This window comes from Acipenser ruthenus, chromosome 4 (assembly GCF_902713425.1).
Source record: "Acipenser ruthenus chromosome 4, fAciRut3.2 maternal haplotype, whole genome shotgun sequence".
NCBI classification, from domain to species: domain Eukaryota; kingdom Metazoa; phylum Chordata; class Actinopteri; order Acipenseriformes; family Acipenseridae; genus Acipenser; species Acipenser ruthenus.
The window spans coordinates 28,842,746-28,986,924 of NC_081192.1; the positions used below are offsets into that span (position 1 = coordinate 28,842,746).

Consider the following 144,179-nt stretch of genomic DNA (forward strand, 5'->3'; position numbering starts at 1 on the left):
GGAGTGTCAGGTTGGGTGGAAATGGTAAACAGCAGCACTTGTTAGGTCATGCATTAGTAATGCAGCTGCCACTCTAAATGTCAGTGTATGATATGAACAAACATCAAATGGACAGAACGTTTATCCTTATCAAATATGTTCCAAGTGTTGTGTTTTAACTGGTTATGGTTGTTGTTGAAAAGTAGGGTATCACCATGGCTCCGGACAATAAAGTACTGAAAATGTTTAAATTCAACTCTTAATGAATCAAATTTTTGCAAACCTATAATTTGGTTTTGTATACCAGCTAGGTATACAATACCAACCCAGTAAACATATTCCAAATATCACGTTTCCATGAACCACAGAACTCGGGTACATTCTCGAGTTTTAAATTACTGCACTTGGCTCCCAAATCGGGCAGGAGCCCCAATTCTCTAATCTAACTTCACTCTTCAGGTTGGACTGAATTCTAAAATTGACATCACTAAATGTCAATCAAAAATGTTGTTGGGTGCGGGAACATAATTATACATCACGGTTCGTGGACACCAAAAACAAGTGAGAGCCATTTCTACTGTAACTTTAGCATACTACATCTGTATCTACTGTATTGCAATATGAGGCAATTTAGAGAAGAGGAGAACATAGCAAGATTCAGGGTCATAATATTTGTTAAAATGTCAGCTTTATTAGGTCCTTTGCTGGATTAAACCTCTGTAAAATTTCAAGGGGAAATTATTTTGCATTACCTTTTCAATGAACACTTTGAAAATCCTGTGTCCTCAAGGATTTATTTCACCGCTTAACTGTGGTGTGTGTGTATAGAGTATACAAAGATTTACAGCTTTCACTTTAGTTGCAGTTCAGTAATATTTTGTTATTTGTTAAGGGCAATAGGGCATCTATTAGAGAGTCATCGCTAATTCAGTTTAATATTTTACAGTGGTTGAATCCTGATCTCCACATTGTATTAATTCCTAAAGTTAAACGCTTTGTCCAGTGGCTCGGATAAGCCTCACACGCAGGTTTTCCATTTGATCTCAATACCATCAAATGCTGTGGAAGTTTAATTTTAAAGAGGCTACAGCAGGCTGTAAGTATATAGTATAGATTTAAAATACGGTAAATGACTTGGAGTAGTGGTTAGGGCTCTGGACTCTTGACCAGAGGGTCGTGGGTTCAATCCCCGGTGGGAGATACTGCTGCTGTACCCTTGAGCAAGGTACTTTACCTAGATTGCTTCAGTAAAAACCCAACTGTATAAATGGGTCATTGTATGTAAAAATAATGTGATATCTTGTAACAATTGTAAGTCGCCCTGGATAAGGGCGTCTGCTAAGAAATAAATAATAATAATAATGTGCTGTCACTTATCTGCTGTTCAGTCCAAACTAATTGGGGCCAATACTAATTTGCATAATCGATTTGTGTGGATAATTGAACCGGTATTAATAACAATTACTGTACCTTTAATAATGTATAGAATAAAGTTAACATACACAAGTACTTAGTACACAAATACCTACTGATGATATAGCCTAGCTAGTAACATGTTCTATCACATTAAGCATACGCAATTACAAAGCTTTACAAAGCAATTCAGTAAAACTTTTAACACCTACAGTTAAGGTAATGAAATACTGTAATTAAGCGTTCCATATACCAAACTTTGAAGATCATGAAAGAATATAATTCAGTACAACTTACAGAACTTTAGGAATCATTGGACTTCAAAAATTCAGTAAAATGTTTCTATACTTTGATACTTGCTCTTAAGGCATTGTAATAATGTGCAATAATTCTGTAGCTTTCATTTGCCTCAGTCTGTTTATGCTTTTTTTGGCAGCTAAATATCATAGCCGTTTTAGTAGCAGAAGCTGTGTGCATAATACACCATGTGTCATTCATCACATGATTACAGGTGCGTTCGGTTGATTAGACAGTACGTTTGATCAGAGCTCGGATAATTGACTCTACTGTATAAGCTTCATTTTTTTTTGTTTTGTTTTTTTGTGGGAATTGGTCCTTAAGTGTTTATTACTTATTGTAAGTTTGAATGAACAACAAACCAAATTCAATCAATATTGTGTTCCAAAAACACCAAAATCCAAAAGTCTAACTCGCCTGCTAAACAAATACCATCAGCTGTTGCTTTCAGCCATGAAATAGGAAAGCTGAAACATGCAGCTTGCGGGCTCAATTCTCCATGCCAAAATACTTTTTAAAATGCTATTTTAATACAAATAAACACTAAACAAAATATAAGTAAATACTCTGTTGTGTGTAAGAAAAATAAAAGTTGGAACATAATATTTATAACATCATATTTTAAGATATTGAAAAATGAATATGGTGGCGGGGCGTTTTGGAGAGCATGGGCACTTATTAACCTTTTGCCAGCAAAACTGGGCGCTAATATGAATAAGGGGGGACAATCGAGACTTGTCGCAAGTTTGAGCATATATGGTATGTAAATGAGAAATAACTGGGGTCCCAGCCCTTTTTGTATTTCTGTAAAAGCTGGTCTGATTTGTGAAAATTGTAACTGTTCCCTCCGAAAGGTAAAACATTTGTGCGCTATATCTCTCTTCCCATTTTTATTTGATGCTGCATAAGAGAAGCTGCAAACTGCTAACTCACACAATTCACAGCTTCTAAGAACGCACATTTGCCTTAGCATTAGATTTAATCTATCCCTGGGTGAGGAAACTAAATTAGTTTCAAAAAAGTTTTTTTTTAACAGATACAAAGCTCAACTTTTTGTCATTGAGCAGTTTTTAAACATTATAAATATTTCAAATATTTTGAAAAATAAAAAAAAACAGCAATTCTTATATTTTCACTCACCACTCAGGATAACGTCAAATTATTACTGAACTAGAGGGTTGTGCTACCAGTTTGTATGTAAAATTGGAGGATAGCCTAATGGGTTGGCCATCTGTTGTGTCTTCTGGTATACGTGTCGCTGTTTGTGTTTATTAACCAGCCACTTTAAGGACACTGTTTTGAAAGTTTAGACTGTGAACCAAACTGAAATGCTTGATTGAAGTTCATTATGTTGATTATTTGTGGCGACAACATCTCATGAATCCAATACTGGTGAGTGTATCATTTGATTGGTTTACTGACTAAATTGAAATGAACCGTTTTAGTTTTTGTGACAGAGACAGAATGATTCTTGGTGATAAATCTCCCTCCCGACCTGTGAGGATGCAATGTAAAGGGAACAGAGTGCCCTGGACTGGATGGCCTGACATTCCCAGGGTTAGGTGAAGTCGGCCATCTAGAAAGGGGGCACAGCTGCGGTACATTAAGTCATCGCCCCAGAGGGAAAGCGATGTGGCAACCACGGATTGGAGGAGAAACGGCTGCACTCCCTAACCAAGGGGGCGTGACTGAAGGTACAAATAGGGGACGTGACTAGGTGTTTATGGTTAAGAGAACGCTAAAGGACAAGCGAAATATAGCTGTGAGTGTCCTGCCAGATCTCCATTTATTGTTTACTGTTGTCATCAGACTACTGGATTACAAATTTAAACCACCATTACACCAGTCCTTAGTTGTCTGTCGTTATCTTGAACACTGCATCACCTCTACACCTGCGCACAGCAACACAGCTTGCCACAGTCTTTCACACAGCCTTTAGTCTTTCACACAGGATTTACATTCATGTTGAGGAAATTGAAAACAGTTCTTGCCTCTATGTGATTGTAGTTAACAAAATTGTTCTAAAATTCTTACCTGTTTTGCACTTCCATTCGTTATATAGGTATTGAAAGAAACACCTGTTATAGCAAGCTTGTATTTTCATTTTAAAACATGATATCAGGTAAGACACTAGTTTCAAGAAAGGTATGTTTTCATGTCTTAGGAAATGTGCCCTTCTTAGGTCTTTTAACCTCAGCAGGGTCTTCTGGTTGAAAACATGTTAGTGGCTGAAAGCATGGCAGCCAACAGAGCAAGCAGCAGTTTGGTTAATGACAGGAAATAAGCAAATGAAGGTGAAAAGGAAAATAAGCTGTTGAAGATGAAATTACCAAAAAAAGTGCAACAGTCTCTGAAAGCATGGCCTGCGAATGGAGATTTATTTAACAGTGTAGAATCAGATATTATGTTTTAAAATATAAATACACATGTTAACTATAATTGTGCAAGTGAGACTTATACGAATGCAAGTGCAAAACAGGTAAGATTTTTTTTTTTTCTTTTTATAAATTTAGTCATTGCCAATTATTTTTTATTATTTTCTCCCAATTTGGAATCACCAATTATTTTATTATGCTCAGCTCACCGCTGCCACCCCTGCACTGACTCAGGAGGGCGAAGACAAACACACACTGTCCTCCGAAGCGTGTGCTGTCAGTCGACCGCTTTTTTTCACACTGCGGACTCACCATGCAGCTACCCAAGAGCTACAGCGTCGGAGGACAACGCAGCTCTCGGGCAACTTACAGGCAAGCCCGCGGCGCCCAGCCAGACTACAGGGGTCGCTGGTGCGCAGTAAGCAGAGGACCCCCTGTCTGACCTAACCTTCCCTCCCCCCGGGCGACGCTCGTCCAATTGAGCGCCGCCTCCTGGGAGCTCCTGTCCTCGGTCAGCAAAGGAATAGCCTGGACTCGAACTCGCGACGTTCAGACTATAGGGCGCATCTGGCACTCTACGCAAGTGCTTTTACTGGATGCGCCACTCGGGAGCCCCAAAACAGGTAAGATTTATTACAATATTTTGTTAGCTACAATCACTTAAAGGCTACAGAAGATGCAGATAACTCCCTAAACTGTCTTGTTTTATAATTCAGCACCTCACTTGGTTTCCTGCACTACTCCTAAGCCTTTCCATATTTTCTGAGAGTATGTCGTAAACAATGGGCAGATGGTCAAATAGGCCCAATGTTTATACAAGCAATCGCTGTAACTGAGAAGGTAATAATATTGTTGCAAAATAAGTAGTTTTAACAGCAGTCAAAGGGTTTCAAACTTGATCCTATGTAATCATAGGCTTAATAAAGTTAAATCAACATAAACGATGATGAGTATGTTGTTAGTAGGAAGACTGGTAATATGAAATACAAATAGCCAGGAGAAGCTTTATAAGTTATTAATATATTCATATAACTATGTTAAATAATTTCATTTATATTGACAGAGGTGTGCAGCTGCCTAGTATTAAGCAGATTTCAGTTTCACACAAGCAGAGCCATTTTGTGAGCTTTCTATTTACAGTTATAGATAACAGAATGGTAAGTATTGTGTTGTGTAGGAAGTGAGTTTGTTATGAAGATTCTGTAAACTGTGGGTGAAGAACCTACATGCCTGTATCTATAAAGTAGCTAGCAGTTTAACAGCTTCAAGAAAAAGCTTATTTTATATACAAACTGCACCACAAAGTCTAAAAGTAAAATCTAGTGGCTGCAGGGTGAGTGATGCAGTTTATATTTGCTGTTCTCTCATAGTAAGCATTCTTCCTGCTACTATCTTATAAGACGCATCTAAATTGCAAATGTGTCTATCGCTAACTTATAAAATGAACATACAATGGTTCAGTGAGAATATCTTTCCTAACAGTAGATTTGTATTTTGCTGAATGTGTATTTGCAGCTGATGAGTTTTAAAGCAATTCAGCAGTTCATTCGAGTGAAAAAAAAAGTTTGATCAGTTGCAGGCAGAAATAAAATTGACCTAGAATTTCCGTGTCAAAGACTTCTCTTACTTAAAACACTTTAACCAACTGTATTTTCATTATGTTGTATTACTAATGTGTAGGGATCTACGTAAACCGTGATTTCACGGAAATCAGGAAATTGAGGGGTCAGCACGAAATTCACCTCTTTTAGGGGCCAATGCATACGGGACAAGTATGGAGAGGAAATGAACTACTACACAACGCAAGCGACGGAAACTACATATCTTCCTTCTGTAGATAGGCTTTTTTTATTCCTTCACCGTCCTGTGTGCATTGCACTTATCCAAAAAAAAAGTCTTAGACAAATAACATCTACAAAAAAATACTCCAAAGCAGTTAACATTCTTGTTTACTGTTCAAATAACAACAATGTTTTAATCAGCCTATCAGTGCATCTGTACTGGCTTTTCTGTGACTGTACTGTACAATAGGGGGTGGGACAAAGTCAGTGCTGCATTTTTTTTATTTAGGTTGCTAAAATCTAGTTTTCAGCATTGGAGCGCTGCTTATTTCTTAAATGTATTTAGAATTTTAGACCTGAATAGGCACGTTTTCTTTTTTTTTGACTCGGTACTGATAAAATAAATTATTGGATGGGACAAATAACATGACAGCGAATGTGCTGCATATATTGCCTAAAGTAAAGCTATGCCTTACACTTCCAACCAATTCAGTAGATGCAGAACGTGCAGTCTCAATGTATGGGCAAGTCCACACTAGACAGAGAATGTCAGCAGCAACTGCTGCCCCAAACACAGTCCAAGGTAGCATTGCTGCCAATCACCAAGCCAGGCTGTACCAAGAGCATGGCACCGAGCAGGTGTGGTCTTTATACCCAAAGAAAAAGATTCTACGAGTATACGTCTGTTTCAAGTATCGGTGGCCCTGAAGTTCAAAACACAAACACAAAAAGAAAAGCACAAACACAAAAAGAAAAACACAACAACATTAAGGAAAACACAACGACATTAAGGAAAACGCTGCAACATTAAGGAAAATACAACACATTAAGGAAAATGCTGCAATATTAAGGAAAACACTGCAACATTAAGAAAAACACTGCAACATTAACTTCAAACCGGAATGGGTAGGTACATAGGAAAAGGGGTTCCACAACCTCAATCACTGTGCCACAGAACTGTTATTAATACAGTATTTAATTTCCCAGCGCTTTGTCCTTGATCTCATGTAGGGTATTTATATGTATGTATGTGTGTATATATATATATATATATATATATATATATATATATTATATATATATATATATATATATATATATATATATATATATATATATATATATATATACAGTATAGTAGTGGATAAGAGGTTCTACATTAACGGTGAGGCAATACCAACAGTGTCTGAGAAGCCTGTGAAAAGTCTTGGGAGATGGTGTGATGAGGACATAAAGGACACAGTTTGTATGGGAGAAGTAAGACAACAAGCAGTGCAAGGGTTGAAGAGCATAGACAGCAACGCTTTACCGGGCAAACTTAAACTCTGGTGCTTTCAGTTTGGTCTACTGCCAATGCTTCTGTGGCCACTCACTGTGTATGAGGTTTCCTTGACAACAGTAGAGAAGCTGGAAGCATTAATCAGTTCAGGAAATGGTTAGGAGTTCCATGCTGCCTCAGCAGAGTGGGACTGTATGGTAAAGGGATACTGCAGTTGCCAGTCTGTGCTCTAACTGAGGTGTGTAAGCGCGCCAAGGTTCGATTGGAAATTACATTGGTAGAGTCACACAACGAATGTGTGAGGGAGGCAGCACCTGTGTTGAAACTGGAAGAAAGTGGGTGGCAAAGGAAGCTGTGGAAGATACAAAGGCTTCCCTTTGTATCAGTGATATCATGGAGCAAGTACAGCATAGAAGAGGAGACCTTGATCTCAGTTCAGCTCCTCCTACATGGCACAAAGCAGCCCCAGCTCAATAGAGGAAGCTGGTAGTCAATGAGGTGCAAAAGCAGGAGGAGAGGATGAGGTGTGTAAAGGCAGTTTCCCAGGCCAAGTAGGGAGAATGGACAAGATGCGAGAGTGTGGAACAATACAAGATCGTCTGGCGAGATCTATGGACAATGGAACCGAGCAAGATCAGTTTCCTCATCAGGTCAACATCCCAGCACCACAAAACCTTAATCTATGGGTAGGAGAGGATCCGTGGTGTCCTTTGTGTTCATCGGCAGCTACATTAAGACACATTTTGACAGGATGTAAGGTGGGTCTTAGCCAACGATGGTTTACTTGGCGTCATGACCAGGTGCTGCAATGTTTGGCCTTAGCATTGGAAGACAAGCACAGCATGACCAACAGGTTGCTACCAATGCCAGTAATATATGACACACGAAGAATAACATTCCTCTGTCCAGGGGAACAACTTCCAAGAAAAGGTATTAAAACCAAAACTTGTCTAGGACAACTGGAATCTGCTAGAGACTGGAAAATGCTGGCAGATGTTGATGATTGCCACCACTAACCTTCAACCTGATATTGTCTTGCGGTCTGGATCAGCACGCCTTGTTCACATGGTAGAGTTAACAGTGCCGTGGGAGGATGCTGTGGAACTCATCTGAAGCAGCAGAGAAGAGCAGCAACTGGCTCTGGTTGAGACAAAAAGATTCTGGTTCGGGACCTCAACCACAGTAGAAATAAAAAACGTTGAAGCTAAGTAAACTGGGCTTAGCTGAGTTGGGGACGGAAGGGGGTGATGCGGGGATGCCAGAATCACTGTTGAGCCCTGTTAAAGTGTCCTGGTCTAGTCGACGAAACACCAAAGGTACCCACTTGAAGACCACAGATGAGTACCCTACTCAGCTCAGTCCAGACGGTTATCATGCTGATGCGCTAGGGAGGCCGCACTGTGGTTGATTCGTGGAGCCAGCATTGCAGCCATTGTTTGTGCTGATGTGACAGGGAGGCAAAATAGGCTGATCCCTGAAGCCAGCATTACAATTCAGCCATCAACACCAGGCAGAAGGATATCTACATCATCAGATGGAAGGAAACACAGATGGATCACATTAGTTTACAGTAAAATAAGCTATTTCTAGGGCTTCTGATTTTCGGTTTTAACTGATAAACCCCAATAAAACACCCCCGATACAAAAAAAAAAAAAAAAAGAAATCGGTGGATAGCCAATAAACACCAGAAAACACTGGAAAAACTGTGGCAATGGTTAATCAATTAATGTTGACTTTACCCTTTTCACATTAAAAAATAAAACCTACTACAAAAATAATAATAAGTGTTGCTGGGCAATGTCCCGCCTTCCTGACTTGTAGCTATCATTGATTCGTTCTGAATACTTTAAATCCACCCAACTACTGAGTGACAGCACATTCCTACATTTCTATTGACCCCACTTGCGAGATTTAAAACAAGATTACAATCGGGAATGGAGGCTTGTTCGCATGATTTAAAGCTGTATTACAGTTAAGATACAGAGGATTTAAAACAGAATTGTGGTGAAATGTACAAAAACGCCTACACAAAACCTCAGAAAAATGTGCCCCTGACCAAAGGGATTTTGTTGTGGAAGACAGCAAAGGAAAGAAGGTACAACTTAAATGTGCAAGTACTGTCGAGTTACTATACATATTTTGATTTAAAAAAAAAAGCATTTTGGAAAGTAACTGAAAACACTAATTTCATACAGTATATCAAAAGCGAAAGCCCCCCAAAAAAACGATTAACATAAAACTCGAAAATAGCTCAAAATAAGCACTGAAAAATACAATTAATAAAAACCAGAAAACATAAGCCCTTGCTATGTCTTAGTTGTTGCTTATCTTGGTGACAGCTGAGTTCACTATCAGTATGAAGTTTTAACACCTACTGATACGTACTGACTAGCTCTCCTGCTGTGAAGTTCTTCCCCTGTGCCCTGGCATAGCAACTCAGTTTCGGCCGATAGCCTGCAGCCTGCAGCTGATCGGTGTATCCTGTTTGGGCGGTGCAGCTGTCGTGGCTGGCAGGCTGTTTGCCGATCGGATTGGCCGGGTGTACTGTCGGGCTCCCCCAGCTGGCAGTGGCTGTAGCAGCGGCACTGTGCAGGACGATGCGGCACTGTCAGCTAATTCTGGGGAGAGTGGAGCCCCACTCCCCAGGCTGTACTGTTGGGCTCCCCGGGCTGGCAGTGGCTGTTTGCTGACAGGCAGGGTGGTGGTTGCTGGGCCTGGCGCTGCAGGTGTCCCGTGTGGACGTGGCCTGGAGCAAGGCGACGAATTCCAGGAGCCAGGTGGGGGTGGGCTAGCTATCCTTGGCCTCCCCTTCTTCCATCCCAAACCGACGGTCCATCAGTAGGCGAGGTGGGGTGGTCCGGGTCGGTGCCAGCATCTCCTCCAGTCGGTGTGCCTCTTGCTCGACCTCAGCCTGCACCTCGGCAACCCGGTCTCTCACTGCAGCCGCCTTGCTCTCACTCTGCACCCCTCTCATCGCTGCCAGCTCCTGAAGATCGCTCCATCCTGGTCTCTCAACCCGCCCTGGTTGTGATATCTCCATCCCCGCTCGGATCCTCGCCTTCATTTCCAGCAGCATCCGGTCCATAATCCCACTTCTGAAACACCAATGTAGCACGGTTACAGCAGACCCAGGGTAGTTACAATATTTTTTTTTTCAATTAATTTTAAAGTGTGTCTGAGTTCTGAGGACTTGCCTTAATTTGCATGCATTGCACTAAAGAGGAAAAATATTGTTTTTTTCAACACTCTTAGATGACTATTATTTTGAACATTTCTGCCTTCAAACATCAATAAACTAATGTACATGAGACAGCTATGAACTGGAACCAACATTGCTTGTAAAACTGATTATTATTATTTTTTTTAAAAATAAGGCCAGATGTCATTTTTTGCACACAAGTGTCTACCTTATGAAATACTATTAAAATAAATATTGAATATATTTCTCTTATCATTTCATGCTGGTCTATGTAGTTTGTTATTCTTACTATTGAGCGGCTTATCAAGAAACTGTAGCTGTTACATTTATTTAGTCAATTCTGTTTCTCTGAATTTGTGCTTAACAGGTATCAGTGAACCTTTCAATAGTATTGTAATACATAATGAATAATCAGATAAAGAGTAGGTAATGTTTACTTTAAACACACAAATGAGAGAATAAGTCATAGAATATGCAACTGTGATCTATTATCTTTTAGTTGTAGTCATTAAATGTAGTTGCAACATGAATACCAGTAGCTTATTGTTGCTTACCTTTATGTAACATGTTGTTTAATTGCCAATTGTTAGGTCATTGGTTTATAATGATAATTTCATGTGTATTCATGTTTTGCTTGTCCTGTTCATTGCTAAAAATGACATTGAGTTTACTGCAGGTGGTTTACACATGTACCAAAAAACAAAACAAAAACATGGCAGCCTTAATGATAATGATAAGAGTTACCTGTATAGAATATTACATGACTTTTGACAACCACATTTATAGTTGTGTTCATTTGAGATTTTGCTGCAAAATCCTTCTTGTGAAATAAACCTAATCATAGTGTCTGTTTATTCTTCCTTATTATGTACAGGATGATTAGAAAGTAAATTTACCACATCAATGCATGGTGTGTTGATGTCGTAAACCTACTTTCTAATCACCCTGTATATTAAATATGTGTTAAGAACACTTCATTCAAAATAGCAATATGTTGCCTTGATACCAGGTTCAATATACAACAGTTAATTTCCTTGATTATCTTAGGAGGAATTAACTCTTAGCCTTGGGACATTATTCGTCCTCATAATGCACATTCTGATATGTTTATTACTTTGGAGACAAACATACATACTGTAAATGTCATAGTAAACATTATTACAAAAGAATCACTTAGAGACTCACAGACAAACATTTTGGTTTTAGTAAGAGGTCAGACTGGTTGAATTGGGCAATATCCATTTTTTAAAACAATATTTTTTTGCTATATCTTGCATGAGAATGATGCACATACTGCGATATGTTCTAACTGGATAAAGCTGTACTTTGATCAATTGAAAACAGAATTGTAAAATGCACTGCAAAAATGTGAGTTATCTTTGTTTTTGCTGCCATCTGCTGTTAAAGTTTGACTGTGACACAACTAATAGTTGACACTTGCTTTTCTTCAAGCACTAACAGTATAATACTGTGTGAATGTAAAAACATATTCCATATAGTAATATTCCATATGTATAATTTCTTCTATCAAGTACAATTCAGCAGGTTGTGTAGGTAATGATTTTGTACTGTATTTGGAGCCAATTAAGAAGTGACCAGTTTTATCAGACGTGTTCTTCATACACTTGTCATAAGCATTAAGTTGTCTTCCTAAGATTTTGAAAGTGATTAGTGTTTCTGCTACCCTAATTAAAGTTTACAACAGTAATTTTGCAATTTGACATGGTTTTCCTTTGTATTTATAATGATGTACAATGCATGTCTAATTTACAGTATTGTGATTTCACTGAGCTTTTAGAAGAGATGTATAATGTCCAGGATTGCCTCTTCTGGTGAGCTAATTTGGGCCAATTACAGACTTTCTATATCTGTTTTTTGGTTAGATTTTATTGGATGAATTATTGATGCCTTTTGAGCCACAAAAAATTAACTAATGCTGTCTCATAATAAAACAAGATTCTCAGTTGACAACATAGTTATACCCGATTCACATTACCTACATAGTGCACACTCGTTACCTCTTTGGCAATCACATGATTCCAATATGTGTTGATCATGCATTGTTAATGTGACTAAGGTATTATTATGGGGTTTTTAGTATTATATTAGAAAAAAGGTATAAAACAAGGTTACCGTAATTAACACACTTAAGATTCAGGGTATATTAGGTTACCATATTTTGTGTGTATTGGTTTTGACATACCATTTAAGACTATTCGTAATTGAAGCAAATAAAGAACTTAACAAGCCTGTAGTCCATATATATATATATATATATATATATATATATATATATATATATATATAATATCACAGATATTAGCATTAGGTAAAAGCAATAGTGATACACATATAAAACATTAAAGTGAATATCCCCATCCTTACAGTATATGTACTATTATTGTTGAAACCAAGTGTTGGTATATCTCAGATATGTATCTTGAGAATACCATAACATCCTTCATTAAATCCAGGTTCTACCACTTCCCACACCACTATCTGATGGCAGGGCTAGTATTCTGCCTAGATTTTACTTTTTTTTTTTTTTTTAAGATGTAAAATATCCACGCCGTTCCTGTAGACTCTTGAAAACCCAACATGCGGTAGCACACTCACCAATTAAAAACTAAATTGTACAGTGTAAATAAAATTCAGCTCACAAGCCTGAACCTGAATTGTTATTCATGTTCATTTACAATTTGTGTTTTTTTTCCAATTACTTCCGAACTGTTGAAATATCCAAGTGTAGTTTAGGTAAACTCTGACCTCAGGTTAGTGCTAGGGGTAAAAGTCAAAACACTCTCGTTGTTCCCTGTCTAAACACTTATCTACACTAGCAAAATCTAGTGTTTGTGGGATCAGAGTAGTCTAACTGTTGCTTCCTTCAAACAGATGGATAATACTATGCAGTGCATCTGGCATGACTGAGCTAGGACAAGAAGCAACTTTATTATTTTCAAATTAAAAAATAAGAATAATGACTCTTGATTGACTACACTTCTAAACAAATCATTAAGGAGACAACAATTAATTAAACAGGTGTTTTGAAATATAAAATGTATAGTTGCATTGTAAGTCTAATCCAGTCAGACCTTCAATGTTTTGGGGGAAAAAATCGAATATATCCATTTATTTTACTGTGAGCCATTCATGTTACTATACATATGCACCATTCTTAAAATCCTGGCACTTACCAGAACTAAAAATCAGTGTAACTTCTCAAAGTATTGATTGAATCAGTCTTACTGTTTTCTATCCTATAGATTTCCAACAGTTTTATCATCTGCAACTGACACCATAATGTTGTTGTCTTTCTTTGAATAATAATATAACTACGTGCAACAATGAACTGCAAAACTGCATTCGTTCTTTATGATTTAATCAACAAGCCATTTGCTTTATTATTTTCAATTGCATTAAAGTAGGTTTTTATTCTTTTATATGACGGTGGCATTCACATTTTGTAAATAATAAATGTTTAAAACAGGAACAGTTGGCTGGGGTTAGTTCACCTCATTGCACTTCACTGACTAATACTGGTCAAGCCCAATCCTGGTGGGTATCTCGTTTTCACAAAAAAAAAAAAAAAGAATACATATATATGTATATGTTTTTATTTTATTTTATCAAAGTGACTACATAGTATAGTGTTCATATATATATATATATATATATATATATATATATATATATATATATATATATATATATATATATATATATATATATAAAGTGATCATATAGAAACATTGGCACAAAAATCTTAAGTTTAATTGTTTTACATGAGTATTTTTAAAATAAAAATATCATATAACATCACTAAAACACTATTGTATAATACTGTTAACATTAAGCACAAAATGGGTGTTTTTCTGTAAACTTCCAGCATCATTTTGTTACATGGATCAGTATGCTGTAGCTCTAGAGTAGCCATATAAATAAAGCACATGCTATATCATCTTCTTCTTATTTTGATGTCATTTCCACTGTGCTGTCTTCAGGTGATCTGACGTCGTATTCTCCAGCCTGACCATTAACCAGCACCTTCAATCGATCCGTCAGGTCATCAGGTTTGGGATACAGGATGAAGTCATAAACAAGTGCAGCAGCGACACCGCCAACCATGGGTCCCACCCAGAAAACCTAAGATAGTTGATAAAATATTAAAAATCAACACTATGCAAAACTATCTAGACATTAACTCAAATTAATTCCATATTCTCTGTATATGTAATATTTACAGTAGATACAGTGCTGGAATAAATGTACTTGGGTTATATCCACACATGCTGCGGCATATCGAGTCGAAGTAGAGTGCTGAATTTTGGTACACACAACAAGCCCCTGAAAACACGACACAATAAAAAAATGGCACATAGTCTCCGCTGTGATTTTGAACAGAGCAAACGCTGCAGGCTGGCATGATTTGGATAGGCCATTCCATGGAAAGTGGGAGACAGAAAGGGTTAGCAAATCAGGAGAGACTGGCTGGACCTGAAATGTGGAATACTTTTTACTGCACATGTATTTTCTGTGATTTTCTGATAATATTAAAATATGCATTGATTACTTCTAAACAAAATAAAATAATTGGCTAGATAAACTATGGATATACTACAAACCAAGAAGCATTATCGCAGACCTGTAGAGCAGGCTCTTCACTGTGTACAACACACTTATGTGTAAATAAGATGCCCCCCCCAACCCATACACCCTACTAGCTTGGACTGTTTGAGCTAATGGAAAGAGATTGCCTATTGCTTTGGATTCCCGTTTATAAATAGATATATATTTCTGCCTTCTGTTATTTAATGTGCATTTGAATGATATGAATGGATTGTTATTTTATTATTATTTTAAAAACTGTTTTTTAATCGCTAGAATAATAAAATAATCTATAATTGATGGCAACCTGTGGACCCCCTTTTTGCTTGCCTATCAGCCTCAGGTATATCCCGAAATAAAAACGAACCTGTTTTCTTTTTTTTTTTTTTTTTAATTGGGCTATAGATATAAAACAAATTAGACAGAGTTATCTCTCCTCTATAAACTAAGAAGTTGGCATAGTTGGCTACTTTAATATAAGTTGTGTAGCAGTGCCTGATACCACAGCTGGCACTTACCCACTGATCTGTGAAATCCCACATTACAGCAGCTGGGCCAAAGGACCGGGCAGGGTTCATTCCGCAGCCTGTGTAGCTAATCTGGAGAGAAAAATACACACTTGATTAGATTATTTGACAGACTCTAAGAATAGAAATGTTTTTACATTCGTAAATTTAAGATGCCCCCTAAATTGTTGGTGGGTTATTGTTATGTTTGTTTTAGTATCTTTTTTTTATCATTAGTTTTTTTTTTAATATAAATTATCTTGAGTTCTCCATAACGGCTTGTATAGACTGCTTTGTTAACAAAGTATTTAATCTGTGCATAACGGTCCTCAGTGTTTCATCGTTTGTTATAACAACAACCGATAATTATAAATCAGTTTAGAATTATTAGATATGTTTTCTTTACAGGAAATTCAGGCAAGGTAAGACAGTTTGTTTGATCAACTACCAGGATATAGGTACCACAATTTATTTCCGAGTGCAGTTACTTGGAAGTTGCTTATCCAGTTGATTTGACTAGGAGGGAAGTTAGGAGTTTGCGAATTACCCCCTAAAAATGTACTCCTTTGCAGGGTAGTAGGTTATGGACTTGCTCCCTTATTCGTCTTGGGTATTTATAGGAGCTAGTTTTACACTGGCAGTGTAACCGAGAGTGATAGAGAGTGCTCTGCTGTGCCAGGCTGTTTTTTGTTTTTGTTTTTTGTCTCTGTGATGAACATGGCCTCTCACAGTGGATAGGGTCCAATTCCACAAGAAAACTTTCTCTATAGAATCCAGTTGTGATTATTTGCATTTCGTGTGATTAGATGGATGCATTTAGATAAAATATGTATATGCCATATAAATTACAACTTACAGCCCCAAGATGTCCAAGAGCAACTGACAGTCCAATGGCCAAGGGTGCCGAACCAGTGACATCACTCCTTTTCTTGTCTGTGGTTGCTATGACACACAGGACCAGCTGGAAGGTGACAATAAGCTCAATACCCACAGCCTGGCCATGACTTGTGCTGTTTAACTACACCAGAAATGGAAAGATTAAAAAGAGATTCAGTCCACAAATTAAAACTTTCCACTGGTAAACTGTGACAGTCTTGTTTGAAACATTAGATCTTTATACAAATAATATTAAATACAGTCTATACATATTGGGAATAATAGGGAAATTCTATATATTAACTCACATTCAATTTAAACAAAAGAGAAAGTTTATATCCATCAGTAAATTGTTTATCATGTACTATATGTAGGTCTTCAGGTCTGTTTTTTAATGAAGAGATGTGTCATGATGTATTTGTAGGTTAGTGTTAGTCAGTGTACATGCGTGTCTTACTTGGTGGTTGTTTTTGTGTTTTGATGTGTTGCAAAACATGATGCTAGAGGTGTTGGGGGCATGTCATAACAACTTTCTTGTCACTGGTCAAAAACTTTATGGTTATGAGTCCTCCTATAGCATTACATATTATATCCTGTAGGTATACTTTTTCTTTGAATCATCATCAGTTGATTTTTTTTTTTGGTTACAAGCCCTTTTCTTTAACCACTGGACCACACACCCACAAACTCTAAATGTGCAACGATTTATAAGATGCAATTTAATCACAATTTTACAATGTTGTCAGTACAAATAAAGTCCCAATTTTTGTTTTCTCTCTACAGTTCTTTCTACACCGTTCTTTCTGCTGGTTCTCTGCCTAATTTTCATAAACTGTGGATACTGAAGTAAATGTCACCTTTCTGTTTAGTTTTTGCACTTAATATGTAATTAATTGTATTTGTTTATTTACATACTGAAGGTATCTTTTGTATCAGCAGTGGCTCATGTTATTCTCCATATTAAACAATGAAAGTTGAAATAACCAGAGAGATACAAAACTGTAGGTGTTTTAATAAGCTGTGCAAGTGATAAAATATGATTAACAAGAGGTCTAACATAAATAAAGTGTAAGAAAAGGAATTGTATGCATACTTTTCATATAATATGTATGATAAAATAAAGTACAAATCAAAAAAGTCAACCGCATAAATAAAACTAGTGAAATAAAAAAAGACATAAGGATGTAAGCCTCAAATACATAAATAAAATGTAATAAAATAAAAAAATAAAAATGACAAAACTATGACATATTGAACAAAAAAATAAACTAACATATACTATACTAGAAGTAAGGAAAAACATGAACCACAAAACACAGCTGGAATAAATCCCAAGTGCTCAATGTACAATGTATTTGAGTAATTAATCAATTAGCCTTTTCTGTAAAGAAACGAAAGTTTCACACTTACCTTGTTCAAACCAAGGCTATCGTTTTTTTGTTGGAGTCCATAAACAACTCCACTAGCCACTGTTGCACCCAGGACCTGAACAATTATGTACACTACAGCCCTGAACACACTGATCTGGCAGCTTGTAAGCAGCCCTAGAGTCACTGCTGGGTTCAGGTGAGCCCCACTAATGTGACCCAAACTTTGTGCCAAAGTAGCAATAGCTAGCCCAAAGGCTAGCGACACCTTCACTTCTTGGTCAGCACCAGTGGAATTGGAACCAAGAGCTGCTGTTATGCTAATGAAGACAAACAATGTCATGCCTATCAGCTCAGCCATCACACCCCTCCAGAATGCATGGTTACGGAATTCTTTGGCCATGACTAGGGCTCCTTGGTAGTCTTGGGTGAATTCTGCAAGCACAGCAAAGATCTTGAATTTATAGAGATCCCAGTTGGTAGTGGGAGGAAGGGGGAGGTGCAGAGTTTAAAGACAAGTGCTGACCATCAGGATTAATTCCTGGCACTTTTTTTCTGGACATGTTTTCCTTCCCTTTTAAATTTTAAACTGGATACAATAAACCTATCCCCATGATGCTTTAAAATGGTACACAAAGAAGGTTACATATTTTATTAAGTATTTTTGTGTTTTTGTTTAATCAGTAGAACTAAAAGATGTTTTGAGTAAAACTCACACACAAATTGAAAAATGCACTAATTTCTTTTTTTTTTTACCTCTGTATGCTAGAAAATACACCTGGAATAAAGTTTGTAAAGAGAAATGAATCCCTTAATTGGTTACATATTGCAGTTTTATATTTTATAGTGGTACCAAAACTCTAATGTGACTAGTGCAACAGAATATAGAGGAACTTTCAAATCCAGCCATTGTGACAACAGTGATAGTTACTACTATAAACAGCTCTTCAGAAATTATGTAGATTGAAGTGTGTATTACTACCCCTTCCCTCTGGCTCCTGACTTTTCTCTTCACAGTGCATGGATAGGATATCACTTTATTTACAGGTGTATACTACAGTGAGAACAGCTCACGTGACACTACCAACAATGGTAACACACTGAGGGCATGCACTCAGAGGTAAAACACTTATTAACAACCATATATAGAAATTGTTTGTATTTCAAATGCTGTGCATGTCTTGTGCTTGAGGGATGAAACTCTTATGTATAAAGGATGACACAACCCAGTGTCTGGAGCTCAAGTGTACATCCTACTGAGACTGGAGCTCGCTACTCTGTTTGTATTCTATTACTCCAATAAACTAGACCTTATTTTTATTACCTTTACACGTAAGTGGTGTGTGTTTTCTTACAGTTTGGCAAGCCGGTGTGGAGAGATTTTGCACGGACTGGAAAGCGAGCGTGGTGAAAATCAGTATTTTTGGAATTTTTCTAATTTCTGTTAGACAAAGGGACAGCAAAGGGGAGGTACCCCGCATTAAGCTTGACTGCATATGCTCCACCTAACGTGGAGGTGGAGAAGGGACAGTTCAGGGAATCTCCCTTTGCAAACCCATTGTTTTCAGGGTATAAATAGTTATTGTGTAAAACTGATCATTTTATATAGGAGCTGTAGTAATATGAATATAGGATTGTAAGTCCCCACTACATCGGTGCACAGAAGATAATAGTATATGGCAGTTGTCAGACAAGCACACAAATAAGTCTTGGGTTGGATCTCTCAAATTAGTATAGAAGACCGTTTTGAGGCCAGTTAATGCAGTAAAAAGGCAGAAGGCTATGATTTAGACACCTTAATGGTTTCGAAAAATTAAAGCAAGCAGTGCTCCTTTTGTGTTACAAACAACTGCAACAGAGGAGGCAATTTCAGCTGTTTACAACAGGTATAATCTCTACATCGTCCTGTTGCTTATGCTTCACACTTGTTGTTGTTGACCCCGGTGGAGAAGGTGTATGATCAGTGCATGTGCCATTTATTATCTGTCCACTGGGCTATGATGCATGATGAGTACATTTGTGGGTTCTACCAGGTAGTGCTACACACTCCGCATACACCATTGCAGATGTTATTGTCAGGGAAGATTAAGGGGTTGTCCAACGCATGGTTGGCACGATGGACTTTGGATTTGGGACACCGCAATCTTAAGACTATTTACAAACCAGACACAATGTTACCTCAGGTTTTACAGTATGAGGGCACCCCTCACCATTGTCAAGACCAGGTAATCAGAGCGCCTGATGCGATTTTTTGAAGTGGCATCAGTGGCAGAGGCCCTGGGTGTTTATGTAGATGGATCTCAATACTGGCAGGAGGGTCAGTATTATACAGGTTTTGCTATCCATTCTCCGGACGGAGATTATTTGTATCCCTCCAGCATCGGGTGCGTTTGACCAAGTATATTTGTATGTATATTTGTGTACAGTTTGTATCACACTTAATTTGTCATAAATTGTCTTCACATCATTAATAAATATACAACGTTTTCTATTTTTTTGTCATCCCCTCTGGGAGGCATTGTAGTATTTGTGGCTAGGCAGGCAAGTGCTTATGGATCATTTTGTTTTCATGTTTGGAAGCGGTGGAGCTGCAAGAGTGTTCATTTCCTTCCTCCTTTTTTCTTTTTAAAATCATCTTATTATGCTTCTTTTTGTAAAAAACATTATATATACATTTTTTCACGAAACAATGAAAAAAAAATTACCTGGATTTTTCTTTTTTTTTTTTTTGTAGTTGGCTATGTTTGATTAGATTTTAAGTTTTGGTTTAGAAGTATGCAATACTGTGTAGTCATCTCAATACTGTGTAGTCATCTCAATATTGTGTAGTCATCTCAATACTGTGTAGTCATCTCAATATTGTGTAGTCATCTCAATACTGTGTAGTCATCTCAATATTGTGTAGTCATCTCAATATTGTGTAGTCATCTCAATATTGTGTAGTCATCTCAATTGTTTCTCTACTGTACATCATTCCTTGTGCTTGTCAGGGGCCTTCACAATAAAGGATGCTAGAAACTTCTGGTATCCTTTGGCGTTTTGTTAATGTATTTAAAAACATAACACAGGATGAGCAGGCTGTTCAAACAAGGAAGAGACTGCAGATGATTTATTTGTAACCATCGTGTGGTTCAGGGGCAGGAGCAAGGGCGCCACCCTGTGACCAGTTTTGCTTCTTTTATTTCTATACTAGACATTGCCAGCTTGAAAGAGGACAGCTTTTACACTTGTCATTGCATTTCCATCTATCTTCTGACAGGGTTTGGATTAGAAGTCCTGACAGTCATCCACTGAAAAAAAATGAAAGCTAGTGGCTTTGTTCTATAATGCATAAAATGATTGTCATGTTCACTCTGTTCCAATTGACCACAACATTCCTCAGTGCTTAATCCAAGGTCGTGAAGAGAAGACAAACTGACAGAAAGAGTGACTGACAAATACCTGTATAACTGAATACTTTTCAGCCAACTATTCAAACAAATCAATTGAATGTGTTTTTAAGGTAGCCTAATGTTTATCCTTCTAACATTCTGTTGCACAGGGTTGATTTTCCCATTGTGTGGTTCAAAAAGCTTTCTGAATGTTACCTCAAAGTACAGGTAAATGCCACAGTTATCCAAGGTTGCAGCTCTATGTCATACAACCTCCAGCTCTATCTGTAAGCATAAATCACTCAATAGCTGTATATGTAGTAATACTAAAAGAAACTTGAAGGCATTTAGACTTCTAGTTGAAATGTTTGTAAAACGATTTTCTAAGTTTCTTTTAGTATTTCTACAGCAGCAAGCTCTATAGGTAACATTGTAGTTTGCACATGCTGCACCAGTCGCAAAAAACATCCAACCAGAAGCAAGCATACCAGTAGCAGCCTTTGATTGTTATTATAAAGCTTCATACTACTCAAATTCGTTGACAAACCTTTGCTTTCAGACTTAAGAGGAAGGAAGACACCACCAGTTACTGTGGTAAGCACTTCGATTTGAATCACTGCCTTCAAAATGTTCATTTCAAAAGCCTCATAGTATATGTAATTGAAGTATATAAATATAAAAATTATTCTTTTGTAAACATTGTATGTAAAGGACAGTTCTCGTTGTCTGGATTATTATTATTATTATTATTATTATTATTATTATTATTATTATTATTATTATTATTATTATTATTATTATTATTTTTTTATTATTATTTTTTTTTTTATGAAATCATGTTTATTTATATTGGCATGAAAACAGGTTGTTATTCAGTGGTTTCCTGTAGGTGCAACAATTAATTCTCAGTTTAGCAATTTAGCTTCAGAATCGTTGTCTTTACCAAAATAAATGCTATTTGCGGTAAAGTGTAGATATATTTTAAAATAGAAATGCTATCAGAATTAAAATTATTTCATTTAAGTGCATCTGCCATCTGTTAATATGATAAATATACACATTATATTTCAATACTGAATGTGTGTAGAATATTAATCTGTTTGTTATGGCATTTTGTTGGTTTGATATGTGAGAGCCATGGGAGTTTTGTCTTTATATATCTGGGAAGTCATTGTTGTTTATGAAATAGAAATACATTAACATGATCACATATTTTATAAAATGTCTTGTGTCTAATCCAGAATTCTAATTTACTTATCATGTTTAGAATGCAAGTGGAATTTCCTAATAGCTCAGTCACAGTCTGCAGAACCTTATCAAACACATGGATTCAATTATTTCAAATTGATTTACGTTCCTAATATATCATTATGAGGTACAATTGCATATAAAAGTTCCTAGCTAGCAGGCATGTCTATATTTATATGTAGATTTATACAGTATTAAAAAGTGTTGTTTAGTTTTGAATGTTTTTTACTGAATGTTTCTTTGGCACAAAAAGACGTTCTCATAGTCACCAATCTAGAGTATAAAACTTAGGCTACTAGGTGAACTGAATACCTCAGGGATGATGGTAAAATAACCAACAGCCTTTAACTTGGAATGTGTTAAATTATGAGCTGTAAGTGTTTAACTTGTAGGGTAATTACCTACAGGAGAGACAATACAAAGGAGAAGTTTAAATCTGTCTGCTTCCCTAAAAATATACCCTCTGTAACAAACCCTTTGTTTTTATAACAATAGAGCAATATATGTTTTTTCGAAAGATGAAGTGCTTACACTCTGCTAAGTTACATTTTCAAGGGTCTTTGCCATGGTGAGAAATACCAATCAGGCACAATGGCTAGAACTCACAAATCCGTTGTTGCAATTGTATTTTTAAGGAAGGATGCTTTAAATGTACCCTTAAGACTGCCTTTCCTTCTCCTAATTTAGGTGTTTGTTTATTTATGTACTTAAGTGGTCCCCTAGTATATAGCAATGGGTTAAAAAAAAAAAGTTGCAATCAGCACTTAAGAGGAAACTGTGCAGTGCGAACAGTTTATCTCCTGTTAACAGGAACTTTATTATTATTGTAAACATTCACTTTAAATTCATAGATTTATTTACCTATCAATGTTTTGCCGCCTTTCGGTTGCGTTTTTTTTTTACATACTAAACATTCTATCAATTTACAGTGTGATAGTGACCTGCAATGGAGCTATCTGGTTGATGAATAAACGTTCTGAGGTTTGTAATCAGTATTCTCAGTTGTTTGCCAATTAAGAAAATACAACTGCATTCACTCTATTAGAACCATTAAATGATTTAGTCTTTACAAGGGAGATATTTATATATTTGTTTGGTTGATTGTAGCCTATTTACCCAGTTAAGTCACTGTCACTTACAAATGAAACAAAAAAGAAAGAAAATCTGGGAAATAAATTTGAAACTGTTGAAATTATACTGTGCACCCACCATCAAAGATCACTCATCAGTAAAAACATGTTAACCTTGCATTATGAGTCCCTGTGTAATTATTATGATTATTTTGTCACTCTTAAGAGCATGTATTTTAAATGTTAAAAATGCCACTTGCACTCTGATTCAGGGCTTCGAGAGCCGTCATGGGCCCCGAGGGAAGGATTGGTATGTCCCGCTGGCATACACGCACCCCCCCCATGGTACTACATTCATTTGACTTTGTAGTATACTGTAGTCTAAACCAAGTTTCTAAACCAAGCAATGATACTTGCAATCTTAGCAGTGTCTGAGGAAGATCATTTCAACCGATACATTATTTTGATAATGGGTTTGAAGGAAACTGTCAATGGCGCCTAGAAGTTTCAATATCTCAATTTTATTTACAGTATTCAAACTTTTTTTTTAGATAAGTGAATAAATATTTTTTTTTGTACAAACTGCACGTGTAATAGTCATTAATCGGAAGCTTACTTAACATCAAATAACGTATACGTTTTTAGCATAAACTACATTTTAATGGTGTTGCTATACACTATTTTATTTATCCTGTGCCAAAAATAAACCACTCATCTCTGCTCTTAACTAATAGCCTGTATCAGTAAATATATTTGTATTTTAAGCAATATAACCAATCATTCTCTAATTGTGTTTACCACCAGCTGAAGAAATTACTTTATTTATTTTACACAATACCATTTTTCTAACAAACTGCTGCACCACGTTGTTTTGAGCAAATTATATATCTTAATAATAGAATAATTCATACTGTGGTATATATTGTGCAACTTTAGGGTTCTTTTAAAGTTTTTAAAAGTCTTTAAAAAAAATACATAAAATTGCTATGCCTTTTTTTCAGCTTTTTGGTGTAGTAAAATATGAAATGCGAAAGTTCAAATCATTGTGTCAAAGGAAGTGTTTGACAGCGCCTGGATACAAAATCATTACACAACAGAAGCACATCGGCTCGGTGTGGTCTACTGGAGTTTTTCTTTTTAATGTGGTGGTGGGAACGCAAAGGGTCTTGTGCAGGGCTAGTCATTTTAAAATATTTTATATATATTAAAAAAAAAAAAAAGAAGTTCCCCCTTCATAAGGGCCCCCCTTCGGGGCGTTGGGCCCCGGGAAAATTTCTCCATCCTCCCCGCCCTCTCGGTGGGCCTGCTCTGATTCTGTCAGAAAGTGCGCTATGACACAGACTCATCACATAATAAATCTACTCTGCTGTCAGCTTAACTCAGGCTGTCATTGCAATCAGTGCCTAGCAGCTAGCACCTAGAAACTATTCCCCAATTTAGCTGATAACTCAATATGGTATATGAGTTTCAGGGAAAATAAGTGCTATTTCCATACTGCATTTACATTTTCACGTGATATTTGTTACCAAGTGTAAACTGCAAAAGAGCAAGAAACCAGGAATAGAACCTGTATGCCTTTCTATGTCTAGGTTTTATTCAAATTAACAAAAGAAAATGTTTAAAGCTTGTATTAAATTTTTAGTACAACTGCTCAGCCACTCTGTGAAGTTTAACATTGCTGCCAGTTGGCTGTCAGTGCTGGAGCCTTCCTGTTGTGACGTGAAACCAGAGATGTAGCTGAGGGGCTGGGAATGTGACAGAAGCTATTCATGCTGTCTCATTAAACAGTGTTCTCAAAGGCAAAATGTGATGATTATATTATCTGTTCAATCTGACCCTTTGAAATAACTAGAAGCCGTCTGTAATGGAATGAGAAGCTGCATGGTAAAATCATCTCCTAAAATAATAGTTTGCATTTATATATAAAATACCTGTACCATATTAGTTTAACTAAAATTCAAAACTCAAAATAGGCTTGTCCTGGTGGTATAACAACCAATAATACATGGTAAATAAGTAGGAATATGGAAATACAATTCTTGTACCATTTACTGAAGCAGGTTTTATGGATAAAGTCAGATTATGAAACATGTTGCTGTTTTATTTAGAGGCTGTGACCCTTATAAACCATATTACACAAAGTTAATTGTATGACACTCCAGTGAGCTGCACAGTACTCCTTGACTCTTTTCAAGCCCATTGAAAACAAAAAGGCAATACTGGCATGTAAGACGGAGGGCACACTTTCAATGTTTATTGCAGAGCACTGCTCTATTCTGACATGTGATCATTGGACTGAAGTGTGCAAGAAAGCATTTGGTGACGCGAAAGCAATCTCCGAGTTGAGACTAAGCCGTATGAAGTGTACTGAAATTATAAGGGAAGTACTGGTGGCTCACTTCAAGCACGCTGTGGCAAGTGACTTAGGTAACCAAAAATACAGCCTTCTCCAGACAACTCCACGAACATTAGTGTGTCAAAGCACTTGGGAGTGGTGATATGTTATTTTAGCGAGAAGCAGCGCAGAGTGGTTTCAACGTTTCTGGAACTATAATCTGTTCATGCAAGGAGCATAGCAGTGGACCTCGTTGTGGAACCATGATCTATTTTGTTGTGTATAAATAGGCTATGGTAAAAAAAAAAAAGAAAATGCACTAAAATCATTTAGTTTCAATTAAAAATTATATTTGATTATTTTGCATTGTACAGAAGGTATACAATGCAGCAGCATGACTGATTTTGTGTTACCGGTAGCCTATAGGCTAAAGTGAAAAGAAAGTGCGCTAGGTATTCATTTGATTTGACTACTATACTGTATAGGCCTACTGTACAGATTTATATTTTTACATAAAGTACTGTGAACAGCGAACACATTAATATTATTTCAGTGCAATGATTTAGACATTTAAAATAAATGGAGCTCTGTAAATGTATGTGTTTGTGTGCATGTGGCGGGGGTGCGATTGTTATTATTATTATATTTTTAAAACTGGACACTCCGTTATTTCGAACAGCTTCTCTGTCTCCTGACATGTAAGTTTAACTTATCTTAATATGCATGTGGCTATGTCCACACTACATAACCGATCTCGAGAACCATAGTCGAAACATTCAAATTAATCTAACTCAAAGCGTCCAGACTGAAGTACAGAGAAGGCAGCAACGGTCTCGCCATAGGCAGGCTTTTATATAGGCTCCATGAACATGCCATGAATATAATTTTTATGCTACAAAGTATGCATGATCCACCATTTTACAACTTAAGCCTCAAATAATTGTATACAGTGAAGCTGTATTGATAGTCATTCACAACTCCTTCAGGCACCTGAGTATTTGCAATGTCTATGCGCCAAACATATAAAAGAGCATTTTGGGATATTGGAGGATGGTGTTCAGTATTACAGTGTCCACACTTCTGACAAACCGCACTGCCTGATGCAATCTAGTTTAGAACTGGACTCGAGACTACCTCCTGAGGTGGTCTCAAGTCCGGTTCTCGGGTACAGTATTAAATGCTCTGTTGTGCAGATGCTAACTGCAACGTATACGACTTAAATGCATAGTATGAACAGGGCCTTTGAATGTAACTGACTACTGGACTAACTAGTCCACCTCCTAGTTTCAAATCTGCAGTACTTACTATCAGAGTCATTTTACTCCACATTAGCATGTGTAAAACTGAGGCACATTAAAATGCAACTTATTTTTTTGATTGCGCATGTGTCATGTACATAACGATGTAGTGATCTGCATTTGAGGCGATTTTTTTAATTGGTTCCGAACCGGGTATCTGTCATTGGAACCGTGTATTACAATTCTCGTTCCAAAACTATTGAGAAAAACATGTCCGTATGTCAATGTGTGAGCGGAAGGGGGGGGTGGAGTGTGAAAACTGGAGGATACATAAAAGATGTTATGCAAAGGAAAAGTATTTGACAGAGACTGTACATATAACATATGATACATACACGATGCAGCTTTTGTGATGCTCCAACAATATTTGTGCAATCTATGAAATCACCCTGTTTAATTAAAGTTAACAAAATAATCAATCATTTCCAATTTGCACGGTAATAGTTTTATTACAATAGTGAAAGCCAATGTGTGCTTTTATATGAACCTTGTTAATTGCAAATTTCACAAAGACTACAATTAAAAAAATCTTAAACCACATGGTAAGTGCAAACAAGTCAGTGCACATCTTGTCGTGTTGGTCTTGGGATTGTCTTGTGAATGAGAATAGTTTGAATTACCCATCTAAGATTTCATCCCTTCATATAAAAATGAAAATGAATTATTCTCCAGGGAAATAAATGCAATTACTTTATTTTAAAAACTTAAAACAATGTAGTTTTTATCAAATGTATTTTTGACAGAAATTAATGTTTTTAATAATCAGTTTTATTAAAAACATAATAGTACTCAATAAAGCAGCACTTCATCAAAACAGAACGGCTCATTGGCCAAAACAAAAACAGATAAAAAATAACTATAACAGCAAACAAGTGTCGTGCTGGTTTTGAGCCAGCACATATAGCAATTGTTTTGTTTAAATTATTTTTCTTTACCTCCTCACTCCTGTTCTCTACTCCCCGACCACTCTTCCCTGACAAAGGATTTCTCCAGACTCCATATTCTGTGGCTGGAGCCCAATTAATCAATAAATAACAAGTACATAATTAAGGCTCCAGCCACATGCTCACATGTATTTTGGCACAGAGGAATTTAACCCCCTCCATGCCGATCCAAAACACACAATAACAAAACCATAAACACAAACACACACACACACACACACACACACACACACATATATATATATATATATATATATATATGGTACGCCCTAGTTTTATGCTATTGATTTATGTAACTTTAAAGTAATCCTTCAATAAAAAATGATGCATTCTGTCATTTAGGATTATAAAGCAGCAGAGTGAGGATGGGTGAGGAATGTTTTAGTTATAAAGCAGGCTAATTTTTGAAATTCAAGTATGGACTGTTTATCTTTAAAACATTTAAGTGAAAGACAAAAAGAATGCAGGTTTAAAATGCACTGGTTATTTCACATTATAAAATGAAGAGAGTCACAAGGTAACAGACTGGAATCCTACCAAACTTTTGAAGGTAACATTTTTTGGAGCTGTAAAACTGAATACAAATATATTATTAAATTGCTTTTGGTGAGTTGTATCCCTCTGTTGTAATACTGCTGCCGATAAATATCTAAACTGTGATCTACACAGCAGATGAATTAAGTGTTTTTGTTTTCATCATTTTCCTATTCCTCCTCACAGGACTTTTTTATAATCATGTCCTAAATGTGTATTGTATTTTTTTTAAGCCAGTTGTTTACTTAAGTTACAGGTTTATAGTTCAGTGGCATTTTTTCTTTTTTACAAAAATAATGTATTTTGTTTTGTTTGTTAATGCATTAATGTAACCTAAACTTTGATACCAACTTTGGGAACTATGACATGAGTTTGTAGCCCACAGTTGTTATGCTGACCACATCAATACCACCACAATTTGGTATAGCATTGATCGTTTCTGCAGATAAGGTTAATGCGTAGGGAACAATAATTAATGACCTTGGTTTCCTGGCCTGTGTTCATTAGATCCCTTTAAGCACGTCTTTGTCTACATTTCTGCATCCTGCCAATCGCTCACATCAGAGGGATGTACATCTGAAGAAATTCCCTGGTAAAATGTTTATATATAAATAACTGCAAAACAGACTGTAGTGTCTGGGAATATGTTGTGTATTGTAGCTTGAAAATATAATTGTATTTTTAATTTTTTTTTTAATGCACAGAGACAAATAAAAACAGAAAGTCGCAATTTTACAAAAACAGTTGAAAAATCGACAGAACCGTTTTGAAATGTCAAGAAATGTCGTGAGATATTTTACTTTGTGATCTCAACATAACAGTTTACAATATTGAGATCCTCAGATCATTTCTTTTGTGATCTCGACATTACAATTCATTATCATTTTTTCCTTGACCTTAATGAGTCAATGTACAAAAAATCCTGTTTGCTATTTCAAATAAAATATGCATGTCATTGACATCCATCCCTGACCACAGCTGTAAATACAAATTAAGAGTGACTATACCACTGCATGTAAAAAGTCTGACATATAGTGGAAAAGATGCCGCCATAAACCCCTTGATGCATATACTCAATAACTTGTGGTAAAAAACTCAAAACCAAGTTTCATCCTAATTGAATAAGCACTTAGATAGATATATGTAAAACTGAAGTGTGAAATACTGTACGGAGAGACAGGCAAACAGTGTGCTTCTAAACTCCATGGTTTTAACAGTAAAGCTCTAAAAAAGCTATCTAGCCAGATTCATCATAATATCTCTATATACGTGTAAATGGATAACATACAGACAGGCAAAAAATATATATTATACTCAGTAACTTATGCTAATAAATGTATTTAGCAAGTTTAATTAAAATTGAAAAAGTGGTTCATAAAAAAATGTGTGACATACTGTAGGTCACCTGACAGGGATAATAACTGCAAAACAGATTTTAGTGTCAGGTAATATCTGGTTTGATGTTGCATGTTTGAAGGATACCTTATTTCATTTGGATAAGCTTGAAGGGTGTAAATGTGTCCATCACCCTGCACAATAGATAGGGGTAGATTCCATTCTGTAATGCCACGTCTGAACCATTTAGTGACAGACCATATTTTCAATTTGTGAGCATAGTTGTTTGTTAAATTATATTTTTCTAAATTAGCTATCAGCAGCTGTTCTCAGATGTTAAAAATAAATTAAATAAGCCCAGTATATATTGAAATTATATATATATATATATATATATATATATATATATATATATATATATATATATATATATATAATTTCCCATGTTCAACATATAATAAAAGTTGTTCTTTTGGAAGTTGAGGCAACTTCAATTCTCCAATGTAACAATATAGAATACATTAACCAATCACTCTAGTAGTGCATATGAAATAAGTAGGTACCTGACAGAAGGTGCATCTTTTAATTTGTATATATATATATATATATATATATAGATATATATATCGTTTTAATGCAGATATGCACAAATTTAATTAGAGCTCATAAGAACCTTGATGTCCATTTCTTTAACACCTAAGAATTAAAATATGTGTTTCACCACATGTTAAATCAAGACAAACATTTCTTTTTTTTGTAACCTTTAGGTGTTATTCAGGGAACAGGTGCAGGGGCTGCTGACTTAATCAAGTCAATTTATCAATTAACCTCCCTATTTAAGCTCTGTGTCGAACAATCATTCTCTGTCTTGCTTTTTGCGTTTGCATATTGTCACGCAGCACTGCAGACCCCACTTGTCGTTTTCATTTCTGCTGTCTGTGCTTCCCTATGCGTCGCCAGGCTTTCACTTACATTGTTACATTTTTCTGTGCTTTGGTTGTGAGAAAATGTGATAGGAGTGGTTCACCCTAATCTGTTTTAATTTCTGTGCATTTTGTTTAGAATATGCGTTCATTTGGTTACATTCATTTTTCTGTGCTTTGGTTGTGAGAAATTGTTATAGGAGCGGTCCTCTGGTTTGTTTTAATTTATATGCGGTTGTTTGGTGGGCTCTGCCATACCTCCCTCAGCTTCACCGTGTCCGTGTAGACTCCGCCCTGCTCTGTTCTGTCAGCTATGCTCCGTGTTTACATTATCGTCATGACTGCTATCCTACTTGCTCTGTGTTTTGTTGTGTTTACTTGTTTGTACAATCCCGAGCCTACCGGCTCGGCCCCACTGACCCTTTCAGGCTCCAGAATTAGTAGCAGCACATTAATTCATACTAAAAGATTTAATTACCGCCGCGCCCCTTACGCTTACGGCTATGTTTGTTCTGTCTACATTAATTATGGAGTGGAAATGCTTCTTACCCACACCTCTGAGTGGGCTCCAATAATGGCGCCTGTAGTGATAGTTGCATTGAATCATGGGATCGCACGATCGAACAGTTCAGACGTCTGGCTTGTCCTGTCCTTGATTTCGCCCCGCTCGCCCGGCACTACAGCTGCCAATATTTCACACTCATGTCATCTCGTTCTATCTTATAATGCTCCCTATGCAGTCTGTTGCACCTTGACCAGGCAACTCATTCAGCAAAATTATTTATGTCCTTCAGCAGTAGCCATAAACTCCCAACTGAAGCCATAAGCTGACTGTCACAAATCAAGCTCACTGTTGCAAGTCGAGCATTTGCCAGTTTCTGCTGCTTCGACCCAACATAATATTGTTAGTATACATGAACTGGGGGTCATATCTCCCTCGGGACCACCAGAGGTTTCCTCCCAATTATTATTTTTTTCTTTTCCGCTTAGCGGGTGCGATTCGTCAATAATAATAATAATAATAATAATAATAATAATAATAATAATAATAATAATAATAATAATAATAATAATTAATAATAAATCATCCAGTATTGATTGTCACTTATTAACCTATGTTTCTTTACTAACCCTTATTTTATTTATTTTGTTTGCATTGATGGCACAGATGCAGGGAGCTGGGGGTCCTCTTTTGGGGGCAAGCGACGTCACAGCCCAACCTTAGGCTCAGCTGAGCTGGCCTCGCCCTCCGAGAGGAAGATTGTCCGAGAGCCATAGGGGACCCCCAGCCAAATCTTAACAATCTCTCTCTCATTCCAGGTTCGCCCTGGGCCAGCATACATGCTCCTCAGTCTTGGAGGCTGATCGGTTCAGTCTCCGCAAGGGTGGTATCTTTGAGCCAGGGGGCAACCCTACACTTTTCTCATTCTCTGTATTCTATCACTTGTTCCCCTTGGGGCCAGCATACATGCTGTCCAGCCTTGGAGCCCTATGAAAGGGCAGCTCTCACTGAGCCAAGGGGAAAACTTGTTTGCTTTACTAACAAACAGGCTTTTATCTATGGCAGTGTTCCTCTCTGGCCCCTTTGCATGTTCGTTTCCTTCCCTTTTTCAGGCCGATCTCCCGAAGCATAGGCGTTCCTTGTTAGTTGGGGCGACTTCTTCTATCCTTCTCTTCATTTTCCCCTTGGGGGAAGTAACGCTTGCTTCCTAGACTTGGAGGCTAATCAGTTCGGTCTCACCTTCGCAAGCAAAGGGGAAAGCATGTCATCTTCCTAGCCACACGCTATTTCAAGTCCCAGGGCTTATTCCTCGCAGCCCTTGCTCCTGTTCCATGAATTCTAATTTAGTATAGGATTAATACTATTAGCAGCTTATATAGATAGGGCAGCAGTGTGGAGTAGTGGTTAGGGCTCTGGACTCTTGACCGGAGGGTCGTGGTTTCAGTCCCAGGTGGGGGACACTGCTGCTGTACCCTTGAGCAAGGTACTTTACCTAGATTGCTCCAGTAAAAACCCAACTGTATAAATGGGTAATCGTATGTAAAAAATAATGTGTAAAAAAATATATATAATTGTGTGTAAAAATAATGTGATATCTTGTAACAATTGTAAGTCACCCTGGATAAGGGCATCTGCTAAGAAATAAATAATTGTAATAGATACTGGTACATGATGTAATCTAGTAGTACTAGTCAGTTTTTTTTTTGTTGTTGTTAATTATTTGCTAAATTGTTTCATTTGGATACAAAAAATTACCACCTAATGCTTTTTAATACTAGATTTCAATTTAAAACTAAATCAAATGGGCAAGGATAGATCATTCCCAACAGCTCACTAGCCTGAATCCAATGCAAGTAAGTACTTGTAGTAAAAGCTTCATTTATTTATTTTTGTAGTCCGCTCCATGCTGTGAACAAACTGCTTGTGAAGTCAATAAAGGCAGTTTCCAACACTCCCGCTGGCATAGAACAAAAATTCAATCAGGGGTGTAACACATTGTATTGTGACATTCAGGGACGTGGTGTCCATACAAAATGTTTACTATTACTACACTAAAAGTGAACAGCCTCCAGAACCTAAGAAGCAACAAGTATTCATGCAAAAGACTGAACCAAAATTGAAGTATTTAAAGTATTAAGTTAAAACATGACATTCTACTTGGTTGTCCTAGTCATTATAGGTCTGTATAATGCAGTATACAGCATATACATTACAGAAGTTTGTGAAAAATACAAATGATTAATGGTTTGTGCAGCAATTTTCAGTAAATAAAAAAGGCATTCAGCACTGATCCCCTGGCTCTTTTGAGAGAATGATTTCCAAAAAATGTAACAAAGAAAGAAAAACTTGGTTATACAAAAGCTGATTTGAAATGCATTGCAGACGGTGGTGAGAAAAAAAAAAACAGAACATAACTGAGAGAATCTCACCATGGAAACACAAACAACAAACATACTGAATACCAATCAAATTACCACACTCTAAAGTTTGTTTAATCTAAAATCAGCTAGTAACTATTCTAAACTATATTTAGAATATTATCTGCATAATAAACACATTTCTTTATGCAAGTTTTAACATCTACTCTCATGTAATGGAAATCGTGTTTATCCTTTAATGAAACTTTTTTTTTTTTTAATGTATGTCACAACATGAGAACATACACATTGAGAGTGATATATGTTTTACTCATAGGCACTAGGAGTTAAAAAGTAAACTCTTTGAAAATAAGCCTCAGTAGGTTTTGCTTAAATACTATTTTGTTTTTGGAATGTGGAAACATGGCTAAATGAAAGTCAGGTAACCAGACCTCTCATTAGTTTCTTGAATATGTTCTATGTATACTGCTTTGTGTTTAACAACACATCACCAAATTATTTAATGGTTATTAAAATGACAATTAATATTATGATTTATTTTCAGTTTATCTCATTAACCCTGATACAGTTTTAAGTGTTTACGTAAGTGCATTTAATAATAGCTTGTGTTTGTCTGCTGTAGTTTGTTTGGTTTAACATTTACTGTGTTTTTGAAAACTACACATTCTAGAAACACATTTCGTCATGTGCCATCCCTGTTATATAAATATATGAATGCCGCCTTCCTTATCTTCACTTTGGACCGGCACTTAAACAATAGCTGACAATAGGAACACTTCCCTTAATCAACAACTCATTACTCACAGTGTAAAATAAACACTGGAGTAATAAAAGCAACGCTAAAAAGCTTCTGACATGAATCGTCTGCTCCAAGAACAGGGTTTTTATGACCTTGGTCTCCATTCACAATGTTCATGAGTTATTTAAAGAATGTTTCTTTTTTTGTCTGTTTTGATGGATTAAAGATACATTATTGTAGTCAATGGCTAGTGGCTAACATATTGGACAACAGTGCTCTAGTTTATGGTTAGACATGAAGGATCATTCCTTCACAATTATTTTTTAAGACAGAAATTGCCTTGTTATTATTCATGAATTAAAAATGTTTTAAATTCATATCCCAGTGCAGTAATATTTTTACGAATAACAAACTTTATTTAAAGAGCAATTCAGCTACGTATAAATCAAGAAATATGTGGCATATCAGCAATTATCTCATAGATCACCGATTACTGCAACAGTTAGGTGTAAGGGGTATGGAGGATATTAATGCTATAAACCAAATCTTTTTGGGGGGCGTAGGATTTTTTTTATGTGTTTTTAAATTAAAATGTTGTTATATGTATTAGCCTGCTTCTAGTTTATGTTGCCTTTCAAAGTGAGAGTATAGATTTTAGTCTCTTTAGCTTTTAACATTACTTTAGGACAAGCAGGAACATGTGGCTACCTAGAAGGGTTGAGGTGTCATTTTGACCCCTATTTGTTTTCCTATGTTGTGGTTGGCAGTGGAGTTACTAAAATACCATTATCATTTCTGTCAGCATATTTTCTACTGCTGACGTCTCTTATGAAAATGAACTATTTTGAGACAAAAGTACTGTAAGCAGGAATAAGTTTCTCCTGAAGATATGGGTTTGAATCCAAAGGGAAAAAAAAGTGATATCTGACCAAAAACATTTTTTATGTAACATCCAAGTTAAATCTATATAAAGATGTAATAGCCTATCTACAAAAAGTGACACATTTATTGTGGGTTAGTCAATTTAGTTAATTTAACATGTCATTTTTATTGTTTGTTGCTGTGGTGGGGTGACCCCGCCCCTGTGCGTATTTTGTGTTATGTTGTGTGTGGTGTGTTAATGTTGGTGTATATGTATTGGTGCACAGGATATAATGGGGCTATGTAGCACATGTGATTTAAAGTGTATATTTGTATTTAGGCACGGGGAAATGCACAATCATTCCACGTGCAGATTAAAGTGGGTATTAGTATGGAAGCACGGGTAGCAGAATTAGTTCACGTGCAGATGAAACGAGATTCCAATTGAATGATTGATTAGCAATCGAGTCTTGGTACAGCTGCATAAAAAAAGTCAGTTTCACTCACTCGGGGTTGTGTGTTTGGGAGTGGAGAACAGGATAGAGAAGGAGAAAAGAATTACAAACTAAAGGATCAAAACAAATGCTACTCGTGTGGGTGGACTCGCACAATACTTGTTTTGGGGTTCATCCACCGTTTATCTGTCTATTTGTTTTGGCCACCGCGCCGTTTTGTTTTGTGTGCAGAGATTGGTTTTCTGTTTAAACCTTTTATTTTACAATAAACCGGCGCAACAGCGCATGTCACCAGGTGACAAATCACTGTTTGATTCTTTTTTTTTCTGCTCACTTGTGTTATCTTTCGTTTTTCTCCACTTTATTTCTAAGTTTTCTTTCACAAATAGTGATTGGTTTGTATTTTTGTGCGTTTTTTTCTTTTTTGATTTATTTGCTAATTGATTTTGTCACTTCAAAAACCAATGCTACTTCCCTGTTTAAACCCCCGCTGCTGAAAGCAGACTACAGTGCCACGTGTGGTGGTTGCAGTGTTCTTTGTCTTTTAGAAACGGCAGTGCAGAAGATCAGCATTTTTTTTCTTTGTTTTTTTTTTTCAACCTTGAAGGATTGGCTGCATACCAGCAGCAATTGGACATTTGTTTGTTTTGTTTGTTTCAGTTTTTTTTTGTTTTGTTTTGTTTTATCATTTTCTTTTATCATTTCCAGCCTTTGGATTTTTTTTCTTTCTTCTCTCTGCTCTTTATAATTCCCTCTGCATGCAAGTTTTATTATTGATTTTTTTAAAGTCTAATTCCCTGTTTTTAGATTTTATAAAAATACTGTTTTTATAAAATACATACCTATGTTGTCTCTCCTGTTCAAAGCCCATGGTGTGTACCTACAGTGGTTTGCAGAAGTATTCATCCCCCTGCAAAGTTTTCACATTTTGTTGGCACCTGAGCGTACTCCATGACGCTTTCAAATTAGACTTTACATGTAGAATCTACACAAACTACTCCACATTGATAAAGTTATAAAATGCATATAGAATATAAATAAGTAAGATTTACAGACAAAAATAGATTAATCTCAGTTGGATAAGTATGCAACCCCTTTGCTACTGTAGCCCTAAATCAGCTCAGTTGTAAATTATTTGTTTGAAAGGTCACACAATTAGTGAAATGGTTTCAGCCTGTGTGTACTCAAAGTGGTTTAACTTGTAGATAATTTCCCTCAGGTATATAAAGACTTTCAAGCCGCAACTCACATAGTGATCCAACAAAGAAACCATGATGACCAAGGAGCTTTCGAAACAAGTCAGGGATAAAATGGTAGAGAGGCACAGAGCAGGAGAAGGGTACAAGAAAATTTCAAAGGTGCTGATTGTCCCTCTCAGCACAATGAAGTCCATCATTAAGAAGTAGAAGATGCATCATACCACCCAGACCCTACCCAGATCAGGTCACCCTCCCAAACTGAGCAGTCGGGCAAGCAGGAAACTGGTTCGAGATGTCACTCTGAAGCCAACAATGACCTTGAGAGATGTGCAGAGTTCTGTGTCTGAGATGGTAGTCAGTGTTCACACATCAACAATAAGCTGGTCCCTACACAAAGCTGGCCTGTATGGCAAGAAAGAAGCCATTACTCAAAAAGCCTCACCATAAAGCATGTATGGAGTTTGCGAAAAAGCACGTAGATGATACTGCAGACATGTGGAAAAAGGTTTTGTGGTCAGACGAGACAGAAATTGAACTTTTTGGTCTAAATTCCAAGCGGTACGTCTGGCGCAAGCCCAACACTGCACATCACCCAGTCAACACCATCCCAACTGTCAAGCATGGTGGTGGCAGCATCATGTTATGGGGATGCTTCTCTTCAGCAGGGACTGGGAAGCTTGTCAGGACAGAGGGGAGAATGGATGGTGCAAAGTACAGGCGAATCCTTGAGGAAAAGCCTGTTTGAGTCAGCCAGCCCTAGGCGTTGCAGGCTCATCAGCCCCAGGCAGCGCGGGACAGGCAACCCCAGGCGGTCCCTCGGAAGGCGACGGCAAGGGTGGACCCTCGGGAGGTGAAGACGGCCAAGATGGGGGGCAGCGGGAGCTCCACTTCTCCGCCTGCTGATGGAGTTAGGACCAGTCGTGGTGCTGGCGTTGGCCACTCTGGCAGTGGCTGCGCCGGTGCTGGCCCTATTCGCGGCCGCTGCAGACGGGCTGTTTTCCGCTGTACTCCCCTCAGCAGCCTATGCAGTGGGATATGGTAGGAAATATATCACGGGAGAATGGTCTTGAGGAAAGAAGAGGTCCTGGTTAAAAGAATTAAAGGTCAGATATGTAGGCTATTTGTCTTTGAATTAAAGGCAACAGGATAGCTTCCTTGCACTTCGAGAAGACACCGGGAGTTAGTGAGAGGCCATATGGCAGGACACTAAACTCATACACTGTTCCCTGAAAAGCGAACCACAGGTACTTTCTGTGCGCTGGTTTTTTGGTGATGTGGAAATAACCAAAGAAAACTGTGGTGAACCAGTCACCTACCTGATTGACTGCAACAGCTGTTGCATCGTCAACATTTTGAACCTCCTTTGACTCAGATACAGGTTCACCATCATGCCTGGGCACTGGGATGTACCTGGAGTAAAACCCTTCCTCCAACTGGAGGGGGTCTATCATGCAAGTTCCATGGCAATTAATGGAAAAAAGGACCACAGCATTATTTTAAAATCTTCTGTTCTGAAGTCACCAAAAACCAAGGCACTTTTATCGATACAATACCTTTATTAATGGGGTATATCCAAACACGGAACCAGCATGTTCTAACAAAACAAACAAAAAGACTACCAACGTGTAGCGGCAATCCTGGCCTTCATCAGGATGTAGTCTCAATTAGCAACACAGCAATACATAAGCAATCACATTCAATCAATTAACACTCAATTATTAACATGAATTACATTTATTACACAAGTTAATTAATTAACCACAGCTTAATCAAAGAATTAGTGGAATATCAGTCAAAGGAATAAATATCAAAACAGAGTATACCAAAAACTCAAATAGAACCAATAAGAAAATAACATTCAGTTCATAGGTAGGGTCTGTAATCTAGCTCTTCATTTAATCCTGGAAATTCAGTAGCTTTCAGTTGAAATATCCAAAATGTTTCCCTTATTGATTTATTAACCATTTCAATCCCTAACACTTTAAGGTTATCAGAGTTACTTCCATGAGCAACTTTATAGTGTTTGGCCATGGGATATTCTAAATTACCAGTTCTAATCATGTATGTATGTTCCGCTACCCGTTCTTTTAGTTTCTTTTAGTTTCTTTTAGTTCTCCCTACGTAAAAACAACCACATGGGCATCCAAACACAGTTAATAAAGCTATTGATCTCATATGATCTATGTTTCTTAACATCACTAAATTGTTTATCTTGCACAACATTTTTACAGTGATTACAAATCCCACATTTGAATGTCCCTTTTAATTGTATAGGAAGCCAGGAACTCTGTTTCTTATCCCCGAGGTAACTATGAACAAGTTTGTCACTGATAGTTGGAGCACACCTAAAACTTATCATAGGGGGATCAGTGAATACCTCTCTGAAAGTGAGCTCACTCTTTATTAATTCCCTGTTTGTTTGTATAATTCTCTGTAATTTTGGTGCTTCTGTACTAAATCGAGTGACAAAATAAGATATTTGCTTATTTATTCCTTGTTGTTGCTTTTTATACAGCAAATCTGTTCTGCTCAATTGTTTTGCTTTATTACAAGCCTTATCAATTATTCCATGTCTATATCCCCACTGATGAAATCTATTTTGCATAACTTTTGATTGTATATCAAATTCAGTTTCTTGATTGCAAATGGGTCTTAATCGTTGGAATTGACCAATAGGAATATTATTTATTAACCAATTTGGATGAAAATTCTCAGCTCTTAGAGTATTAATTTCAGTATTCTTTCTATACACAGAAGTGTGCAAGAATCCACTATCTTTTGAAATTGCTAGATCCAAAAAATGAACATGATCTTTACTATATGTAATACATAATTTGAGATTATTATTAGTACTATTAATATATTCATGAAATAACAGGAGCTCACTCTCTGTACCTGACCAGATAACGTCCCCACCACTTGATTTGGGCCAAAAAAGCATTACTGGAGGATTTGTATATATATATATATATATATATATATATATATATATATATATATATATATATATATATATATATTCATTCTCCCAAAAGCCCAAAAATAAATTGACATAATTAGGAGCAAAGCAAGCACCCACAGTTGTACCATTAGTTTGTCTATACAATTTTTCTTGAAACAAAAACACTTTTTTTTTTTTTTTAAAGTCCATTCAAATTAACAATTAAGTCATTAGGAGGCAAACTGTCTTCAGGTCTTTCTTGTAAATAATATTTTAAAGCTGTCAAACCTTAATTGTGATCAATGTTAGTATAAAGCTATTAAACATCCAAAGTAACCAAATAAATGTGGTTTCAATGTATTGTTATCCCAGTTTGTAAACTAAAAATACTTCTTAGTCATACAGAAAAATCTGGCTCAAAACATACAGTATACGTTACCATACAGTGATTTTTTAAAGTATTTTGGGCAATTGTCAATTGTTTATTATTATAAAAATGAACACTCTGAAGTTAGAGTCCTAACTATATACTAGTACAGTGTATGGATTTAGTTTTGCTGTTTAGAATTTTAATTAAAAAGTCTATTATTTAACAATGTGAGTAACCCTTCACCGATCAGGTAGGTGTAGCTATTTATACTAAAGTTAAACAATGTAATACTTAAGTAATTCTTAATGTTTTTAGTCAGTGTTTTTTATGCTACAAATGAGACGGACAACATTTTTGAGCCAACATTCTCACACCTAAATTATGGTCTTTTGTTGATTTATAAGAGACTATATAGTAACAGAATTGATTCAGCTGCAGCCAAATTTCTAAAAACAAAACAAAAACATTTCTAACAGGCTTGGCAGAAGTTCAAAAAGCACCATGACAACACCACTTAATCCTACTCAGTCTCTATTCATCTCTAGCACCTCCAGAACGAAACTGGTCAACCAACCATTCTCTTTTGATTTAATACTTCAGTATTGATGGTGCTCAGTGTGAACCTCTACCTCTCTAAAAGTCAAGAGATAAAATAATAACAATAATAATAATAATAATAATAATAATAATAATAACAATAATAATAATAATAATAATAATAATAATAATAATAATAATAATAATAATAGTCTATTAAATACATGTAAGTAGACTATAGTGTGTATTTTAAACACTTTCCAAGTCAACCAAACCTATTTGAGATGCCAACTCTTCCAATATGGGTAGAATCTTACTAAATCAGGAGGTAATTCCTCCATTACATGTTTTTGTGCTTTGGTTCCACCAACACAGGTTCTTAACAATGTGTATGAAGAAAGTTAAATCATCATATAGATAACTATCCTTTGTTAATGATATAATATGCATACGCTGTAATGTAAGATATACCCGCCTTACTCTGGTGGAGAACTTTGAGAAGTATTACTACGACTACAAAAAAAATACTAAATAAAAGGGCATTCAATTTTGACTGCTTGACCTGAGAGGCATGTGAAGATTCATAGTTAAATGAACAAGATAATCTGACACTCAGGCACTGGTTTGTAAAAAAAGCCATTTATTTTTTGTAATTAATAATTAGCCGTGTTCAGTTTAAATTCTGCATAGAACCCAATGACCAAATATCAGAAACATACATCCACCATCAAGACTGTAAATTAAAACTTGGTCCCCTGTTGTAGTAGAAACTAGTACCAAAAATAATACAAAGTGATGACCAAGTTTGCCCCAATTTTGTCTAGTTTAACATGCTTAAATTATTACAGTTTAAAACAGTTTTTCATATAATATTTTATTTTAAAATAAACAAAATGCTTTAGACCATGCTGTCTTCTTTCCTGTTTTATTTTATATTTCCAAACTTGGATTAAGTCACAAATGTTGATTCTGTCACTACAAAAATTCAATAAAATAAATAAATAAATAAATAAATAACAAGAAAAATATTTTTTTCAACTTAGTTCTGCATATCTTTTAGTATAATCTAGATAATAATGTGTTACATTAGTTCGTCCTGTAAAGGTATTCTCTAGTTTTTCTCCATCCTTTATTCTAACTTGGGAGTCACTCCAACCAATGAATCCTTGTGGCAAAGTGGCTGCTGAGTAGAACAGGTGCAGAGGTGATGCAGTGCAGGAATAATCACAAAAGGAAACTGTAATCCGGTTTGGAAAAGGGGTCTTTAGTTTGTAAAAATCCCGGTCTGGCGACCAAAGAATAATCCTCTGGCAATACACACCAATGTGTAAAGCTCGGCAGGAAAATGATAATAATGATTTGCAAAACAAAACAAATAATAACACGTTATCCGCCCCACAATACTAAACACAGTCACCAGTCCGGGTGCATGCAGTAGTGCTTGAGGTGAGTGATAACAAACAAACAGTGACTGTGGTGTTGTTGTTCCGGGTAGTGCTGGCCCAAGGCGACAGCTCCGGAGACGTGTTAGCCGTCTAGCGAATTTACAAAACAAAAGACAATTACTAACAGTGCTACAAACAAACAAAACACTCATGAATTATTTTCAATACAGTTCAAAGGGAATCTTTCTTCCAGTTCCGTATCTGGCTCTGAAACCAAGCAAAGGAAAAGATTTACGATCCTCCGTCCCCTTTATGCTATCACGCATGACCCCTTGGTAAACGATTGCAGCTGTCTCTACTGTCTGCAGCTGCTACCTCGTTTCCCTTCCGGGTCAATACGTTCCTGCAATAGAGTCTCGCCTTCTTCCAGACTGACCGACCGACCAACTTCTCGGGGAAAGAACCGTCCAAAGCCCGTCCAAAGCCTTTCCCTTTCGCTGCTTAGCGCCCTCACAAGTAGGGAGGGAGATTTACAACCAAAACTCATTATATTTCCGTCACAATCCCCCAAATGCAATGTGATAATAAAAAACAGTAATATTAAGAATAATAAATCACCACAGGTATTACAAAAAAACAAACAAACAAAAAAAAAGAAAATCAGGTACTAAATGTTCCCTCAACTTTGGATTTGTACCATAATATAGTCTGCCAGGCAACCCAATATTCATCTACATAAATAAATAAAAGAGTCCAACAGGATGCTTATAAGTTTTTTTTTTTTTTAATAAATCACTCTCTCTCAAACATCAAATAGTGTTTTTTGGGGCAGTGTTCTTGGGGGATCACTTAAAAACATCCATTATTGTATTAAAAAATAACTTTAGTATTGTACTGCTTTTGAAAAATAAAACATCAACTTTGATAAAGGCAGCATGCTTTGGCATTTGTGGTGTTACCATAAAAGTATTTAACAGTTACAGTTTTTGTCATTTTGGTACATATAAAATTATGCATTTAAGGTGCTTGACTCAGTAGACGCTTCACTGATATTTTTGTTCATGTTTGCAGTGAACTCTAAACTTCCTCTTTAGCAGATAATGCTAGGGTGTCGGCATGGGTATGCTTTTTAGATAATGTCCCACGTAAATGCTCCTATGATTCAGGATGTTCGTTATCATGAATTTCCTGCATTTTCAAACAGCTGCTATAGTTTTTATATTAACTTCCATTCAATTATTATTATTATTTTTGTTACTAAACTTTCTACTTATTTTGTTTGCCAATATTTGTTTTTGTACTTTTTAAGCAGTGCAAATTGATTTAGTCTCCCATCATAGTGCAAATCAAAATTTGCTTGATAAATCTTCTTCAAAATACAATTCCTTTGAAGAAGTATTTGGCATGCAGATACACAGCGGTATATTTACTTTATGTGTTGTTCAGGCACTAAGTTGTGTTTGTGTCTTTTTTTTATTTTACAAACTTTATTCACATTTTTAATTACTAATTGTACTTATATTCTCCAATTTGTTAGCCAATCAGTGTAAAAAAAGGGTTTAACCCTTTAAGGACCGTGATTGTGTATATATGATCTTACTGAAGTGTCTTTCTGGGCCCGTGAGGGTAAACACGATGCAAAACACATTTCATTTTATTGACTTACTGGGCCACCATACTTTCACATGCAGGTTGGAAACACATACCATTGGATTTATTATTATTATGTATTTCTTAGCAGATGCCCTTATCCAGGGCGACTTACAATTGTTACAAGATATCACATTATACATTATACAGATATCACATTATATTTTTACATACAATTACCCATTTATACAATTGGGTTTTTACTGGAGCAATCTAGGTAAAGTACCTTGCTCAAGGGTACAACAGCAGTGTCCCCCACTTGGGATTGAACCCACGACCCTCTGGTCAAGAGTCCAGAGCCCTAACCACTACTCCACACTGCTGCCCACAATAGTGGATAGTGCAGGGATTGAATTTCACTCCCTGATAATGTCTGTTTTTATGTGACGTAACACAGACGGGCATTTCAATTTTAAATGGCGAAGTTTACAGCAGAACACAGAAAGAAAACATGACAGGAACTTGTTTAGATATAAGAAAGAAATGGAAAAACACTGTAAATCTGATGTATTTGACTTATAATTATATTAGAACATTTATTCTGGCAGCGCATGAAGCTGGATCTTTGGTGGCTAATGGGAGGGTTGATTCCAATACTGGAGGTTGCTGTAGAGCTCAAGGCAGAGGATGAGGGGTGTGTTGGCACTGAACAGGTAAACACTGGTAATGTTGGGGTGAGGAGTGAGAGAGGTGACAATACCCAGGTCAGTGGACAGAGGGAGATGGTGACTATGGTCTCGGCAGAGGTTAGAGGGAGGACTGACAGACAATGCAGATTTTAAATTGCCTAAAAGAAAGAGACCAGCAAAAACTAAACACGTCAATAGTTGTGAGAAACACAGTCTGATCTCAGACAACAGCGCTCTGAGGGAGTGGAAAGCGATGTGTCAGTAATGGGAGACTCTGGCTCTAGGAAATGCAAATCGACTCAGTGTGAGGCAAGTGCAGGAGAGAGCGGCGACAGAGACATTGATGCGGCAGGCGCGAGTGACACAGACTCCTCTTACAGCTATCAGATCTCTGCCAGGTAGCAGGTTAGAGGAGGGTACAACACTCAGAGCATACAGGACTTCTTAGAATCTATAAAAGGTAAAACAGGGATTAGTGTGGTTGAACATTTTCCTGACTTGGTCTTGTTTTCAAGTTCCACTCAGTAGGTGATGCAGGACCCTACAGCACTGGGGCTTGAGAAGAAAGTAAAAGACTATTTAAACAATCTGATTAGTAAAGGTCGAGCTTCCTTTTCCCGATTACCTGTTTTTCATCTGTGTGTCCTTTTTTAACATACAAAGTATCAAACTCGTAAAAGCACTACCGCGTGGCATGCAGGGCGTGTCATACAACCAGAGATTGCAAGTTCGAATCCTGGTTGTGCGATGTAGCCAGTATTCGCTGGGGATTCCATGGGGGCTCCGCATTGGGCTTAGCACTCCTAGGGTTGGCGAGGTGGGATCCGGCTTAGACGGTTTCTCTTCACCGCTCTGCAGCAACCCCTACAAGCCAGGCGCCGAGTGAGCTTGGGGGCAGAGATTTGCTGACCTCGCTTTTACCAGTAGCGAAAGCGTAACGCCAGAAAGCTGGAAAAACGTAGTGCTGCTGCACTGCTGCGTGACGCACAAATCTTGAGTGCCTCACAAAGCTGCTTGTTACCAAGGCAACTGTCATTTTATGAAGGTGTTGCTATGGTAACCACAGCTTGGTGAGGCGGCACCTACTGGATTTGGAGTAGTTAGAATTTGTGCGATTTTATTTTTTTTAATAATGGCTTTAGTTGAATCTGATATTATATGCGACCTGAGGAAAATACGTTTTACAGTAAGATCCTAAAAAGAGAGATGTTCAATTGTTAAGGATGGCAGAAAAACACTAGCACTGGAGATTTTGAAGAAAGATGGTAAACGACTGTGGCAAGGAGTCAAAAAATGGCAGGCAGCGCTGTGAACAAAACTATTGTTGGCCAGGTTTCCTTCTTTCAACTAAATAAGGCAGTTTAATCTCTTTTAATGGAGTAAAACTCTCAATTTCTTGCCACAAAAAGACAAGCTGCCTGGTTTGTTTTGAATTAATGATTTTGTGAGATTGTATTTGTGTCTTTATAGTGAATGTTCCACGCTGATTTAATAATAATTAAGTTAATGATTTGCGAATTGATTATAAAAACTTGTATCCGCAATTCTGCAAGTTGTGTGTTGTTTACAGTGCTAATGTTGCTTTTTTTAATTGATGGGGGTATATTTTACACAGCGACTGCAGTCTATTATTTGAATGCATTCAAATGCTCTCAGCGCAGGCATCTATGAAATCAGCTGAACAAAGTACTTTTACTTTAGTGCGTCAGCAATTGAATGGGGTGTGGTAATAACTATTTAGCAATTTGTGCCTCACCTGTCAAAAAAGTTACGAGCCGCCACTGGTGGAATATCAAGTGAAACCCTCCAACATGCAGATGTACAGCGATACATACTTGGCAATGGGATTTATTTGGACTGGTAGCGAAGAGGAGCCGCGACCGCTGCGTGTTGTGTGTTACAAGGTGTTGTCGAACGAAACTTTGAAGGTTGCTAATCTTCGGTGCCACTTAGAAACTCAAAAAACTCAAAAAACGAGTGGATTAGAAACCCATTCATGATATTGACATCAAAGGAGGAAGACAGCCTAATAGAGCTTTCATGTGACAGTTAGTCTTCATGCAACGAAACCTGACTGGCATCGCGGACTTTAGGGTCCAAATTGTGTTTCTAAGGGAACTATACCGGAGTGAACCATTTATAATTATTAAAATGTGGGTATTAATAACACCAAGAACATATTTTAATAGTTTTGTAGGAATAGGACCAAGAGAGCAGACTTGTTTAATGAATGGAAAGGGAGAGGTCATTTTAAGCCATTGAACTAATTTCAGAGCAGGGGTTGCTGTTTTATTTGCGCCAGATTTCAAACCTGATTCTGTTGCTGTTACTGAAGTAGTACAAGGAAGATTATTGCAGGTAAATGCAACCCCTAAACACAACTTTTATATTTATTAACGTTTCCGCTCCAAATTATAACTGAACGTTACAGCTTGTTACAGTGCAAGCCCGAAGAGGTAGTTTTATTAGCAGGGGATTTGTACTATTGACGATCAGTCTAGGAACGAGAACAACCAATGGGAAACACTCCATGTGGACTCAGGCACCGCCCAAAATGAACAAACTAACCAATCACAGGGTTGAAGAAAGAACAACAAAAGCAGCTGCGCGACTTTCAAACGACGAGCTTCTCACACTAAGCAAGCTCCCCACAGGAGAAACGGCGCGCTTCCCACACTAGAAGTATACTCCACACAAGGAACAGCATTCCGGGCAAGAGAAAGAATGTTCCCAACATGAGACCTAAGGCTCTACACAGAGAAACAAGTCTCTGAACTTTGACAATCAGAAGAAGTGCTTCGGAGGGGAAGTGGTGAGGTCTGAAATTAAATTAAAGCTAAACTACTCTGAAGAAAGATTCTGAAGTCATGGGAGCATAATTGCTCAAATTCACGGAAGGCAAGGAAGAACTAATGTTCTGGAAAATGGCTAAAATCAGCTTTGAAGAGAGCCATAGCTCTTTGCCCTACGAGAGCCTGGAACAGTAAACGGGACACTGCCTTGATCTGAAAGTGGATCTTGGTTTCCACGTCGCTCCATGAAACGGACGTGGTATTTTTAATGGGGGACTGGGAGGACAGTAGGCCACCACACCTACCAGCAGGCCTGCAGTGGAATTGGTGAGTGATTAAATATCTGGATGCATTTTTGAGAGAAGGAGTGGCTAAAGAAAACTGGAATGGGGTTATTGAACAGGTACAAGGAAGGCTGCAGAGCTGGCACTGGCTTTTCACAAAGGTATTCTTTAGGGACAGGGTCCTGGTGATTAATAATCTGGTCACTTAAATGTTATGGCACAAGTTCAGATAAACCATATTCCTTTGATATTTGCACTGTCCACGGCTACAGCCTCTTTCATAGTTTGTAAAGGACCTGTTTACTGGGCTGCATGTAACTTTTTCTCCAACTGTTTTATATTTGCTGATGACGTGTTGGTTAGAGGCAGATTCTCCTGCAGAAAAGCAATCAAGTTTATAATTCAGCACAAAGAATCCTCCATGGATGAGATTTATTGATTGCAATTGTAAATGGTTTGATATACTGTGATGGGCACTCAGGGCCCAATTACTGTGATGGGCGCTCAGGGCTCGTGTGTATAATAAATTTGGCCAGAGGCCTCGTCCGTAGGTGCGCAAAGGCTACCTGCGTAAGGCCGGCTGGAAAAACATGAACAATTACATGCATCCCAGTGTCACAGCTAGGAAGTGGCTTAGAGGCGGATTCTCCTGCAGAAAAACAACCAAGTTTACAATTCTGTCGCATGTTTTAATGTAGATGTTTTTACTACGGTAAAACTTTTTTCTTTTTAGAAATTAAATCGAGAGTAGTGTCCATTATTGCTTATAAAGATCCTGAGAATAAACGTTTATTATGTCATTGCAATCACTCAAGTGAAACAATGTCTTGGAATTTGCCCAAACATCAATATTTTTCAACAAAACTTCAAGCAAGTATTGTAAGGTTCCTCGGGTCATACAATAACGTATTTTATACATGTATCTCTATGCAGAACATATACAGCCCAAAAAAAAACCTGGTCCTGGGGGAGCGTCCCACTGAAAAATGCTTGGTCCTTAAAGGGTTAAGGTGCTGGTGCCGTCTCGAGTCAGACTTGAGTTCGCTTATTACAGACATGTGCACCAACTGGAAATGTTTCAGAAGGTTTGTGGGGTAGAAGGAGTGCTGTGCTCAATTGAGGAGGGACAGTTATGTATGAACTATGTGAGGAGGTGATGTGTAAAAAAACAAAAAAAATCACTTAATTACATGAAAGAGGCCAACTGAAACCAATTATAGATGATCTGCTTCTAAGTATTGGCACTTCAAATTCACTGGAATGGGTTTTTTGAACTGTTAGAATTAAGCAAGTATTTTATTTATTTATTTATTACATTTATATAGCGCTTTTCATACAAAAGTATCACAAAGCACATTAAAAAAAAAAAAAAAAAAAAAAGCATTTACATTTACACAACACAACACATACAGTATATAAAGGTATAAAGGTACCCAGGCATGTCACACACACATACACACACACACAACTGCTACATATTAAATAGAGTATTTAAAAAAAACAATATATAATTTTAAAAAAAAGTAGTCGGTCTATATATCTATCTGTTTCTTATTAAGCTCCTAATTAACAAAACAAAAAACTTTAATGTATACATCGATTAGAACCCATATTTCACACACTTTTATTGAGTATTGATAGTTTATTTTAATGTTATTGACTACTTGTGGAAAACAATACTGTATTTAAAAATACCTAAAAGCTAGGCTGCTCCTCATCTACACAGTTTAGTTATGTGTGAGTTTATCTGCCCAAGTAAACTAAATTATCTCCACTATTTTCTTCTGACAGAAATAAAAGTACAAAATATCACCAATGGGTAGTATGGATTTATATGGTATTGTATCCGTCCCGTTGATAATTCTGTGACCATGACAGGATCATTCTGTTTAGTCGAAAGGTTTGGTACCGGTATTAAACATTCATTTTAATAGTAAAACTTTTGTCATGCAATGTGAAAAATACCAGGTTTATGTATTTGCATCAGCTGTATACACAGCTGCAGACACTTTTTCAGACAAACAAGTTTTTCAATATACATTTTCTGATACCGTTTGAAAGAAATACATTGAATAAATTACTTTCAACTATGATGACACGATAACCTTGTAGTACTTGTAACTAACTGGACTACAACAACAGCATTATTATTATTATTATTATTATTATTATTATTATTATTATTATTATTATTATTAAGCATTTTGTCGATTTGTATCATTTGCCTTTGTAGGTCTGCAGTGTTTCCCCCACCATGAATGGTACATCCCGATTGTGACCATTTCATTATACAAATGGCAAGCATTTTAAAGTTATACCAATGTTTAGTTTTCCATTACTTTAGCAGGAGTAACACAGAAATAGGTGTAATTTCGAATCACTGACTCAAAATGTATGTTTTTTCTTTTTTTGAGAAAACAAAAAAAAACAAGCTGACTTTCATTACACACAGACCATTCCTGCTAATATTTCTGGAAAAATCTTGAGCCAAAGGGACAAGTTAAATAAAAAGATGCTGATGACATCTGCCATTGGACACTGATTAATGATGGCTATGCAAGGTACATGTTTAAGAGAGCATGGAAGAACCAAACCACAAGTTAACACCTTCAATATAGCCAATATAGTAAATTGAAACCTCTTTACAGTGTCACCAAAAAGGTACTAAAAACAAACCCCACTAAACAACAGGCATTCAGACGCCCATGGAAACCTGCTGAATCCATTTCATTTGGGCGTTTTCTTTGCTAAAGAATGTTAAATAAAATAAATACTGAAAAAGTAGACAAATACAACTATTATGAAAAAAAATGTTTTGTAAGACCTTTGGTTTTTAACATCTACCGTATTCAGTTATTAAAATAATTCCCAATGTTAAGGCCCTCAGTTAAGAAAAAAAGAGTTGTTTGGGGTGCACAAGCAAATCAAAGCAATGGTTCTGCACCATTCCAGTCAACCACGGCACCGTTCCATCTAAAAGAAAAAAGAAAAAAATGAGTTTATATCAAAGAAATGCAAATCAAAACAGCAAAACATCTTCTTTTGATTCATGTACTACAATTTGAACAATTATGTGTCAGGAACATACATCCACTGCCATTGTGCCTTATATACATATGAGAAACACATACCTGGATGTACATATCTCCACTAAATCCCAAGTCACCAGATTTTGTTCACTAAACTAAACCCTGACTGTGTGTTGCTAGTGCGACTGCCTCTTCCCAGCTTCTGCGAACGTTCTATTGGTTGGTCTTTTGTTAAGTATAACTGTACCTTCATTTCGTGCCGAAAGAAGATTTAACTGGCAAAACATGGTTACATGGCAAAGAAAGAATACATTTACTTGTGTTTCCACCCTTACTGGGGAAGACCAAAGAAAGTTTTATTTTTATGTAGAAATGCATACGAGTAGAGAGGTACGTTCCAGTGACATGCTGCGTTTATGTAGTCCAATTACTGTAGCATATTACTGCAAGTATGTATACAGTTTACTAAAATTCAAAGATTTTGTAAAGTTGTTATTTTCGTTACACCATGTAGCTGTAAGACTTTATAAAATAGTGAGAGAAGAAGGGAAAAAAACACATATCAGACTTGTATTTAATTTTGTTATGTGGATAATTATATTGATACTGAATAATATACTTTGAGATTTCATGGGTTTGGGGCTGAAGATGTATATAAAATAAACAATACGGGTTCATATGCTGCTTGTAATTTCCAATCTGTTCATTGCAACGAACAGATTTGCAACATAATAAAACTTTTATAAAGAACAAGTCAGGTTGTGCATTTGTTTAACACATTAATCATTCATGAGATTTGTTTGCACAACAGTGTGTGCTCCATATTTAAGGAGTGTCTAATTATTTGTCCAGCTCCTATATTAACCTGTTGACTAAATGTACTTACTTGGTCCTAATACAGTGTTCAATGGGAGGAATTAGGTCATTTTCTGCATCAGCAACGTAGTTTTGGTAAGTATCTTAAAAAATAAATAAAATAAAAAAATATTAAACCAATATACAGTGGCCTATAACCCAAACCTTCTGTTTGCAATTAAGTTGTTTCCTGTTTTATTTATATTATTGTTTTTACAGAAAATGGGGAAAAACTTTCCACTCATTTTGAAATACAGTATGATATATGATATAGGTTTATTTATAAATGTAAGACAAGTAATTGCAATGTTGTGAGTTTTTAGAGGTTCAGGACTCTGTATTATTGTAAATCACTGGCAATAGTGAACTCTCTCTATTTCGTTGGATATTGAATTCTGATGTTTTTGAGATATATATATATATATATATATATATATATATATATATATATATATATATATATATATATATATATATATATATATATATATATAATCACTATATATACTGTATACAGTATGTGTTGACAAGTACAGTTCATTTAGACATTTTAAATAGGGCAGGAAGAATGTTCACATCTTATAAAAGATCTAAACACTGACAATATAGTGTCCTATGCAGATACTGTAAACAGTACTTACAAAACAAATAATTAATGAAATTCATTCTGGAAATGTTATTATAATTTATGTAACAGTACCTATTGAGAAGCCCAATTTACAAAGGTGTCCTAACTGTAACAAGTTAACAGATGCTATATACACACCGACAGTCAGTCGAATTTCTTCCTGCTGATTAGCTAGTTCATCATAGTAATACAGGTCGAATCGTCTCTCCATCCTCCAGTCATTCATTAATTCCTTTTGCACACAGAAGAGCACACTGAAGTGGCTTTCACTGCAGATCACCCAGATTGGGTACTTGGGAGACTTCAGATATGAACCAACCTAAGGACAGTCAGATAAATAAAGAAACCCCAATACACACAATATCATTATATATCATTAACAAAGTTTAAAAAAGTCAGAATTGAGTAATGCCATGAATCTTCACCAACCAAGGCAAGCAACAACGTATTCATTTACGGAAAGTCTTCTTTGATCATTATTGTAATAATAATAATAATAATAATAATAATAATAATAATAATAATAATAATAATATGTTACATTTTAATATAGTGCCTTTCATAGTGTACCACCATCACTAAGCGCTTTACAGAGGTAGACTGTGAACTGTGCAATTTATGCAGTCACTTACAATAGGACATTGATTTAACATCTCATCCACAGGATGGAGCACAAGGAGGTTAAGTGACTTGGTCAGGGTCACACAGAGTCAGTGAGTGAGTCGGGATTTGAACCAGGGACCTCCTGGTTACAAGCCTTTTTCTTTAACATATATGATCAGGACACATACTGGTAGGAATCTCCCACTACTGTTGGGATTTTGTCCCTTCAATTTTTCCTTGAAAAAGTTGTGCTTGCAAGTGAAATTTAAAACAGAAGTTGCTGTAGAAAAAAAATAAAAACCTTGCTCATTTTATTAATTAATTGTTTTTTCGTCAACTCTGGAGGAGTTAAATAATTATGCAAGTCCACCAACAAGTGCAAAATTAAAAATTATATATATTTTCTGCAAATCTCAATGTTGGAGACAAATTTGTTACATGTGTTTGATTTCATTTTGTGTCCATTGTTTCATTTCTCCATTTAGTAGCCTATTTATATATTTGTGGGGGTGGGCATGCAACTTTGGGGGTGCCAATGCTATCGATGTGTGTTGAGCTTTGATTCTGCATTCCATGTGTAGGTTACATTTAAGTGTAGACTCATCTGCAGGGGTCGTCAACATGTCCGTGGTAAAAATTTTGAGGTCCGTGGTAATTGCAATGCGAACAGGCCAGATTTGGCTTCTGCTTCTCTCTGTAAACTGACAATGACACCAATATTCTACAGTAACTATGGTTACTGTAGAATCTTGATGACACTGAACCATAGAAGCCTTGTTATCCAGTCAGACAAAGCGTTAGCTATGTTCACGTTGTGCACGCTTTTTTTTTTCTTACCAGTGAAAATACATGGCAATGAATTCGAAAAAAAGATTGTTCAACCCAGCTTGGGAAAGAGAATATTTCATTTTCGACCCACAGATTGTTTTATGGAGTGCGCAAGATGTGGCCAAGTAATGAAACAGCTCAAGTCAACGGTAGCTCCTGACCATGCTAAGAAATGGTGCAAAAATATGTCTAAGACTTCAAACATGTCGAGTGTAGAGAAGTTAAGTTTGGCTGCCTGTGTTGAGAGGTTTGAGCTACTGCGGGATTCTCTAGTGCAATACTTTGAGAGGGAGGCATTTGGGAATGGGTTGCCAAATTACAGAACAAGTAGCCAGAATATTCACGACAAGCTACAATCTCCTAAATTCATTCTGTATCTCAGTTTCTTGAATTGGGTTTTGCCATTTCTCGCATCATGAATTTGGCACTGCAGAAAGAGAACTCTCTGAAGAAGTACTGCAAGGTCATTTTGAAGCCATCTAAAACAGCCTTCAAATGAGGATTCTACGCTGGAATCTTTCGTATCTCCAAGCGACCTGTCCACCCCCAGTGCCAAAGTCACAGAGATGCTGAGGGAGTGTGAGGAGCAGCACTACTTGCCAGAGATGGAGATTGCTCAGGTAAAAGCAACGTTCATTGAATATGCAAAAAAACTTGAACAAGCATTCAAGGCCAGGTTTCCTGAAAAAGAGTTGGTGAAATGTATGCTTTACTTGGGCCCCTGCAACCAAAAGCCGCCAGTCTCTTGCTGCAAGATTTACAAAGCACATTGACTCCAGCGAAGTTGAAATGCAATATACATTGTACTGTGAGGATGAGGCTGTCAAGACACTTTTCAACTCAGACCGCTGTGGCAATGATGTTACCAAATTGTGGTGTCTTTTGTTGAAGTCAAGTGAGGATGAATACAGTGAAATGGCAAGGCTGTCACTTCTTTTACTGACTGAGCCCTGACACATGTTGCTGCGAACGAGGCTTCAGCTGCATGAACTCAATCAAAACATCCACAAGGAATCGCCTTGAGAACTGTCGGGTTGATGCCTGTCTACGTATTGCAACTGCAACAACGAGCACAAAGGACTTCGATGTAGCTGCGGCGGCGAAGTACATTCAAAAACACTAAAGTGAGTTGAATTTATTATTATTATTATTATTATTATTATTATTATTATTAGCTAGCTAGTGAATATAATTCTGCTGCTCTCCATTGATATTTGTGTGCTTAGCTCTTTACATTGAACTGTGTTCTGATGGCATTAAGTTAGCTATACACTTTATCTACAGATTAATTGCCCCCTCCCAGGATCCCTGTCTGAATTTTATTTTTAAAAGTGTTGGTGTTTGGCAGGGATAGGGTTAATGTCTGTCCCTGCCAGATAAATGTGTGTGTGGCCGTGTCTGCACAGCCACAGGTGTAATTATTGATTCTAATTGATTTAATTTAATTAGTGTCACCTGCCTGGAATTAACAGGCAGGTATTTAAACAGGACAAACAGTTTGTTCTAGGCAGTCTCCAGTCTGTGTGACGAGACCTGTGTGGTTTTCAAAAAAAAAAAGTTAGTGTATAAAACCTTTTCGTTTGTGTGTGTTTAAGATTATTTTGTTTAATCGGTAAACGGCTTAGCCGTCCGATGTGTTAGTTAGGGATTGAAAAAAAAAGTGTAGTTAGTACTCCATGTGTGAGTTTGGGTTTTGTTTTATTTTGTTTTCATTTCTTTTATTTCTATAAATAATAAAAAATCACACGTAAATAAAATTAAAATTCTAATTCTTGTGTCTGGGTCAGCTTAATAGGGGCTATAAACCTTAAAACAAGTAAGATCTTTCAATATATATATATATATATATATATATATAAAATCATCAATATCCCATGGAGCAGTTGGAACAGCATTTACTTTATTTATCTGCAATTGTTTACCAAATCTTATTTTTATCACTGTTGATTTTCCTTTCAAAACAATTTGTCTTCACTTTCAGTTGTCAGTTATAATAATCTCTTCATTAAAATTCCTTTTGAACACTTTGAGCCATTGTCTCATGTTGTAAGCAAATACCCCTGCATCACTTGAGTTTAGTCCGAGTTGTGATTAATTTCCTGTTTAGATTAATATAAATGTATTAATTTCCACCGCCTTGCCATATTAGCAATATCCATACAATTCTTTTGAATTTCACACTTACAAATGTATGCAAGATATTCAGAATGCAAGTAAAGTTGCAAAAAAAGTTACATATGTTTGCAAAATCTTTTGCAGTATATAATCTGCTTAAATCTCTTTGTCGAATTGGTTATAGCCAACTTATCTACAACTTCAGAATCTACTTTTATTTTTTTGTTTTTTTCCATTATATGTAAAAACATGTTTTCATCACTTTACACTATTCAATACTGATTTTATCTGCAGCTCGATTTTTGTCGAAGTGGAAGAGTGCTTTGAAGGTTACTGCGCTAACGGCCTTAAATCAAATGTCTGCCTTGCATATTAGTTTCAGTTCAACAAAATGTTAAAATCAAAATACATACAAGGACAGTGCCAACACCTAAAAGAATGATACACACTGAAAGGAGGACATTGTAAATTTGAACTCCTTGGATTAAAAGGAATGCCCTTTCCAGTAAATGTCAAATAGGTTTTCTCTTCTTTTAAAATGACCATAACCTTTATGGTTCATAAAAGAAAAGCATTTCCTTCAGAGCATTATTCATGCACAGAACAGAGTACCAAATCAATTTTCAGCTGATTATAACCTGGTGTATAAAACGTACAAACTGCAGTTATATAAAAAAAAAACAAAAAAAAAACACCACTATTTATTCAAGTTAAAAATAATAATAATAATAATAAAAAAAATCACAAAACGCTGACACACATATTTTAATTATCTGTACTGTATTTAGTGATAGTCCCCCTCATCCTCTTCTTAATATTACATATACATATTCTACATTTAATCAGACAATATACAAATGTATACATACCTTGCATAGATTATAATGTTCAAACAGTGAAAGTAATCCAATATCACTTCTTCCTGTAATTCCATTTAAGACAGTGCTATTTCCATTCCCGGAATCTAATTCTATTACATCATTAAATACATTTGACACTGCTCTTCCAGTAAGCAGAAGGTTTACAAGTTCCTGTTAATGAAAAATAAAAAGTTAAATGTGAAAGGAAGCAGAGTAAACCTGTTTTGATTTCTAGTAATGTGTTTTTTTTTTTCTTTTGTAATCTGGTTAACAGTCAGCTAAATACGACAATTTCCTCACAGGCAGTTTTTTTTTTGTCTTTTTTTTTTCAACATACAAGGTCAATCAGGATACACGTATCAGTTTAATGAAACTAAATCTAAATATACAGATTTTATTTTGTATATATTTACAGGGTTTTTTGTTCTTGTACTACAAATACAGACAGTTTTAGTTAATTATTTTTAAGGACTGTTAACTGTTTAGAAACATTCACTTTTAGGTTAAATTGTGCTTTCAAAAAACAAGGGGTTTAATCTTTAACAGCTATAACAAGAATAATAAAAAAACTGCTTAATGTATTGTGGAAAGTGTCCATTGTCATCCATGTTTCAACATAATTAAACCACTAATGTATAATATTATACCTTTTGATAGCATTGAATAGCACAGTGAATTCAACATTGCCATTACAGTATTTGGTTGATGCTTTGCACCAGTGATTGTATTAAGTGTTACACTGTTTTAGAATGTTGCATTATTTATTAAGTTTAGTTTCTTCACAGTGAATATGACCTTACCAACCTGTGTGCAGTATCCATGAGCCCCAATTAGTGAATTTGTAGGAACATCAAAATCTCTTATGACCCTGCAAAGAAGGTCCCATGCAAAACTTTTAGAAGTTGGTATACAATATCTTGCCATAAATAAATCAAGCTAATGAAAACATAAAAGATAATATTAAAGCCAAGAAAACTCTTGTGATTAAAGAAGAGTTTTAAAGCATTTTATTACAGGTGTAATAGATATTTGCATGAACGGTAGTACAGCTTTTTGACTCGCTTTGTCATTTGGCTTTGCCTTTTGAGACACTCTGTAAAACAAAATTCACAGGTACTAAAACACGTGAACTACTTTTTTGGTGATCACTACATTTTTCAGTTGTCTTTTTTTTCAATTTGTAAAGCTTTTCTTCTGTACCTACTTCCACTGAGTACTGTATTGTTCAGTCACCAGTGAGAGAGAGGTCCATTAGCATTAATTCCAACAAAAGTCTCACTATTGAATTAGCTCACTACATATAAACCACCCTATTTTGAAACACTCATTATAACACTTTGGGATTAAAACTGATGACAGTATATGGCTTGCAAACATACAAAACAATTAATAAACGAAGCTCTAATAAAAATAACAGCATGTCTCTATGGTTACGCAAACTGTTTTACTGCTGTTGGGAAAACTGATGCGGGCCTAACCTAATAATACTGCCTTAAATTTTAAGTCAACGTTCAACCACACAAATACAACATGCTAACTGTCTCAATCAACTGCAGGAGTATTCAAAGTTACAGTACCTATAAAAATGTTAAATACTATTGTTCAGAATCAATTTGGAGTGCAAAGCCATTCAGTCAGCTGCAAACCTCTATCATCCGACATGTCTTCAATTAGTATTACCTTTGCACAGTATTATTCGACAGCAGAACACATTGGGTTTTTGAGCAACCTCGTTACACCTAGCATTATCTTCAGTAATGTCCACTGAGACAGGGAATAACATCAGCTTCTCAATGATTGTATGGGGCGGCGTTGCTTTTGCAATAGAGAGGCTTTTTTTTTTTTTTTACTTTACCACCAAAACAAATACTAACCAAATAACACGCAGTAAAAAGTACGAAGATTTTTTTGATGATAATTCTGATAGGCTTCCTAATACTATGACTCATCATATTTGTGGTTGAGTTCATTGCATAAGGGGCGAGAGGGACTGCAAAATACATTTTTTATAAAAAGTTGTTACCGTGTTGTGTTATTTTATTAAAAATGAAAGAAAATAATAATAATAATAATGTCCTTACATTGATGTACAAATATTTGTGTCGTGTTAACTATACCCTCCCTGTTCAGAGACCCAACTTGGGACCTTTTGCAACCCACAGTTTCGAAACTGCTTATTTACATCACTTCTTTAGGAGACCGGTATTACTTTTTCTTCATGCAACAATTGTGATTCTAGTGCATTTTATAAAATATGATCTTGATTAAAATACAGTTTAAAAAAGATACTAGTAATAATGCAGCAATGAGTAGTTAATTTGATACTGCAGCTCTACCTCTTGAACACATTTATGTTGTAAAAAGTCGAGGAGTGGGGAGTGTGGGGCAAATGCCTCCCCGTAATCCTGCCTATGGGTGTGGAAATACCCGATATTTGCCAAAAAAGTTTGTCCTGTATATAGTCATAGTCATTTTCTCAGCCCTTTTATTTTAAGTTGGCTGGAGCCACTACCCTACAAATGGAAATGGGTGAACCAGAGAAGGTTGCTGATTGAAATCCCAGCTTAAAAGAAACAATTACCAAGTTATAAACAGGTGATAAAAAACAGTGTTTCCCTTTCCTTTGACATATAAGTAAGCCATGTGGCGACCATCTGGGAAAGCGTAGGTTATGGTACACTTGTTTTCTGTAATTGTCTAACAAATATGAAAAATACTCCTGTGACAATGTTAAGAACAATTCCATGCAAACAATGCAGGAATGTGAACACCTTGCCAAATGTCCAGGAAAAAGGTGCAGCTTACCCCAGCAGACATTCTTTTTAGTTTATTGACACTCCGCCAACACAAAAAAGCACACCCCCTGAAAGCACTAAACAGAGTAATTTGCAGAAGTATCAAATGCAACTACAGTCAACCCTCTTTATGCTGCCAGGTAAGGGGCATGGCAAAAACGGACAATAAGAGGGTGACGTTACAGTGAGGGTCAACCAAAAAAAAAAAACACACACACACACACACACACACACACAACCTTCTATGTTTGCAATACATTCAAATGTTTTATTTTTTTAGCTATACAATTACAGTATCTCCAGGCCATTTTAATAAAACATTAATCTTTTTTAACACTACGGTACTAGTTCTTAACACAACAGTAGGTTTACTAGTGACGTTTTATCATCTTTTCCCATCTGTATGAAACATACATGGTTATAGGGCTGCAACGAAGGGTACATATGACCTGACCTTCGAAGGTTCGGAACACATGGCTGAAGGAAGGTTCGAACCGTCGATGGTACTCATTTGCATAATTTACTACTTGTATATATTTGATTGAAAATCCTATTATTTTACAGGTAATCCATATAAATGGAATAAAACATTCACATGTAGTTTAAAATACGTTATAAAGAACATTAATCATGTTTTTATAATTTAAATAAAAACTAAAATACACCTTGTTTATTTACACATAATTGAGCTTGCTTGTGATCTACAGTAAGCTTGCATTGCACCAGCTGCAGTGGACAAAGCTTTATTTAACAGTCACCGTTCCAAGCAGGTTATCAGTCACATTTTACTACTACTAAAAATATTAATAATACTACTAATAATATGAACTTACGCTTCTCAAGTGACCCCGGAGATTGGTTATACCTCCTTGATGATACGAGTCACTTGCAGTTTGCATTTAACTTTTTTTTTTTGGTCGTCTGGGCATTTAACAAAAAAATCCCAAACAGCAGAGGGGTTTCGAGACATTTCTTTAAATACAGCTTACACTATACAACGTTTTGCTGTTGAGATGGCGAATGAAGAAATTAAAGATTTGCCTCTGGATAACACGAGCTGGAGCGGGGAGGGGCGGAGGACGATGCTCAGTTTTAGAAATTAAAATTATTAGTGTTGGGGTATATTTTGTATGTTTCAAACATATTCTACCATAGCACCTCTCTTACACTGTCTTGTACACTAGGTACTCGGCACATATTTTACTGCAGCAATACAGCCACTAGAGGTACTCACCCACTGCTTTGGATACTATACCCTGCTTCACACATGGCAGCGGCACCATGTAGAGTTGCTATAAGTATAACGATTTGATAGCGGATTTTAATAACAACTTTTGTTTACATAATATGTATTATACAAATCAAAAGATCAAATTTTGCATGTGAGTGAGATTTAATGTGTGATTTATTGTATTCCCACACTGGTCAAACAGTTTATGTTAACAGGAAAAAAAAAAAAAAAAAAAAAAGGAAAAACACACAGTGCGTGAATGGCATCTGACGAACCTTTGAAAGTTTAAACAAGCTTCGAATCCCTGGCTCGCGAACGAACCTTCATACCTTCGGACACAGCCCTACATGGTTATTTTTGAGGCACAGTTTATACTTTAAAAAATAAAAAATAAACAATCATTTAGTGTCAAATAACCCAAACAACAATGCCATAAAAACAAAAAAGCATACTTTTTTTTTTTTTTTTTTTTTTTTACTGTACTGCTCATGTGAACTTTGCTGTTTGTGACACGACTGTAAGTCTACTGAATACTATCCCTCCACTTAACGATGCCACCTATTTATTTCACAAAGCAATTTAAGTTCAACGGAATTATTTTTTAAGCAGTTAAAAAAAACAAACGTTTAATATGTACAGACAAACACTTTTTTGAGCGAAAAGTAAAACAAAAAATATATTCTGCTGTTTACAAAACTGCAGCTTTAGTTTAAGTCAGCCTTCATTTGTTCAAAACTTGTACATAAACAAACAAACCTCTACCGTACTTCTTTTTTTTTTAACCTTTACTGTGGTTTACAAAAGTCACTTATTTTAGACTGCGTCAAGCCTTTTTCAGGTTAAACAAATCGACCCGTTCCATCAGGGTAAGCCATTTGTTTGTATCCATTAGAATGCCTCTGATTGTCCTTCGATTAACAATATGCCTCACTTAGGCGAGAAAACATTTGCGATGTCTTGCTGACTTGCTTTATTATTTTCAGATGTATACATGCAGATTTGTTGTTTTTGTTCTGGTGTTAAATGTAGGGTCGACTCGCCATGTTGTACTTTCTGTTTTGCTTTAGTAGCGGGAGTGTTGATGACATTGGTATGAACGTTCAGTTAACAACGAATTTGGAAAGCGAGTCAAAGGTTAACTGCATAACTTTGTTGTTTTAATTGGCCATGATTATTTCGCTGGCACTACAATCAGGGAAACTACAATGCTTATATTTAATTTGCTTGTCTTGGGAAGTTGGCAGGTGGCGGACTGCGGGGTGGCGATATAATGGGTAAAAATAGCACTGTTTTTATATTGGTGACATTTGTTGTTCAGAGAGAATAGCTGACGGTATGCAACGGTGGTGTTATAAAGGGGGGCGGTATAACGCGGGACAACTGTGTATATGTGTGTGTGTGTATATATATATATATTTTTTTTTTCATTCACAGTTTATACATGATGCACACACACATTATAGATGTGCATCAGTGATTTCCTAACACTATATCAATTATAGGATATTATGTGCAAGTTGCTTGAACTCAGAGAAAAGTGAGCTCTGAAATCTGGTGTTACAGTGATAGGGTGCTTGGTCCACAAGACATGGTGCCTCATTTAGGCTTTTAACTGGGTAGTATGTAGAGTTCATTGGAATGCATACATGGGATCCTGGGTTTCGATCAGGTCACATAAATAATTAGGCAGAAAATTAAATAATCTTCTCCAGGCTTATGCAACCTAGTTCCATATATAGTACACTATAGAATAAAGATAGTGATCGGCATCAATTTTAGCACTGCAAGATCAGGATCAATTTAAGCACTGCAGTATTACAGACAGCCATAAAGATTAGTATCAATGCAGTTTGAGTTACTAGATGCAGTCTACCTTCTTGAAGGCACATTTTCCTGATACTGTATAGAAAGCAAAATAGAGCAATGGTATATTATTATTATTATTATTATAATAAAGAAAGAATTAATGCCTTCTATTTCTCTTGATTCTAATTGCAAATATCAATATCCATTGCAGCTTGGAATATTGTATATCACCCACAATTTACTAATATTGAATTTCTTACCTGATTAATATACTTAGTATGTGTTTCCTGTGAAGACAGATTTTAAGAAGTGTATTTCCAACAACTGAACAGAATTGTCTGTCTTGAATCTGACCTTTTCAACCCTGACATTTCTGCTAAACAAAGAAACTGAATAAGACAGCAAAAACATAGTCTGCCTGTGCTGCTGGACAGGATCCACAGATGCTGCGAGATGTATATGTTTTATATCGAATCTGGCTATACACTAGATTGCTGATAGCACTATGATGGAGAAAGACTTAGGACAAAGAGTGAATGAAATTGATTACCAATCCGTGTTATAACTGCTGAGTCTCTGATAAAGATGAATAGATGCAGTTCTGGAATCAATTAGGTCACTTTACTAGGAGCAGGACGGGCATTGAGGGCCGAGTGGTCAGCTCTCATCAGGGTTGCCAAATGGCTCCAGAATTTACAGACACTTTAAGCCAGGTCAGGTCTTTTAACTTGCCTCTCTAACCGCAAATTAATTTATTTTATTGAACATGTAATGTGAGTGTAAGTTGCGTGAGCTGTCGCTAAAGCAAATGTAATTGTTTTGCTTACTATTACTAAAAGCACACACCTGTCTGGGTGAGGGAATTACTTCCTGTGGGGATCGTTCCCATCAATCAGACCTATACAGCTTGCTGATTTATGTAAAAACCAGTTGTCTCTTCATCAGATAAAAAGGATTGACTTTGTTCTACACAAGGCAACTCATGACAGACCATGTGGCTTACCTATGGTATCTCATTATGTTCACCTTCAATTTTATACATCATAGTATGGTATTTGGTTGTAATGGTAAAATACATAAAATTAGGCACTTCATCTAACTATTCTGTTTACCTAGAATTCAAACACTCATAAACTTGTACTTACAGGTCTGTAGATCTTGATAGAATAGCAGACACTGTAAGTAAAATACACCCATAGGGGCCCACCTCAAACTGGAAGAAAGAAGTAAAAAGTAAAAAGTCTTTCCCTGGAATTAGCAGGGTGCATTTTTAATGTTTCCACAACTGCTCATTTAAAATGTTTAAAGCTTGGGACTCATTTTAGTTTATCACAAATACCATACAAATTACCATTATAATTTCCCAGGTGTATCTTAGATGCCCCAAGCAACCCAGACTAACAACATTGAGCCCTTAAGTTATTACAATGTGTTCCTCTTTTCAAAATCCACAGTACTAACTGCATACCTGGTGAATATTCTGCTCCAAAAACAACGGTAAGTCTTCTTGACTACTCACTGTGTGAAGTATTATCTTTAAAAAAAAAAAAAAAAGACAAAAATAGTTATAAGTTAAAATAAAATTGGTACAATATATAAATTACAGAGTGAACTGATTAATGTTACAAACCACCCTGACATGCAAAAAAAAAAAAAAAAAAAAAAAAGATAATTCACAGGATTTGTACAATTTGTTGGCATACCAAAAGTCAAAATCGTTTCACTCACCACAGTGTAATTCCGAAAGTGTGACTGCGGTTTACTTTAAAATTTAGAGTCTGACTTTAATAAAAAATAATAATAATAATAAATCCACACCGTTTCAAGAATTCCATCAGATTTATATCTTCCTGCTGGAATGAACTGTTTTTCTCCAGAGGAACTACAAAGAAAATCACACACTATACATTAGAAAATCGAAAACAAGTTGTGGAGCATCACTTAGAATATCACTTTTGTTAATAACACAAAAATGTTATGCAATTTAAATAATGCTTATTTATGTAATAATTTATACGCTATCAAAACTATAAGGCATAATTCTGTGTGTCTTCCTAATACTGCTGGAGAATCACATGTTTTTCCATTAAAAAAAGTAAAAAGATGTAACAAACATTAACTTACAGTGCAACAACTGCCTTTTTTCTGTCTCCTGCACGCCATAAGATGTCAGCTACTGCCAATGCAAGTTTCTTGCTTCTATGAGAATCTGAAGGCTGCAGTCGTCTTTAAAAACCCATACAAAAAATAAATGCTTGATATATTTTGGTTTATCAGTATTCACAAATTGTTTTGCAAATAAAGTTAAAAAGTCTGCAGAATTGTGTTACTGTTTTATGCTACAGTCTCCCACATTACATAAACTCAAGGACGTTTTTTTGCATGTATTCCTAATGTGGGTTGCATTAAGAGCTTGGTCACATGTTAATTGTTTATGATGCCAGAACACTGTTAACACCATTTACCAGTATTACCATTACTCACCAGCAGAGTTAGGGAGACTGAAGAAAGACATCCTGAACATTGCAAATTGGAAGTGTTTCCCTGTGTACTCTACTAGGTGGTTATCTTTACGAGGGGGGGCTGTTGATGTAATTCTTTGTAACTATGATGCTTTTTGTGACATCATTAGCTCAGCAAGCTAAGGCTGGTGGCATTTTGAAATGTATACATAGCTAAAAGTATATTGCTGCCACACACTTTCCAGTAGATATCCTTCAGAGTCTATGCCAACTTAGTTTAATTAACCTTCCAAACATTTCATCATGCAGATTTAGCTAAAGTGGCCACTCTGTCTTCACTACATGTGCTAAAGGAAAAGGATGGTGAAAGTCTTTGGGGAAATGCATGAGGGTTTTGAGACCATAATACACACCATTTGATTAAGGTTGAATGGGGAAACTAAGCAGATTACGGCCAACCAATATGCCATACTTGATTTTCCTGAAATGTCAAAAAGAGTCATCTAGAATCTGATCGGAGTAGTGTATTGTACCCCAACATTGTCAAACTGCTAACTCTGGCACTATGCACAACTTGATCAAAACTAGAATCAGGTCATCCCTACTGGCAGAGACAGTCAAAAGACTAATGCTTATCAGTGTGGACACACCAGATATTAATGCACTGAATGCATTTAAATGTAATCATACCTTTCAGATTTGGTGGCAAAAAGACAGGAGACTAAAGATCTACTACCCTGGGCAGAGTGTAATAATGTTAACTTACTGTAAAACCTGAATTGTCACTTGCTATGGTACCCTCTTTAAAAAGAAAGTTAGCTTCAAAAGTTAAATGGACATTTTTTGCCACCAGCTCTGAGCTTGTTTTATTATATGTAAATTATATCCAGTCATGGAAGCAGGTGAATTTATGCAGTGGTAGCTTTTGCTTGGAGCAAAAAATGATACAGTGCTCCCCTACATGGCGTCCCTTTATACTGCGTAACTGGTTATAAGGCAGTATGGTCATGGCTTCCATTTGCTCCATAATGCCATTACACTAACACTAGTATTCTCATTATAAGGCGGAACACAAACAGGACGGTCTCTTAACTATGGCTCCCGACTACAGCATTATAAAGGGGGAGCAATGTCTATATTTTGTGTTGTTTTGTATTCTTTGTTTGAAATTAAGTTTTCAAGAGATGCAATAAAGCATTTGCATGGGATATTTATTTGTTGTGTGATTCTTGCACATATAATTCTGCTTTCCTTCCTGATTATGTCTGTTTGGGGAGAGGGAATCATTGTAAGAACTTGGTTCTTGAAATCTAAATTTAGAATCGCCCAGAAAATATAATTAAACATTTTGAATCCTGGATATATATGATTGGGGCACTTTAAGAAGTACAGTAAAGCAGGTTAGATAAATGTGTTTTATACTAGTAATTATTACATACATTTTAATACATAAAATATATAAATGTTCAACCCTATCCTTAAAAAATTATGAATCCCTACACAATTTAAGAAAGATTGTCAAGTTGACATTTCACTCTGAAGGACATGCATAGCAAAGCCTAAAAGCGTTTAATTGAATTATCCTTGAAAACAGTCTCTTCATGGGACTCCACACTAACAGAAGAAATTCTGGCTGAGCTAAAAAAAAAATCTGGTCTTTTAAATTATATTGTATGCCGACAACTTATCCTCCCCAATCAGCTCAATGAACAATAATAAATCAATTGATAATGCACTGGGCATAGATGTCACAACATCACAATGCCAGCCTTATTACAATTTTGGTGATGAGTGTGAGAGAAGACTCATGTTTTGCTTGTAAAGTATGCACTTACTGAGATTTACTGCTGCTGCTAGTCTCTTCAAAAAGGAGCTTTTGCAACACACAGGCTTGGACAGAAGCCAGTACTCCACAAGGGCCACCCTGGAAAAACAATACATTCATGTTTTTTAGACTCACAAGAAAAACATGTACAAATAAAGTTAATGTTTTTTTCAAACTGTATAACATTCCATAACAATTTCTGCAACTGTGAATAACGTTTGATTCATTATTTTACACAGTTTACCAATTAAAAAAAGAAGGATATTGTTTTCATATATTACATATTTAAACAAAATATTTGGCAGCGAGAAGTAATAACAACAGTATGCCAGTAGTGGAGGCCATCAACTATGCCCTGGCCTAATTTTAATATTTCATCCTAGTGAACTAAAGCGTGTGGAGAAGGAAAATGTGTGTTTGTGTGTGCATTAAAGTGCATTTTGCTTTCTTTTTTTTTTTTTTTTTTAAATATAGATTTACGTTCATATTTATGTAGCCCCTTGTGTATTTGACCCCTGTATTCATCAACAAATGGTTTGTATCTTATTGTTAGTCATGAATGAATATTTACTAAAACTAGAATTATAATCCCCAAGTGTGTCCCCTGCCTGTGCAAAAAATAAGCGTTTGTCATATGAAATCTTAAATTGATAGATAATTGATTATTAAAGTACCAAGCAGTAACTTATAACATAGTATACTATTAGTTGCAAGAAAAAAAAAAAAACACGGAATGTATATAATAGTAAATTAGAAATTATTTAAATTAGTAGTAAAGTAAAAAAATATTATTTGTCTTACTGTAGCTGTGCATAATGTGACTAAAATCTACCCTTGTAGAGATCAACATGCTTTATGAATACACAACCACAGGTTTTAAGTGAACCTGACAGATAAACATGCTTTATGAATACAGTCCACTTAGCTTTATTATATGGCACAAAAAAATAAGTCTCACCTTTTTCTCACTCTATTTTTGTAATACTTTTGGGTTGTGTGTGTTTCCATGTATTTCTTTTTTTTTTTTATGCCACAGAAATTATTGTTCCAAATGCAAATAACCGAATTAATATTAAAATATGGGAGGGTATATTTAAATGTGCCTGAGTTCCAATTTGGCCTTGTGTGAATGTTCATATCACATAGCTTTCTTAAACTGGGTTTCCACAAAGTTTTTAGGATGTGCAGAGCCTGGTTCATTTGGCCACCAACAAAATGTAACAAAAAAAATAAAAATAAATTGGGGGGGGGGGGGGGGGGGTACACACAGAGACATAGCGTTACACAAATAATAATAATAATAATAATAATAATAATAATAATAATAATAATAATAATAATAATAATAATAATAAAAATTCCATAGGAAAGTGTTGTGTACTATCCTTGTACGAAGGATATATACACACGTACATATCTACGTGTACAAGTTTTCCTACAGAACCGTAGCTTCAGCAAATCTTTATATTCTACTACAAAGCTAAAATACCAGCACTTTCAGTTAATTATATAAAGATTATCCAGTCAGAATGTTTAGTACAGTACATTTTTTAAATATATATATTTTTATTTTTCATTATTATTATTATTATTATTCGACAAGTAGTGTTTTCGGTACATGGCAGCATTAATTCAGCAATGCTAATGTAATACATATTTTGGTACAAACGTGACTTTTTAGGTGCCTATGATAGATGGTACTTAAGTTAGTGTTCAATGAATTGCATCTTATTGATAAGGGGGACAGAACAATCTAGGCTAAAACAATCAGCTATCCGATGACCTGATTTTTATTTGTAGTAGCTTCAGTATTTTTATAACCTTGCTTATAAACAAATTAACTATAAAGCACTTTTTATGAGTCAAATGGCAATAATCTGAAATGTTAAATAAATGGTGTCACGTAAAAAAAAAAAAACTGTATGAAGAAGTCTTTATACGCCTCGTACTGTATGCTTTTTTCCCCCCTATTTGGTCAAATAAGCTTGCCAATAAAGGATTGCATGGCACAGCCTTCATTTACAGTGCCTATAGAAAGTCTACACCCCCTTTCAAAATGTTCACCTTTTGTTGCCTTATAGCCTGGAATTAAAATGCATTAAAATAGCTTTTTTTTTCATTTATCTACACATCCTATTCCACAACTTCCAAGTGAAAAAAAAATTCTAGAAATTTGTAGAAAATTAATTAAAAATAAAAACTGAAATAGCTTGGTTGGATAAGTGTCCACCGCCCTTGTAAAAGCAATCCTAAATTAGCTCAGGTGTAACCAGTCGCCTTCAAAATCACACACCAAGTTGTGGCCTCCATCTGTGTTAAATTGTAGTGATTCACATGATTTCAGGATAAATTCAGCAGTTCCTGTAGGTTCCCTCTGCTGGGTAGTGCATTTCAAAGCGAAGACTCAACCATGAGCACCAAGGCGCTTTCAAAAGAACTCCAGGACAAAGTTGTTTGAAAGGCACAGATCAGGTGATGGGTATAAAAAAATATCAAAGGCATTGAATATCCCTTGGAGCACGGTCAAGATGATTATTAAGAAGTGGAAGGTGTATGGCACCACCAAGACCCTGCCTAGATCAGGCAGTCCCTCCAAACTGGATGACCGAGTAAGAAGACTGATCAGACAGGCTACCAAGAGGCCAATGGCAACTTTGCAAGAGCTACAGGCTTTTATGGCCAAGACTGGTCAAAGTGTGCATGTGACCACAATATCCTAAGCACTCCACAAATCTGGCCTGTATGGTAGGATGGCATGAAGGAAGCCATTACTCAAGAAAGCCCACCTTGAATCCCGTTTGAAGTATGCATAAAAACATTCTGTAGCCATGTGGCAAAAAGTTTTGTGGTCTGACGAAACTAAAATGGAACTTTTTGGCCTAAATGCAAAGCGTTATGTTTGGCGCAAACCCAAGACAGCGCATCACCCAAACAACACCATCCCTACTGTGAAGCATGGTGGTGGCAGCATCATGTTATGGGGATGTTTCTCATCGGCAGGGACTGGGGCACTTGTCAGGATATAAGGGAAAATGAATGGAGCAAAGTACAGAGAAGTCCTTGAGGAAAACCTGCTGCCCTCTGCAAGAAAGCTGAAACTGGGATGGAAGTAAACCTTTCAGCATGACAACGACCCAAAGCACACAGCCAAAGCTACACTGGAGTGGCTAAGGAACAAAAAGGTACATGTCCTTGAGTGGCCCAGTTAGAGCCCCAATCGAAAATTTGTGGCATGACTTGAAGATTGCTGTCCATCAACGCTCCCCAAGGAACTTGACAGAGCTTGAACAGTTTTGTATAGAAGAATGGTCAAATATTGCCAAATCTAGGTGTGCAAAGTTGGTAGAGACCTATCCCAACAGACTCACAGCTGTAATTGCTGCCAAAGGTGCTTCCACCAAGTATTAGGAGAAGTATCAGAGGGGTAGAGACTTATCCAATTATGATCTTTCAGTTTTCTATTTTTAATATATAATATTTCTCAATAAAAACTTTTTTCCCCTTAACAGTGTGGAGTATGGTGTGTAGATAAGTGGGAAAAAACCCTCATTTAAATGCATGAAACTCTGAGGCACTGACACAACAAAATGTGAAAAAAGTTCAAGGGGGTGTGGACTTTCTATAGGCACCGTACAGTATAAAGTTATGCAAGGTTACGTCACAAACGGGATTTGCACTGCTGAAAGTCTTGAAAACATAATGTACGACTTCCAAACAGGTTTCCATGAAAAAAAAGACGATTTACCCACCCCTTAAAGTCATACAATGTTTTAGACACGCACTTCCTATAGCGCATATAATGTGCGTGGTATGTGCGTGCTATGCCACATAAATGATGACTGTGGAGAGAGAGTGCCGACTTTCTAAGCTGCATGAAAACCCGGCCACTGAAGTACTATCACACAGCAAAATTTACAGTGAATACAAATCAAGTATCAGATAGCATAAAGACAATGCTTAATCATAAACTACAATGGAGGATCGGACCATGGGTAACCAAGCCTGGCAGGATTACAACAGGCATTATCTTGCATTAGAACCAACTCAGGGTCAATTGCACCAGCAAATGGTCTTTCTACCGTCAAGCTGTAAATCCGCCCCTTGGAAGCACAATAAGGTTTGTGTGCCCGCCAATGCAAATGCCTCCCTAAACCTTAAATGAGTCCCCCTCCAAAACTGAGCACATTTTTTCCCCCAGGCTTTCAATATTCAAACTTGTGGATCATTAGTGGACAGATGAAATCTTGACTCATCTGCTAACAAAAAAGGTGCCAGTGTGAGAGTTGCCAGTTCTGGTGATCAAGGCAGTAATCAAGGCACTCTTTTGGTGCTGTGGGGTTCATTGTGGACCTCTAGCTGGTCTTCTTGACCTTAAACCAGACATGCAATCTTGTTCTCAGTTCTGCAGCAGCTGTCCTGAAGTGGACATTGAGCCCATGTACTGTGAACTGGTTAGTCCTTACTGCCACATTGTGTAGATATCAGTCATTGTGTGGTGTGGTTGGATTATCACAACCCTGTCCAGGCCGTCTAGTGTACAAACCTGTAATTTGATAATGTGTCCATAATCTTGAAACAGTAGGGGACACACAGAACTGACCAGCTATACATCTTTGTGTATCCTCCAACTCCAGCATTCGAAGAGCTCTGGCAATCTGGCAGTCAGAAATCTTTATCTGCCACCACATGGCATCATTAGAAGCCATGATTCCCAAAGGGGGGCAGCCTGTGCAGAATGCTGTCAATTCTTTGACTAACATGTAAAAACACTATCTGGTGAATGCCTTGCCAATGTTTTTTGACTATGTTCATCATGTAATTTGTCATATTTAATGTGGCTATTTTTTTTTTTTGTAGTGTATTACAGACCAATGTAGTATAAGCTTATGATTTTAGAAAGCAATGTTAATTTCAAAAATCAAATTGTTGCATTCAATAGAACATGTTGGTTAGCAGTGTTGTTGCCTTATGAATGACCGATTCTGAGGATTGTTTGTCACTGTAAGTATTACTACCTGATTTCCTTTTTTTTGTTCTCCAGTCTTTACATTTTCAAAGTAATATACAGTTTGTAATGGCTTCAAGAAAATCAGACATATTAAGAATTGTTTTGTGTTGCATTGTGACTATATCCCTGTCACCTGAGATGTTAATTTACAGTAATCTAAATCAATTATATTTTGAAAAGCTAATTCATATTGAGTTACTGGCAATAGTCATCAAAACTGCTACTGCTGGAGTTCTTTTTGATGTTTTTGGTTTCAAATACATTTTGCATTTGCAAATTTAGTGCCTAATGTTGAAGGACTTGTTTGTGTAGTGTGGAACAGGTTTCCCAACAATGCTTCACCAATGCACATTATTCTTGACATGAAGGATCAGCACTGCGATAAAGTCTGTGGCCGACCCATAATAGATTTTGCTCCTTAATCAGTAAGTCAGTTCAACTGTTTGACAGTACAGTGCACTTGCTAGGACTCTTTGTGGATAAGTATTATTCAGCAGCAAAGGAGAAAGACAGTGGTATTAAATACAGATTAAATAGGATTAAATAAAAAGGATATGACCACTATAACAGAAGAGAAAATAATAACAGAATATTGTCAATGTGCTTTAAGTGCCAGAATGTGTGATGATGTCTAGTTGCTAAATGCACAAACAGACATACAGTAGGTTCTGTTCTCTGCAGGAAATCCATCAATTACTTCTTTGTTATTTTATATGCATCAAATTCCTCCTGTGTTGTTCTACAAAATGCAAAGCCTATTTGAAGTCAGACCTAAATAGTATATACTCATAACTTCAATATATTGAGAAATACAAACTACATACAAGTTAAAAGGAACAATAAAAAATAAATTTAAAAAACCCTCTATCCCAGCAAGGTGTTTAAATTACAATAAAAATGTATGTTGTTAAGTTTTTTTTTTGTATGGCCTACAAACTGAAATAATTTCTGTGAGATTAAGATAACAAGAAAATGAATAGTTTATATTACCTTCTTCTGCACAATGCCATATCTTAAATCAGGTAAATCGTTAAATGGGAAACTCTGAATCTTCCACTCATCATTAAAGCAGGCGAAACTTGAGCCAAAGAGAATGTTTTTGAGGTCCTAAAAACAAAAAACAAAAACAAAAACAAAAACTGAAAATGGAAAAGGTACTTACCATGATTACCATAATTATACAAAAAATATGTATTCTTACAGATAATACATCATTCAACTTTCTTCTACTGGGTTTACAAGATGTTTTAAGTTTTTTGACTGTGTTGAAGAACCACAGGTGCAGTCTGCCGCATTTGGCCACCAAATGTGTGGTCCGGTGGTTAAAAAAAAGGGCTTGTAACCAGGTCCCCCGGTTCAAATCCCATCTCACTCACTGACTCACTGTGTGACCTTGAGCAAGTCACTTAACCTCCTTGTGCTCCATCTTTCGAGTGAGACGTTGTTGTAAGTGACTCTGCAGCTGATGCATAGTTCACATACCCTAGTCTCTGTAAGTCGCCTTGGATAAAGGCGTCTGCTAAATAAACAAATAATAATAAATAAAAAAGTGAGGAAAACAAAGCGTTAGCATTACACAAATGAGACTGCAAGACGATGCCTGTGAAGGCTGCTCAGCCAGGAACCGTCACAATGACACAGAGTCACTGGGAGGCCGGGACTTCTGGAGCAACAGCAATAGGTTAGATTAGGGGATGATGATCCCAACCTGTATAGAGAGGGTTTCCGTAGTGTAGTAGTTTCCTGGAGTGGGATGTCTTGTTTAGTGAGGCTAGTGCTCACCTTGTGTGGCAAACTTTTATTTTTAGCTTTGTTTTCTTAATTAAATCCAGCACTAGGATTACCATTGCTGGTACCCTATGGTCAGCCTATGTTGTTATTGAATCTGTGCGCCTGTGCGGCGTGTCAGCACCCAATGCTCTGTGTCTGCTTCATGATTATTCAGTGATAACCCACACACTTAACCATCCCCGTTACAAACACATCTGGCATTCAAAATAAATAATTAAAGCTTACAATTCAAGTAACACCTTGGTTTAGTCTAGAAATATGAGATGACAAGTGATTTTTGTTTTTGTTATACCAACTTGTAAAATATCCTGATAAACAGGTGCTTAAAAGTAGATACAGCTATGGCTAAAAGTTTTGCATCTCCCTATAGCAGGGTTGCCCAAAATTTACAGAGAAGAGAGCCGCATAGCAAGGGCAACTGTGAGGCTGCGGGCTGCGATGTGACCAAATTACATGGATAGCAAATTTCAAGTACCCTGTTTAAGTGCATTTATTTGTGTTGCTAGCCATTATCAACCATTTGTTTTTGTATTTACTCCCTCTGTCAATGACAACAGCCAATTGAATAACGTATAAAAACATTAACCCATGACATTAGCATTTATTCTTGTTGCCTGTGACAACGCTCGATTCAATAAATTAAAAGCATCAAATCATTTACTATATTACTATTTTTAATAAAAGTTAATACACTGATAATAAATACCAAACCATTTCTTAGTATTTATTAACAATGTCAATGACAGCCAATTCAATACATTGTAAAATCAAATCATTAGCATTTTTTTCGCACTGCTGCGTAACTTGCGTAGCTGAGTTCACTATCTCACAAACTGGCATGCAAGTACTTTCTTTGATATTGATGTTAAATAAAAGCTCAAAATTATGTTTTATATATATATATATATATATATATATATATATATATATATATATCCCTAAATTCTAGGTGATACAAAACTTTTGCCATGGCTGTACATTATTTTTCCAGGGGAGTGCTTTTAAAGGTTATTAGATGACCTTAGTCAGCAATAAGGCTCTTTTTAAAATAAACCTGTTGATGCTCAAGCTTGATGCACATTAAGTCTGACTTTAAGGCTTTTCTCATGACACTTAGTGGATCTGGTACATACCAAGAATCACAATACAGTTCTGTCTTATATCTTGCCTTTGCTAAACACACTGCATTTTTAACCTTAGCTGTTGGTTAGAGTCAAGGGGGAAGCCTGTACAATGTAGACATTGGTTACAAAAGAAACCATGCTCTTCAGTATCACACTATTTTTGCAGTGTGCTGCATATGTTCAGTTGTAACAGTAATCTATTTTTTCAATCTTATATCAATAGTCAGCGGGGGGCCTGGACTAACCCCCATCTATGAAAAGATAAATTAATGTGAAAAGAGTCAGTCATTGTTAGAATAACTGATTGTACATCTGTTCTGAGGTTAATCAGCTGATGACAAGCATGTTTATGTAGAGTGTAGCTTTTAAGAGATTAACAAAGTTGCAGATTCAAAGTTAGGGAACTCATCTGCATATTTTAGACATTTCCAAGTTTCCCAGGTGCCAATGATAACAAAATAATGTTTAAAAGAAAATGATGACAAGAAAATCTAAATAGTCTTACTACTGCAAGGTTAAGATCAATGGGATGTGCAGCTACATTGAGTCTGGATGTGCTGGAAAAAACGGGTACTCTGCTGAGTTCACAAAACTCCTCCTCATCGTTGATATCATCTGCAAATGAAAAAATAATTCTCAAATCAACAAATAAATTGGTTAATTTAACATTTACAACACAATTTCCTGATAAATAACCTTGTTTGCATGAATACTTTTGGGTCTGTGTCCATTAATGGACCACCCCCTGACATAATGTTTTTTTTTTTTTTTTTTATGGACATAGCCTCCTGTGGTGGTGGCCCTTTCATTGGTGAGAAACAGTACATCATTTGTAAGGGTTTCCTCTGCCAGCTCCAGTTCTAAGAATCACAGCTAAAATTAGGATGCTACACATTTTTTTTGTTTCCTGGTTATTTGTGTATTTGTTTTACATTTTACTTCAACACGAGTTTGAGGTTTTTGTCTTGTTCCAGGATGAAAAAGAATGGTGACCAGTTGATCTATAGAGTACATTTTTATTACAGTCTACCATTATGCTGTATACAACTTTCTATTATCTGGCACCTACAGAGATATGTCACTTAAGGAGTGCAATATCCACAATGTCTGAGTATAGATTATACCTAGTTTCATTAACTTCATTTGAAGAACATCTGCTTTGGGACTGGCTGTGGATTTTTTTCTGAAAAAATAAAATAAGTATTAATATATCAAATAAACACCAATATGTTAAGTGAAAACTTACCAACCACTTAAACTTGAATGCTTGCACAGTACACAGTAAAATTAGTCTATTTTTTTTTCAGAAATTGTAGGACACTCCATGCATAAGTACACATTCTGGAGAAGTCGAGTTAATAGTCCTGATATTAAAAAGCAGGAACTTGTAAACAAACATCACATCCATCCTATTTCTGAGTGTATCAGAACATGTTTTGAGAGTAGTTCTTTCTGAAAGTGGTTTTCCACATAATTTGTGTTGGCTACATTGGTCAACGCAGCCAATGCATTGTGATGAGGGACCACATGGATTTAAAATACATATTTGTCTAAATTTTACTTAGAACCTATACTCTATTTTTTTGTAAGGTAATGTACAAAATTAAATACAGATATTATTGAGCAACAAGTATGAAACTAGCCATTGGATGGGTCCTTAATGGAATTCAAAAGAGATAGAATGATCACAGATAATAATTTTTGTTTAGCTTCTGGTTTCCTATTAAAACTGTTTATCTGTTGTAACAAAATCATTTCAGAAATGTTGCCTGTTTTGCACTTAATTTAACTAAATAGGTCTCAAATGTGCAGTTTTGAAAGAAACACCTTATAGCACGAGTATTTTTATTATACCACATGATATATAGTACTACTTTAGGTTAAAAAGCTTAGTTTCTAAGCCTTTTTCTTGAGCTGTCTGTTTGCACTTGCACTTTTTGGGTCATTTAAACTCAGCAGTGTCTTCTGGGTAAAAGCATGTCAGTTGATAGGAGAAGCAGGTATTAACTGTTTTGGCTGAGGGAGCTCAAGATCCATCTACTAATTCTTGATTCTTAACAGTTAAGGTCAAGGTAAAAAAAACAACACAATAAATCCTTATGATGTCATTTCTTACAGCTATGGATTCCGAATACCAGATGGTTTTCTTTCCAGTTTTGCAACACAGTAATACCTCAATATAAAGATGTTGACCTTCATCTGGTAAGTTTCACGGAAAAAGGAAGAAACAATGTTTCACACCTAGTTCTGTCAACAATCAAGGCCATTTTGTGTTTGGCAAAAAATGATGGATGTTCTTTTTAGTGAGAATATAAAGGGCAACAATTGTTAATGATGATAAATATTATATATCAGTTGTACTGCTGTATTTCATCTCCTCCTTTCTGGCAAGTGGAATGTTATGCAGTGGTAGAAAACAATACAGCAGCAGAAACAGCACTTGTTTTTACAATAACTGTCATGTGTGATAATTATTTTATTATTAGTGATATTACTAGGCCTGCAAAACTTTTTGCCATTGAGGGTTCAGGACTGTCAACTAAAAAAAACTGAAGGTCCCAGTAAAAATGTTGGGGGTCCCAATAAAGTACGAAGTCTTAATGTAACAGTACACAATTTTTTTTAACAATAAAAAACAAACGTGAAATGCCACAAATAGAAAGTTTTTTTTTTTCTGTCTAAAAGAACAAATAACAAAAAGACATAGCAATATGACTAACTAAAAGCTCTGTATTGCATCGCCTGTTCAAGCAATCTAAAAGCATAAAAGACCCTGAACTACATTTGAACTTCTGCTTCATTACAAAGGTACTAAATATAGCTTGGTGCCAGACTTAAATAATTAGTCAACAAGTGTAGGTGTGTCGATTTCACATACGTTACTCTGGGGAAATGGCATAAATGGTATCCTGTGAAACTACCAGAGCCAAGTCAAATTTGGTTTTCTTGGATGTGTTTACATTTTCTTGTAATCCATAAAAAAAATAACAAATTGCGATACTATTTGACAATGCTTCAATAAGTAGCTCTTTTTATTAACAAATGTAATGCAAGTACAGTATGCATAAAACCCAACTAATGCATAATTTCCAAATAACAATTAAATGCAACATAATAACATAGATTATAATAAATCAATAAATTATGTTCGTTATTCGCTCCTTTGTGAAGTGCATTTGGTGGAGCAAGTTGTAATGGTTCGTTGTGATTTACCAGTACTTGTGCTGCTTGTGCAAGGAATACTCTCAGACTTGAGGTCGGGCCTCTCTCTGTATGTTTTTTTAGATTCTATCGATTTTTTAGTATTTCTATGCAGGACAGCCGCTATAAGACTGTTACCTTTATTTAAAATGTGCACGGATTAATCTATCAATGAATCTACCAATTAATCAACTAATGCCCATAAGTTAACCAATCAAAAATTTTAATCAAGTGACATATATAAACAAACAAACAAACAAACATGTTCATTTTTTCACTTTTCTTTGGTATATTTTGTGTTCTTACAAAAAAATATATATATATTTTGAAAGGATGACAATGTAGTAGTTTATTCTGGCAAGGGTCTGGAAATTATGTATATATATATATATATATATATATATATATAGTAAATATTTTTTAACTACTGTCTGAAATAGATGTGGTATACACAGTCATGCAATGCTTGGCTGTGGGGTGACATCTATGGAGAAAAGAAAAAAAAAAGTTGACCGAAGAAATATTCCAGTAGGCAGTCTAACTATTTTGAATCAATTTGCTCTGTTGAGAAATACCAGTACTCATCAGTATGCACAGTGGTTTATATAATCCTTGATCAAATTCCTAAAGGCTCTCTGGCGCACACTGCTGGAAAAAGAAAGTACTTATTTTACATAATACAGTTTGACTGCCTCAAGTTACCACACTATTTGACTCAGTACTGAGGCTCTGCCTTGGAACCTCTGTAGTTAAAGACAAAAACACCCTTCATGGCTCTTCTTTTTCCAATTCTTTTTTTTTTTTTTTTTTAAATTTAGTCATTGCCAATTATTTTTTATTTTCTCCCAATTTGGAATGGCCAATTATTTTTTAGGCTCAGCTCACCGCTACCACCCCTGCGCTGACTCAGGAGGGCGAAGACGAACACACACTGTCCTCCGACGTGTGTGCCTTCAGCCGACTGCTTTTTTTCACACTGCGGACTCACCATGCAGCCACCCAAGAGCTACAGCGTCGGAGGACAACGCAGCTCTCGGGCAGCTTACAGGCAAGACTACAGGGGTCGCTGGTACGCGGTGAGCCGAGGACACCCGCCCTCCCCCCAGGCGACGCTCTGCCAATTGAGCGCCTCTCCCTGGGAGCTCCCGTTTACTAGATTACAGTGCATGAAGAAGCCCTGAGTGATTTTATAAAGATGGTAAAGTTAATGTAGAAATACACCACTACATTAAAGTGCTTCATATTTAAACTACAAATAATGTACGTAGGCTATCTACTGAATGTAACATTATTGCTTTTCTTGATATAAAATAAGTATTTTCACAAACTTTGGGTGAAACTCAACAATAACTAGAGCTTTGGTAAACTAAGTAATTTTAGGGACTAATTTGACAACATTTTAGATCAAGGGCAAATTATTATTATTATTATTATTTATTTCTTAGCAGACGCCCTTATCCAGGGCGACTTACAATTGTTACAAGATATCACATTATACATTATTTCACATATCACATTATTTTACATACAATTACCCATTTATACAGTTGGGTTTTTACTGGAGCAATCTAGGTAAAGTACCTTGCTCAAGGGTACAACAGCAGTGTCCCCCACTGGGGATTAAACCCACAATCCTCCGGTCAAGAGTCCAGAGCCCTAACCACTACTCCACACTGCTGCCATTTAAATGCATATGCAAGTGAAATGGTAATATGTGGGAAATAGGAGCTGACAGCTAACAGCTGGTCAACTTAAGTAAATCATTCCAGTAAAACGCATAAGTCAAAATCCACTATTCTTTTCTAACTAGCAAAGACAAAGGTCTACATTTTGTTTTAATGTGTACATATAATCATATCACTCCAAAGAATAAACTTGGATCAGATCTCCACAAAAATTGCAATCATTAACTAACTAATGTGTTGGTTTTGTTTTATTAAACCACCTTGCTGAAGAAAAATCATTTAACATAAAAAGAGATTCATATAGATATTTAATTTAGAACTAACTGAAAAATGTTAGGTATCTGCAGCTTTTAAGTAAAACATTCCAGACACCAGAATCATACAGTATGTGGTAGGGATGTGCTTTTGGTAAATTTTTATGAACGTTTAAATGCTATGCAGGTGTCAGCGTTTAAACCATATCTACATACACACACTTTATATTGCATTCTGATGTATACCGCCAGCCCTGGTTTGTATTTTCTAAGAAAAGAAACCAAAGATCGCAAAGACTTAACTGCATAGTTATTAAAAAAAAAAAAAAACACGTACACACCAAAGTATATATTGAAATTAGGGCTGTCACTCGATTCAAATTTTTGATCGGTTAATTTATGGGCATTAGTTGATTAACCGGTTGATTAATAGATCGATTAATTCATGCACATTTTTAATAAAGGTAACAATCATAGAGCAGCAGTCCTGCATGTAATAATAAAAAATCAATAGGAGCCCAATGTGAATTTGGTCTTTTTAAAAGCATTTGTATTATTATTTTTATCTTAGTAAATATTTGTACTCTCTTTATATTTGTACTGCACTACTGAGATGTACCTGTGCTGGCCCTGTGGGCACAAAGTGAGTAAAATAAACATAAATATATATATATATATATATATATATATATATATATATATATATATATATATATATATATATATATATTTGTTTACATTATATATATAATGTGGAAACCAAAAAATATATAATTAAAAGAAAACTTACTTATAAGCCTGTGATATTTCTCGATTTGGCGTTGTACTCTGTCCCCTCTCTTTTTGCATCATTTGGCCACTTTTAACTGCATGCGTGTCTTTTTTCTCCATCCTGTTCAGTTCCCTTTCAAAGAGCTCATTAGTAGAGGGGTCCTCTATGACAGAAGATATGCTTTTGGATTGAGAAAGTTGTATAGTAGCCAAATTACTAGGTACTGAATTTGAAGTTGAATTATTCTTCAGCTCCTCGTCTTTCACTGGAAGTGCAACATTTGATCCTGAAGACCTTCTCAAAAAACGCTTTTTGTTAGATTCCTGAATTAAGGAAGACAAATATATTTTTTATGAACGTTGATGTTTTCTCACAACCACCACATACAATTTAAATATTTCTTCTAGATAGGAATGTTTTTCAGAATGCAAGAATTTGCAGTGACAACATATCTCTGATATATAAATTCAATTCCAAAGGGGATAATGCAGTACTTATCAGTTTACAAAATATGAATTTCATCAAGATGCTTACCTCTTGTGAACTAGCAACCGGTCCAGCCATCATGCCACGTACTATGCAACCTGACCTGGGTTTTTGGAGCTCTGTGAATGCATTGTTAACCTCTGTAGGCGACACATCGACTTTTAAACTATCACTGTCCTTTGCAAAAGAAAAAGACCTTTGTTGACTGTCTCGCTCCCCTTCTGAAGATGAGGCGTTCTTTTTGACACACTTTGCTGATATTTTACTGTTACTTTGAGAATTTGTGTACGAAAGAAACTTGTAAGATGTACAAGCAATATCATCAGAAGATCTAAAAAAAAAAAAAAGGTGGAAAAAGAATTTTAATTAAAATGAAAATTAGGAACAAAGAAACACAAAGTTTGCCCCTATTTCTTTTTCTGGAAGATATTTCTGGAATTATTTTGTAGATGGTTTCATTCCTTCCGGAAGAAAATGGGGGCATCCCATGCACTTAAAATCATTCCCCATTAACATACAACATTTTGAAGCAAGTGTCAGAACAACAGAAAGGCTGTGCTTTATAAGACTCCTAGATATCATTCTAGCATGATTATTGAAATACAGAGGGGGTAATACTTTGATTCCCTATGCAAACTGTAAACTGAATTAGGGCTGGGACGATAGTGTTTGAAGAAGACGATGTCTCCCCTTCATCAGGAACTTCAGTCAGTCTGTGTTTTATCCCTGTTGCAAGTGGGTACAAAGAACTAGCCGCAATCTTTTTCTCTGCACTCAAAAGTACTGTAGCCAGTTCGAAAGGCTGTAGTGGAGTTAGTATTTCAGCCATTAGCTTCCACTGCTCAGTCGTGAGATCTAAAGTAGCTGCGTCAGACTTTTTGGTCAAATCTGGGTTTGACAAAACAGGAATAACTGTCCATTTTAATTCAAGAAGGCGTTCAAACATATAATAAACCATGTTCCACCTTGTTTGTATGTCCTGTATTAACCTGAGTGTGGTGCTTTTTCTGTGTTCAGCATTTCTGTTTGTTTCCTATTTAAAGTGCTTGTTACCATCTTACTCTTTTTAAAATGTGCAATCAGTCTCCTTGCTGCTGCCACTAACGTACGGACTTGTCGTACATCCTCCAAGGTTTTCTGAATGCAGATTTATATTGTGCCCTGCACAGCTCACTTGCCACACTACCAAAAAGTAACCCACCATGCTTTCTTGCAGAAAGCAATGACACTGCTCTGCACACGTTGGCCGCGTTGTCATGAACACAAGCTATTACTTTTGTAGCCACTTCAAACTACGTGTTTATCTGATTGATCACTTCTGCTAAATTCACAGCTGTGTGTGTCTTGTGTAATTTTCATGTCGGTAATACTTTTGACTCCAGTTTTGCTAATGTAATGTTTTTAGATCAACTTTCTTTCCAAAATAAGCTGTCACTGAAGGGGTTGCCTCCTTTTGTTTTCTACTTGTGTTCCCGCTGTCGTATTTTTTCGGGTGCTGTCTTACTAAATGATCACGCAGCGCATTTTGTAAAAAACTTCCAAACGTCTGACAGCATTACTTAAAATTAAATTGACAATTTAATTAGCAAAATCTGATCCTGAAATGCAGCCTCTCTCTAGTCTCTTCTCTAGGTTTTTTTTTTTTTTTTGTCAAAATACCTTGCTGTCATGGAAGACACAGAAGACATCACTTTTGAACTGTTTGCGCCCATGACAATTGAAGAATGTTTACCGAAGAAGTCACATCGATTTAAGAAAAGCAACTCTACCGAAAGTGAAGAAAATAAAAAGTTATCTAGAACGCTAGAAAAACTCTTAAATTAAATGAATACCACTAAATAAACAAACTGGGCAGTTAAAACCTTTAACGACTGGCTCTCTGAAAAAAAAAAATGACCTTAAATAAATTACAAAAGAACAGTTCAATAATATCCTTAGAGATGTCACAGTCAGAAATTGTGAAGGCGAGCAATACGAAATACACAGCCACGTCAGGCACCGTGCTAAGTTAATCCTGGAGTTTAATGAGTGACACAAAATTCACAACTTCAAACAATGTCTTTGTGGGTACAATTAAAAAACACACGAGAAGGCCGGGATAAAAGACAACATAAATAATTAGACATTCTGTTGCCTTAAACTGACACAGCTACTGGTCTTGTTAGTAAAGTTGGGTTCAACGTCCAATTCCATTTCAGACAGAGAGGAAAAGAAGGAAACAGACAACTAAGAGTGGATTCCTTTCAGATGAGAACTGAGCTAAGTATGCCACCATGACTTTTAATGAAAGTACAAATAAAAATCACAAAAATTCCTGCGAACAGAACAAAGAATCTCATTACAGATTCATGTTTGAAGAGCCCAGAAACCACTTATGCCCATTAGCTTCACTGGAGAAATACGTATTAAAACTTCCAGAAAATCCACCTGCCTTTTATCTTCATCCCAACAAAGCAAAACAAGGTACCTTAAACTCTTGCGCTAGTCTATATGGTATACACTAGAGCCAATCGGAGTGAATTACCTAGCAACAATATTACCCAGAACACGCAGGAAGGCAGGCACCTCACAAATTTACACTAGTCATAGCATCCGCAGTATCTTAATACAGAAACTGTCCAGCACTTGATTGCAAGCCAGAGAAATTATGTCTGTCAACGGTCACAGATTCAAGAACACTCCAAATAAACAAACAAGATTAGATTCAAGCAAAACCTCTTCCTGCACTTCAATACTTTTCTGCAGCAGTTTACTTCAATAATTATACAATTAGCAGCAACATTCACTTTAATGTCTATAGGAGACAAATTATTATTATTATTATTATTTATTTCTTAGCAGACGCCCTTATCCAGGGCGACTTACAATTGTTACAAGATATCACATTATACATTATACAGATTTCACATACAATTACCCATTTATACAATTGGGTTTTTACTGGAGCAATCTAGGTAAAGTACCTTGCTCAAGGGTACAACAGCAGTGTCCCCCCCACTGGGGATTGAACCCACAACCCTCCGGTCAAGAGTCCGGAGCCCTAACCACTACTCCACACTGCTGCCCATGCAAATGAACTGAAACACAACTGAACAAGGTTTTTATAGTCATTTAAAGTTTTTATTAAAACAATAGCATTTATTAAAACAAAAACAATAAAAAATGTAAATGTTTTTTTACCTGAATATTATTTTAGTTCATAGGGACTACTTTCAATTGTGGAAGGTTGCACCACAAAATGTTAATACATCTTTAGAAACTAATATACAGTCAGAACTCGGATATCCGTTTTTCAATCAAGGAATTGCATTAGTTCCATTACTTAGTTGAGCACAAGGTGGTTTCAATAAATATTGGCCTACTATGTGATAGATTGGGATATTCAGTCTATTTAAAACAGTAGGTAGGTGTTTATTTTATTATTTTATTGTGTGTTAGGTGTGGCTGTTCAGAGGAGAGAACGAGAGCGAGCAGAGAAAATAAAAAAACAAAACTGAAAGTAAGCAATTGCTACTTGTGCTGTGCAGACCAGCACAGTACTTGTTTATGTGGTATCAGTGTTCGTGATTTATTTTTGTTCAGCCCTTCTGTTTTGCTCTGTGGGCACTGTTTAATAAAAACGGCACACAAGCACTCTTATCACCCGTAGTACCTGTGTGTGTGTCTCTGTCAGCTTTCTGGTCTGGGAACGTCACTGCTGCTCTGCTACCCTGTCACATTTATTATAATAATAATAATAATAATCATTTTTATGTTATACAAGAATTATGGTAGTCATATTAAAGTAGTCATAGTCATATATTAGACAGATCATAGGTATTGCTCTCAGTTTTATTTTGTTGTGCTGGCTTGCTGGCATATTACAGAACACTTTTGACAAACCATAAATGTTTTGCACTCAATCTGTAATGAATCTGTAGGTACGAGCATTCAGTGTTTTAATGTAATTTAAACCACGTTAAAAACTATATATATATATATATATATATATATATATATATATATATATATATATATATATATATATATAACACATACATTATACATGACTATATTATTTCTTTTGGCGACACAGTATTTGTCAGGTTGATATGAATTGATACGTTTTTAGGCCCCGGTAATCACTGTCAGCATTAATATACCAATATTCACTGATATGTAAATATATACGTATGTATTTTTTTTTAAAAAGTACTTGCAATTTCACACACGAGAAGAATATTTTGTATAAAACAGACGATGCTACATTCGGTATGATTCTTTTGTTACATCGCATATCACTACCTCACATCAGCTGTGACAGAAAGGGACACTTACTGCAAAGCGGGAGGTGTTTTTTTTGTTTGTTTTTGTGCATGCACTTCCCCAATCCCTGCCCCTGCGTTTACAGGGGAAGTCAGGATAAGGAAGCAATCAGCGCAGCGCACAAACAAACTAGATGCTGATAAAAGCCTGGTGTATCAATACAGAAATAAATTTTAAAAAAAAAGTAAATGTCAAGAAATAATAGACAAAAGGCAATTAACTGTGGTTAACTGACAGCCCTAATATAATATATATATATATTATATATATCCAATGTTTGGATTCAAACACAGGCTCCCTTGAGAAAGATATGTACAACATATCGACGTTGGGCAGCTGGCTCTTTGAGCTAATATATATATATATATATATATATATATATATATATATATATATATATATATATATATATATATATATAGATAGATAGATATAATGCCTTGCAAAAGTATTCAGACCCCTGACCAATTCTTTCATATTACTGAATTACAAATGGTACATATATATATGGTTTCTTTTTTTATAAAAATGTTTATATCCATTTTTAAAAAAGCAATAAGGCAATTAAGGGCATGGGTTGTGCTGGGTAGTGTCACTTCTTGGTTGGTTGCAGGCACTCTCGGCTGCCCTTGTGCCAAACAATGCACCAATAAGTGAAAATATCCAGCACAACCCAAGCCTCCCTGTGCCTTATTGCCTAAACATCCCTATGTCTCTTGAGTGCAACATTCTCTACAGGCTCAGCCTAGAGGACCATTGTTGTAGATTGACACAAACTTATGGTTTGTTTATGGATATGGGAGGACCTAAGAACCAACCATTAAACTAGTTAGCCAGAGTTCCAAGAAAGCATTTTTCTTTTCCATTAAACAAACAAAAAAATGTGCAAATGGTATTCATAACATAAGGCTTATCATCATACCTGTAAACATCAGTTTTACTCTGGTTTGATACTGCAGTACTCCCACCTTTCTCCTCATCAGATATGTCACAAACACTGACTGAAGACATTACTGAAGACCTAGATTTAGGCTCTGTATTTTTCTGAAATAAACAATCTTCTGTTCTAGTGTTAGTCATATTCTGGGTTTCCAAGCAGTGCTTTACTATAATCTCTAGCATTGCTTTCAGTGGAATTTCCTGGGCCTGAAATAAACAAAAAATACAATGAATGAAAAATGACTTTATATACTGGTACACTGAATAAAAAAGGGGGATCGGCTCAAATTAAAAACAAATAAAAAAAAAATTCTGTCACCAGCTTCAGAACCAGTTAGTGCTTGATAGAAAAAAAAAACAAGTATATGAATAACAGATCAGTCAGAATATTTGGCATCAAGAACAAAATATATACACTGGCAGTCAAAATGATGGTGTCACCAGTCTTGAAAGAGAATGGGGTGTAGGATGTTTATTGGTCATTTTATCCCACTCAGATCCCTTACTTATTAAATATCTTGGTATCCCTGAATAGCTAATAATCTACCCTTTTAAATATATGCTAATGATCAAGCCATCTCACAAGTACAGTGGTATCCCAAAATGTGATTTAGGAATGTGAATGACTAGGGATGGGGCTTTCACTGTCCAGTTTTCCACTTCCTCAAGCCCCTTGCTCACTAAAATATCTTGATGTCCCTGAATAGTCTCCTCTTTACATATATGCAATGTACTACCAATGCAGAAAGACTGTGTGGGACAACAATTCTTTATTTTACCCCAAAACATGTTTCTGCAATGGTGTCTACCAAGACTGGTACAAAAATTCCTTGTGATATCATTCTTGGCAGTCACTATTGCAGAAATATACTGTATGTTTTTGTTGAACAAATGTCCCATAGTACATATATAATATCTGTGGTACCACTACACTTGAGGGATTGATTGTATATTAAAATATTTTACATATATTCAGATAAATAAACACATTTAGTGAGAAAGGGAACTGAGAGGGAAAACTGGATGGTAAAAGACCCACCCCATAGTCATCTATATTTCTAAAATGCATTACATTTTGGGGTACCACTGAGATAGTTTAATCATTCAAATTCTTTGCAGATTTTAAAAGAGCAGGCAATACAGGGATAAGAATATATTTAGTAACCAACAGGTATGACTGATAAAAGTGGAAATAAATGCACCAACCCCAAGGCTGGCGACACTATAATTTTGAATGCCAGTGTTCACTATTTTACTCCAAAAATCGACTTCCAAGACAGGTACAATATTCAATGAAGTGTTGTCCTTGGCAGTCCTTAGCCAGGTCCCATTTGTGAGGGGAACATGCATTCATACCCAGTCATTTGGCATCAGTAGTAAGTGCATCAGCCTAAGTGGGGTAGATGACTGAAGCTATCAGGTAACCCACCCCTAATTGTAGCTTATTTCTTTTAAATTAAAACCTAAATTGTAAGTACAATTTTTTTTTTCAATTACCTTATTCATTTTGTAAAGGGACTCCAATTTCAACACTCTTCTTAGATCATTTCTGTTGTTAACACTTGAATTTGTACGAGGAAGTTCTTGATCCATGATTGAAATGGTCTTTTTTAAACCCTGAAAAAGAAAATAACATTGCCAGTCTATATAAACGCTACAATGCAAGTTATGCACCAAAGTTTTGTATTGTAGAACATGCATCAAATCTACAAATCAATACATATAGAGAAGGTTCAATATACAACACACAAAAAGACTGACAAGATATAAAAGACACACAGTATGTATTGTGCTATTTTTACTATTAGTAGTATTTTATCATTACTCATGTTATGGTGTTTTATTTAGAGCTGTCATATTTATACTTTAAAGGGCATGTTTGAAACTACATGCTGCATCTCAGGTTTCCCTGTTCGAACGTTTTTACTTTTTTTAAAATACTGAAATAACTACTTTTAGGAGTTTCTGGCACTAAGGTAGCTGCAGAAAACATTATTATTATTATTATTATTATTATTATTTAATTGTAATATTTAATTTCTCTAAACGTTACTACAATAGTTTTTTTTTTGTATATACATTTAAAAATGTATTGTGGTTTGATCTTTTTTTCTGCTATGTACTGTACAGTGCTTTGCGATACTTTTTGTATAAAAAGCGCTATATAAATGCAATAATAATAATAATAATAATAATAATAATAATAGACGATCTCCATAAGAATAAATATAGCCATGTTCCGGTAACTTATGTTTACCACATATAGTACATTGTTTAAAAGCATTCTAGTTATTCTTTATACTTATATATTGTTACCTTATCCTGTACAGTAAAATACAAGGTAAGTATATGTGATTAGCATTGCCATTACTACATATGATGTAGAATTGTTTACCTTTCGACTGAGATATTCCCTTACTAAAGATGCAGCCACCTCTTCTACTAAAGCGTTATTCATTTTGATTAAAACAACTCAATCTATATTGCTGATGGGAAAAAAGTATAAATTAAAAAAAAAAAACGAAGGCATTTGAGTTAAATGTATGCATTCAGACTACTAGTGTTTAGTTATTTCAACATAAACTAGTACTGTGCAGCTGAAGCAGTCACAAGTTGTAACGGAAGTCGCGCCTCCCCAACTCAGATTGGACAATATGTGTGTTACGTATTGTATTAGACAATTATATTGGTCAACTTTCACATCAGTTAGATTACAGTGCAGTGCGTCGCGCTTTCGTTGTCATAGACAAACGTTGCCAAGGAGATGGAACTGCGTGCCTCTTGCTCTTAGAGCGTACAGAAGAGACAGGCAAAACGACCACGATCACTTTTCCAAGTGTAAAGTGTGAAGCATTGATTCTGTGGTTTCATATTTCAAATAATGTATTCAGAGAACTGGAGTGGGAGGAAGTTCTTGCTTAAATGTGACTATGATGTTTCAAGACTTCTCATACAATTATCAAACTGACAAACAGGCATTGCTATATTGGAAATTGGTCTTTTATCACAACTCAGTGCTATGGAATAATAGTGATCAAAATAAACAATAAATCAGTTTATAAAAAATGAATGGTTTGATAAAACATGTTATATCTGACAGAGATTTACTGGATGTTCTGGATTTTTATCTATCTTAATTATTTTCTACACAAATTCAGCCTCTTAATTACTAACAAACAATTCAATACAATTATTAAAGCCATACCCAATGCTTTAGTACTTGTCATTAGAGGGCCACTTCAAGTTAATCCTGCTTACCCAACATTATTGATTAATGATTTAAATAATAAATGTATTTAATTAATCAGTTAAGACTTAGAAAATCAAGAACCTTCTATTTAGCCTGCCCAATTCCACCAAAAGCTAAAGAAACTCACTTTAAAATCATTAGCTCTATATATCCATCCAGTGAATCTCTTCATAAAAGATTTAGTTTTAAAATACCTCTTGTGTATTTTGTCTATCTAATACTGAATCTTTAGAACACTTATTTAATTCTGACCTCATACTAAACCGTTTGGAATGGAATTGTCTATAAAAATGGCAGGACTGACAAATTTCGTTTGGGGAGGCTATTCCACACTTTTCCCCCTGCATTTATTGAACCCAACGATGTACAGTAAGATACACATTATCTTACGGACGATGGACGACGGACCGGGACTATTACTTTGCATGTAAATAGTTGTATTCTGTGTATTGCTGTACAGTGTGTGTGATGTGTCTGTTTTTGTAATTACTTGCCTGTTTCCAGGCAGGTCTGCTGTTTGCCACCTACCAGTCTGACTGCATCACACCCACAGAATATTAAAATGCATTTTCATATTTAGAGTACAGTAAGCAGGCAGATGCGGTTTTCTGCTTTCCTTGCAGACACTTTTTCAGAAGTTCAAAAGACCCCGCTTTCACTGGAAATGAAGAGTGAAGGACTGGAAAAATCTAAAGAAAAAACTTCAGAAACATTCATAATCTGGCACCACAAACAGTGTTCTGAAAGGTGGCATTTGTTCAAACAGTTGAAGGAAGTATGTTCTGACTGTAGCGTCACAGTTATCAAATTCTCACAAAATGGTGGTGCGTGAAAACAGACAGTATGCTATGAAAATATTTTGCCACAAGTTCTGTAAAATCAGATTCCAATCTAGCTGTTTGTATAGATAACAGCAATTCGAATAAGTGTAGAAATTGTGAAGAGGATGTTCCAGGCAAGGGAATGCGCGAAAAGGATTCAGAGTTTTCGTCGGCTGCCTCCTGCGGCGGTATGGGGGGCTCAGATCGGTGGGAAAAATTGTAACTGCTTGTAACACTTGAATACCAATATTTTGTCATACATATCCACCCCATAATATTATACCATTTGACATGCATTTGATAATTGGCCAAAATGGCCCAGATAGTATTGGCTCACTTCAGTAGCTCAACAGTGCAAATGTAGTACAGTTTTGATTTTGTATCCACCAGAGGTCAGCAGAACCTAAGAAATGACATGACTGTCACTCGTCAAAAGGGAATTTGTTGCATATGGCCTGTTGGTATTGAGATATAATCATCATCATAATCTATTTAGAAATACATCACTTTCAAAACAATTGCACTTTTTGTGTTGCATAATTACACTTTTACTTTATAAATATTTATTATAGTAAATGTACTGCAAAACACTTTCCAAACACCCGTCTGCAAGTGAGTGGGTTTTAGCTGTCACTATCAGCAACCACTAGATTGAGACCATCATGTGGGAGCCCCCAACTCCATCCCAGTTTTTAAACCTGTATCCCAAGATGTTCATGAGACTCTACTTTACCACAGCATTTGGTGACCAAGCACATATTATCAAAGAAACAAATCCCCTTGCACCAGTTAAAATATATATTTTGTAAAAATATGCTAACTGTACAATAATTGAAACATATTTGTTGTAGAACCTGAACATTGCAGAAAATGTCACGTAGAAAACAATCAATTTACTGTATATTTTAATTGACTTTTTTTCACTTACTATATGGATACATATGCAATTTTACTGTAATCATGGTGTAAATTTATTGCAGTCATTCTTTGTTACATTCATAAAGCAGTTAACAGTGAAATTTCAGTTTCAAGCAAACCATAAAACTTGTCTGCTCTGCATTGTCACTGCAGATTATCTTCAGTTTCCTATAATATAATATGTACTGTAATTGAAGGGTGCTATATATTTTTTTTTATATGGGATGTCGGTTGCCAATATAATAATTTTATACTAATGTAGATTATTGGGCTCAAACTGGTGAACATGCACTCCTCAAGCATGTGTATTAACCACTGCCAAAAAATGTAACCAGCTAACATTTGTGGGGAAAAGAATGGCGTTTGTGTGAACAATTAAAGAGATTGTAACCTTACCTGCCCTGCAGGGGTCAGATTTTGTAATGGAATTGCATCACACAACACTTGGGACATCTGAGGGCCTGTTGTAAAAATGAATGAATAAATAAATGTAGGCCTTCAAACTGTACGGAAGGAATCAGCTCTTTGAAGCATCATGACCGGCTGAACATCTGCTGAACAAGCTTGGCCAGCTTAGAATGCATATGTGGGCATTGCTGAACAGAAAAGGAAGCCCCTAATAAGCTTCCAGGCCATTTCTAAAATACAATATTAATGCAATAATAATAATAATAATAATAATAATAATAATAATAATAAAACTGGGCCAGATTTATTAAAGTGATGAAAACAGGACATTTCTTCCACTTCTATTGTTCTGTTTCCTTGACTATAATTGTTTCTCCCCTATGTGTTCATCAACGACCTCAGTGGACCTAAAGCAGCAGTACAGTATAAGTGTATGTTAACTTAGGGAAGGTCTTAAATTAAAATGAAAATTAGATTTTAATTGAATGTTGTCCTGCTCCTCAAAATGTTTACATGTGTGAATACGTATTCTGCACACCAACAAGCAAACAAGCCTCTAGCATTCTAGAATGTGTTTTTTCAACTGTCCCTCCATAAATGGAATGTGAAATTGTGGCACCATGTCTAATTAAACAAAAATACTGCAAACATTTTTGGATCAAATTAAAACTAAAGCAAAGCAAACCCAGTGGTAACTGCATTCAATTATTTATTTGAAATGTGCTTTAAGAATAGAATTGGCAGCTAAAGGCCTGACACAGCAGGGACATCATCATTCAGGCATGACTTGGGACAGTTTTTATTCGTTTTTTTATTTTCTTTAGTAGCAGTGTGGTATAGTGGAGTGAGGCTGCAGCCATTCAGACCCAACTACTCAAAGGAATTAGTGGCAGTGATTGAGGAATGGTCATGTAAAATGTAAACACACTGCATAATATACAAACATATGATATGTATATGAGTTCTGATATATGCTTGTTCACACTGATAATACAAATATGGGGCTTCCATGCGAGAAGACAAGAGGTGTCATCTCATGCCGTTTTGAAGAGGAGGTTCTGTCTGTCCAAACTGAAAATATATTTATTTTATAATAAGAGACATACTACTCACAACATATGTTCTATTCACAGGATGGTATCTATTCTTTTTTTTTACGTTTCTTTTTATTGAATTTTCCAAACTATTACAAAAGTCAAAAGAATTACTATACAGTAAAAAAAAGCAGGCGAAGCAGACAAATAAATAAACAAGATAAACAAATATATTCATTAAATAATAACAAAAAAACAGCAATATCTATCAGGAATCACACAAGGAAGAAGGAAGCAGCTTGAAATAAGAAAGCCAGGCTTTAAACATGTTCCCTGTGAAACCACTAAGTGTGTGTTTGATTTTCTCCAGTTCAATATAGGTCATGACATCCCAGATCCACTGAGTAAAAGATGGTGGGGCAGGATGTTTCCAATTAAATAATACCTGGCATCAGACCAGCAGGGTGACAAAGGCCAAGCTATCGGCCTGTAGTTTGGAGAGGGGGGCATCAGTTACAACATTTGACAAATCCTTTGATGACTGGTTCATTGCTTATGCATGATTTACAATAAAGCTTCTAATAAAGTGTCTCATAAAGCTTAAAATAAAGGGATTAAATCTGTGTTAAAAGCATCAGAATAAAACTAGGAAAAACCTTTTTATGTCACTTTACCACTGCACTCCTATATAACGGTAATTTGTGCTGTGTCACTTAAGTATAGACATTTTTGTTGAATTTTGACAGATTTATGACCACTCTCCTACTTTCTAAATAATTATTTGAGGAGTACTAATGTTCTACACTACAGTACCTTGAGTGCTGAAATACAGAAGTTATTTGATACACAAAATAGTGAACAAAAAGCATTTTTTTTTTTTTTATGGTGTGATGTACTGTATTTAGTTTTACATTGTGTGGTTGCTGTTTTTCATTCCCATAGTACTGTATATTAGGGTCTACTTCAATTAAAAATTCCAAGGATTATTCTCACAATTGAAAATGACAATTGACTATCACTCCAAAACCTTGGATATGTTCACATATTTTCTTTCTGCAGGTGCAGTAGAGACAGAGATGTAGTTCTGAGGGACAAAAAACTACATCTGCCAGAAGACAATGGTTTATGAGGCCAATTGGATATAACAAATTAGTTAATTATACAGCTGGTTACAATTAACTAATAAGGGTGGTATAAAAGACCAGTTCAAACAGTTGGTTGGTGGTGTTAACATGGGGTGTGGTTGTAAACACTGCTGAAGGAAACCAAGGAGTACTGGTAGCTAAACTGGATATACAAAGGCAAAACTGAAAATAGCCATTTGGTTTAAGAGGGGAGCAGGAATTAGCCCTCTCCTTTTATAGTCAGGGACTAAATGAGTGAAATCACCCAAGTTAAGGTAGAGCTCCGAGAGAGCTAGGTTTTTCTTTGATTTTGTACACTGTCTTATTTTTTTTATTTGTTTTTTGGGTTTTTTTGTATTAAAAGGACCAGTCACCCTATTGCCGTGTTTTGGACTTTGAATAAATAAAACACTTATGCACTGCATATTATGTGTCAGTAGTCTGCCTACAACCCAGAAACTACATGACTGCATGAGGATAGCAGCCTAGCCACACTACCAAAAGGGGGTGCTATATCACAACATATATTAGAGGTGTACGGAATACTGGATTCATTTTTTAAGTCTCTATTGAATTTTGGTATCCTGCAGCTAAAACTGGATCAGAGGCTCAGCTATCCCCTTTAAAATCCTGTAGCAGCTATCAATAATTATATATATATTACACACAGTAGATGCTCGTTAGCAGCAACACATCGGTGCCCTTTGCTATGTTGCTCTTAAGCAGCGGTTGCTGCTATGGGATGTGTCGTCTGAACAAAGGCAGCCAGCTTTTTCTGATACGTAAAACAGCTACAGTACACGCTACATTCTTATTTCAAGAATATTTGATAAATAACATTCAGACTGCGACAATATAACTGTAACAATGCCATGTATGTTTATTATTACTACAGTATTACATTAGTAGGCCTAACCATACTGTACAAAAAATGCTCTGTTCTGTATTTGAAACCTACTACTACCATATTGTAGAAAGTGGTATTAACTGAGTTAGTTATAAAAGTATACAGCTTTATGTTTTAAGAACGATCAAACATCAACCATGACAACAAACACAACCTTTTGGATCAACTTCTTAATTAAGAATGCATGAACTCACTCATTTGGGGTGAAAGAAGTCTCATCATTTGTTCTGTTTCTTCTCAGTCACAATTTAGTTTTGAAGATGGGACTGAATGTCCCAAAGACAGACCCTGTCACCAAGTCCTTCCAGCTGTTGGAGGTGGAACTTCATCAAAATCACCCTCACTCTCTTGATTTTCCTCTTGATTGTGATATGTTTAATCAACACAAGTTTGTTTCTCTGGCCTTGCAGCAGCTGCAGGGCTCAGTAAATCCTCATCAGTTAGTTCTCTGAATGTGGGCAAATCCTCATCCATAGTCACAGCAGCTACTAAATCCTCTTTCTCTATGTTGCGGGAGTCGTAAGACTCTTCCATATCCTCGTCTTGCACACCTTCCATTAGCACAGCAAATTTGCCTTCACAGAACTGTCTGAACATTTGCATCGGGGTCTGCATCAAGAGCAAGAATAATCCGGTTTGTCATTTTTGATCGGTAATGTCCCTTCATGGTAAGAATTCAAGCTGAATGTTAGTGAGAACCACTCCTTGGGGATGTGCACAGCAGTTATCCACTAAGACGCATATCTTACGGCTCTGTAAGCAAAGCAACCGATCCCTCGTTTTTAGCCAGTTGATGAAAATCTCACCTGTCATCCAGGCATTCGCTGAATTGACATAATTGAGGGTAAGGTTACTGAAATCCTTCAGAAAGCATCTGGATCGTTTGGACTTCCCTATCATGAGCAGCGGGCGTTTGTCACTCCCATCCATTTTGGCACAGACTGTTACCCTGTCCTTTGAAGCTTTCCCTCCTTCTGGCTTTTTTGACCTGAAACTTCTGTTTTAAGTAAAGTACTTTATTTAGTTCCTACTAATATATTGGACTCCTTTAAATTAATAAGTAGACTGTTTCACATTTTTTTCGAAAACCTCATTTGAAACATTTATTTTCTACTTCTACCAACATTCTAAATAATGCTAGCGTAGCTAATAGAAATCAAACACAAAGTGTGACTGGTGGAGTGCAAAGGGAAAATACACCATTTAGGAAAGTCATATTTCGCCTAATGCAGATTTGAATCCCTCCATTATTACATCTAGCTGTTTAGTAGAAAGAGATTTTAGTAAACTGTTTTGAAACCTTAATAAAGGGAGGCAAAATCTGACTAGCGATGAATGTGGTGCTCTAAAGGAACTTGAAAAAAAAAAACAAATATAGAATGAAATCAGCTGATAAAGGTGACACTATTGTTGTGTTAAGTTATGAGCAGTATGACAGGGATGTTAAGAGACAATTGGAGAATATATATATTCCATAAGAGCGAATCCAAATGAAATAGATATCTTTATTTCTTTAGCATTAATGAAAGGGTGGATAACTGAAAGAGAGAGAGCTTTTCTAACTACAGAACACCTTGTTTGTCAACCCAGTAGCTGTAACGTTACCACTAATACAATACTAGCTACATTAGATGTACAAAGTCTCTATACTAATATTCCCCATGACATGGGGTTGGGGCACTCTCCAGATATCTAGCTACCCGTCCGGCAGGCCGCCTTCCTCCCTCTGGGTGTTAACAGAAATGGCTTTAAAAATGAATTGTTTCCATTATGCAGGGGGTTACTTTTGCAATTACAAGGGACAGCTATGGGTGCACAGCCTTTGCACCTAATTAATCTATTTATGGGTCATTGGGAAGAAAATTTTATTTATAACTCGAAAGAAATTGATATTTGTCTCATATTACATTGTGGCATAGATACATTGATGATGTTTTATTAATATTGAGAGGTACTGAACAAGAACTAGAATAATTTATAGAACATATTAATTCAACAGATCCTCATTTAAAATTCACTGAGGAACTGTGACAGGTGGCTTACAGTGTGCAGGTGTAGTTGGTGCAGTGCTCAAGAATAACACACACAGTGAAAGTTCAATAAAACAGCTCCTTCATTTGGCTGGGTTGTGTGTCAACAACACTTAAATAATAAACACAGGCGCTACACAGCAATGTGTATCACTCTGTGAATAACCAGGGTTTCAGTCCCGAAACAATAAGACACTTATAACTAACACACAATACAGACACTGTCACTTCTCCAGATAGTGAGTGCTCTTGTGCAGGTGTGGTGAAGGACAGCAGTTCGTGAAACAGTAGTGCAGTGCAGTCCGGGTTTGGTGCTGGCTTGTAGCAACAGCTCCCGGTGTTTAGCCGTCTAACAATTAAATGACAAACAAACAAAACACGAAACACTCATGATAATAAATTACTTCCATCTCCTATATGGGTCCTTTTGGTAACCACATCAAAGGAGATTACATCGTTACATCCTCTATTATACCTTCAGTCACGCCCCCCTGCGATAGCTAGTTCAATCACGTCTCCTCCAATCCATGACTGACACTTCGCATACCGCATTAGGGCGATGACTTCTGGAATTATGACTCCACCCCCTTCCTGGATGGCCGGCTTCCGACTGACCCTGGAATGAACTGCCAAACCATCCAGTCCGAGGCACACTGTTCCTGCTACACAGCACCCTCACAGGTCGGGAGGCAGATTGTTGACTAGAAAATATTAGTTCCCTTTTTGATGTAATGCAACGTTAAAATATAATGTTAAAATGTTTGATGCATAAGATTAATATGTATGATTAGTGTTTTGTTTTGTATTAATTAGTAAAACAATGTATTTGTTCAGGAGAGGTTTGTAGATATAGATATGTAAACATGCTCTTGTTAATATTGTATAGTTAAAAACAATGGACTATATCTTTAAAATAATGAACGATAGTTCATATAAAACCCTGGTGGCAAAACCTCCCCAGAATGCTCTGAGGAAGACATAATTGTACATTGAAATGTTAGCTTTGTTATCCAAGGACAATAACATCCTGTCTCTGAACAATATGGATTATACAAAATAAAATGTACTTATTGAAAGTTTGCCTTTTGAGTGCTCTCACTTTCTTGCCTTCCCGGGGAAGTCTGAATAGTGAAGTCTTCATGGGTAAGCAACCTGTTTTGATATATATTGAGGGGGAGAAGGAGAAAAATTGTAGTCTGAGAGGGGTTGCAGGACTACAATTCCCAGAATACCCTGGGACTGCAAGGAAAATAGGAAGCACCTGAGGCCAATTAAGCCCTGCATAAAGGTAGGATAAGCCCTGCAGTCAGGGTTGATGGAGTAGCAGCCGTAGGCAGACTGGCTGACGAAGGACAAGACAGCTGCTGAAGAGACATATTTAAAACAACGAGGTACTGTGTTTGTGTGATACGTGGTTTGTTTTGGTTTGCTTAGACGTCCAGCTGTAGTTACGGACCGAGAAAGTTTTAGTTAGTACTCTGAAAAGGAGTTAGGTTTTTGTTTGGTTTTGTTTTTGTTTTGATTACTGTAAATAATAAAAGCGCTGCTGTATCAGGTGAAAAGAGAGTGTCAGCCATAAGCTTACATATGGTGGCAGCAGATAAAGTGCGCCCTACACACCCGACACAAGAACTAAACAGAAGAGAAAAAATTGAGGAGATGGGAGGACTTGTAAATTGTTGTGTTTTTATTTTGAAAATGTTTTATCTATAACTGCATTTAGTTTTATATTGCTGTTGCTGAACTACAAAACGTTCATGGACTACAATTCCCTCCTGTGTGCTACTGTTCTGAAATGCATGCTGGGAAGGAAAGCAATGTTTAAAAAGAGAAGGAAAGTTTGAGAGGGGTGGTGTGAAGCTGCGTAGAGGACGTCTGTTAGCATTTCACATGCAATACCAACGCAATACCTCAATATAATTAACAAAATAAACAACAAGTTCAATGAAGAGCTAGAGACTGTTTTGGCATGGTAGGAAAACTGCCTGCCTGTTCTGTTTATATCTACTGCCGTTTGACTACAAAAACCAGACTTGCGCTGTGACCGCTGAAGCTGCGCGGGAATTATGAACATAAGAATATAAGAAAGTTTACAAACGAGAGGAGGCCATTTGGCCCATCTTGCTCGTTTGGTTGTTCGTAGCTTATTGATCCCAGAATCTCATCAAGCAGCATCTTGAAGGATCCCAGTGTGTCAGCTTCAACAACATTACTGGGGAGTTGGTTCCAGACTCACACAATTCTCTGTGTAAAAAATTGATATCTATTTTCTGTTCTGAATGCCCCTTTATCCAATCTTCATTTGTGACCCCTGGTCCTTGTTTCTTTTTTCAGCTCGAAAAGGTCCCTTGGGTCGACATTGTCAACCTTTTAGAATTTTGAATGTTTGAATCAGATCACCGCGTAGTCTTCTTTGTTCAAGACTGAATAGATTCAATTGTTTTAGCCTGTCTGCATATGCGTTTTAAACCCAGAATAATATTATATTATTTGCACTCTTTCTAGAGCAGCAATATCCTTTTTGTAGCAAGGTGACCAAAACTGAACACAATATTATGGATGTTTTCTTACTAATGCATTGTAAAGTTTTAACATTACTTTCAACACTTTTCATTATATATCCAAGCATTTTGTTGGCCTTTTCTTATAGCGTCCCCACATTGTCTAGATGAAGACATTTCTTTTTTTTTTTTAATTTAGTCGTTGCCAATTATTTTTTATTTTCTTCCAATTTGGAATGGCCAATTATTTTTTAGGCTCAGCTCACCGCGACGCAGAGCGCCTTTACCGGATGCGCCACTTGGGAGCCCCTTAGATGAAGACATTTCTGAGTCAACATGAACTCATAGGTCTTGTTCATAGAGTCTTTCTTCAATTTCAGTATCTCCCATATGGTATTTATAATGCACAAGTTTATTGCCTGCGTGCAATACCTTACACTTCTATGTATTAAATGTCATTTGCCATGTGTCTGCCCAGTTCTGAATGCTGTCTAGATCATTTTGAATGACCTTTGCTGCTGCAACAGTGTTTTCCACTCCTCCTATTTTTGTGTCAACTGCAAATGTAACAAGTTTGCTTACTATACCAGAATCTAAGTCATTAATGTATATTAGGAATAGCAGAGGACTTAATACTGATCCCTGTGGTACTCCACTGGTTACCTCGCTACATTTTGAGGTAGTCAGTACTTGCTGTTTTCTACATGTTAACCACTCCCTAATCCAGATGCATGCATTTCCTTGGATCCCTACTGCGTTCAGTTTGAGAATTAACCTTTTATGTGGGACTTTGTCAAAAGCTCTCTGGAAATCTAAATAAACCATGTCATATGCTTTGCAATTATCCATTGTTGATGTTGCATCCTCAAAAAAATCAAGCAGGTTAGTTAGACACAATCTCCCTTTCCTAAAACCATGCTGGCTGTCTCCCAGGATACTGTGGTAATTTTCCATTTTGGATCTTATTATAGTTTCCATAAGTTTACATATAATAGAAGTCAGGCTTAATGGTCTGTAGTTTTGTCTCCCTTTTTTTGAATTGGTGTTACGTTTGCAATTTTCCAGTCTGTCGGTACAATCCCGTCTCAAGAGACTGTTGCATGATCTTGGTTAGTGGTTTGTAAATAACTAATTTCATTTCCTTGAGTACTATTGGGAGGATCTCATCTGGCCCAGGGGATTTGTTTATTTTAAGAGATCCTAGGCCCTTTAACACTTCTGCCTCTGTTATGCTAAAGTTATTTAAAACTGGATAGGAACAGGTCGACATGTGGGGCATGTTGTCCATATCCGCCTTTGTAAAAACTTGTGAAAAGTAATCATTTAATATATTTGCCATTTTTTTCTCTTCATCTATGTTTTTGCCAGTTATGTCTCTTGACATTTTACCTTCTCCTTGAATATTCTTTTGCTGTTAGAATATTGGAAACATTTTTGGAATTGGTTTTAGCCCCCTTAGTACTCTTTCTGTATACTTTGTTCTTGGTCCCTTTTAAACGCTCTGTAAAGTGCCTTTTTTCTCTGAATATTTCTTTTTAATTGATCTATTAAACCATTTTGGCCATTTTGTTTTAGATTTTGATTTACTTTGGGATGTAATTGTTTTGTGCCTCTAGTAGTACATTTTTAAAAAATAGCCATCCTCATTCTGTGGATGTTTTCTCTATTTTACTCCAATCTACTTCTGTTAGTTTCCATTTCATTCCTTCATAGTTTGCCTTTTTAACCCTTTGCGGTCCTATGTCGGAACTGGTCCGACATTGCAATTATTCCTATCTGGTCTAATGTCGGACCCTGTCCAACATCATCAAAAAGACACAAAAAACGGGTTTCTAGTCGTTTTTTTTTTTTTCCGGAAAAAGCAGAGAAAACCATTCAATGGCCGAGTGGGAGCGACAGGAGCCGAGACAAGCCGAAAAAAAAGGGCGTATCTCATGAATAGTCATACTTGCCCCTGGCATCAGATAATAGCGGCCATAAGGAAACAAGCTGGCTGCTATTGCATCAGCGCTCAGAGAATATCACGGACATCTGCAGAGCACGATTTCCATCATTTTCGAGGTTGTCCTCCACCAGCCTCACTAGTTTGGAAGACAGTGCTTCACATACGCAGACTTTGGCCTGTTTGGATAGGAAATCCAGATGGCGAAATTGGTGGTCAAGCAGTGACATAACCTCATTACTTGGGTCATTCAGCTGATGTAAACAAAATCGATGATACAAATTACGCACTAGCTTATCTCGCAACCTCTGTGTAACTGCACTAAGCAAATCAGTTGAATTTGAAGAAGACAGTGTCTCCCCTTTATCAGGATGTGGGAGGGTAGTGGGTGGAGCTTTAGGGAAGGACCAGAAATGACAGCACACAGGAGCCGGAAGTGTCGTTTAGTCCTTGGAGCCCTGTACCATCAATGGTAACAGGCTGGATTTTATTTTAACAAACAAAAATAGAACAGTCCAGCATTGCAGAAAATAAACAAGAAAACCACCTGGAATACCAGCGATGGTAAACTCAGGTTTCAAATAAAAAGAATAAACAAAAACGTCTCGTTACAAAACAACAATAAAGGAAGCACTGGGTTTCTCCGTGCTACTGCAGTGGGTTTCCTCTCACCGCCTCCTAGCTTCCTTCCACGGATTACTGGCTTGTCCTGGGCTTTCTTCACTGCGTCAATCCACCAAAGTTTCAAGCTTCTGTGAATTACAGCAGTTTGATAAAAACAAAACAACACAACAAAGCACAGCGCGTGTTTTCAATCCAGAACAGGGAGCTGAATGGCAAAACCATTCTGCTTAAATACTGCCAAGTCCCACCCCTGCAATCAGCACATTGCCTCACGTCAGCCAATCGACGAGAACAGCACAGCTGATTGCAATGATAGGACGTGACGGCCGCATGGTTCCACCTTGGTCCAAGATGGCCGCCTGACCCGGAACTTCCTGTATGGTCAGAGTTCAGCCTCCTTACCCAATCACGGTCAACCCTACACAGCGCTGCCGGTGGTCGGGAGGGCGAATTAAGACAGGGACTCCTTTCAATCCTGTCACACAGGAATTTCAGTCAGTCTGAGTTTTATCCCTGTTGCAACTGGGTACAAAGAACTAGCCGTAATGTTTTTCTCTGCACTCAAAAGTACTGTAGCCAATTTGAATGGCTGTAGTGGAGGTAGATCCAAAGTACCTGCATCAGACTTTCTGGTCAAATTTGGGTTTGACAAAACAGCAATAACTGGCCATTTTAATTCAAGAAGGCGTTCAACCATATAATAAACTGTGTTCCACCTTGTTTGTACGTCCTGTATTAACTTGAGTGGTGCTTTTTCTGTGTTCAGCATTTCTGTTTGTTTCCTATTTAAAGCACTTGTTGCCATCTCACTCTTTTTAAAATGTGCAACCAGTCTCCTTGCTCCTGCCACTAACGTATGGACTTGTACATCCTCCAAGCTTTTCTGAATGCAAAGATTTATATTGTGCCCTGCACAGCTCACACTTGCCACACCAAAAAAGTAACACAACACGCTCGCTTGCAGAAAGCAAAGACATTGCTCTGCACATGTTGGCCGTGTTGTCATGAACACAAGCTATTACTTTTGTAGCCACTTCAAACTTTATCTGATTGATCACTTCTGCTAAATTTACAGCTGTGTGTCTCATGTAATTTTCGTGTCACTAATACTTTAGACTCGAGTTCCCAATTTTGCTTAATGTAATGGCAGGTGACTGTTAAAAACTCTTGTTTGTCCATACATCAGTAGTGATGGACATTGAATTACACTCCTGACTTCAATCCTATCTAAGCTTTTTCTTTGCACATTCGTGATCCAGGGTAATGAATTTGGAGATTGTCTTTCGACAGGGCATTTTATAGCCCAGAGCAAGATTCACAATCAGATTTTTAAACGCAGCTCCCTCTACTATACCAACAGGTCTGATATCTTGTGAGACAACATCCACTATTGGGCCTGTTATTTCTTTTGCTCTGACGCTTTTTGGATCAACTTTCTTAAGCTGTCACTGAAGGGGTTGCTTCCTTTTGTTTTTTACTTGTGTTCCTGCTCATATTTTGTCAGGTGCTGTCTTACTAAATGATCCCGTAAGTTGGTGGTATTGCCACAGAAGCTTATTAAAACTCCACAAACAGCGCATTTTACCTTTCCATTTTGTTCTTTTGTAAAAAAAAAAACAAAAAAACTTCCAATTGTCTGATGGCATTATTTTAAATTAAATTAAATCGACAATTTAACTTGCAAAATCTGATCCTGAAATGCAGCCTACCTGTAATCTCTTCTCTAGGTGTTTTTTGGGTTTTTTTGTCACGTGTACTCTGAAAACGTACGTGCTGCGTAGTGGGCAGGGAGGTTTTTTTTAATTATTATTTAATATAACCCTTTGCGGTCCTATTTTGGACCCGGTCCGACATCATCAAAAAGGCGCAAAAACAGGTCTCTAGTCGTTTTTTCTCTGGAAAAAAGCCGAGAAAACCATTCAATGGCCGAGTGAGACCGATAGGAGCCGAAAAAAAAGGGGGTATCTCATGAATACTGATAGACCCGACACCACATAGATAACACGGACATAAACAAACAAGATAGCTGCTTCCGCATCCAGCACTCAAAGAACATCACAGACATTTGCAGAGCTTTTTTAGATGATATAGTAATAAAATAACGATAGAACAAGTGATCAAGAGATGATTTAACGGTATGTACTATTATTAAGAGACATTTTAAAAATATAGCGAACAAGGGGTGGGGCGGGGCTGGAGATGCAGTACTGAGTATCCTGTTTAAATGCAGTGCCTTTTAAACCTGTTTTACTGTGAAAAAAAATACTTTTAAACAGCATGTCTAAACAGCGCGTGTGAAAATAAATTGGACCTGACGCGCCTGACATGCGCTGAATAAATGGACCGCTAAGTGTTAAAGGAACCAAAGGAAACGCAAGGAATAAGAGTATAGATTTACATTTTGCCTACCCTATTAATGAACTGATAGATGTGGGGTTTTTTTTTCAACCATCGATGGTTATTCCAACGATTCAATGCATTTTCCTAGCCCTACTGGGGTCCTAGATGTTGTTCCTTTCATTCTCTTGATGTTGGTTTTGAGCATCTAAATTTTGAAGTGGGCCAAAGTTGTTTGACGTTTTGATTTCTGGTGGTTGTGTTTGACTAAGTTTCTTTTTTTCCTGCCTCTACCTACCTGAACCCAGCTGTTTCGACCCTCTATCTCCCTGGTGGCTGTCTGGTTAGGGGTGTAAACTTCCAAGAATCTTGGGTGTGCCAGCTCCTCAAACTCCTGTTGCTCTCTCATATCCTGCAGCTCCATTTCTAGCATACTTACTTGTTGAAGCAAGTCCTGGATCTTGCAGCACTTTACACACACTCAGTTTAGCTCTGCTGGGTTTTCTCTGATTTCCCACATCAGACCAGAGATTGGCTATACTGAGATTGCAGTGAAAAAATCTTTTTTTTTTTTGTTCCCTCTACTGAAATACTACTGGGTCGCTCCCACAGCGCAGCAAGCGCTCCATCTTAAAAGAAAATAGTACTAACCTGGTGGACCACAAGACCTGCTACCACTGAACTCAGGAAACATCTTCTAGAACCCCCAGTATATTCAGTGGTTGTGCTGAAGAAGATAGGCACATATTCAATTCGATAGCTCGGGTGGGGGTTGCTAAATGAAATGATAACAACACAAAAAGAAAGCAACTGACAGCTGAGGCAAAAGTTGGGTTGGGTCGGAACTCGAGGTGGTGCTGGTGAAAAAGGAGTGGCCTGCAGTGGAGGAAGAGTTGCAGCCGACGGAGCTAGAAGTACCACCACCGTAACTAGAGTCGCCCGCACCGGAGAAAGAAGGGCTATTGCCGGCTACAGAGAAGGGGGAGGAGGTGAGGGGCCCTGATTGACTCATATAATATGGAGAAGCTACTAATATTCAGTGTGTTCATCCAAACTGATAGCTAAACCAGATGTATTGAACCACATGAAGTCAGAAAACCTGGCCCCAGTCAAGGTTATATACTATTGATGCATTAAAACTGTTATTCACTCAAGGTGCACAGCTTTTAGATTTTGAAAGAAAGCATGAGTCATACAAATGATAAAACACTGAATAGAATGTCAGAAATATCAAGGTTGTAGTTTTTCTATTTGCAAAGAAATAAAATAAAGCTATAACTTTGAGTAGGTGTATAATTCTAAAGCAAAAAAAAAAAAGAAAGATCACTTTTCCGGAGGAAGATGATTTGGTTGTGTTTCTGTGTGGGTGGTGGTTGTTTATGTATGCACAGGAAGCAGTTTAATTGCATTCACAATACAACACATTTCTTATACATTTCTTACAAACCCTTTATTGAAGTACAACCATTTGCGATTAGTTCCCAACAAAGTTACAGATTGCAATGCGTGTATGAAGTGACAGCCTAAAATCCAAACCTAGATGATGTAAAATGGCAGCAGTGAAACTATACAAGAGTTTCCTTTAGAGACAGCAAATGTATCACAATAACTGTGTATAAATAATATATATATATATATATATATATATATATATATATATATATATATATATACAAAATCTTTTTTTTTTTTTTTTTTTTAAACACAATACTTTCATGATCTCATCTGCGGGCATCCACACTATGTTTAAATCATGCATGAGATTTTGAAAAAGACAATTCTGTGGGATTGCAAGAGCTATTCATTTGTAACCACATAGAGTAACTAGACAATTATTTCAATTGAACTTGAACATTGTAAATGTATTTCTGCTACAGGGAGCCCTCATCATGTCGTAATAGATATATTTCTGGTACTAATAACTCAGCTCGAAAATGCTTGTACCAATTGGAATTGCAACCACAGGTTTTTTTTCAATTTCACTTGGTTACACTTTGAAAACTTGTTACGAATACTTTATCTGAAGTCTGTTGGCGATGCAAGAAATACTGTGTGAAGTTTGAAGTGTTATCTTTTTATATTTAGGAAAACTAAAATAAACGTAATAAATTCAATGACATATGCTTTGACTAAAATCATTTTTAAATGTCTTCAAAATTGAAGACATGTCTGTTACTTTACAGGTGCCCCTGGGCTTGGAACAAAAAAAAAAGTGTGATTTGGTTCTAGAGATGGACTTTCTTAATAAAAAAAAAAATACATATATATATATATATATATATATATATATATATATATATATATATATATATATATATATAATGTCAAATTGGAGCAACTGTTGGATATACATTGCTGGACACAGAAGATCTTTGACAATTATGATTCTATACATTTCACAAGTCATTGTGATAATACATTATGCTGTCTTTTTTTATAATTAATTTGAATGTAACACAGTTTCACTGGTAACTTCATGCTACTACAGGTACATTTATAATTTCAAAAGGCCCCCTTCTAATCCACATAAAATTGCTTGTATGCATAGGCGGAGCGTGAGTCTTTCGTTTGGGGAGGCTATTCCACACTTTTTCCCCTTTACTTATTGAACCCAATGATGTACAGTAAGATACACACACACACACACATTATATATATATATATATATATATATATATATATATATATATATATATATATATATATATATATATATATATAACTCTGTTACTAGTGAGTCTAAATACTAACTTTCATTCATTGTGTTGAGTTTGAAAAATAGCCGGACTGATGGACACAAATAAAAGCTGTAAACATGATTCATTCTCCTGCGTCTTTTTGAGAACTTGTACTGTATAATAATTAATAGCACAAAACAGACCTCAAAACCACTCATACATATGTATTTGACATTTGTTTTTTTTCCATGTTATGCCTATTTAAGCAAATTAGAAAAACAGTAAGGATAACAAGCTGCACTGTTTTTTAAAACCTTTAAATCCGTTAACCTGTTCTGCAGTCCTACAGTATCTACACCAATTTCGAAACACCACTTCCATCACTTCACACCAATTTAAATCAATTATTAATACTGACTATTAGACTTCTAAACACGCACTTACTATCGTACTTATAATCAAGGGGCATTCAATGTATTTCATAAGGTATGGAGCAAACCTGCCTTTAGGGCCAACTGGATTTCAGTAACGTAACAGTAACTGGATAAGGGCGTCTGCTAAGAAATAAATAATAATAATAATAATAATAATAATAATAATAATAATAATTATAATTAGCTGCCACCACCTTTATTTAACCGGGAAGGTCCGGTTATGAGATCCTCAAAGACTCAGGAGGGTAAAGGTTCAAACAATGCACAAAACAGATATAATTTAAAAATATGTATTTATATAAAGAGGGGTACATGATTTCACAGCAACTAGACAGGTTCACTCTTAAAAGATCAATTATCGCACAATGCCAGACTAAATTAGAAAAAAAGCCTTCAATATAAAGAAACACCACACAAAACAGCAAACCAATAAACACACTCCAATATCAACTACAAATCAATTACTTCATATAACTAAATCACACACAACAATTACCAAATCATTTAAGAACAAATCTGTGCAAATCGTAATTAATAGTTCAATACCACACATCAGTTAAACATGACTATTGTGTACAAGTTAAAAAGAAACAAAGGGAAAGCAATTTATGGGTTTTTACTACAAGTCGGACAAAATTAATTTAGCTTAAAAAAAAAACTATAAATACTGTTTAAATGTCCTGACCCATTAATAGCCATTTACAGAACAAAATAGATTATAATTAAGAACAGCTTAAAACAATCAATATACCCTATATTGCAAAGGCCAATCAACCCAGATCAATTACTCTGAGAGAGGGGGTGGAATCATAAACTTCATGGGCAATATCTACTGGACGTCAAGAAAGAGCGTTGGCATTGGTGTGAAGTTTTCCTGGGCAATGTATTATGCTATACTGGAAGGGAGCCAGCTGCTCCAACCATCCCACCACTGCCTCCAATTGTAGCAAACCTGCCTTTAAGGCCAACTGGATTTCAGTAACGTAATTAGCTGCTACCACCTTTATTTAACCGGTTCCGGTTAACCATTTAGAGAACAAAATACATTACAATTAAGAACAGCTTAAAACAATCAATATACCCTATATTGCAAAGACCAATCAACCCAGATCAATTACTCAATTGTTGCAGTGTCTGTAAAAGCTACAGAGGATGCCCCGCCTCCAGTATCACCAGCCGAAATCCCAACAGCTAACTCCCCCGTTCAGCAACCTGGATCCGCAACACAGTAGCTTTCCTTGCCGGTAGCCACTCTTCGTTGCACTCGTGTCGGCTCCGCTTATCAACAGCTCCACTGTACAATCTCAGCTCCGCTCTCCCTCTACACACCCCTGTCTTGCGTCTTCTCAGTTCGAGTCCTGCCTTGTTTCTCTCTCCTGCCTTTCTTTTTTCTAGTCAATTATTTACAGGTGTTTTTATACCTTACTCATCTCTCTCTCTCAATTAATCAATCTGGGCCGAATGAGCATAACACGCACTTCACCTATAATGACGGTGTGATCTCATTATACAATTAGTCCATCACACTATCCCCCCCTTTGAAAAATGACGCACACTCGCGTCCATCTCAATAGGTAATAGAATCCTGATGCCAACGAGGTGGACGTCGTTCTCTCCTCCGTAGCACAGTAGTTTCCACCCCCACTCTCGTTGGGGCCATATTGGTAGGGTCACCAGGGACAACTGGCAAATCTGGAGGTGTCAACAGCTGTCCATCCGATGGTCTTGTCGGTCGCCTTGCATGCACCCACCAATTAGCAGGTATCTTAGAGTTTTGGCCTTCCCTGTCAACTGAATGTGTAGATGGCCTGGGCATAGGCAACAAATCCGGTGCCAAGATGTTATGGTCTTGTAATCCTGCAAAAGAAAAACTGGCACACGGATTAGTAACCCCTCCCCATTGATCTGATTGCCCACCCAGTCCAGAAACTGGTGAGGGTCTCAGTCCAGATCTGTCTCCCCTTTGCTCTGTTCCTGTAACAAGTGCGTCTGGATCTGAGTTATTACAGCCCTCACTTAGGGCCAATTGTCCATGCATGCTAGAAGGGTCCAATTCCAAAGTATGTCCTCCTGCTGTTCCTGCAACATAATCACTTGTACAAGGTTTTAGTTTGTTATAATGCAATACAGAAATCCTCTCATCACCCATTTGTACTCTGTAAAGGACATACTTTCTCCACAATTTCATAAGGTCCCTTGAAATGTTTCTGAAATTTTTAGGATTTTCCTTTCTTTCAAGCAGTATCCCTCACTCATACTCTCTCTCCTTCTCTATAAATATAAAATAATTTCTTTCTTAGCAGACGCCCTTATCCAGGGCGACTTACAAGATATCACATTATTTTTACATACAATTACCCATTTATACAGTTGGGGTTTTTTTTTTTTACTGGAGCAATCTAGGTAAAGTACCTTGCTCAAGGGTACAGCAGCAGTGTCCCCACCGGGGATTGAACCCATGACCCTCCGGTCAAGAGTCCAGAGCCCTAACCACTACTCCACACTGCTGCCCTCTATAACCTTGGGGCCTGGCCTTTAAGTCATAAACACTCTTTTGTTTACATGTAGCTGCATTCTGATGTCTTTTGACAGCTTCATGTACAGTTCTTAAAGTTTCTGACAAATCTGAGACATACTCATGAGCAAACTGATAAGTTGATACAGGTTTTACATCCATTAACACATCAATCGGGAGAGTAATTTCCTGACCAAACATTACCTCATAAGGTGTAAACTGAGTAGTACTCTGAACACTGCTACGGTATGCCATCATTACATAGGGTAACAAGACATCCAAATTTGTTTGATTTTCATTTTCAAATGAGGCAAGCATAGTGGTCAAAGTTCTATTAAATCTCTCCACCAAACCATCCAACTGTGGATGGTATGTGGAGGTTCAAGTCTTATTCACCTCCAATAACCTACAGATCTCCTTAAGCAATAGCGAATCAAAATTCCTTCCTTGATCGGTATGGATTGTTCTAGGTGTCCCAAACCGGCAGATAAACTGTTCGACCACAATCCTTGCCACAGTAATAGCTTCCTGGTTAGGGAGGGGAAAGGCTTCGGCCCACTTGGAAAAATAATCAAGACATACCGATTCCTATTACCAGTCAAAGGGAGGGGACCCAGGATATCCATAGCTATACGCTCCATAGGTCGAGACGTAGCAGAAGAAACCATAGGGGCCCGAGGTTGTGGACCCACAATTTTATGTGAGGCACAAATATTACAGTTACGACAAAACACTTTAGCATCTTTTGACCACCCCGGCCAATAAAACCTCTCCTTTATCTTCTTCTGTAACTTTTCTGATCCCAAATGGCCCCCCGTTACCCCAGAATGAAGCATATCCAAAACAAAAGTGACTAATGTCCTGGGCAAAACCACATGTATTCCCCCCGACAATTTAGAACGGTTTCCCTGAGACCTTATCTTGCTTAGTGCTCGGTGACTCTTCATCTCCGCCGGCACTTCCGATCCAGCCCCTTTCCAATGGCACAGCTGCTGGATATCTACATCCTCAGCCTGTGCCACCTGAATATTCAATGTCTCTGTCTCTAACTGGCAAACTGCAATGGTCTCCACTGCTGGCTCTCCACCTCCAATGGAATCATAAACTTCATGGGCAATATCTACTGGACGTCAAGAAAGAGCGTTGGCATTGGTGTGAAGTTTTCCTGGGCAATGTATTATGCTATACTGGAAGGGAGCCAGCTGCTCCAACCATCCCACCACTGCCTCCAATTGGAGCAAACCTGCCTTTAAGGCCAACTGGATTTCAGTAACGTAATTAGCTGCTACCACCTTTATTTAACCGGTTCCGGTTAACCATTTAGAGAACAAAATACATTACAATTAAGAACAGCTTAAAACAATCAATATACCCTATATTGCAAAGACCAATCAACCCAGATCAATTACTCAATTGTTGCAGTGTCTGTAAAAGCTACAGAGGACACCCCACCTCCAGTATCACCAGGCGAAATCCCAACAGCTAACTCCCCCGTTCAGCAACCTGGATCCGCAACAGAGTAGCTTTCCTTGCCTGTAGCCACTCTCCGTTGCACTCGTGTCGGCTCCGCTTATCAACAGCTCCACTGTACAATCTCAGCTCCGCTCTCCCTCTACACACCCCTCTCGCGTCTTCTCAGTTCAAGTCCTGCCTTGTTTCTCTCTCCTCCCTTTCTTTTTTCTAGTCAATTATTTACAGGTGTTTTTATACCCTACTCATCTCTCTCTCTCTCAATTAATCAATCTGGGCCGAATTAGAATAACACGCACTTCACCTATAATGACGGTGCAATCTCATTATCAATTAGTCCATCACAGGTATATTAATATTGCATGATGTAAAACAATGAAAAACTATAATAAAATAAACATTTCAAAAGAAGATATTGTGTAAACAGCTGTAAACTGGTATATGTACATAAAAAAATGTTAAAACTAAGTAATTATGTACAAAAATAGAAATAATGTGAATGCATATTCAAGGAAACATACTGTAAAGTAGACCCCATATTAGCACAATCCACACAGATGTAAAGCTTTTTAACTTGTCGTGTGCATTTACCACATGCTGCTCTTTCACACTGGGCACAGATATCAGAAGTTTTGTTTTTACTGCATTTAGTTACCTGGCATTGTTTTCTGTTGAGATGCGTTTCCCTGACGCTTTGTAGTTTTCTGATCGAAATGTTTCAGCCAAAAGCTCAGTGGCTAGCATTAAGATGAAATCTCTCCAACTGATATTTTCCCCGGTGCATTCATTGTACAAAACAAAGGAATTGATGGCTGCCATGTCCAGTACATTGTAAAATACAACAACTGGACACCGGTGATTGCTTTCACTGAGTACTAAGTTTTGCGCAGATGGTGGAAACGCTCTTCTCGCTTTGTTTAATTCCAAACAGGCTGTTTTTTTTTTTTATTCAACTGTTTTGCTAATTACAGTGAAATAAAAACAATTGTCATTGGCAACATTCATTCCTTTTCCTAAGTACTGACCAGCTGGGTGAGTTTCATATTTGCACAGGTAACGGTAGGGTCCGCTGCCAGCCGAAACTTGATCCTGTTTGTTTGACATGTATTGTGTCCAGCGACACCATGCTTTTGTCGGAAACAGCTGTTTGTCAATGTAATGTTTTATGTTTAGCTTGACGCAGGCAATGCTGTTTTCAATGAAGTCGTTCCAAATTTCTGATGCCAAGGCAAATATATCTGTAGTTGCTCTCAAATCAAAAAGCAAAAATCACAAGATTTCTCAAAAAATTCTTGTAATAGTAATATTATAAGACAGCAGACTATATATGCTCACATAGACAGCCAGACGGCAGTTCTCCAAGGAATTGATAGAACTACAATATATATTTGGATAACACATATCTAGACTTCAAGAGTGATATTCTATTCAAATACATACTGTTGTAAACTCAGTGGAGGTAGAGAACAAACTGGCTTGCATATAAAAATAGCGTTTTGTAGGTTATATTAATAATAAAAGTATGTATTGTAACAAGCCATACATTTTTTATTTTTGCGATTTGGACTTTCAAACGCCATCAGGGTATTTAATACACATATTTAGGAAAAGTCAAGAACAGACAACCGAGGATCTTTAACACACGCTGAGTAATTTAAATTTTAAATGTGAAAACTGTCAAAATGACTACCTTGGCGGTTCTAGTGTTAAACAGTTGAACAAACACGTGGGGACCTATAACTATTTTTCGGGACCTTGCTACTTACTCGTTAACATCATTGGAAAGGAAGTTAACATCCTCCACCAATTTTAACCATAAATATAAACCTAACCCCAACCATAACCCTAATTCTAACCATATCCCTAGTACTATCCGAAGACCTAACCCTAATCCAACCTCCAAGCCTTAACTATAACCATAGTGCTAGCCCTAACCCTAATACTAACCCTAGCTCTTGTCCTAGCTCTAACCCCAAGCCCAGCCATACCCCTAACCTTTACTCCATTTCTTTTCAGATCCACTTGGGAATCCATGCACAACATAACAGAGTGACTGAGTGAATCTCAGTGTTCCAAATTATGCCTCATTGTTAAGCAGACACAGAGCTTGATTTAAGAAAATTAGTAGGACAGGAAAGGCACTGTAGCTATTAAGATACTTATGCCCAGGTTCTATTATGAGCAGGGGGGTGACGGAGGTTGCAACAAAGATGGGGGCTGGAAACTATCAATGCAGTCTTTGCAATTTCAGTTTTTCTCCATCATTAAAGTTTAAGACCTGTTTTGTAAGTGCTGCCAGATTTTTAAAGAGTTGTTAAGCAAATTATCTGACACATTTTCTCTCATTGTGTTTATTTGATTGTTTAGAAATACTGGTAAAATGTGTTTTTGCAAAAATGACTCCCTTCAATGATATAACTCTATTGAGTCACATCGTATGGCCATGTCACTTTCAAAATGCTTCCTAAGGTCCTTTTACAATTGCAGTAAACACAGATGCAGCAACATTAAGAACACTTTAGGCTCTAGGGAAAATGTAATATTGCTTAGTGAACTAGATAGGATAATTTAGTATCTCCACATGTATTTCAGTTTTTTTCTTCTGACCCTGTATATGTCAGAAAACCTCATGAATGTGTGGTATATTGGGAAAGAAGTCTGACACACTGATAACATTGGTTAATGTGACTGTTTATTAACACACGCTGTATACCACTACATGCTTTTGTCGTCTCGTAACCGGAACTGTTTATCTTAACCCCGTGGAAACACATTTACTAATGAGCTGATTGACAGGTGGGAGGGACTACTACTTCAATTATTACTTTTACCCCCACGCAAGATTATTATCTTTATTTTAAAAGTAATGCCTGCAACAACTTTTTTTACAACACTTTAGGCACATGTTCAAACTTAAATCTAACTAGAGGTTTTGGGGTAGACTGCTCCCCAAGTGGTTGTGAGGGGAACTATTCTGCCCCAATATCTTGCCGACAACCACTTTCTAAACTATAACTTTAGAAATCAAGTCTCTGGTGCTCTTCGAGAACGCTCGGAGTGACGTACCTCTTCTCTGCAAGTCGGTTCTGGATCTACTGGGTCTGCATCAATGTCGACAATATTAGGATGGGTTGGTGTCTCCATCACAGGCAGGTAGTCTACTCACAGTTGTAGCATTGGACAGTTCTGGTCCATGTATATTTGAATCTTGCTTTTCCAAGTCTTCAGTAGGTACTTGTCTCTCTCTCATGTGATCCACATGTTTGTGGACTAGTTGCTCCTTAGTATGAAAAATTTAAATAGTTCCTAATGACCTCATTTGTTACAACGATAACGAAATTTCACTAACTAAATTGGTCAACATTTACACTGCTTTGTAACAGATTTTCTTTCTTTGTCAGTTATGGATCTTCACAGAAACCAAATTATTCCCTGCTGCTTTAGAAATAATATCATAGAAGCATCTAACAACCCTACAGGCTGGCTAAAAAATAAATAAATGTTTAATGGTTTGTAAAACCATATGTCCATCCCAATGCCTGGTGTAGTTATTTATGGTACAAAGCATTCTCTAAAAAATATTTTGCAGCTATCCCCCTTGTGGGAAATATAGTCTCCTCAATATATTGCTGCCGGATTATATCTTTCTGTTGCAGTCAGTTGCATTGATATTTCTGAGTTGGTTTATATTGCTGGTGGCAACCATTTCCTTTCAGGAAAGAGGAGCAGAAAACATAATCTCACTATAGTCTCCATGACTACTTTTTCCCAGAGAAGGGGTGTGTTTAATATTGTGCCAAACCAGAGGGAAGAAGCTATTTCAGGATCAAGTCAAAAGGCTACTTTAAGCTTCCTAACGAGCACCAGCTGGTCAGCTCTCACTCTGATACTTGCTTACTGGGTCTCTCTTTTACCTGCTGAGGCAAAGGACCAACACAATCCTGTCTTCCACCTTTCTTAATCGCCCATATGAACATCCCACACTAGCCAGGTTTATTGCCAGACCTGCCAGTGTGCTTTACCACCATGACCTCAGTATTCACTTTGGACCAATAAACTCTAGACATTTTTTTTTTTTAATGACAAATGGTCTATGTAAACTCACACTACTAATAATTAATATGGGACTAAAGGGTCCATATACCTATTTAGGTATTTGCTTTATTAATCAATGTCTTTTTAAACAAACAGTGGCTTCTCAACCACTTATGTGCCGGAATTGGCATGAGTACATGAGTATATAGCCTGGCTAAGGTCACAGAAACATTTTTCCTTGTATGAATTCCCCTTTTCAACAATATCTGCAATTCTAAGCAAAATGACGTATGAGTCATGGTGATAAAGGCTCAAGGTTCAGAATCTTTCCACAGCTTTCTCTGAGCAGAGACCAAATGTCAGTTTTAAAGCTGTAGAATAATAATAATAAAAAAAACCTCTTTACAATTCGATCATTTGTTTGCACACCGCCTCTGTGCCACATCACCATAGCAATGGGGATCAATGGATGTCTCTCCTGCAATTAAAATGGTCACATTGTTAGTGTAATAAGGAGAAAGCTACATAGATTGTATGGCAGGAACCAGCCTATATAAAAGTGTGATTCTTATTTTACAGGCTTATTTCAGCACCAGAACTATCCTTTTGAGAACATTTTACAGAATCCCAAATATTTTTAAAAAACTGCATTATGACCAAATATAACATGTTTTATTTAACCAGATGGATTAAACATAGGTGCTTGTTAAGGAATACTTGCTACCCCTTAAAACGTATCCTTCCTCTCCTTCCAGTACACATATGCATGCTTTTCTTCCTACACTCTACTTTTCAATTGTTTTAGCAAAGACACCCAACATTTAGGGCAAACATTGATGAAAATCATAAGGGTTAATGAATGACGTAGAGGTCCTTTAAAATGACCTGCAGGGTTCTAGGACAGAATCCCGTAGGGACACTGAGTAAGTGTCCAACATTCTGTACGACAGGCACTGCTACACATGGCTGTAAAACAGGTTAATTAATAAACATTTGTATTCATGTCCTGTCCTGTCTGATTTATTTATTTATTTACTTACACAAATTAAGGATGCATATCATTCACTATATACAGTACTAGAAGAAATAACACCAAAACATCAATTTACAGGTCCACTGCTAGTTTACAACTGCCTCTGGAAGTTGTATGAGGTTTATCTTTTTGGCATTTAAAATTAGGGGTGTGCAAAGGACCTCACACTCGTAACCTTACTCTGAAACTAATACTCATATGGATACTGACACCCAGGCCACTGTAAGCGGACAACTAAGCAAACCTGAATTTCTTTTAAAGTGAATTCAAATGTGTTTTTTTTTTTTGGCTCACCTTGCAGCTTCATCCAAACTAGATTTATATTGGTTTTACATTGGACTTTTCTAAACGCACACAGCTCTCTTGTTGATTACTAGAAGTTCTCTCTGGAAAAACGTTTTCCACCATGCCCAACATGGAGAATACTTTACGTGCTGCAGCTGTGCTGTTGTCTGTGTTCTTTTGGTTTATTTGGTGCTTATAACATCAAATCATTGTCGAAGAAAGAGCATCAAGTATTTGTTGGAAAAACACTGTTCTTTTGGAGGAAATATGTGAGCAACATCTGGGGTTAATTGCAACAAACTAAAAGGAGCATAATAACTGGGGATGATCCCGTGGTAAGTATGGAAGTTAATACCAATTGCAATGAACTAAACAGCTCAAGATAATCTGCAAATTCGTAGCCTCCATCCTTTGTAGAATTTTTGCGTGCAATGTACTAAACAGCTATTTTTTGTGATCAACTACTGTAATATCACTGCAAGTGTATGAACAGCATAAATTACTGCTCGTTATACAAGAAAGATCGGAATTTGCATCTCATTATAAATAGATTTGCAGCACCAAAAGTCAAGATTTAGAACTTACTTCTGGCAAAGATAAATGAGTGGTATAGTGAACAGAAAGAAGTGGTAGGCAAATATAATAGGATTGAGCTCTGGCTTCTGCAGACTCAGACCTTGATGCAACTATGGCACTGGCCAAAAAGAAAAGGAAAACAAATTTCCACAAAGATGAAACTGACCTGATAGTTAGTGAAATGGAAAAAAAATCAGGAAATATTATTTAACACTTCGCAGGGCCAAAAAACATTAAGAAAAGAAACATGGACATAAATAACAAACAAAATCAATTCACCGGGACCAGTGCTGGCGCTAGGATTTACTGGGCCCTGGTGCGGAGCGCTGCTGCAGCACAACCTAAAGAAAACCTTTTGAAAATAAATCCATCAGCAGCAAAATCTGAATCAATCAAAACTGTATCTTTTTTCTTCAACAAAACAGATTCTAACAAGACAATAATCAATCAAGTAACAGTAGGCTTATATCCAAACATTTTAATAAATCTATTATGTAGCAAGATTAATCAATTTGATTAATAACTCAATTTGGTTAATATCGAAACATATTAATATCTTCAAATTAGTCACAAAACGTATTAATCATAGGCATCAATTGGATTTTTAAATTAATGTTAAAGTACAAAAGTTAGTTTGAAAACATTTATATATATATATAAAAAAACAACAACATGCACTTAAAACCCAGTCCGCAGTACACATGCATTCATAAGCGAAAACATAATTCTACGAACACACTTAACAAATGAATATCCCAAAAACATGTTAATTTTAGAATATCACAGAAAACTTTTGTTTGAGTTTATTTTGGTTGTGTAAAGGATAAAGTACAGTACATACAGTGAGTTACGCAAGTAAATACTTTGGCCTATTTCAGTTGTCTGTGCTTTACATAATTAAATACTGAAAATGAAAAGATTTCAGTTTGTGTTTAATTAAAGAAGTCGATGTGCTTCCCTTCATTTATAAAGCACCTAAACATATAAAAGAAACCAAAACAAAATGTATGTATTGCCATTGTTATTTAATACAGACTATTAAATAAATAAATAAATAAATAAATAAATGGTTTATTTTATATTTTAAGGTGCTTTATTTAGGACATGGTTTGGAATCGTGCTACAATCAATTGTTGTATTGATCTGTATGCTGAGGCATTGTAGTGTCATACGCGGACGCATTGTAGTGTAACTTCAGCTCCTCAAGTGTCTGGATCCATACAAACAAAATTGCGACAACTGAAGTGTAGCTCATTTAAAAGATTATGGTACGGTCCTCGCTTCTCAGGATTTTTACAAAGTTTTAGTGCAATTATTAGTGTAGCACCACTCAGTCCAATTTCCTCCATTTTTTAGAGCATGCAGCAGGAATGATCACTTGCTGCTTGAAAACATTGCCTGACAATTTTTGAAGCAATATGCTGGGATTTTGGCTGCTGTGCTGATGGTCCCTCCTCCTTCCCCCCTGGATTGGCTCTAGACTTGACTGATAGTTGTCACAGCCCTATTGGAACTAGGAGCTGATTTAATAAATGTTTTTACATCTAAAATTACTTGTGTATTACTCGTACTCTGAAAAATTGCCAAATTCACTATGAATATTCGTTTGTACTCGTTGCTCAGCACAGGCCTATTTTAAGTACGGTGGTCGGCAAACTCAGACCTAATAAAAATTGTCATTTTAAAACAGGAATTATTATACTACATTTCAACCAGAATGTATCTAATACTGTAGTGTACCACCTTAAATATAATTTTCTGCCGATCCACTATGAAAAAGACAACAATGAGTTTACAATTTATAATTTAATTTACCCAGATCAAGCAAATGATGGGCTGTGAATTATATATATATATATATATATATATATATATATATATATATTTACAGAAAACCGGAATTTAAAGAAATGACAAGAATCTAAAATCAAAACAGTGTCAAACTGAAACCTGAAAACGCACAGCACAGCCCTACACAAGCCTAAATCTCATTTTCAAATCTATGGCACCTTTTCTTTAGCGCATGTGTAAATAATTGTACCTGGGCACAAGCTCTATTAATAGTTTCTTCCACAACTGAATCCCTCCTTGTTGTCTCGCTGTATTTAATTTCTTCTGTTTTCCACTTGCTGACATTTCCCTTTGACTCATCATAATATTAATTAATATAATATTAGGGGTTTTAATCGATTAATCAACCCACCTGGGCGATTAATTAATCGATTAATCACACCCATCTGCTATAATATGCAATTGTAGTGGAAGACAACTAAAAGTAACACTTGGTATTAATGCTATTTTTTGCAAGCATTTATTAATGACACCTAAGAGGCAACTTTAACAATTTGACAATAAATAAAAATGTTTACTTGCATGTAATCTGAAGTTAGCCAAAGCAATTATTTTAATATAATACATAAAACACTGCGTTACTATAAATTAGCAGGGGTAGAACGTACAACCAATGCTGTGTTGAATATGTTAGTCTGATTTTCGTATAAACTTGAAACTAACATGTCATTTAATTTAGTTTAATTTAGTTAGCTAAGTATGTCATAATTAAGACTTTGACTTAGGCTATAGCTGTAAATGTACTGCCATGGTACAGATTTAAACTAATAGAATACATTGTTTAAAAGAAAAGTCAACTTACTTGCAACACAGATGAGAAGATAAACTCATAGTACCGTACTGCCGTAAAAGGAAAGCACCAAAGAGCAAATATTGCAACTTGTTACAATCACTATTCGTAATTGTATTAACTGCATTACAAAAAACTAGCCAATTATAAAATGCTGCGCTCTCATTTTCTCGTTCTTCAATCCACTTTTAAATGAGAAAGTAAGAACATGGAGGATTTAAAAGCCCATTTATTTGTTTCACCTCAAAGCCTTAATGGTACTCTCTTAACCCTCTCTTCCCTTTTCTTATAATCAAGTAGTTCATTCCTATTGAGTTTGTCAACTTTTCTCAAATCGTAGCTTTTAGAAGGGATGCAAATTTGGCTGACATTTTAGTCCACAGTAAACATAAAGGGATCATAGATATATTAAGGGACATTGAAACCTGTAAAAGCACATGCAAAGTGTGCAAATATATTGGTAAAAATAAAAGTGAAATCGCAAATAAATAAAATAAATATTTACTCTTAAAAAATCTGTCATGCAAGGATAGCAACCTTGTATATGGTATATTTTGCATAAAATGTAATAAAATAAAATATGTAGGAGAGACAGCTACATCATTATATAGAAGAATACAGAACCACCTATCAAATATAAGAAATAAAAAAGTAAATAAACCAATAGTTCAGCACTTTACAAGGAACAGACACACCATGGATGACCTAAAGTTTGTGGTTTTAGAAAAAATAAAATTAGATAATGTACAGTATAGAAGAATAAAAGAAAATAAATGGATAAATAGACTAGATACCATGATGCCTGAAGGTTTAAATAGAAAGGAACAGTAGATCGTTACATCATTAGCTATATAGTGAATGACATCACTAAGACATTAAATTCAAAGATAGATAAATGTGTGGTTACCATGGCATCAAAAGCCTATAAATACCTCCACTGTTTGTTCTCAAACACACTTTCCCTTGACAAAGGCATGTTAAACATACCGAAACATTGAGAAGTTGGCTCTTTGAGCTAAAACTATATATAGGCTGCTTACCACCGGTGACTTACCAATGATTGCTCTGAGGAAGACGCTAGTAGCGTTGAAACGTTTGTACTTCTGTATGGACTACAATAACTGTCTCACACAGATGGATTAAGTAAAGTTATACTGCGAAACTAAGTAAAAAGTTCAAACAAAAGGCAAAATAAAACAAGGTAACAGTGAACTGAAACTAAAGAAAAACAACCCACTTTTAAAACCCAACCACCTTCCCACATGTCCCACATTGTCCATCTGAGTCTCCTCTTGTGTGTGAGTTGGAAGGCGGTTTGGTCAACATTTCGGCGCCTCTCCAAAGGGACCAAGCACTGACGACAGGGAACCCGGGCAACATGGCTAGGTCGTCGGGAGCGCAGGCGGGTGACTGGGTGGCTGCAGCAGCAGGCAGAAGTGAGAATTCAATTTTGAAAAGAAAGAAAAAAGTGGTGGGTGAATAGCCATTTCAAATCTACATTGATAATCAGATTGAAATGATTAAGACAGAGTCTGCAGGGCTGTGTAGCGATACACAAACGAAAACAGACAGCTCATTCGGAAATTCAGATCCAGCATTTGAGAATTCGAGACGAGAAATCTTTGTCAAACAGTGCCGGGGTAGAATGGTCAACACCGTTTGTCAGCTGTGTAGTGACATGCAAACGAAAAATGCAAGACAGAGAACGAAGGCATGACTTGGAGTTTAAATAGGGAGATTGGCAGATATTATTGGCAGGACTGAACAGAGGAGGAGCCCTTGCTCCTGCCCCTTGAATCACGCTATTGGCTACAAAAATTAGAAGGCATTCACAAATGTACTGTTGTTACCGTCATTCTTTGTGACAGTTAAAATTCAAAGCAAGGACCACTATATCTTTTCAGTACCTACCAACTATACTCATTCTACCAATTAACATTGACAACTATCACGTTCAAGCTTATTTCACCCTAATATTCTACAGTTCTTGGACATCTACTGTTGTTTAAATAGATTTCTACCCAGAACTTGATAGTCTGAGAAAATATGTGAGGTTTATAATGTAAATTCTATGTTTCTTATATATTACTTAATTTCCAAACATGATAATGTACGTGTTTATTATTTTATACACTTTCCAAAGAAACCCTAAAAGTAATGTTAACTATTTTGATAAAAAAAATTGGTTCTCAAAAACATTTATCAACACTGATCAAAGTAAGCAAAACTATGATTAGGTCTTTATATAAGATCCATAATGGTGTGTTTGAAGTGCAAACCTACAATGGATAGTTCTATTGACTGAACTATAGTGCAATTATTTCAAACTGAAGTGGCTTGATAAAATGAACAAGACAAAGCATTAATTTACATATATTAGTGTTAAAATGTAAAGGTTGATTTTTTTTTTTGTAGGCTAATTGTGTTTGCAGACAGACACTCTAGCAGTGGGTGAGTCATTACAGCGGTGAACTGGCATTTTAACAATGGGTTTTCTCTACATTCACCCCACATAAAATAAAATGAACACCTTCAGATACATTCCTGGTGAATGTATGTGTTGCAATTAATTGCACCATCTATATAGCAAAGAATGTAGGGTACAGAGGGAGGTACGCTTATTATAGGTTAATCATTGGAATATATATAATAGAAATCTAAATAACATGTATATTTCAGTGATCTTAACTGTGGCGGATCTTAATACTGTTGTCTTAACACCTTTGCAACCACCATCGGCTATGTTCAATTCTATGCTATGCGTCCCTTTTAGCTGTGTAACTATGGCAATCCGTCATCAAACTGCACCAAACTTCTCGTACGGACAGCCAAGCCGTTTGCGAACTAGCCAGACTTTACTGTGTTTACTTACATAGCTTGATTGACAGGCTGTGTGTTTGCTTTGAAGATGATGTCTTTGATTGATGTCTCTAGCGCCCGGCTGCTGTCACTCTCTTACTGATACCTACTAACACTAACTGAAGAAAGATGGGTTCATAAGGTTTTTGCAGCCAACAAAACAAAGATTCTGTTTCTATTTTATATTTCAAAGGACAGTGGAAACATCTAATATATGTAGTTACTTTTGTGATATTCTAATCTTCAGAAATAGGTTTATTTGGAAGTATTCATATTTTATCTGTATATTTTTCTAGATTTTATATTTTAACCAGGCGTTTTTCATTATGTTAGTGTGTGGTGAAATAGACAAAGTTTATCATACAGACATATACAAATACAGATAGAAGAAGTAGGAGACTACAATAACTGGCATGGCATTTAAATACAATATAAGGAAGTGCTACAGGAGTTTGTGAATACATATTCCTGGGCTGGTGTATGGTCAATCAACCCCAGATACTGTATATTCTACTTTATGTTCTGTAGAACCAGCACTAGTCCTGAGGAATTTGGAGACTGGAGAGGGGTCTGCCACTGTTACATAGAAGACCAGGCAGAATGCATTAAAACCATGAAATGCTTAAAATGCAGACAAAGCCCTGATGATGTTATATGGACATAGGCAAATGTTTATAGTTTGATGTACAAAGTAATTACTTTTGGGATATTTTAGTTATTAAAAATATGTTTATTTGGAAGTGCATGTATAAACATCCATGTAATTTCTGTTTTAGCAACTACAGTGCACTCCATTTATAAGAATCACGTCCATCCCAGATGATTTTATTCTTATAAGTGGTCTGGTATGATTACTGTGGTGAAGTGCTGTACAATCAGTATAAATGATGCCTTTGTTATTGAAATCAATGGAACGGCAAATGGCAAATGCTATTTGCCCAATACAAACGGCTGCCTGCAATACCCACCTTGGGCTTCTGTGAGGGGGTGCCCATTTAACCCCCTTGCTCACCCATGGGCTCTGTAAGAGGGTGTCCATTTAATCCCTGTGCCTGAGCTTTAATGAGGAGTTGCCCGTTTAACCATTTTGAATGTCAGGTTATTGTGTGGGAGTTTAAACCGTACATCGCTTACTGTGGGTGAATCACGTTAACACAAACACGCCCGTTCTAAGCGTTGGCGACAGTAATATGTGTGTGTGTGTGTGTGTGTATGTGTGTGTGTGTGTGTGTGTGTGTATATATATATATATATATATATATATATATATATATATATATATATATATATATATAAAGTAAGCTGTGTGGTCCAGTGGTTAAAGAAAAGGAGGTCCCCGGTTCAAATCCTACCTCAGGCACTGACTCATTGTGTGACCCTGAGCAAGTCACTTAACCTCCTTGTGCTCTGTCTTTCGGGTGAGACGTAATTGTAAGTGACTCTGCAGCTGAGGCATAGTTCACACATCTTAGTCTCTGTAAGTCGCCTTGGATAAAGGCGTCTGCTAAATAAACAAATAATAATAATAATAATAATAATAATATATAAAATGTGGATTGCAGACCTCAGCTCATAGTGGGAAACTAAAGGCCCCTCGGGAAGAACTATTGTTACATCCAGGGGACAATGACCTCAGCGGCTTCGGGCATTATAGTCCCCTGTTGGTAACTACAGTTATTCCCTTGGGGGACCATAGTTTCCCAATATGAGCGTCCTCTCCAGTCCATATTTACTACAGTATATATATATATATATATACATATATATATATATATATATATATATATATATATATATATATATATATATTTACAGTGCTCCCCCTTTATACTGCGGAACGGGTTATAAGGCGGAACAGGTTATAAGGCTCCCATTTGCCCCACAACGCCATTAAACCAACACAAGTATTCTAGTTATAAGGTGGAACACAAATAGCACAGTCTCTTAACTATGGCTCCCGACTACAGTGTTATATGGGGGGAGCACTGTATATACACCCTTTTTTTTACGTAGTGTATCATGATTATTTTTAAAAATGGAATGTACTTATGTCCCCTTATTTAGGATCAGAGCCATTTTTATTTGTTTTTTACTGTTATTAGATTTGTGGCTATAACTCTTTAACTATAAAGGTTACAGGTAAATGAATGTGCACACACTAGGCTTCCATAAAAAAAAAGTTAAATTGTCTGAAACTCACGCTGTTCAATACAGATAACAAAAACCACAGAATAAACATTTATTGTTTGTAAAAAATATTTTAGCATGGCCAGCTCAAATCTGACAGTGTACAATGAAACTTAAACATGAAGGGAACATGGGCCAAATAACAAATTGTATAATAAATAAAGGAATTATATACAAAAGAGACCACAAGCAATAAAAAAAAAAAAACGATTCATTGAACATGTGCAAAAGAAAAAAACACATTCAAATTACTCATCCCGGCACTGAGTATAAGGCATGAAAATTGAGGTAGGGTGGAAGGATTTCCCTATTTAGAACCCCAAGTACAGAATACAAAGAGCACAATAGGACAAAGTATGAACCAGAGACTACACCAAGAATTGTACTGTGTAAAGACACAATACAAAAAGAAAAAAGAAAAGTAGGAATTCAATTATCAGTAACATTTCTAAATATTAAAGTTAGAATGTTAACATCCGTTTTCACAGACCCTGATTATCATTAATCTTGGTTTACCTAATGTTACCATAGGTAAGTAGTAACTCATGTAAGATTATTGGGATGTATGAAATCACTATTATGATGAAATATCTGAGAGTCATGCTCATTTGCGTACAGACGATAAACAGCTTCTGACAACATCTATTTTCATGTCCAAGATTTACAAAATAACAAAATCTCTGGTATAATTTATAGATTTCCATAAGAGTAAACAATACATCTAAATCACATTTTTAGCAGCCCACTTGGTCATTTATCTCACCTGCAGTGTTGTCTGTTAAAATTCTACTTTATACAAATAATGTTCAATTTAAATGCATGTATTCCATTTTTGCACAGCTGAATTACCAAGTTTAAAGCTGCTGATGCCACCTAAAAAGGGTTATATTTTCTATTATTGTAATGCATATGTTATATTCTCCTTGCTGCTTCACTTCATGCCAAGTCTAATCTTAAGGCAGGATTTAAAAAAAAAAAAAAAATTACCCTTGCAAAAGTGGTTTCCAGGAGACATAATCCATACAACCATACATGCAAATACCAGAGGTGCAATAGTCTAGTATAGTGAGTTGCTTCCTAGGCAAGTGCAGATCCAAATGAATACCACAGTAAATGTTTATTGTTCCACTTTCTTAAATCACACAAAGAGTGAACATTTCCACACTGGTAAACATCACTGTTAAAAAGGATAAATAAAAGTATACTTAAAGTAGTGCACATATATAATTACATAACATTCATCAAATGAATGTCTTTTACAACCATATCAGATGTAATATACAACAGTACATTCCATTTTTAAAAATAATCATGATACACTACGTAAAAAAAAGGGTGTATATACAGTGCTCCCCCCATATAACACTGTAGTCGGGAGCCATAGTTAAGAGACTGTGCTATTTGTGTTCCACCTTATAACTAGAATACTTGTGTTGGTTTAATGGCGTTGTGGGGCAAATGGGAGCCTTATAACCTGTTCCGCCTTATAACCCGTTCCGCAGTATAAAGGGGGAGCACTGTAAATATATATATATATATATATATATATATATATATATATATATATATATATATATATATATATATATATATATGTATATATATATATATATACTGTAGTAAATATGGACTGGAGAGGACGCTCATATTGGGAAACTATGGTCCCCCAAGGGAATAACTGTAGTTACCAACAGGGGACTATAATGCCCGAAGCCGCTGAGGTCATTGTCCCCTGGATGTAACAATAGTTCTTCCCGAGGGGCCTTTAGTTTCCCACTATGAGCTGAGGTCTGCAATCCATATTTTATATATTATTATTATTATTATTATTATTTGTTTATTTAGCAGACGCCTTTATCCAAGGTGACTTACAGAGACTAAGATGTGTGAACTATGCCTCAGCTGCAGAGTCACTTACAATTACGTCTCACCCGAAAGACAGAGCACAAGGAGGTTAAGTGACTTGCTCAGGGTCACACAATGAGTCAGTGCCTGAGGTAGGATTTGAACCGGGGACCTCCTTTTCTTTAACCACTGGACCACACAGCTTACTTTATATATATATATATATATATATATATATATATATATATATATATATATATATATATACACACACACACACACACACACACATACACACACACACACACACACATATTACTGTCGCCAACGCTTAGAACGGGCGTGTTTGTGTTAACGTGATTCACCCACAGTAAGCGATGTACGGTTTAAACTCCCACACAATAACCTGACATTCAAAATGGTTAAACGGGCAACTCCTCATTAAAGCTCAGGCACAGGGATTAAATGGACACCCTCTTACAGAGCCCATGGGTGAGCAAGGGGGTTAAATGGGCACCCCCTCACAGAAGCCCAAGGTGGGTATTGCAGGCAGCCGTTTGTATTGGGCAAATAGCATTTGCCATTTGCCGTTCCATTGATTTCAATAACAAAGGCATCATTTATACTGATTGTACAGCACTTCACCACAGGAATCATACCAGACCACTTATAAGAATAAAATCATCTGGGATGGACGTGATTCTTATAAATGGAGTGCACTGTAGTTGCTAAAACAGAAATTACATGGATGTTTATACATGCACTTCCAAATAAACATATTTTTAATAACTAAAATATCCCAAAAGTAATTACTTTGTACATCAAACTATAAACATTTGCCTATGTCCATATAACATCATCAGGGCTTTGTCTGCATTTTAAGCATTTCATGGTTTTAATGCATTCTGCCTGGTCTTCTATGTAACAGTGGCAGACCCCTCTCCAGTCTCCAAATTCCTCAGGACTAGTGCTGGTTCTACAGAACATAAAGTAGAATATACAGTATCTGGGGTTGATTGACCATACACCAGCCCAGGAATATGTATTCACAAACTCCTGTAGCACTTCCTTATATTGTATTTAAATGCCATGCCAGTTATTGTAGTCTCCTACTTCTTCTATCTGTATTTGTATATGTCTGTATGATAAACTTTGTCTATTTCACCACACACTAACATAATGAAAAACGCCTGGTTAAAATATAAAATCTAGAAAAATATACAGATAAAATATGAATACTTCCAAATAAACCTATTTCTGAAGATTAGAATATCACAAAAGTAACTACATATATTAGATGTTTCCACTGTCCTTTGAAATATAAAATAGAAACAGAATCTTTGTTTTGTTGGCTGCAAAAACCTTATGAACCCATCTTTCTTCAGTTAGTGTTAGTAAGTATCTGTAAGAGAGTGACAGCAGCCGGGCGCTAGAGACATCAATCAAAGACATCATCTTCAAAGCAAACACACAGCCTGTCAATCAAGCTATGTAAGTAAACATATATATATATATGTGTGTGTATGTGTGTATATATATATATATATATATATATATATATATATATATATATATATATATATATATATATATATAAACTGGTGCTCACCAAGTTATATTATTGTACTTACTACTTTCTATGCTGTGTACATTTATAATATATTATATACTGTATATATTCTATAATTTCTTTAGCTGCATGTATTGATGTACTGTATATATACACCACCACATAGATAAAATATTGTTAAAGATATCTAATCTACACATTTTCTCCAGTTATCTTGTCTAATTGAGCTCTCCAAATGCAGTCAGAAATAACTAGTATAGTTAAAAGCATGTAACCCAATCTGCGATAATATTTTTTGTATTTCTAAAAAAGGGGAAGACGAACACATATGCAAGCTGTGACTGAAGACAAACATGCATTTACCACAAGAACTGTTGTGTACATTGTTACAAAAAGACTTTTCAATCAAAACATCAAGCACAAATATTGCTTCTAATTTGTATTGAAGTCATGCCATTTAAAAAAAAAAAAAAAAAAAAGATTAAATGAAGAACTGAAAACATTCAGGGATGATATTATTATTTTTTTTTAATGTGGACACATTAGGCCAGTTTACATGTGTGATTATTTCACTTGAATCGACAATACATGTGAAATTTGGCAGGAAAAGTTTAAGTGTCCCAGAAAACGGTCTCAGTATTTTACAGTGAAAGTCTCCATTTCTTGTGAGGTTCCAGGAAAAGCTTGTGAAATCAATGCCCACTTACACATGTAAACACAAGTTTCTTGTGAAAATGTTAATTAGTTTGTTCAAGTCCATTCCTAAAGCTGCTATAAAAGACACATGGGAATATGTAAGTTACCACAGTCCAAAGATGGCAGCAGGGAAATTAATGTTTTGTTTGCAGTATTTCCTTTATCAGATTGATGTTGTGTTAACCCCACTTTTTTCTCCATCTTCCCTAGAACTTTGCATAATGCTAATCATACACAGATCTAAATGTGTTTGTAAAGTATCATGCAGATTGTATTTACCAAGTTTCTGTTTAAAACCATTACTAAAGATTTTTGATAAACTGCATCGTGGGCTTGTGAATTCAGGTGGTTACAGCTACTGTACAGTACTTCAAAATACAAATAGCTTTCCAAATAACTGTCAAAACATCTTTATTGTAAAGTACTACTAAGTACTATGTTTAAATTTGTATAACTATACTCCCATGCAATTTCTCCTAGTTACTTATGTCTTAGCAAAACCCGTGTCCATCCTCCACTTACGTCTGTTGAAGCAATGAAGAGGCTTGGGTGTTAATATCCATAAGGGAAGAGGATATGATGAGGCAACTTGATACAATGCACAACACGAACATTGTTTAACCCACTCCCAAAATAAAATGTGGTGTGTTATTTACACGACTTATTTCTTGGGAATCAACAATACTACTCAATATTCCAATTCTCTATCAAGCAGAAGCAGTCATACAAGTACAGCGCACATGAGGATGCTATATTTGGTATAAAGAGATACAAAACAAGCTAATGAAACAAAAATATGATACCAAATAAAAGTACACCGTCGGCTTACAGAAATAAAGATAGCCGTGCATCTCTAATAGCAGGACCCTTTTCATGTCGCTGTTTTACAATTCTTGCTGCAGGCTGAGGTAGCTGTTCCTCTGCTTTCCTGAACACCTCCTTACGGTCCTGGCACAGATTGTGCAGGATACAGCAGGTTGTAATAATTTGGGGAACAAACTCGTGGTTCACTTCAGTACACTTCAGTAGTATCCACCCCCTCCCTTGCAATAGCCCAATAGCCTGTTCAACGGCCACTCGGATATGGCCCACTTTATTATTAATAAAGATCTAACAACCCCCCCCCCCCACCCCCACCCCCCACCCCCACCCCCACACACACACATACATCTCCAAAATGTATATGTATAAAAAATAACAGTCCTGAGAATTCTCAGCTGGCTGACTTCGTCTTTCAAAATACTGCTTGTTTTCTCATCTAATCGTGTACCATTGATGACAGTATAACACAACAGACTTGCAAACTGAAGGTTGTAGTTTCAAATCCCACGCATGCTAGACCTTTTTTTATTTATATTATATAAAAAAGATACTTTTTGCAGGCAAATGTTCCATTTTAAAACATAAATGAATCACTTACCATATTCTGAATTCTGTAAATTGTTTGAAAATAATATTCTTCATGTTTTAAGCTTTTAAATGATATATGGTTTTATGGTAATTTAATCATTTAACCGAATTGCAAAAAAAGAACCTGGCTCAGAATTCCAGAACAGCAGTCTAAACCTGGCCTGGGAAGGGTTAAATAGAAATGTCTCACCAGTTTGATAATGATATAAAAAAACAAACACTAAATACAGGGGGATTATGTACTATGTTAGAAATCCTGATGATTGCCTACAGCCTGTCTTTTTTAATACTTGAAACCCAAAACTATGCACACCTATCTGATTAACGTTTGAACACATGTTGTATGAAAACAGCCTGTGAGGGAAATATTTTGTGTGTGTGTGTGTGTGTGTGTGTAAAACTCTCGAAGTATCAACTCTTTCTGCAACGATTTCTTCAAACAACGGATATTCTGTTTTAAATCGCAGAAGAATATGTTGTTAAAACCAGTTTTTTAAAGCTTACAGATTGTTTGACAGGGGGTAACTTTTTCAGAAATATTGTAATAATATGGTTCATAATAACGACCTCCGTTTCGGTTTATAACAGGATAACGACCGTACCCAAAACGTGGGTACCAGTAAATGGGTTGTTAAAATACAAGAGGAATGTAAACATGCAACGCGAAAGACTTTTAAAATTCTCACAAAAAAAAAAAAAAGATTACATGGGAGTAATGTTATATATCAGTTTTGTTATGAAAGTGAATTAAATACTTTAAGAGATCACGCTTGTGATTAGTGAACATAGTCAACACCACAGTCGGCGGAAACGGCAAGCTACCTGTATAAATCAACTCCGATGAGAGACGACTGCACAATACTGTCATGCATGTGTGAGAAAATCAACGTGACATTGATATATTATATTGGGTGATTGTTTATGCATTATTTTGACCCTGCAAATACAATATGTCCCAAAAAAATGTGTGGCATCCCGCTTGCAGCTTGATCAGAATACCGCCACTAGAATTCTGACTAAAACCAGGAAAAGAGAACATATTACCCCTGTTTGACCATATATCTTCCAAACCGCACTCTGCGATCACAGGATGCGGGGCTGCTGGTTATTCCTAGGGTCAACAAAAGCAACATGTGAGGTAGGGCTTTTTTTTGTATTTATGGAATGCTTTTCCTTCGTTTGTCAGGGAAGCTGGGGCCGTTACAGTTTTCAAATCAAGGCTAAAAACGCACTTTTATAAAATGGCTTTCTTATCTTAGTGGGTTTTAATGTAACTTTAAAATTTGTTCTGCTATGTACTGTACAGTGTTTTGTGATACTTCTGTATAAAAGCGCAATATAAATGCAGTAAATAAATAAATATGAAATAAAAAATATGCTTATTGACTTCTCAGTGTGTACCATAGACAAACACCAAAATGTTTAACGTTTATTTTACTCCCATGTGCAAAAACTGAGTTTACGTTTAACATCCATTACCCCCTGCTGCTGCAGGTAGTCGCAGATTAATTTCTATTTAGTTTACATTGCTACACAGTGGTCAGAAGGGAGGAAGACTGTGTCTCTTGCAAAGTACATTAAGTGTTACTGAACAGGTTGTAAAACACATTGCTTATTTTCTGTGTATCCTTCTCAACATAAACACAATTGTTTTGACTTTTTTTAATCAAAACAATAAAAATGTAGGCAGAATATTATTGTTTAACGTCTGTTAAATAACAAAAAAATGTATTTGCCTGTGTGGCTTCAAAAATCATAGCCTGGGGGGTAATTGTGTATTTAAAATAAATCATGCAATATCATAATTAAGCAAAAACACAAGTAAGACAAGGCTGTACTGTTTGAAAAATTGTGCTAATTTAATGATCCCTAAATACGATTCATGCTTACCCTCAGTATAAATACTATAGAAAGGATTAAACTGCATTTGCTATTGCAGGCTTCATTTTTAAACGGCATTTAAGGCATTGTAACACATTTTTTTAATGAAATTGGTAATTTTAACACTGATGACAGATCATAATCCCTTCAAATGGGATCATAAAAAATCAGTTTAAATGTGTATTAAGTGTAATTACATCATCAATAACCTGTATCTCGCTTGATTAAAGAGTCAGTATACGACAGCTGAAGACCTGTGAGTGCAGGCTGTAACATTAACTGTGGGATGAAATATACAGTATTGTCAGACAAATTATATGTTTAGACACTCAGACTTTGCTGAATTCTAAAACAGGCTTTGGTGATATAAACAACTTTGTAAAAAAATAAATAAACGTTGGTTTAAAGTAACTAAAAATCACCAGTGGTTTTCATTTCAAGTAATGAGAAAGTTAATGCTAAGAACGACTGTATGTGGACCAACTCTTGAACATTGTTTTAAAACCCTGTGGTTATGTAAGAAAACAGACTGCAGTTTTCAGGAAGATTCAACACTGACTCATGCAGCAACAACAAACATTTTTGTTCTTAGTTATTATTAATATTATTATTATTTATTTCTTAGCAGACGCCCTTTTCCAGGGCAACTTACAGTTGTTACAAGATATCACATTATTTTTACATACAATTAACCATTTATACAGTTGTTTTTTTTTACTGGAGCAATCTAGGTAAAGTACGTTGCTCAAGGGTACAGCAGCAGTTTTCCCCACCTGGGATTGAACCCACGACTCTCCGGTCAAGAGTCCAGAGCCCTAACCACTACTCCACACTGCTGCCCAATAGTTTCTAAATGTTAAGAGACCTTGCCTGCAGATGGGATATTTTATAGTTTTTTTTAGTGGAAGCACTGTAATTGATTGGATGGCTCAGGATTTAGACAGTTAGTAAAACTTGAAGGACTTGGTTCCTACTCAATAGAAGATATAAACTACAGGTTTCAGTGAGTAACGAATAGAAACACGTATCTGTAATACACATGTACAAAGAGCACCTTTTTGTAAAGCACTTCTGTCTGCACTTACTGAGTCATTTGCTCTGTCCACAGCAAAGAAACCAAATTCTTCAGTTTGTCAAATGTTTTGATTTGGTGTCACCATCCTGGGTAACAACCTGACCTGTCCCACTTCATGCAAAAGACATCTGAAACTACAAGTTATATTTATCATCTAAATGGAAGCAGACATTAATATATATATATATATATATATATATATATATATATATATATATATATATATATATATATATATATACATTTTTGTCATGCCCAGTTCCACATGTCGTAATCCATTTGTGTGTGTGTTTTTTTTAAAACTTGATGTTTATTTACATTATTAGTTGACACTTTTTAACCAACTATTGCTCAGTGGCCAGATGATTTTAAATGCTGCTACATAAGAGATACAAAGTGTTGGTCATTGAGATACAACCGATACAGAAGTGGAATCAAAAATATTTGAAAACAGGTGACTTATGTAACCTTTTTGTCAGTTTTTTGTAAAATATATGGAAATATAAAGTGTTATGTAATTCAATATGTTGATGTGACATTATTCGGTAGATTTCATTTGACTTTATGAAGCTAAATTCATTCATTCTATAGGGGGATACAAAACTTTTCCATGCCTTTAGTTTTATGTGTACTCTCTTTTGGCCAAAAGCAAAGCATTCTGGCATTTTTCAAAATTCATGGTGGAAATTGCAAATAAATTAATAATATTCAGTGTTTCTGATATATTTAGTAATGTATGTGAGTCATTATAAAATGATTATAGCAGTGCTAAAGTTACATTAAAAAGATTATAAAAAGGGTCACATATATAGTGTGTGCTGATTGGCTAGAGAGTGTTTAAACCTGACAGCTTCATTGTTTGGCCAGGAATTTGACAAATAAACAAAGAATCATAAAGACTATAAAGCAACTAATAAAGAACACCACTGTGGATATATGTACTCTAAGCCTGGTAATCCAGACCACCCAAGTGATGCGCATTTTGCAGGTCAGACACACATATTAACATTAAAACCTGCAGTCATTGTACAACTCACAAAAATAAAACTTAAATGTATGATCACTGTTTGGGTGATGTAAAACACTTAAGTTTGTCTTTATCAAATAACCAATGTTGTTGTTTTCTTTTTCTTTTATTGATTTGAAATGTAATTAATAATTTAGGTCAGATTAATCCAAAATGTTCTTCTTGGTGAAGCTGGATTGGAGGTTAGAGAAGTTTGTCCATTACTGGACACAGATCAGCTACCACCTTTCAGAGCTATTGGTCTGATTCTGGTTAAAACTGAAGAACAATCCTATCTGGCGCAACTTCTTCAACTAATCTATCTCATCCTCTGCTGCTGCCCGACCCCCAAGCACCCACATTGCCATCAAGTACCAGTAGGTTTATAATAGACCCACTATTGTCTCTCCAAAATCAACATAAAAAATGTGTTTAAAGCATAAAATTGGTTGTATATTGATCGTTGTTGTGTTGGAACAAACAGTTGCGCTTTAAACCAAGTTTTGTTGCGGAGGGTTTCAGATGATTGGCCAATATCTCTTGGTATGCTATGGAATCAAATAGCTCGATTTTTGTTTAATCACTCCACAAAACCTTTGACCAGAACTTGTATCCATAATGCACATGATAATAACCTTAACTTGCCATTCCCACCCCACACAAGCAGCTAAAAGGAACCAGACAACACAAGCAACCGCAGACTGTCGTCATCAGGTAAGACATAGAACATGCAACTCTTTCTAGATGACACAAGAGACATCCATCATCATGGTCCACTGGTGCTGTAGCAATGGATATACATGTACACTTCAACACATACACCCACTTCAGGCTGCAGAACCGTATCAACTACAAAAATAGAACTATATTTGCAGCTTATGCCTGATATGAAGAGATGGCTGCCAAGTGCACTTTGAGGGTCGTCAACCGTAGGCCCGAGTGGGAGGGACCAGAGGTAATCCAGGATGCTCGCCACTGGGCAGGACCGGGGGTCTAGCTCCGTGCCCTGACACCAAATGAAAAATCTCTTCAATTTGAAGGCGTAGCACTGGTGGGTTGACTGCTTCGGAAAGGCCTGAAAGACAAATAATGCAAATCATTTATTTTTCCCCTTTAATTCTTTAAGCTTGCTCCTTCTACCCATCCGGTTGTTTGATGAGCATCATATACCACTCCTAGAACTATGGTTACATGTGAGGAACCCTCATTTCTAGGGATGTGGATAAGGTACACTATCCACACTCAAAGCAGACTCCAAGCAATTCTCTGGGAGGGGGTGGGTAAAAGCACACACCCCCTATTTAGGAAAAAGAGACTGCAGAACCAAGGCTGCCATCACTTGGTGCAAGTAGCATATGGCTTTCGGCTTTACGAAGATCTGGGGAGGACAGAAGCCAATACGGAGTGAGAAGAGGCAGGACTAAGGGAACAGGATGTAAGCAGGAAAAGAGAAAATAAAAAACGGGAGACCTGAAAAGTTTGTTTTAGTTAAGTGAAAACTAAATGTTTCTAGCCCTAAAGGCTGCTTGAGTAGAAAAACTGGCACAGAAATAGTACATTTACTCATATTTGCAATTTCATTTCTGTATGTTTGTCGGCCCCCCTCTGGGGTCAGAGCCGATGCCGGGTGCTGACGCCAACCCTGGAAGTACATCATACATCTAAGCTTCTACTTGGAAAAATAGTATAAGTGTGCATGCTGAATGTTGTAAGATAGCAGGGAGGGGGTTAAAATGTGCGGATGTACATTCTGTTAATTGTTTAATTTATTTTATTGTTAATTATCCCCTGCACTTGGTGGTAATTGTAAATTAGAACCAGGTGTATGGTATTTAAGAGAGGCAGTCAGCCTTCTCAGGACTGCTGTGTAGAAGGAAGCAGAAGGCGGTGTGTTCTGTTTCCGAGTAGTCACCATTGCGAGTACTGGGTTGTTACTGTGTGTTTTGTTTATGTCAGGTAAACGGCTTAGCCGTCCTGCAAGCTAGTCAGGGACCTGCATACTGTATAGTTAGCGCTCCAAAGGAGCTAGGTGTTTGTTTTGATTTTTGTTTGTGTTGTTTATTAAAAAAATAGCGCGTCAGCACTTCAAAAATCCATTTCTGTGTCCTGGGTCTGTTTTTAATGGGGCAACGAACCACGAGTGGTACAGGCTTGTTTACAATATATACACATATATATATATATATATATATATATAGAGAGAGAGAGAGAGAGAGAGAGAGAGAGAGAGAGAGAATTTTTTTATATGCTTTTTTGTTTGCATGTGTACTTAGGTACACAAAATGTTAGGTCTAAAATAATGTTATCGATGTACTAAATTACTCCACCAAAATAGTGTTTGAATGGAAATACTATATAGCAAACATCTCATGGGTTGTGATAAGCCATGAGCTGTGAAATAACATCACTCCAGGATGCTAAAATAGTAATGAAAAGATAATTACATTTTGATTGAATGCTTAAGCTAGTGGTTGCAAGTTAACATAGAGAGTGGTGAGGGTCACAAAAAAAAACACTGTGTATCCTTGTTGTTGCTGAATATCTGGGATCCTTGAAGACCCAAATTGAGATTTGTGAGATCAATCAGCTACTAGGAATGGGACGAGCATCGATGGACCAAATAAGAACATAATGGGCTCCTCTCGTTTGTAAACTTTCTTATGTTCTTATGTTCTGGTTGTTAGTAGCTTATGGATCCCAGAATCTCATCAAGCAGCTTCTTCAAGGATCCCAAGGTGTCAGCTTCAACAACAATATTCCTGGGGAGTTGGTTCCAGACTCCCACAATTCTCTGTGTAAAAAACTGTCAGCACAAAAACATGAGCATTCCCAAAGTCACTTGCAAGCCACTGCAACACTAAACACTTTTGGTTCAAATCTCCAACATTTAAGTGGTCATCTTCCTGTGGGAAAACAATTGTTCTTCTCTGAATCTGACATGCTAAGGCAACTGTGAGGCATATAACTGTCCTCAAACCGAAATAGTAGAGAAAAGCAGAGGCACATGATGCAGTGCCCCTGTGGTTCCAGGACTTTCAAGACAAAGGTGTAACGTGTAGAAGCCCAGGCACAAATGCCTACTCTGTCATCACATAATCTGTACACAGCCTGGGCACACCCTTTCTGAACTGGGTGAGAAAGACAGTCTAGGGTCCAACATTGTCTGAGTGGGTACCCGCAGAACACATTGCTTGAATGCACCTGCTTCATGCTGTCCTGGCACCTATTTACAGTATGTGGCCAAGTTGTACATCATTTTCTTGCACCAGCTTTCCGTTTGACCTGCAAGCAAATTAATGTATACCTTTCCCCCATTATAAGCATCTGTGTGTAGAAAAATAAGTTACACCTTTATTGTTATAAATCTCCTTTTGTTGGCTACCCTGTGCTGGACCAATGTCTGCTAAATGGTTTGTTGAACCTTTTAAATCAAGTAACATATACCATTTGTTTTGTTATGTATTTTTCAAAGTATCAATCTCATAGCTGATTATGAAATACAATTGTGTTACAGTGCAGAAGCAATTTATTGCTGAGTAATAATAAAACAACAAGGGTATTAAAGAAGCAAAATACAAATATTATTGTTCTGAGTAGTTTCTTCCTTGTTTTATTCTTTTATTTTATGCATTCCTGAATTTGCACTTGCATTAAAATTGAGCCATGGTGTTATTTTCAAAATCTCGTATTCCAAAAAAATAAGAACTCCCTTTAAAGTTACACAGTTGAATATAAGCAACAAGACTGTTTCTCAAGAGTAAAAAGCTCAAACTGCTTTGTGATAGATATGTTTTTCAGCAGTCTATTTTCTTAATATATATAAATAAATATATTGTGCTATATTTGTTTCTTTTTTAATTTATATGTCTGTGTCCTGATACTTAATTTTCTTTTCTACAGTAACTGGGCTGTTAAAGGTCACATAAACAACCATCTGTTTCAATACAATAAACACAATTTCTAACACCACATGTTTAAAATACACACAGACAATAAAGGCCAGCTTCTAAATTTAGATGTCTATGCATATATGTATGAAACAAAATAACCTTTCAGGATTATAGGGAAGTAACATGTGAACTTTGATCATTCAATAGAGTGTGAAGCTGGCAGCTGCTCAGGAGATCTGCTGTCCAGGGAAAATGAAATTAGAGAATATGTTTTCTACACTGCAGCTTTGCTGTCAGGTTAATAGGATAGAGGTTTCCAAAACCTAACCACATGTTAATGGGGAAATGGAAAATAACAGAATTATGAAAGCCATAGATAGTCATATTTAAAGTGCCAGAGCCATTGTCATGCCTATCTAAATTCTAACAATATCTGTAAGATGTATTGGACCTTGCTGGGTTGTTTTCTATCGTCCCTAATATCATTCATTATTTTTTCAAGACTGAAGTTTCTTGCAACCGATCTATCCTGAAGCTTGATTACAGTATTTACTTTTTTGCTTCTGTCCCTGAATTAGCATCATCATTTTTTCCTGGATACACCTGTTCTCACTAGTTTCGCTGCTCTGCCTGACATCAGCTGAAGCAGCCACAGGTCTGACTTTACAGTTTTCAAGTCAAGCTTTAGTTGTGACCTGAGCATGGTCAGAACCATAGTGTTGGTTCTTAGCTTGTGTCTATAAGAATTTGAAAACAGTCTTGTCTGTCTGAAGCCTGGTCATGATATTAACTCCATTCCAAATATATACTAGCTAGGCCTGTGCCAAGCAAAGAGCACAAACAAATAATTATAACAAGTTTGGACATTTTTCCAGAGTACGAGGAATATGCATGTAATTTTGTGACATGTCCTCCATTCGGGGCCATCCAAATGTATTAGCATTTTCTCAAAGCGTAGAAACATACGTTGGGAGGTGGGGGCTTTGTGGTCATTGTTCTCTTTTTTTTTTTTTTTTATAAAATATTGATGACACATTTATAGCTTGAAATATACACAGTGTACTGTGTACTGAATATATTTAAAACTTTGCTTGAGCCTATGAAGTTTCTTTCTGATTAAATGTGTTTATCAATAATGGGAGATCATTTGAATGGCAGTTATACAGTACCACTTACCATTATATGAACATACTTTTTACTTAACTTAAACATTTTTGCAGTGAGAGGATCAGCGCCATCCTGTCCCAGCCCAGGCATGAGGGAGAGAAGGTGCATGCCTACTTCAGCAGGGCACTCAACAAAGCGGGGCGGTGCTACTGTGTCATCAGGCAGGAGGTCTGTCACTTCCGCCACTACCTCTGTAGGTTCCCCTTCACTGCGAGGACAGACCATGTGGCCCTCCAGTGGCTTCTGACCTTTAGAGAACTGGAAGAACAGGTCGTCCACTGGATCGAGCAGCTCCAGCCCTTCAACTTCACCATCCGGCACTGGACTGGAGCTCGCCATGCCAACGCGGACACTCTGACCCGCTGGCCCTGCAATATGGATGGCTGGGGCATTGCACCAAGAGGAAGGCTCAAGAGGGGGAGTTGAGGCACCAGGGAGAGGAGTGGAGCCCTGAAGAGGAGGTGATTTACTGGTGAAGCAAGGTGTCCCGGTTTTGAGCTTTGAAATCTGATGTTCTTTGTGTGGCCTAATTATATATAAAAAAAAATCTACATTTATTTGGAATAAATAAGACATGATCCAGTATAAAACTCACTGTCTCACATTCATAATACTACTTGGGCTGTGTAACTTTGGGTTCACAACGATATGATACTAACCATGGGTTGCGATATGATAAATATCAGGATACAATTAATAAAACATGAAAAACTGTTTGTCTTTTTCATTGTGAACTTGCAAAATAAATTCTAAAGTTGTGTTTGCTTTTTTAGGTAGTAATGTAAACAAGTAAAAAACATTTAATAAAATGTGATAGCAACTGCTGAATTTTTTCAACTGGATTAATATTGCGTAAAGATATGGCAATGTGAAACATTGTGAATAACAGAATAATCCAGTAATGAGATGAGCATTGTTTTGTTTGTATGCAAAATATGCAAATTGCAAAAAATGCAATTCTTAATCATCAACCCATTAACAAAAAATATAATTTTAATCTCCATTACCAGTAAACATATTAATGAACATGACACATAAATGAAAATAATTGTTTACATTTGAGAGAATGGCTGCCACCTGCTCATATTAAACTATGTGTGATACATCCTCAAAATTAACACATTTACCAGACAGTCTTTCGATGTTGCTGTGGCAGGGCTTAGACCTGCCCCAGTAAATAGTGTATTTGTGGTGGTGGTAAACAAAAATGTGTACTGTATATGGTAGGGCTGGGACATTAGACTTCCCTCCCTGTCTGATTGAAATTGAATGTGCAGTAGGTGGCCAGGTGTCAACCGAGTAATTGATTATGAATTTACACTGGCTACCTGCCTTTAAAAAGGGTCTGGGAAGCCAGGCCTTTGTTCTTTTGTTCTGTGCTGTTTGGTGCCTCATGGCTGTGTGTGTGGGAACCAGGGGCCCGTTTCATAAAAGTGATTTGCGAGGAATCGCTTTTGCAGACCCCTCGCAGGTTGCAATTTGTGTTTCAGAAACCTGCGACTGCCAGACAGCAGTCACAAGTAGCAATTTCCATCGCAGATCCTGTTTCATGACATACCATGGCGCTCATACTACTAGCTTGCTGTGGAACTGTACACTTTATTGAACATTTTTTCTCAGGTAAAACATTCTGATGATGAAATGAACTTGTTTCTGTATTTTATAACCCCCCCCTCACCACCATCACCACCATCACCACCACCATCACCACCATTGATTAATTGAAGCTTTATTTCATGAACTGTTACAGTAAAGGCAAAAAGAAATAGAGACAGCCATTTTGAAAAGAGCTTTGAAACAGATTTTAAAGTTATAAATGTAAAAAGTTGTCAGAATGTTAACAATGAAACAATTACAGGTACGTTATTTGAACAGTTGTAGCAGAACATGGGGACGTGTAACGCTATAATTTTTTGGAACCCCTCTACTTGCTCTTTAAGAATTCCTCATTGGGTTTAGAATATGTGCTAATAACAACTTAGAGTTAAAACAAATTGTATCAGACCATGCTGGGCAAATAAAAAGTGCATGTAAAGATGACACATGGAGAAGACTGTTTTATAACAATTAAAACATTGTGAATGTTGGCATTTTAAATAAATCAGAAACCTCTCATGTCTGTGGGTTCAACAGTTTGTGAGACCTTAGGCACGAAAGGCAGTTCCTGAAGCAAGCCGCAGAAGCCTAACTGATGATCCCAATGAGCGAGTCACTTTTTGGTAAACTGCAATTGGGATTAGCAATGGTACTTGCGCTCATCTCAAGTGGATCAAACTCGCTTAAGCCCTCTGTTGAGCAAAGCAAGTAGACTGCATTTTGTACCCTGCAATTGGCTTTGTATGTCTGGGTATGTATTTATGCACTTACGTACTGTAAAAATTGTTGGATAGGTCACACTTGCGTATGTCGCTCCCCCCTTTTTGAGACTTCAGACTTAGAACAGTGGTTTTGTGTTTCTACCTTGCACCATGACCAGAATGTCATAGATCCTGAAATAATAATCAGGTTGTTGACAGCTAAGTTTGTGTGAGCCATACCCGTGGCTGTAGTAATCCCATTGTGGCACCGGTACAGTAGTTTAATATTACAAACACTGGCGCATACGTCGCACTGGTGTATTAGTCGCTCCCCCCTTTTAAGGGCCCCGCAAAAATACCTAGAAAATCAACTTATACAACGTTTTTTATGGTAATACATTCTTCCTGCCTGTGGTAACACAGATGCTGTATGTTGCAGATGTACTATTATTAGCAGAACACTGGATCCCTAACTGTAAAGAGTCAAGCTAATAAATGTCAATCACAGGTTTTCTAAATGATGCACACTATTCCACACATCTTATTCTGAATACTCTTACTCGGACTACTGCTCACCTTATTCTAAATATGTTGTTTACATGACTGGCATATGTATGCCATATACTGAGCATTCAGAATAATTATGGTATATTAGCCTGCATGTAAATGTACTGACAGTCTTGATGAGCTTTTTTTTTTGTAGTTTTAAACTAGTAGTTAATATTTCATGAGAGTTTCCTCTGTGTTTTTTATTTGTCCCTGTTTAGTATTTGGAATCATATTTACAGTACAGTAATCCAGATCTGCCCACCATGTGAAACTGAGTAAGTTTCTTTTAATTTATTTATTTACCACGGGAATATTTAAATTCATGGATAATAGTCCGCATAATTCATTACCTTTCCAAAATAATTTATAGAATAAGAAGTCAACAGGATACAGTTTGTGGATTCATCCTCTGTGCTTCTGTGCTTTTCATTTTAAACATAGAGAAATGTCATAGAGAAACTAAAATAACATTAAAGGAAATATCTATATTATTTACAGATATCAAATAAAAACAATACAATGTGGATAATGCACATCCTGAAAATTGAAAATACCTAATTCATCAACAAGAAACACACATTAAAATATGTTGTTTTTTGGGGATATTTGCATATCAGTAGCTTTTTTGTTCATATAAACTACAATTATGTCATTGCAGTGAGATTTTTTCGATGGCTCGTAGCACTTAATTTACTGCAGGATTAAACCTGTACATGCTTAATATAATCATTTTCTTGCTCCAATGTCCTGTGAAATATAGAAACTTCTGTAATCATGGATATTCGCAACATTCAAATGGAGATTATTTTTTCTCACGTTTTGTTTAAATTTTGGTAGATAGCATATTTGTAATGTTCAAGGACACCATACACTTAATAGTATATTCTTGCACAGTAGTCTTACTTTGAAAAATAGATTTGTCAATTAAAAAAACTGAAATTAACTAATGAAAATATTGCTGTAGATGTTTTTCACTACAATGACAATGTGTGCTGTTCCAGGGTCAGTAGCAGAAGTATGCCTGGTGCTTCCGTGGGTTAGGGAGGCAAAACCTCATCGCACTACAGCGAACCATGCTAGCCAAGCACCCAGTAAGCTCAAAAGCAGACACCTGCAGGGCTGGCCTTTGTCATCCCAAGGTCAGTAGCTCGCTGACGTCTGCTCTCGAGTTCCTTGGAGAAAAATGAAGCTGGCTTGATCGTGGGATCAGAAGAGCCTGGACAGTGTCAGCGGGGGGTGCAAAAATAAACTGTAGCATTGGCGGACTGTTAATCCAAACACAAATCCGCAAATGAGAGCTATCAGATTGAGTATCTGGAGGCTGGACACAGAGTAAGCGCTCTGGCAATAGGTTAGTGTTGTTAAGGTGATGTGATTTATTTACTGACAGATGTAATCAATGGATGGTAAAAATTCAGTATTTAAAAAAACTACATGCTTTTGGGATATTAATTTTTAAAGTGTGTTCGTAGAATTTATTTATTTATTTATTTTGCTTATGAGTTTTATTGAATGTACTTGTGCTACAGGGTAGGTTTTGATGCAGACATGTGTTTTTTTTATAGAAACGTACAACAATAGAAAAGCTGCACAACAGGTTTGAAATTGCGCATTGTTGACTTTGCCAAAACGCATGGCAATCACAATGCTTAACCCTTTGCGGTCCTATGTTGGACCAGGTCCGACATTAAAATTTTTCCTTTCTGGCCCGATGTCGGATCCTGTCCGACATCATCAAAAAGGCATCAATCACAGGTCACTAGTCGTTTTTTCTCCAGAAAAAGCAGAGAAAAGTTTTTTTAATGCCAGAGAGAAGCCGGAAAAAAATGGAGGCGGAACTGAGCAATACGCATAGTCCCTTCACCACAGACATAACACGGACATAAACAAACAAGATAGCTGCTTCTGCATCCAACGCTTAAAGAAAATCGCAGACATTTGACAAGTTTTTTTTAGATGTTATAGCAATAAGATATTATTCTTCTTATTATTATTATTATTATTTATTTCTTAGCAGACGCCCTTATCCAGGGTGACTTACAATTGTTACAAGGTATCACATTATTTTTACATACAATTACAAGATAATGACTTGGATAGCATTTTTGAGGAGTTTGGTGATAA

The 144,179-nt window shown here is 36.4% G+C and overlaps 2 protein-coding genes across 3 annotated transcripts; both read right to left on the bottom strand.

Annotated features, from left to right (window-relative positions):
• Nucleotides 1-14,073: 14,073 nt before the first annotated feature.
• On the bottom strand, nt 14,074-18,124 carry LOC117400478 (aquaporin FA-CHIP-like). The gene is made up of 4 exons (XM_034000517.3): nt 17,722-18,124; nt 16,292-16,453; nt 15,448-15,528; nt 14,074-14,467 (listed from the first exon to the last, which is right to left on the bottom strand). The coding sequence occupies exons 1-4, from the start codon at nt 18,079-18,081 to the stop codon at nt 14,291-14,293; spliced, it is 780 nt and encodes a 259-aa protein (XP_033856408.1). The 5' UTR covers nt 18,082-18,124; the 3' UTR covers nt 14,074-14,290.
• A 25,687-nt stretch (nt 18,125-43,811) lies between these two features.
• On the bottom strand, nt 43,812-88,694 carry LOC117399654 (probable ubiquitin carboxyl-terminal hydrolase MINDY-4). 2 transcript variants are annotated; one of them, XM_033998961.3, is made up of 18 exons: nt 88,456-88,694; nt 87,558-87,677; nt 86,044-86,267; nt 80,865-81,147; nt 80,349-80,653; nt 75,543-75,601; nt 74,924-75,033; nt 72,494-72,610; nt 66,506-66,594; nt 64,333-64,434; nt 64,027-64,090; nt 63,677-63,742; nt 63,354-63,421; nt 57,181-57,244; nt 56,386-56,547; nt 52,109-52,289; nt 51,374-51,446; nt 43,812-50,431 (listed from the first exon to the last, which is right to left on the bottom strand). In XM_033998961.3, exons 1-18 carry the CDS (start codon nt 88,516-88,518, stop codon nt 50,383-50,385), a joined length of 2,199 nt encoding a protein of 732 aa, XP_033854852.2. In that variant the 5' UTR covers nt 88,519-88,694; the 3' UTR covers nt 43,812-50,382. The 2 variants fall into 2 exon arrangements, with proteins under 2 accessions (XP_033854852.2, XP_058878256.1); XM_059022273.1 differs by lacking the exons at nt 80,349-80,653; nt 80,865-81,147.
• Between the last annotated feature and the right edge of the window lie 55,485 nt (nt 88,695-144,179).

Excerpts from the sequence above, each read along its gene's own strand:
- LOC117400478 (XM_034000517.3), bottom strand. The coding sequence starts at position 18,081 with ATGGCCAAAGAATTCCGTAACCATGCATTCTGGAGGGGTGTGATGGCT. Across the intron at positions 16,454-17,721 it reads ATAGCCTTGGTTTGAACAAG|TTAAACAGCACAAGTCATGG; the intron begins GTAAGTGTGAAA and ends TTTCTGGTGTAG. Across the intron at positions 14,468-15,447 it reads GGGATTTCACAGATCAGTGG|GTTTTCTGGGTGGGACCCAT; the intron begins GTAAGTGCCAGC and ends CAACTATCTTAG.
- LOC117399654 (XM_033998961.3), bottom strand. The coding sequence starts at position 88,518 with ATGAATAACGCTTTAGTAGAAGAGGTGGCTGCATCTTTAGTAAGGGAA. Across the intron at positions 86,268-87,557 it reads CCCTTTACAAAATGAATAAG|GCCCAGGAAATTCCACTGAA; the intron begins GTAATTGAAAAA and ends TGTTTATTTCAG. Across the intron at positions 81,148-86,043 it reads AGTAAAACTGATGTTTACAG|ATCTTCTGATGATATTGCTT; the intron begins GTATGATGATAA and ends TTTTTTTTTTAG.